Source organism: Culex pipiens, chromosome 3 (genome assembly GCF_016801865.2).
Source record: "Culex pipiens pallens isolate TS chromosome 3, TS_CPP_V2, whole genome shotgun sequence".
Taxonomy (NCBI): domain Eukaryota; kingdom Metazoa; phylum Arthropoda; class Insecta; order Diptera; family Culicidae; genus Culex; species Culex pipiens.
The window spans coordinates 129,814,916-129,933,267 of NC_068939.1; the positions used below are offsets into that span (position 1 = coordinate 129,814,916).

At 39.2% G+C, this 118,352-nt stretch overlaps 15 protein-coding genes and 3 long non-coding RNA genes across 20 annotated transcripts; 8 read left to right on the forward strand and 10 right to left on the reverse strand.

Moving 5' to 3' along the window:
- Positions 1-759: 759 nt before the first annotated feature.
- On the reverse strand, positions 760-3,533 carry LOC120414827 (polyphosphoinositide phosphatase). The gene is made up of 2 exons (XM_039576154.2): positions 3,362-3,533; positions 760-3,298 (listed from the first exon to the last, which is right to left on the reverse strand). Exons 1-2 carry the CDS (start codon positions 3,455-3,457, stop codon positions 782-784), a joined length of 2,613 nt encoding a protein of 870 aa, XP_039432088.1. The 5' UTR covers positions 3,458-3,533; the 3' UTR covers positions 760-781.
- Positions 3,534-4,843: 1,310 nt separating this feature from the next.
- Positions 4,844-5,714, forward strand: LOC120414822 (ATP synthase subunit s, mitochondrial). Its single transcript, XM_039576148.2, has 2 exons — positions 4,844-4,978; positions 5,038-5,714. The coding sequence occupies exon 2, from the start codon at positions 5,043-5,045 to the stop codon at positions 5,646-5,648; it is 606 nt and encodes a 201-aa protein (XP_039432082.1). The 5' UTR covers positions 4,844-4,978; positions 5,038-5,042; the 3' UTR covers positions 5,649-5,714.
- A 4,883-nt stretch (positions 5,715-10,597) lies between these two features.
- On the forward strand, positions 10,598-15,084 carry LOC128093268 (uncharacterized). Its single transcript, XR_008212366.1, has 3 exons — positions 10,598-11,220; positions 11,280-11,694; positions 13,624-15,084. It is a non-coding gene; the product is annotated as an uncharacterized LOC128093268 (long non-coding RNA).
- A 533-nt stretch (positions 15,085-15,617) lies between these two features.
- On the forward strand, positions 15,618-16,581 carry LOC120414800 (uncharacterized). Its single transcript, XM_052709971.1, has 3 exons — positions 15,618-15,633; positions 15,695-15,843; positions 15,896-16,581. The coding sequence occupies exons 1-3, from the start codon at positions 15,618-15,620 to the stop codon at positions 16,433-16,435; spliced, it is 705 nt and encodes a 234-aa protein (XP_052565931.1). The 3' UTR covers positions 16,436-16,581.
- A 413-nt stretch (positions 16,582-16,994) lies between these two features.
- On the reverse strand, positions 16,995-18,590 carry LOC120414853 (26S protease regulatory subunit 6A-like). Its single transcript, XM_052709422.1, has one exon. The coding sequence runs from the start codon at positions 17,891-17,893 to the stop codon at positions 17,693-17,695; it is 201 nt and encodes a 66-aa protein (XP_052565382.1). The 5' UTR covers positions 17,894-18,590; the 3' UTR covers positions 16,995-17,692.
- An 870-nt stretch (positions 18,591-19,460) lies between these two features.
- LOC120414811 (KAT8 regulatory NSL complex subunit 3) lies at positions 19,461-26,324 on the reverse strand. The gene is made up of 3 exons (XM_039576132.2): positions 26,041-26,324; positions 25,575-25,872; positions 19,461-22,160 (listed from the first exon to the last, which is right to left on the reverse strand). The coding sequence occupies exons 2-3, from the start codon at positions 25,856-25,858 to the stop codon at positions 19,589-19,591; spliced, it is 2,856 nt and encodes a 951-aa protein (XP_039432066.1). The 5' UTR covers positions 25,859-25,872; positions 26,041-26,324; the 3' UTR covers positions 19,461-19,588.
- Positions 26,325-38,824: 12,500 nt separating this feature from the next.
- Positions 38,825-39,649, forward strand: LOC120414831 (probable 28S ribosomal protein S26, mitochondrial). The gene has a single exon (XM_039576158.2). The coding sequence runs from the start codon at positions 38,905-38,907 to the stop codon at positions 39,577-39,579; it is 675 nt and encodes a 224-aa protein (XP_039432092.1). The 5' UTR covers positions 38,825-38,904; the 3' UTR covers positions 39,580-39,649.
- On the reverse strand, positions 39,627-41,067 carry LOC120414830 (DNA-directed RNA polymerase III subunit RPC4). Its single transcript, XM_039576157.2, has 3 exons — positions 40,664-41,067; positions 40,247-40,605; positions 39,627-40,185 (listed from the first exon to the last, which is right to left on the reverse strand). The coding sequence occupies exons 1-3, from the start codon at positions 40,909-40,911 to the stop codon at positions 39,677-39,679; spliced, it is 1,116 nt and encodes a 371-aa protein (XP_039432091.1). The 5' UTR covers positions 40,912-41,067; the 3' UTR covers positions 39,627-39,676.
- Positions 41,068-44,193: 3,126 nt separating this feature from the next.
- On the forward strand, positions 44,194-57,304 carry LOC120414792 (V-type proton ATPase catalytic subunit A). Of its 2 annotated transcripts, none has more exons than XM_039576103.2 (5): positions 44,194-44,353; positions 44,839-44,962; positions 51,408-52,686; positions 52,747-53,143; positions 56,052-57,304. In XM_039576103.2, the coding sequence occupies exons 2-5, from the start codon at positions 44,887-44,889 to the stop codon at positions 56,142-56,144; spliced, it is 1,845 nt and encodes a 614-aa protein (XP_039432037.1). In that variant the 5' UTR covers positions 44,194-44,353; positions 44,839-44,886; the 3' UTR covers positions 56,145-57,304. The 2 variants fall into 2 exon arrangements, with proteins under 2 accessions (XP_039432037.1, XP_039432038.1); XM_039576104.2 differs by lacking the exon at positions 44,194-44,353 and adding an exon at positions 44,646-44,664.
- Positions 57,305-59,493: 2,189 nt separating this feature from the next.
- On the reverse strand, positions 59,494-65,950 carry LOC120414808 (ankyrin repeat domain-containing protein 27-like). Its single transcript, XM_039576127.2, has 3 exons — positions 65,583-65,950; positions 64,281-65,509; positions 59,494-61,373 (listed from the first exon to the last, which is right to left on the reverse strand). The coding sequence occupies exons 2-3, from the start codon at positions 65,308-65,310 to the stop codon at positions 59,692-59,694; spliced, it is 2,712 nt and encodes a 903-aa protein (XP_039432061.1). The 5' UTR covers positions 65,311-65,509; positions 65,583-65,950; the 3' UTR covers positions 59,494-59,691.
- Positions 65,951-72,947: 6,997 nt separating this feature from the next.
- On the reverse strand, positions 72,948-74,639 carry LOC120414801 (uncharacterized). Its single transcript, XM_052709972.1, has 3 exons — positions 74,388-74,639; positions 74,071-74,218; positions 72,948-74,007 (listed from the first exon to the last, which is right to left on the reverse strand). Exons 1-3 carry the CDS (start codon positions 74,457-74,459, stop codon positions 72,983-72,985), a joined length of 1,245 nt encoding a protein of 414 aa, XP_052565932.1. The 5' UTR covers positions 74,460-74,639; the 3' UTR covers positions 72,948-72,982.
- A 3,085-nt stretch (positions 74,640-77,724) lies between these two features.
- Positions 77,725-78,597, forward strand: LOC120414842 (uncharacterized). The gene is made up of 3 exons (XR_005605138.2): positions 77,725-77,915; positions 77,978-78,051; positions 78,114-78,597. It is a non-coding gene; the product is annotated as an uncharacterized LOC120414842 (long non-coding RNA).
- Positions 78,598-78,801: 204 nt separating this feature from the next.
- Positions 78,802-79,860, forward strand: LOC120414846 (uncharacterized). Its single transcript, XM_039576171.2, has 2 exons — positions 78,802-79,015; positions 79,079-79,860. Exons 1-2 carry the CDS (start codon positions 78,881-78,883, stop codon positions 79,592-79,594), a joined length of 651 nt encoding a protein of 216 aa, XP_039432105.2. The 5' UTR covers positions 78,802-78,880; the 3' UTR covers positions 79,595-79,860.
- Positions 79,861-79,968: 108 nt separating this feature from the next.
- LOC120414845 (apolipophorin-3-like) lies at positions 79,969-80,818 on the forward strand. Its single transcript, XM_039576170.2, has 2 exons — positions 79,969-80,126; positions 80,190-80,818. Exons 1-2 carry the CDS (start codon positions 80,082-80,084, stop codon positions 80,736-80,738), a joined length of 594 nt encoding a protein of 197 aa, XP_039432104.1. The 5' UTR covers positions 79,969-80,081; the 3' UTR covers positions 80,739-80,818.
- A 6,308-nt stretch (positions 80,819-87,126) lies between these two features.
- On the reverse strand, positions 87,127-89,172 carry LOC120414855 (uncharacterized). Its single transcript, XR_005605140.2, has 3 exons — positions 89,006-89,172; positions 87,438-87,536; positions 87,127-87,370 (listed from the first exon to the last, which is right to left on the reverse strand). It is a non-coding gene; the product is annotated as an uncharacterized LOC120414855 (long non-coding RNA).
- A 4,524-nt stretch (positions 89,173-93,696) lies between these two features.
- LOC120414790 (uncharacterized) lies at positions 93,697-95,573 on the reverse strand. The gene is made up of 2 exons (XM_039576102.2): positions 94,851-95,573; positions 93,697-94,311 (listed from the first exon to the last, which is right to left on the reverse strand). The coding sequence occupies exons 1-2, from the start codon at positions 94,905-94,907 to the stop codon at positions 93,889-93,891; spliced, it is 480 nt and encodes a 159-aa protein (XP_039432036.1). The 5' UTR covers positions 94,908-95,573; the 3' UTR covers positions 93,697-93,888.
- Positions 95,574-101,554: 5,981 nt separating this feature from the next.
- On the reverse strand, positions 101,555-103,129 carry LOC120414789 (uncharacterized). 2 transcript variants are annotated; one of them, XM_052710584.1, is made up of 3 exons: positions 102,796-103,129; positions 102,642-102,707; positions 101,555-102,586 (listed from the first exon to the last, which is right to left on the reverse strand). In XM_052710584.1, the coding sequence occupies exons 1-3, from the start codon at positions 102,853-102,855 to the stop codon at positions 101,753-101,755; spliced, it is 960 nt and encodes a 319-aa protein (XP_052566544.1). In that variant the 5' UTR covers positions 102,856-103,129; the 3' UTR covers positions 101,555-101,752. The 2 variants fall into 2 exon arrangements, with proteins under 2 accessions (XP_052566544.1, XP_052566543.1); XM_052710583.1 differs by having other exon boundaries at positions 101,555-102,595.
- Positions 103,130-106,410: 3,281 nt separating this feature from the next.
- On the reverse strand, positions 106,411-108,348 carry LOC120414802 (uncharacterized). The gene is made up of 4 exons (XM_052710582.1): positions 107,850-108,348; positions 107,558-107,781; positions 107,339-107,493; positions 106,411-107,276 (listed from the first exon to the last, which is right to left on the reverse strand). Exons 1-4 carry the CDS (start codon positions 107,916-107,918, stop codon positions 106,462-106,464), a joined length of 1,263 nt encoding a protein of 420 aa, XP_052566542.1. The 5' UTR covers positions 107,919-108,348; the 3' UTR covers positions 106,411-106,461.
- Between the last annotated feature and the right edge of the window lie 10,004 nt (positions 108,349-118,352).

Genomic DNA, 118,352 nt, shown 5'->3' on the forward strand with positions numbered 1-118,352 from the left:
CTTTTTAAGCGTTGGTGTCTTAGGAAAAGTTGTTAAGCTACTTATTTTAAGAAATTTTGACATTGTTGCAAGACAATGTAGGCACATTTACAGGGTGTCAACCCATCTCTAGCTTCTATTTAATACCTTTTTCATCACTGTAAAGTGGGCGAAGGGGATACAAATTGCAAATTAGGCCTGTCACGCAAAAGGAGGCTGAACAAAAAATCGTCAAAAGCCAGTTTTCACATAAAATTTCCTAGGGAATCGATTGTGCATCGTTAAAAAAATACAGTGAAAAAAAACCAATCACTCCCAAATTTTGGGGGGTTGTGTGGGGGCCCAAATGGAACCGGAAAATGCCTGTTCTTAAAAATCGATCGTGTCGAGCCACCCTAGTGTTTAATCACATGACTCTTAGACATTTTTGGTGAATGGTGACTAAGCGCTTCGTTCGCCTTCAATACGTTAACCTGACTTAGACATTCTGCTTACGTTCGTTCACACACGAACGAATTACAAGCCTCTTTTTACACCTTAGCTTCCACCTACCCCGGCATTCGAACTGACGACCTTTGGATTGTTAGTCCAACTGCCTTCCAGCGACTCCACCGAGGCAGGGCCCAGAGAGACGACTCCTACACCTGGATTGAGCTAACTAACGCGTGATCAGACAAATCTCGTCTCGAAAAATGCCACCGTCTGGGAGAGAGGCAACCACGCTTACCCCTACACCACGGTTTCTCCAAAGTATGTGATCCTAAAAAAAAAATCTTTTCCTTTACAGTATACCGAATAACTTTTATTCACAAATATCCATGTACTCCAAAATCACCGGATCGACACTCTTCTGCTCCAACAGATCCCGCCTCATCTGGCAGTATCGCTCGTACACCGCCAAACTCTCCGCCGAAACTGTCGGAATCGCAATGTCCTCCTCGGCCGCAACCAGCCTCCCGTCCTTGCGCATGTAGATCTCGTTGTTCTTGATCACAATTCCGTCCGCCTGCGACAGTTGCGATTGATACTGCTGCTGTGGCTGGTACTGCTGCGACGAGTCAGCCTTCACCGAGCCGGTGTAATTTTGCGGGTTGCAAATCCGGTTCATCTGGACGTACTTTTGGTACTTCATCATGTCCGCCTTTTTCGGGGGTTTGATCTCGAAGCCGTACACCTCGCCCGTCCTCGGGAACATGCTGTTGATGGTGACGACGCCGTCTTCGGCCCGGCTGCTGTTGGCACTGCTGTTGGGTGCGGTCTTGGCGCTGCGGTCCTCCTCGTCCGTGTCGGAATCGTCGTCCATGCTGGAGGAAGAACTGTTTGTGGATCCGGTGGAGGATTTTCCCGTGAGGGAGGGGTTCTTGAGGGCGGCACTCTGCTGTTGGCGCCGGACCGGTTCAAACGGGCTGAAGTTGGTGCGGACCGTCGGGACGAAGCTGCGGGCTAGGGTGGTGAGTTGGTACGCGATGTGTTCCTCGAAGGAAGTGAGCTTGAAGTTGTGGTAAAAGTTGGAGTAGTAGTCGATGATCTCTACGTCGGGAGTGTGAATCTTGATGAGTTCGCGTACGACGCGGTTGCAGTCGCTGGCCGGGTGCGGAAGATGGCGGAAGGTGAGTGGTCGGACCCACTGAGTCAGCGGTACCGAGGATATCTGCCGGATTACGTCCAGTTGGGCGTTGTGGATGTAAAAGTCGGTTTCGAGGTCCCAGATGTGGGTTGATTTGTTGACTTCCGATTCCGACGGAATGTAGTATCCGAGAAAGAGGTTGATGCTGTGTTGCTTCTCGGTGTCGCTGAACGTGTTGCTGCAGTAGCGACTCAACGTTTGGATGATGTCGTTGCCCTGCGAGGCCCACGCGGCCGTCTTTCGGTACGTCTTGATGCGGTGAACCAGCTGCGAACCGCCGTACTGCATCGCCAACGTATCGCCGTGGTCTTCGTAGAGGTTCTCCAGCATCGTAACGCAGTCGGATTCAAACTCAAGTCGACGCTCCTTCAGGAAGCCCATCTCGTACAGCTGATGGGCGAGGACGCACTTCCCGATGGCAAACTGTGCCGTGTTGGTGCGGTCCAGACAGTCGACGCAGTTGACCCGCACCAGTCCCGTCTGTCGATGAATCTCCTTATCGTCCAGGTAGAAAGTCCCCGTCAGCTGGATCACATTCTCGGCGTACTTGGCCAAACTTTCCATGACCGAGCCTTCCCCGCGACTCTTCCTCGCCATATCAAAGTCAATGTACCGAATCCGGAAGTCCGGCGGAAGAAACTGATTCAGATAGTCAACGCTGACGACCATTTCATCACTCAGAACGCTCTCGTGGCGTCGCTTCTCCCGTTTCTTCACCAGATTCAGAATGATGATAGGCGATCCGTGGTGGTACATCAACCGTTCGTAGTGCTTCCCGGCCGTTTCATTGTACGGATCGGACAAATCCAGTGCAATCTGCGGCTTCGGCACCATTTTGCTGACGTCCTGCGACCAGTGCGACGGAACCGAACCCCGCAGCTGCGTGAAACTGCTCATCCGCGTCCCATCGAGGACAATCTGTTCCGTCTCCACTTCATTCGCAACGTCTCCGAGGTAGTTTGCCCCGCGCTTCAAGAACCTCGTCCCGGCAAACCTGGTGCTTCTTCTCGCAATCAAACACACGTAAATTGGCCGCCCAAAGATGCTTATGCTAGACTGGCTGATGAAACCGTGAATAACCTCCAGCTTCCAGTCCCGGTGCAGAATACAGTCCATCGGCTTCAACAAATAAGTATTCCAAACGAACCGACTCCGCGGAACCCCTCGAAACCCGTACGTCGTCCGCTCCCCCGGCGATGCCTTCCAAACCAGCGGATCATCGCGCTCAAAGTCACTATCAACCCCCACATATCTCGGCTCCGACAGATTGTACTGCAGACTCCGCGTCAAATCGTAGCTATAGCTGAAGTAAAAGTTACTCTTCATGTCCACATTGCTGAACATCTTCACGTAACGCTGCTCCAGCGGATGAATCTGCTTCCCGGCCGGCGGCTCATTCACCCGGATCATCGCCGTGTCCTTAATCGTGTAGATAATGTGCTTCCCAATGAACGCACACCGCGTCCGCTTCGTCACCAGTATCAGGTAATATCCCTCCAGGAACTTGACGAACCCCAACACCCCGTACGCGCTGATCGACCGGATAAACGACCGCGACTGGACAAACTTGCGGATGTCGCCCTTCTCCAGCTCGTTCGCATCCTCGTGGATCGTCAGTTCCGGCTTTTTGCGGTCAATCTCCAGCAGCCGGAAGCGCGTCTCGCGGCTGTTGCTCCCGATTAGGTAGAGTTTCTGCAAGTCAGAAGATAGTTTTCATTTGCGATAAAGAATTCAAGGTGGGAGGGGATGACTCACGGATTTCGTCTCGAACAGGGCCACCTTCTGGATGGAGCTGATCAGCGGGAAGAACCGGATGCTGGGATCCATCGCGGGAGGCGGCGGTTGTTGCATCGAATACCGATAAACTTCTTTCGCACTAAGTTAATTTCTGTTCACTTCGAGATTGCTAGTTGTTTTGCTAACATTGTACATACAGTGTTTTTGACTTTTCTTTATGCATCACTTCTTATTTGCTGGTGGTGCTGTTATCGTAGCAAACGACCGTAACATGTAGCGGCTTCGAAAATGATTTATTATGACATGTTTCTCATAAAATCATTCCATTCAATGAAAAAAGATCAAAACAAGGATCAAACATATTTTTTCATGCGTTTTTCTCCACCGTGACATGCAAATATAAACAAAAAAAAAAACATGTATCTTTGAAAGTGAATTGCGGATCGATTTGGTGTCTTCTACAAAGTTTGGGTTATGCTCGGATCATATAATCAGGATACAATTTTGGGGACTTGTCATACAAAATGGAACTGTAAATGTAAGAAATTCTGTATCTTGAGAAAGGATTGTCTGATCGATTTGGTGTCTTGGGCAAAGTTGTAGGTTAGGACAAGCTTTACTTTTTAAAAGGTCTGCAAATACACTCAAAACCCGGTGGTTGGTCACTTTTTCGCGATCACTTGTCACTTTTTTAGTTTGTACCCCGTTGGTTTGACAAAATCAAACTGAAAAGTGACGAACTGTCACTTTTTACACGGGGCTCACGCACACTATCAAAACAAACGTTTGGTAGTGTGTGTGTGAGCTCTGAGTAAAGAGGGTGTCAAACTAAAAAGTGACCCCGTTCGTTTGACAACAGTTGTTGTCAAACCATCTGGGTTTCAGTGTAATATTTTTAATTATTTCATAGTTAAGAACAGATTATAATAAAAAAAAAATTATTGAAAAGATCCTTAAAAAAATCAGAAAATTTCGCTAAAGTTTGAAAATTGGCCAAATAAATATTTAAAAATGCATGAAAATAATACTTTTGAACATTTTGATACCTTTTTTTTACAATTTGTAGACAAAAAACAATTAAAAATTATAAACAATAATTACAAGCCAGTTTTTTTTACATTTGAACGAAAAAAGTGTTTCAAAACGCATTATACACCGGCCTAGTTGTTTTGCAATCATTAGTTTTAAACATATGTTCTGTTAACTATGAAAAATATTTGCAACGGCCTTATTGAACCGTTAAAAACAACTTCAGATCTGGAGTGTTTTTTTTTTTTTTTTTTTTGAAAAGGTTCAATAAACCAAATTTCCAGTTTTTGCTTTTTGGGTGTTTTTGAAACCGCCTTGAGTCAGGGGTATTAAAAAACACCCAAAAAGCAAAAACTGAAAATTTGGTTTATTGGACCTTTAAAAAAAAAACTCCAGCGATAAAATTAATATTCTGCTCTAAACGATAACACGTGTCAGGTACAAGATAGCACATAAGCGACGATCTTTTTTTTCGCTTGCTTGGATGAATATCAATCATACGCCATGTAACGGTTTTTTGACACTTCTTGTGAGCTCTTCTTCTGTTTATATGCTGTGTTGAATGATTTGAACATTTCGAATTGGTGGTTGTGAAAATAATCTCAAGTAAGTGTTTTTACGCATAATTTTCAAAGATTTAATGAATAATCATTTTTAAACCACAGTCACAATGCTCCTCTCACAAACGGCGCGTATTCTCGCGCACAAGCCATTTCAACTCGGCCTATCACCCACATCGTCGTCTACGGTTCCGTGCCGGAACTTTTGGGGCTGGATCAACATGATGTTCAACAGGGTCGATCACGCCCGGCTAAAGGTGGTGGGACCGGATCGACTATGCGCCGAGTGGCTACTTCGAAACGGTGCCAGGGCGAAATTCGTTGGGGTGGCACGCGAGCAGGTCAACTACAATTTGCTGCCGGATGAGAAGACTCCCGTTCAGATTGAGGAACTGGATGGAACCGATTCCGGCATTATGTACATTGGATTCGATCACTTGAAAGGGTTGAAACGACTGCGGAAGGTCAAATTGCACAAGTGCGTTTACGTGGAGAATCAAGCGTTGGCCAAGCTGGCATTTGTGGCCGATAGCTTGGAGGTACTGGAAGTGTCCAGTTGTAAAAATATAACCGATAGTGGGCTGCTGTCGTTGAAGGAGCTGAAGAAGTTGAAGCAGTTGACCACGTTCGATCTTCCGTATGTTAAAAATATTCAAGCAGTTGAACAAGAGTTGAAAAAAGCGCTGCCACAATGCAGCATGGATTTGAAGGCTTGATCTGTTGCTGTCGAACTTTGGTGTTCTAGTCATCGAAATACTGATCTTAAATAAAGTTATTTAGTAACACAAAATGTGTTGTCTCCTCTCTATTAGGCCGATGCAATTTTTTTTCCATGTTTTTGTCCCTCGGCTCTGGCTGACGTCGAGGAGATGGAAAAAAAATATAAAAAATTAAATAACAAGCCATGGTCTCAACACTTGAATGAAAAAGATGTTTTAAAATCCATTAACACTAGATATGTTGCTTAGCAATCTTTAGTTCAAAAAAAAAAATGACGAAAACAGACATTTTAGCGAGAAAAAAAACGTTTTGCGGTACGGAACCTTCCGTAAACCACGTGGACACTTTTTTGAAATCTCAGACCCTTGTATGGAGCGTGGACAATCGCTTACTTCGCAATTCGCAATTCGCAATTTTCAGTGTAAGAACGGGCCTTGACCGATCTTATGCACCAGGTTCCCGACGAACACGCACTGCCCTTACACCTACATCTCACCCTTGCTCTGAGTCAGTACGAGCAGCACGCTAGAACACGCTTTGAGTGTTCGTGCCAGGCATGCACACCTTCTTTTCCGGTTACGCATTTTAACTCGGCCGGGGGTGGTACATTACGTAGGGTTTGATGTAAGTATAAGCGCCTAATCATTTATAGTGTGCCTATCAATTTTCATTAAAGCAAAAACTGTTTTATTTTAGTTTGAATTCAAAAACTAATTGTTATTTTACTGTGTATTGTTTTCTCCTGAAATATTCCCTAATGTTAAGTCGTGTTTATCTGTTGATATTTCTTATGTCGCGGTGTTTTGTTACAATTTTTTGGACCTAAGCATGTTATTCAAAAGTTTACCAAAAGTACAATAGTAGTATTTGTGTTAACCCTTCAATCATTCCATTAATTGAGTAAGGGCTCGAACCTAACTTGTTAGAAAACAATAGACAGTAAAGGAGAATATACTTTATAAAGAAGCAATAGTAAGAGAATCATAATTGTATGTTAAAAAATAAAAAGAATAAGCTTGATGTAGTAGATGTAGAAATAGGCAATAGTTTATAAATAGAGATAACAAACAAGCTTAGATTATTGTTATGATGGGCAAGATAAAAAATTATTCAAATAAATAAATAAAGAAGTAAATCAACAAATGATAAATAGACTTGGTATTACTAGTACATTAGGGGAAGGTTTATTTTAAAGAAAACACATAGTTTGTCAAAGCAGCATTATTTGGAAAAAAAGAGTGACAAGCATTGAGAGATACGAGAATCAAGAGTTAATAAAATCAAAACCAAATGGAAAACAGAAGAATTAGTGAAGAAGTACGAATCAGTACTAAAAACATGAGATAGATGGTAGCTGGAAATGGAAAGGAGAGAAACCCCGTTCTGCGACGTTCAGGTACATCCACAGCAGTTGACTCAACATACTGCGAATCAAAACAATACCGTCTACAATCACAAATTACTTCCCTTTCCCACATTGTCGCGCCCCTTTCTTTTAGCCGTCTCGACTCTGACCCGCGGTGGTCAAAGGTTTACGATCCGTTTCCACAGGCCACCAGCTAGGTCATCATGAAAACCAAGCCAACGTGGAGGTAAGAAAATAGGACACTTGCAAGGAACCAGAGCTATACTGTCCTGATCAACAATGATCTAACAGGACTACGGACGTAGTCAGTGACGCTCCTTCCAGGATGTTCCTCGCCTGAGCGTCAACTGAAGAGGTATCATCAGTATCATTCACTCTTGGCCTGCGTGGACAATCGCTTACTTGTTTATAAACTCGATTCGGTGTTGTTAATGATAGATAGAAAATTCTATCATTTGGTGATTCCTGCACCAAAACATCAGAGTATAGCGACCGTCACTATAGCTTGTGAGATCTCTTGCTTTATCTCGTGAAAGCCAGCAAGAGCATTCTCTTTCTAAAACTCCTTCTCTTTTCCTCGTTCACAAACACTCGCCAAAGATTTTTTTGATTTTTATGATTTCCGGAAACCGTGATGAAAGAACGCGAGAGGGGTTTAAGGTTCTGTTAAACTGCGTTGGCAAATTTTGTTTTGTGGTGGCTGTTGAGTAAGAATGAGAGAGCAAATTTAATGTCGCACAAGATAGAGACCGGCAATTATTTTTGCTGAGAATTTCGCAACGGAACGAAGGGAAATGAATGTTGGGAAAGAGGAGATTTCGGGCTTGATAATTGTAGTCGCGGAGTTTGATATTTTTACAACCCTGTTTGATTTTTAAAAAAACATTATTTTACAGCCCGTTCATCAGCTAGGTGGAGCAAAGGTAATAATCTACATAAAATAATATTTATTTGATAAAAACTGTAATAATTATCATGTTAAAACATAACGTAACAATATATTTTAAAAGTTTCTCTCAATTTTTGATTAATAAAAGTAGTTAACCCAAAATGGGATTATTTTCTTGTCCCGAGTTGGATAAATACGACGAGTGCATTGAGTTTCATATAGCATGTTGTTGAAATTTTGAAACACACAATTTGAATGAGATTTTAGATGGTCAAGTAGACAACAGGTCGAATGTACAAAAAGTCAAAAGTGGACAGAAGGCCGAAATAGAAAATAAATTCTTCAAACATATTTTAGGAATGTTTGAAGAATTTATTTTCTTACAAGCAAATCCGTATTTTTCTGTGAGTTTTTTCGTTCTTCATTATGAGCAGTTCTTTTAAATTGATAGCATAACTTCCAAACTAGTTTTTTGAGAGTGCTTGCATTCCTTAAAAAAAATATTTTTGAGGTAATACTGTGAGTTATCCCATTCTTTCAAACATGAGAAGTTTTTTTAGTAACAGGTCCACAAAAAATATTTTGATAGATTTTCCAGTACTTGCAAACCTAGAGTATTTTTTTTATCTAGAGTTTTTTTTATTTATTTTTTTTATTTTATTTTTTTGAAAAGATCCAATAAACTATTGTGTTTCATATGCTTATAGGACCCATTAAAAGATAAACCCTATAGAAATAAGCCTTTCTTGATGGTTGAAATATTTATGTGAGTTTTCCATTCATTCAAAAATGAGCAGTTCTTTAAAAAAAAAGTCCGACTACTAAAATGTTTTGTAACCTATTATTTGTATTTTTGAAAACAACCTATTCCTGATTGTCGTAACACTTTTGTGCGTTTTTTTCATTTTTTTTTTTCAGAAAGGAGCAGTTAATTTAAAAAGAAAACGTCTGACTTTAAAAAATAATGTGAAAGATTTTCAATTCTTTAAAAACAAACTTTTCTTGATGGTGTTGATTTTTTCCATTCTTTCAAACATGAGCAGTTCTTATTATAAGAAATATGTGACTTAAAGAAATGTTCAAAAATTTTCCAACATGTTAGGGTACCAAAAGTTGCGTATTTTAATTACGAAAATTTTGGTACACTAACATGTATAGATCATTGCTAAAATTTTTAAGTTATCGCAGTTTTAGTGAAAAAAGTTTATTTTTTGCCGATTTCGTCATTTTCCTGATTTTGCGCGTGGCGCAAATTTTCAGACATAGGCTCTTTGGTCCAGACACGGTCAAAACGCCATTTCAAGTTTTCATACGACTTTTTCAAATGTTAAGCTAGGTTTTGTAAAACTTCTTACTATTTTTCTCAAATAGGCAAACTAATCACCTTTCTTTTGCGTCTAAGACAGCTAAAATCGGATGAAATAACGCGGAGATTTTTTGAAAAGAAAAAAAAAGATTTTTGCGAAAAATTACGAAAATTGCCATTTTTTGAACCGCCGCACGATGTAGGTCACCCTAATAGCCGAACAAAAAAATACGGGTCTAAAGATTTTGGCCAAGGAACCCCCAGAAAAATTTTCAGCCCGATCGGAGAACTTTTTTTTCGGTTTAGGCTCTTTTCAAATGGAATGGCTGTATTACTAGTACATGAAGGGAAAGTATATTTTTAAAGGGGGGAAAAAAAAACAAAGTACAGCAGTATCAATTGATAAAAAAGAGTGGAAAAACATAGAAAGATAAGAGGATCAAAAGTTAGTAAAATCAAAATCAAACGATCGCTTCGCTTCGCTTAGTAAAATCAAAATCAAATGATGGATAATAAATAGGAAAATCATTGAAGAAGTGAGAATTAGCAGAGCAAAATAAAAAATAGGAGATAGGTGGTAGCTGAAAAAGAAAAGAAGAGAAATCCTGTTCTGTGATGTTTCAGGTACATCCACAGCAGTTGACTCAACATACTGCGAATCAAAACAATACCGTCTACAATCACAAATTACTTCTCTTTCCCACACTGTCGCGCCCCTTTCTTTCAGCCGTCTCGACTCTGGCCACCAGCTAGGTTACACCTTATCATCATGATGACTAAACCAAGCCAACGTGGTGGTAAGAAAATAGGACACTTGCACTGCCCATAATTGAAAATTCGGCTATTATGCCAAATCAAGTATTCCGAGAAAAACGCGTTTTAGTGTTTGTCACAAAATCTCCGTCAAGGCAATTTCCCATTAGAGTGGCATATTAGCCGTTTGGTTTTTCGCATCGGCAGCCAAGTCTAAGCACTATTTCAGTAAAATTCAAGTTCCAGAAGATGCGTTGGAACATCCTCTACCACCTGGTGCTAATATCTCGTTTTTGCCAAAAGTGGATATTAGCCGTTTTTTCAATGGTGGGCAGTGCAGGGAACCAGAGCTGTACTGTTCTGATCAAGATAATTCGAATGATTCAACAGAACTACGGATGTAGTTAGTTGCGCTCCTTCCAGGATGTTCCGTACCTGGATGTCAACCGAAAAGCACGCAACAAGGTCAGTGCCATTGCATGCTCTTAGGTATCAATCCTTGGCCTGCAAAAAAGCGGCCAAAAACAAATTTGTAGGAAATTTTACGGGCTTTCCGAAAAAATACACTGAAAGGAAAAAACACTCCACTTCTATGAGATGTTTTGATTTTTAAGTTTAAAAGTCAAAGCCCACGATTTTTTTCGCTCAATTTTTTTATGAAAATAGCCTAAGTTGTTACAAAAAGACTCACGAAAAATATAGGATGGAGCAACTCTCCTAAAAAATAATACAAAAAACCATGTTCTAAACGTCAACATTTTCAAAAACCGAACACGAGCATTTTGATGGTTTTTGGCAATTTCTATATAACACACACAAAAAAATATTATGGTAATGACAAAAGTAACTTACTTTTGAATTAATAAGTGGTTAAAATTTGCTACATTAAAAGTTTTTTTCTTGTTTTGAAAATGAAAACTTTTACTGCTACAGTTTTTGAAAATCTCATTGCTAACTTATTTAAAAGTTTTAACTTTTAATTCGACTGTATAATTTCTAACATTTTGTCGTTCTCCTGAAACCGTGTACGTCTAAGTCCAAAATGTAAACAAACGTTTAGGTGATTCCGGTGGTTAGTGAGTGGTGGTCCACGACGTCAATCAAAACAGAACGCGTCCGCAGCCAGGACTTGGACGCGGATACCTTCGAAGGAGGATGGTGCGGAACAAGGTTAGGGGATTAGGGGAAAGTTGGTTTTCAAAAGGATGAGGCCAGCTTCCTGCCGGATCTGCAGCTGTTTCACGACCGAAATGGGTAAGAAGGAAGCTTGGGTGTTTGGTAGCGTTTGTGTTTGATTTTGTTTGTTTTTGTAGGACGCCGTTTATGTGGATGTGAATTTGCACCGGTTGTATTCGATAAAGTTAATTTTAACGATGAGGAGAAGGATCCGACGGAAGAGGGAAACGACAAGAAGCGATCGGAGGTGGTCAGCGCGGATGTTGCACTCGGTGCCGGCGGTTTACGACCATCAGCAGCATTATGTGCCGGAAGTGATGACGGGACATTGTGGGATGTCCTGAGGGTCCGCAGTCCATTTCTCGGTGCGGGACATGTTTGACGAGTATTACATAAACATCCGGAAGAACAGTTTGCACCAGTTCTGGAAGAACCGTCTGTACGAAAGCCGCAGATCCTGAAGCTGTCGTACTCGGATTACTTCCAGAGGTTGGAGTGATATCCGACGAACCTGATCAAGAACATCTACCTGGAATACCGAAGAAGTCACCGGTGAGTATTGAGAATGTGTTCAGTGTCTAGCCAATTTAAGAGCGAGTCCACGAGCAAAGCATACCCATCTCGCATCGACCTCACCAAACTGCCTGAAATTTTCAGGGGTTGTTTGTACATATAAAACTAGCATCTGACCAAAATATGAGCACTCTAGGTCAACGGGAAGTGGGGCAAATCGGGACACAAAGTTTGGAGGTTCGAAAACGTCAAAAATCTTAAAAAGGCTATAACTTTGGCAAATTTCAATTTAATTTCAAAATTCAAAATGCATCTGAAAGGGCTTAAAAAATGCAACAAAATGCAGGGAGAAGCATCCCATTTGGTTAAATCTAAAGGGAGTTATTGGCATTTTAGTGAAAAAATAGCATATTTTTCAAACTCAAATAAAAAAGTGTTCCATCCAGATATCAACTTGGTTCGACCTGCAGCTTGTAGGGGACATCTAGGACTACCATCTGAGACTGAGAACGCTTTGGGTAAGGCAGTTTAACATATTAAATCAAGCTTCCCTGCACCGTGCGGTACACGCGGTTCGCTTGCACCTCGGGTTTGCTTTGCGCCTGCTTTGTTCGGTTTACACCCGTACCCGACTCACACAACCGAGGGTATTTTGGTTCATCGTACCAGCGCACCACGACACTCTCGGTTCGCCGCGTCGGTTTTGTGTCTGGCACTCACCCATGGCATGAACCCGGTATATGAGCCAAGGTGCTTCACTCGTTACGAGCCGAGGTACGTGTCGTGGTACGCGCTGGCGGTACAAAACGGGTTCAATACCACGACACGTACCACGGCACGCTGGGTTCATGCCATGGGTGAGTGCCAGAAACAAAACCGATGGGGCGAGCCGAGAGTGTCGTGGTGCGCTGGTACGATGTACCAAGATACCAATACACAAATGGGTTCAGGCACGTACCGAAGCAAGAAAACCAAACCCGCGGTGTGCGTTGGCACTGGCGCATGGGAAGCTTGTATTAAATAGACACTTTTACTTTAAGTGAATTTTTTGGTTGTAAATTTTTGCTCGGAGGACCCCTTAGATCCCATTTTCTGGTGAAAATTTTATCATATTCGTGTTCCTGAGACAATTTCACATAAGAAACATGCATAAAAATGTTTATTTATATTCATTTTAACCCTTTAAAAAATCAAAGTTAAAAAAAATCTTCGATTCACATTTATTGAAAATCAAGTTCGTTTCCAAGGATACTAGATGACACCAGGAAAAAGTAGATTCTTAATTTTTTTTTAACTTTGATTTTTTAAAGGGTTAAAATGAATAAAAATAAACATTTTTATGCATGTTTCTTATGTGAAATTGTCTCAGGAACACGAATATGATAAAATTTTCACCAGAAAATGGGATCTAAGGGGTCCCCCGAGCAAAAATTTACAACCAAAAAATTCACTAAAAGTAAAAGTGTCTATTTAATATGTTAAACTGCCTTACCCAAAGCGTTCTCAGTCTCAAATGGTAGTCCCAGATGTCTCCTACAAGCTGCAGGTCGAACCAAGTTGATATCTGGATGGAACACTTCTTTATTTCAGTTTAAAAAATATGCTATTTTTTCACTAAAATGCCAATAACTCCCTTTAGATTTAACCAAATGGGATGTTTCTCCCTGCATTTTGTTGCATTTTTTAAGCCCTTTCAGATGCATTTTGAATTTTGAAATTAAATTGAAATTTGCCAAAGTTATAGCCTTTTCAAGATTTTTGACGTTTTTGAACCTCCAAACTTTGTGTCCCGATTTGCCCCACTTCCCGTTGACCTAGAGTGCTCATATTTTGGCCAGATGCTAGTTTTATATGTACAAACAACCCCTGAAAATTTCAGCCAGATTGGTGAGGTCCAAACGACGTCCCATACAAAGGGGTATGCCCTGTTCGTGGACTCGCTCTTAATTTACTTTCAAACTCTTTCAGCAACTCCCGCCCGCAAACTCTCAACTCGCGACGGCGCAGCTTCGGCCAGATGAACTGGCAACATCTGTGCCATTCCGAAGGAGGACGATGTGATCGAGAACTATCAGGCGCTTCACTTCCCAGTCGGAAAACGTCGACTTACCTTCCCGAATTAACACCCAATGGCCAACTCCTCCAAGCCTGCCCTGATGATGGCCGGCAACGACTCTACATCGCTGTCGCGCTCCAAAATGTAGGCCGCGATGTTAAGCAGCATAAGCAGCAGTTTTAATATTAAAATAAAAATAAAAATAGAAATAAAATCCATCACATTTTTCGAAAATCATCACTGTAATGTTAAATGTTATTTATTGTTGCCATAAAAAGTTTCTTCTTATAATAAAAGTAAAAAACTTTTACCGATACAACGATTTTGTTCCAGAAGTGCACTGCCGCTCTAATCTAGTCCGTCCCATATGTAAAAAGTGGATGCTGAGATAACGCCGTGAGAAGGCCAAAAAATGTTGCACCATTTTTCACATTCCCAATCAAATTTTTTTTGCTAAATTTTTATACAATTATTTCAATATTAGTCCAACAAATATTTCTAACATGAATTTGTTTCATAAAACATAAAATTTAGAGATAAATTTGTGTTATTTTCATACTAGAACTGACTTGCCTTTATTATTCTATAAATAAAGGCAAGTCAGTCAATGATATCAAGGTAGGCTTGAACATTTTCACTAGAAGTTAAACTGTCATTTCAAGGTTTGTTTGGGTAATTTCCAAGTAACTTTCACAAAAAATATAAAATTACGTTATTTTATGTTTATTTCAGATTCATTCATTTATAGTAAAGCTCATAACTATGAAAATGTAATCATAAACGAGACTAAACTACTACAGAGGCATGAGATATTTGAATGCGTGCCTCAACGTCTGTACCGTTGAAATTTAGTGATCCACAATCTACGTTTACCGGAAGTAGAACCTCTTCCAGAACTAGGACCAGGGTAATTCATTCAAGATTGAATAGAACTTATTTTATGGAATATTACTCATAATGGTATGTAGTTTCTTGTTTACTCGTGGTTGTCCCTTGCATGAAAAAAGCACAAATGGTTTCAAATATTACGCATCAAAATTTATAAATATTCTTGCAGATATGAACTACTTATAATCTTTTTTTAAGTTCTGCGGGTTCATAGAAACATAGTCCTTGAAATTTAAATGGTTCCACGTTCATTCAATCGATTTATGAGACATTTCTTTCGAAGAAACTGACTTGCCTTTATTTTGCATATGGGACAGCACGAAAGTGATTTTTATTTTGGAATTTTCAGAACAAACATCACTTTTTTATTAAATTGGCTCAAAGTACATGTAAAAACAAAACTTTTGCTATGTTTATCTCAAAAATGACCAAAATACATATGGGACGGACTAGATTAGAGCGGCAGTGCATGGTAGTATCAAAAACTTTCCAACTTTTAAATTAAAAAGTTTAAACTTTCTACGAATATTCACCAACGCGAACTTTTAATCCAACGAACGATCTTTTTAAATTTAGAGTATTTTTTCTTTGTGTGCAGACTTGATTTTTCAGTTTCGTAAATATTTTTATCGGAAAGCTCGTCCAACTTCTTATAAGTTTGTCTTTGACTAATTTTCAAAATAACTCATTCACTGAACTACACTGAAAAAATATTCTGTTTTCAGTTATAAGCAATGTAATCAGCTTATATCTGTAAGCCCATACATCCAATTGAAATGTGGTCAACGACCATCTTATGGGAAATTGGACGAGTTTACCGATAAAAATATTTTCGAGATTGAAAACTCAAATCTGTCATAGAAATATTCAAAAAAGCCATCAAACCACGGGGTTGGGCACAAGGTTGATCCGTAGCGCATTGGATTTACTTCCGTAAATATTCCGTAAATATCGTAAATATAGGTAAATATTATTCACCTGCACGATATTCGGCACAACATTTTGTTCAGTGTGGATAATGACAGTTAAGAACTGTCACTTGTTTGTTTCCTTCGTTTTCAAACTGTCACCGCTCCAATATTTTTCGAGCTTGAGGTTTTTTTTTCACTTGCGGAACCGATCCTCGCAACCTCTCGCAACAACCTACCCCGCAATCCACTAGCAATCTGTGCCAGAAGCCCAGTGCGGATCTGCGCTCCGACCCAGAAATTGCCGACAAGACCATCGACTGCCTCGGACTTGGGGTGAGTAATCCTCCGATCTTTTGCTTCATTTCTAATCGTTCCGCCTTCGCAGATTTCACCGGAGGTCGATCCGACGGTGCGGATTTGCGCCGGCTGTGCCGAACGCGTCGACGCGCAGCACGCCTTCCGGACGCGAGACCTGCACTGCAACAGTTACGTCGAGAACGGGCTGGAGGACAAGGAAGACGAGGACGTGTGCCGGTTCTGCTTGAAGGCGGATGGCGGGGCGGCGTTGGTCGAGTTGTTTCCGGGCGGCGGCGGGAGCGTGGCGGATGAGGTGCAAACGGTGCGGGATTGTTTAGGGGTTGAGATCAACAGCTGGGACATGGTGACGAAGATTTGCGGGGATTGTGTGGGCGGTGTTGAAGAGTTGGCTGAATTTCGGGCGGAATTTTCGCCGACAGCCGGCACCGAGGCCGGCACGGTGAAGCTGGAGGACGTGACGGATTCGTCGGATTCGTACAGCATTGGCAGCGAAAATGGGGAAGGGGGTGAGGGTTTTGAGTCGGACAGTTCGACGGCGGATAACGGGGAGAAGCGTGGGGGAAAAGCGGAAGATCACGGCACGGTCGCTGCCGTGGATTGGAAGTGACCACGAGGTTAAGGCTAGTACGCTGATCGGAAGGAAAGGGGTCAAGAAACAGCTTTACGAACAGCAGAACAAAAGAGAGAGAGCGATTTCTTGGGGCTTTTCTTCACCCTCTCTGACTTGCTTGCGCTGCCGCTGCTGCCCATTTGATTTTTTTCTTGACCGGTTCCTTCCGAAGTGCGTATACCGCTTTACGAAGGTTACAAGTCTAAATGTTTGAACGGAGCGGAGGATGGAGTTCAAGCGAAGGTGCTCCTGCACATGGTCAGACAAATGACAAATTCGGCAAATAACAACCGTACGCCATGATTATTGTTTTTGTTCATCATATTTAACAATACAAAAAAATACGGCTGACACCACAAATAAAAAGAAAATCCAAGAAACTTCAATGTTCGTCTCTCATTTAACTCCAGGTGACCAAATTAGGTCAAATAAATTTAAAACATGAATATCTGGAGCAACATTTGAAAGGGGCGGTACGACATTGCTCTTACGGCCTTTCATTACACGCGTTTAAATGGGACGAAAGGCCGTAAGAGCAATGTCGTACCGCCACTTTCAAATGTTGCTCTGGATATGAAACAGTTAGATGCGTCTGCAGCGTAATCGCGTGCAGGAAGTAATCGCCGGCGACTTTTCCTTGGCTAGTGCAAACGCGTTCCGGACGAGCTTGGCACTGTCTCCGATGAACATCTGCACCAGCTGCGGGTCGGCCAGCTTTAGGAAGGTCGACTTTGTTTGCGCCACACAGGTACCAGCCAGGGGGGCGACATCTATATCTCACTACAGGCAGCTCGCCCGCAGCCAACACAAGTTGTCAACTTCGGCACCAGAACAAAAGGGAAATGTCAACTTCGGCTCCAGCACAAAAGAACAGCTGTTCGTTACGGAACCAAAACAAAGCAACTGCGCACTGTAAAAAAAAGTGCAAAAACTGCAGGCATAAAATGGAAATAAAGTAATTATTGTTTCTATGTAAAATGTTACCGCAATGTACGTTTAAGAGTTAGTGTATGTATGTGAGGTGATTTTTATCATTTTTTTTTGCAAAATAAACTACTAAAGTTGGGATTATTAAGCACACATCGGGCCGATGACCTCATTTAAAGTTGTACTTTTATCACATGAAACGTTTAACTTAACTACTGTGTAATTTGACTTTTACTAAAGTAATTCTTATAACAAAAATTGAATTATTAAAAAAAAGAAATATTTTTGTTTTCACTGTGCGCAGTTTGCGCGCGTTATCAATCTCAATCACCCAAGATGGCTGCCGTTAGCATCCCCCTGGTACCAGCCGACAGCGTACAGCACTCCCTTCGGCGGATGAATTCCCAGGTTCATGAACATGTCCTTGTGCGTCATCGGCAACACGACGGCCTCAATTAGTTCCTGGATTTGCTTGTCCAACCCGCCAATGTCCGAGTAGTGCTCGGTGGGCCGTTCGTCCACCTCCATCGCCTTGACGCGCGCGTCATACTCGGCCGGAAGTGTCCAGGATGAAGTACGACGTACGAGTCCTTGTTCACTCTCATCGCCCGGCTTGAGCTTCTCCGGAACAACCAGGCCAATCACGAGCAAAAAGTACGTCTGTCGTGTCGTAGTCTTGATGACGGGGCGCTTGCCCTTCCTCTGGTAGTCCAACACCACCACCTCACGGTCGTCTTCCGTCTCCTGCGGGTCCACGTCCAGCAGCTCGATCAGTTTCTACTGATCTTGGTATCCCGTCCCGATTACTCCTCGGAATTCAACATAGCGTGCCTTGCAATCCAAAAAATGTGGCCGGAGAACAGCAAAATTTAAGGGATTTCTTTTTGTTTGTAAACAATCAGCAGTGCGCGCGTTTGCGATGACAGCTGTAAAAACACTGAAATAAAATTCATAGAGGAATCGTGTATACACGTGAATATGGATGCACATACGGATCAACTTATGAAATAAATGCAATATATTTGGAGTGACCACCTCGTGCATCAAACCATCAAAAAGCGTTGTAACTTCATAACGATTGGACTCCGGACAATGGTGAAAATTTTGACGTTTTAAAAAAAACAGTTTTAGTAAATGATTTTTGTATTATTTTTTAGGTGAGTTGCTCCATCCTGCATTTTTCGTGAGTCATGTTGTTACATCTAAGGCTATTCTCACAAAAATTTTGAACGAAAAAAAATCGTGGGCTCACTTTCAAATTTGACTTCAAACTTAAAAATCAAAAAATCTCGTAAAAGTAGAGTGTTTTTTTCTTTCAGTGTATTTTCTTTTTCGAAGAGCCCGTCAGAGTTCCTACAAGTTTGTCTTTGGCCACTTTTTGATATTTAAAACACTCACGCTCTTTTTAAATGTCATTTTCGAGAGAAACTGGCTCCATATAAACAACATTGACATAGGCGTAGGATAACATGTCTACGAAGTTTAGTTATTAGGAGCATTTTCGATATATTTTTATGTTAAAAAATATTACAAAAAAAAACTTTCGACCTTTTATCCACTTTAGACAATTTGTCCATTCGACCTTTTGGCATTCGACCTTTTGTCATACATTTGCCTAAAATTTTTTGATTCCGTTTCTTTTTTTAAGACAAATATGGGTCCAAAAGCGACGGCAGGCGTGGCTGAATGGTTACACTATTCGCTTTGTAAGCGGAAGATCATGGGTTCGATTCCCATCTGCTCCAGCCTTCCATCGGATGGGGAAATAAAACATCAGTCCCGGACTTGGTTGTTGTTAGGCCGTTAGGTCATTCCAGGCGTGGGAGTCTTCTTCTCCCTGCTATAAAGATAGACAACACACCAAACCAAGCCTGCTCCGGTGGAATCGCTGGTGGCGGTTGGACCCGCAATCCAAAGGTCGTCAGTTCGAACCCTGGAAAGAGTTTCTTGGAGTAGAAAGAGGTTTGGGTGCTCTCCCCATTCAAACTTTCGGACTCCTGGGTTCGAGCAGAAACTTGCAATAGAGACCAAACTTTTAAAAGTCTTTTCAGGATTGTTCACTCCTCCAGCCACAAAATCAACACAGCAAAGAACATCTTGTTTGTACTTACCACCTAACGCTGCGTATTTATTCCTCTGTTTAAAAACGAAATCATGTAATAAAAACATACATATCTGCACAATTACTCGGAGAGGGGCGCTCTTCGCCGAGTCTTCCACCCTCTACGGCGCCTTGGGCTGCTGCTGACTCTGACTTTGCGGCGTAATCGACGTCGTCGTCGTTGGCTGCTGAGTCGGCACCAAGTTCACCTTCCTCACCGTCAAGTTCCGATTCAGTATGGCCGGCTTGCGCATCGTCCCCGCCGGTTGGCTGGCCAGCTGCGCCAGCGAGTTCGTCTTGATCAGGATGGTGTTGGTGCCGGGCAGGCCGGGCGCCAGCTGCTGCTGAGTGACCGCGTTTGCGGTCGCGGTCGCGCGGATCTGCGTGTCTCCGACGCGCACAAAGTTCTTCATGGTGGTGGTTTTGCTGGGATCGACGTTGATGATGATGGGTTGGTACTTGCTGGTGGCCGGTTTGACGACGGCACTGTTGATGATTTCGACCTTGCCGCTGGGGAGGATTTTGCCGACGGAGGGGGGGTTGGTGGTTTTGAGCGGGTTCGAGAGGACCACCTTGGCGTACTTGACGCCGGTGGGGGTGACGGTGGCGGGCCGGTTCGCGAGCTGGATGGTGCCGCTGGGGACCTGTTTGATGTTGTTCTTGTTGATGACGACGACCTTGTTGGGTTTGATGGAGGGCTGCAGGGTGATGAGCCGGTTGCCGCCGGAATCGGTGCGGGTGGAGGACGCGATGGTGACGATGTTGGTGTGGGAGGGGAGGGTTGCGGGGGTGGTCTTTTGGGGGGAACCGTCCTGGATGTTGCCTTCGTTGTCGGCGAACACGATCGGGATGTCGAAGATGTTGGTGTTGGAGAGGTCCGGGGTGGGCGGGGAGGTTTTAGTTTTGAGAGGTACACCCGTGGTTGGTGTAGAGGCCGCGTTGGTGATGGCGCCCGTGTTCCGGACGATCGTGTACTTGGTCGGGCTGAACGATTGCAGGGTCGTTCCTGGGGATGCGGTGCTGCCGCTCTTGGGGACGATGGACACGACCGGTTTGGAGGAAGATTTGAGCGTGATGAACTTTTGCGTCGATCCGGACGGTTTCAGCTGGATGAACTGGTTCGCGGGGATGACCTTGATGTTGGAGGGCGTCGTCAGGGTCGGGGAGAGTAGGGCGGGTTGGGGCGTCGATTCGCGCTTGATCATTGGTAGAACGATGGGTGAACTGGCGAGGCCGGACACGATCTGGGGACCGGAGGAGGAGCGAATCTCCAAGCCGCTGGTTCCGGAGCTGCTGCCGGAGATCTGGAAGTTGGTGACGGGGGATGCCGTCTTCTTTACTTCTGGAGCCTTGTCCGCGTCCGGCAGAATGCTCATGATGGCCGCGTCCAGCGCCTTCTGGCTTTGCTGGAGAAGCAGCTTTTCCGCGCGGGGTTGCTTCGAGACTTTTGGACCTCGCTTGGCGGGCTGTTTGTTGGTGGTTCGAGCCGCTTTGGGCGGTTCTCCGTCTACGGTGCCGGCAGACTGGCTCATGCGGCGCTTTCGGTTCGCGGCAATCGGCGGTGGGGCCGAGGGAATGACCGCCGGGCCGCCGGTCGCGGCCAGGTTGCTGCTGTTGTTCGACAGCAGCAGGTTGGACTTTGGCTGTCCGTTCGGGTCTTTGATGGCCGGTTTGGGCCTGGGCGGGTTCAACAGCCAGTTGGTGGTGAATTCGGCCACTTCGTCCATCACCATGTTGTCCACCATCGACTGGGTGACGCCCTCGATCTTGCGCTTGGTTTTACAAACTCGCAGACAATCGTCGGCGGAACCTACGACGACCAACGACGTCTGGGCGATCATTCGCTCGCGCAGCAATTCAATCTCTTCCTGACTGGTTCGGGCGGACATTTGACCAATCACGAACAGAACCGGCGCCGTTACGCCCGTAATGTGGTCGTCCGGAGCGCCCCGAGTTCCGTTGACCGTGTTGTACGCGAATCCAAGACAAACGATGCTGCTGACGGCCTCAACCAGCCCAATCTGAATCGCCAGTGCCGCTCCAGCGTTGAACCCAACCAAAATGATCGGCCTATTCGGCGCCTCCTGCCTCACGTCCTGAATCTTGGCCCGCGTCACCGCCACCATCTGCTCCGACACAGTCTGCACCGACTGTTTGTTGATGTTTCCCCCCGGAGGCATCGTAATCGGCACCACCGAAGCCATCGTGGCAAACAGCGAGTACCACTTCTGCAGTCGACTGCTCGGCGAGGCCAGATTCGGCCCAGAAGGAACCACAACGATGTACGGTTGCCCAGGAAGCTTCCTGTTCTTGTGCGCCACCACCGGCTCCCACGGCTTCTTCAACACCGGACCCAACAAATCTTGGTTGATGTTCAACGGCCGTCCAAATATCATCTTGTCCACCAGATTCGGCAACTTCGCCTTCAACGTCTGCAGAATATCGATGTACGCGGCCAAATAGCTCGGCGGCAAACTCTCCATCAACAGCCCGTGAATCCACTGCGTCAACCGCGGATCCCACGAAACGCTGGCCAACGCCTGCCGCATCCTCCCAACCGATTTGTCAATCACCATGCGCCGGTGCACCGGCTCGTGCTGCTTGTCGGCGATCGTCAACCGCGCCAACCGGTCCATGTCCAGCAACTTGGTGATCTTGCTAAACAGCCGAATCTGCTGCACCGTCCAACCAATCCTGCGAAACGCAAAACAATCAATTCAATTCAATTACATAGTCGGTCTATTCCCGTACTGCAGAATTCTGCCATTCTGCACGAAATCAGCAGCAAACCGTTCCCGTACTTTTCTGCAAGCTCTCTCTTCTCTTTCGTGTTGAAAAGTAACTGCAAGTTGGTGTGATGGATGTTGAGTACACGCTACACATAAAATTTGCAAGTTGGGAGAAATCAAGCATTTTATTATTAGTTGTAATAAATTTGTTTTTTTTTTATTATTTCTAAATTAAAGTAGTCTTTTTGAAGGGACGTTTGTAAATTTTGAATTGATGGATTTTGGGGTAGTTTTTTTAATGTCTGGTTTAATTGGCAACGATTTTTTTTTTATGTAAACGATTTCAAGCTTAGTTCAGATCTTATAGCGAATTTATTATTTTTTTAGTGTTAATTTTTTAACCTGATAAAAAGTTGATAACTAAAGCCAGTATTACAACAAACAATTTGTATCATAAAAACATTTTTTTTTAACTTTTAAAAGACACATTTCTTTTGAGTTGAATAAATTTAAAATGAATAGTTTTTTGAAAATAAATTTTTGAACTTCAATTGTTTTTAATCAGACTAAATAAGTGTGTTAAAATAGTAGGTAAATTTAATTGGCAAATAATAAATTGTACGTTTTGAAGTATTTTTGTCGAACTTTTAATGAAGGAATAATAAAGGAGGTATTAGACTATACCAAACAAATATTAAATATAATTGATGAACATAACATTTTTGCTGAAAAAGTTACGTTGTTTACACATCATATTTTATTCTTAAAAATTGAAATAAATTTTATAAAAAATCCAGATTTGATTTGAAATTCATAAATTCTTAAATTCTTAAATTCCTAAATTCCTAAATTCCTAAATTCCTAAATTCCTAAATTCTTAAATTCTTAAATTCTTAAATTCTTAAATTCTTAAATTCTTAAATTCTTAAATTCTTAAATTCTTAAATTCTTAAATTCTTAAATTCTTAAATTCTTAAATTCTTAAATTCTTAAATTCTTAAATTCTTAAATTCTTAAATTCTTAATTTCTTAAATTCTTAAATTCTTAAATTCTTAAATTCTTAAATTCTTAAATTCTTAAATTCTTAAATCCTTAAATTCTTAAATTCTTAAATTCTTAAATTCTTAAATTCTTAAATTCTTAAATTCTTAAATTCTTAAATTCTTAAATTCTTAAATTCTTAAATTCTTAAATTCTTAAATTCTTAAATTCTTAAATTCTTAAATTCTTAAATTCTTAAATTCTTAAATTCTTAAATTCTTAAATTCTTAAATTCTTAAATTCTTAAATTCTTAAATTCTTAAATTCTTAAATTCTTAAATTCTTAAATTCTTAAATTCTTAAATTCTTAAATTCTTAAATTCTTAAATTCTTAAATTCTTAAATTCTTAAATTCTTAAATTCTTAAATTCTTAAATTCTTAAATTCTTAAATTCTTAAATTCTTAAATTCTTAAATTCTTAAATTCTTAAATTCTTAAATTCTTAAATTCTTAAATTCTTAAATTCTTAAATTCTTAAATTCTTAAATTCTTAAATTCTTAAATTCTTAAATTCTTAAATTCTTAAATTCTTAAATTCTTAAATTCTTAAATTCTTAAATTCTTAAATTCTTAAATTCTTAAATTCTTAAATTCTTAAATTCTTAAATTCTTAAATTCTTAAATTCTTAAATTCTTAAATTCTTAAATTCTTAAATTCTTAAATTCTTAAATTCTTAAATTCTTAAATTCTTAAATTCTTAAATTCTTAAATTCTTAAATTCTTAAATTCTTAAATTCTTAAATTCTTAAATTCTTAAATTCTTAAATTCTTAAATTCTTAAATTCTTAAATTCTTAAATTCTTAAATTCTTAAATTCTTAAATTCTTAAATTCTTAAATTCTTAAATTCTTAAATTCTTAAATTCTTAAATTCTTAAATTCTTAAATTCTTAAATTCTTAAATTCTTAAATTCTTAAATTCTTAAATTCTTAAATTCTTAAATTCTTAAATTCTTAAATTCTTAAATTCTTAAATTCTTAAATTCTTAAATTCTTAAATTCTTAAATTCTTAAATTCTTAAATTCTTAAATTCTTAAATTCTTAAATTCTTAAATTCTTAAATTCTTAAATTCTTAAATTCTTAAATTCTTAAATTCTTAAATTCTTAAATTCTTAAATTCTTAAATTCTTAAATTCTTAAATTCTTAAATTCTTAAATTCTTAAATTCTTAAATTCTTAAATTCTTAAATTCTTAAATTCTTAAATTCTTAAATTCTTAAATTCTTAAATTCTTAAATTCTTAAATTCTTAAATTCTTAAATTCTTAAATTCTTAAATTCTTAAATTCTTAAATTCTTAAATTCTTAAATTCTTAAATTCTTAAATTCTTAAATTCTTAAATTCTTAAATTCTTAAATTCTTAAATTCTTAAATACTTTATTCTGAACTTTTAAAATTTTCGGCCTTATTTTTTTTAATTTTTAATTTTTTAAATGATTTTTTAAATACATAATTTTGAATTCTTTGAAGTTGTTTAGCTTTAAATTCGTGATTTATGGATTTTTTTTATTTTTCTGATATAAAAAGTTGCATTTCCAAATTTCTCAATTATCTGATTTTTTTTTAGGTTTCTCAATTTGAAAATATTAGTTTTTTTTCATTATTTATGTTTATGAATTTCTAAATTTCGGAATTTTTAAATTTATATGTTTAAATTTTTTTGAGTTTGTGATTCATTTATTTAAAAAAAAACAATTTTGCTGCGTCACCGTTGTTCTTCCATGTGACATCCAGTCATAATTGATTTATGTTAACCTGAATAAATAATCTTTCATATGTTTTGCTACTAAAACATGTATTTATGATCCCTTCTATATTAAAGCTTTGTTTGCAATTTTTTTAAATTCTATTTGTTAAACGTACCTGCGACCCAAATTTCTAAAATTGTATGCCTAATGTAAAAGTTTTGAATTGATACATTACACATTAGATTAGAATTTCTACCTTAGCATTATTAAATTCTAGTTACTAAATAAATGCTACATACTTAATTTTTCTAACAAAATGTTGAGTTGCATAAAACAATAATGCCCCCGTTCTGGAGGTAAACTTCTTTCAATTATTATTTTTGTCAACCTTTTTTTAAAATTTTGAAATAATCAAAAAACTTAAATACCCAATTTGAGTAAATAAACTCAACTGTTTACAATATTGCAGAAAAATTACTGTAACGCTACCTAGACAAAAGTTCTGTCGCTTCTCTTCGTGCAAAACTTCTGCAAAAGAGAGAGTTGAAGAAAAGTGACTTATGCTGGCTGCAGAAATTCTGCAATTCAGCAAGTACGCAAATAGACCAATCTGCGGACACGACTCCCCCGGACTTCCCCCACTCACTTGTTAATCTTCTCCTCCCAGTCGGCCTCCTCGGAGTTTAGGTTGCGCACCGCCCGCGTGACGGTTTCGCTCTCCAGCATCGCCACCTTGGCGCTCTCCTCGTTGTACGACGGGATCGGCGTGTCGTTCTTGTCCTCCAGGTCGATGCGCTCGTCGTGGGCGCCGCCGGTGCCGTGCGTGTGGCAGGACGGACACTGCGGCGGCCGGTGCACCATCAGCGTCCGCGTCGTGGCCGTCTGACTGTTCTCCATTGGGCGGAAGTCGCGCGAATAGCTGTGTTCCATCGCTTTGGTTTGAGCTGCAAGGGTTAAAAAATACTCAGGCGAACGACTCGATTCCAATAAGAATTTTCCTCCGATTGAGGTTAGGTTCGTGTTTTGGTTTTTACGTGCAGCTTTTCCAGCTTGATGGGCGTGAAAAATCGCGTAATTTCATGAAATCTCCAACATTTCCACAAATTTCTTACCGATTGAGTGGAAATTCCTTCCAGTTTTTCCTCCCCCGTTTGCTGGAGGGGAAAAAAAGTTATTGTTCAAAGTTGGGGCAGCGTAAAACCACTTCCAACAGGGGTTTCATGCTAGGAAATCGAAGCGAAATTCGGCAACAAACTAATGGAATCAGTAGAATCGAACGCGGACAGGCGGTTTTTCGCAGCAAAACACGCGATTTTCGTCGAAAATTTACAATTTTCACGCGGAAGTTTTCCGAAGGCTGACGAAAAGAATGCAAAATTATGCAAAAGGCGTCATTCTTTTGAAGCGCGGTGCTGACAGCAGTGTTGGCAGAGTGGCGTGACTTTTTGGTGAAATGTTTCATTTTACCGAACAGTTCGTTGAAATATTTCAGTGGGTTATTTTGGGTGCGTTTCATTACGCGTTAGCATAAAATGAAATCTAAAATTCGATTTAAAAAAAAAAATTCAAATACCTATCTCAAATTTTAAAGAAATAAATACCCAAAAGTTTACGAAAATCACACAATCAACTCAAGTAAAACAATATAAATGGACCAATAAAGGTAAAATCACAGTAAAATCGAGGATTTTTTCATGCTATACCCGCATAATCAAAAACCACCCAGTAAGAAATACGGGGCCGATCGGGTCTGATCGTAAGAGCGACGATCAGGCCTACAGGGGCCGATGCGGGTCTGATTTTGAGACACGCATCAGACCCGAATCAAGGTATTTTGCACCCGAAACGTCAACCTGTCAAGGTTGTTCGAACATCGCAGGAGGCCTTCGTGTGGGGGCGATGTAAGAACGACGTAAGGGTGAAAAATCGGACGCGCATCAACCCCTTTTTTGTGCTCTTCTTCTTCTTTTTCTGTCATCTGTCATTGGGTTTGTTTGGATTCAAACAGTTATTTTCAGGTTTTAATTCGTTTATTTTGCTGCAATTTGTTTAGCTTCTCCGCATCACCAACATTGTGACGAGTTTCCGGCAGAAACTGTGTTCAAAGGAATACTCTGGACGAGGGGAACCTGCTCCGGTTGAATTGGAGTTGGACGCGTTCTTCCAGCGACCGTTCCAAGGGCACTTGCATCGCGACAGCAGTCTGTCGATCCTGTTCATCCTGTCCCGTGGTGCGTCGTACAGAAGGCATCTGCAGGGGCGTGGCCTTCCGGCGTGACAGTTCCGGAATGCGCTTGAGGGGAGGGATAGTTCCTGGAACGTTCCATTTGCTCAGGACCTGGACACTCGTTGCTCCGAAGGCACTTGTGGGCTGTCTTCGCTGGCATTGTCATAGTCGTCCCGCGTACCAGTTCCGGACGATATCGGCCTGTTCATGATCTTCCGAGGAACCATGTCACCGTCGTCACGCCACTTGAGACGGTCCTTGGCCTCAGCGTACATTTTTCTGATGCGACGTGGACATTCTGTTGCGAGGGCGGCAGCTGTTGACGGACGGCCGATTCATTCTCTTGGCGTTTGCGTTGCTCCTGCTCCACTCGGTCCTGCTCGGGTTCCACTTCGCGACTTCAAACCATGCCTTTGTCCTCTTCCTGCTGGTGAAGTTGTTGCTGTTGTTGGCCCCGGCATATCCTTCGACGGGCTCGGTTCCGACTCGTCGTCTGAAAAATAGCTTCTGGTTGACTCCGCTGAACGACTATCTCCGGCTCCATGAAGGGAGCCGCCGACGACGAAGAGTCCCGCCGATTATCGTCGTGATCCCAGTGCTGGTCTCGCTGCTGCTGGTTGGCCAACCTTGGAGGTTGTATTGACCGTCCGGCGAGCCTGTTCCGAGCAGCGTTGGGGAACTTTCAGGTTGGCGACCGTCGAGCCATTTCGTTCAGTGTCGTTCCAAGGGCACTTCCAGGTTGGTGACCATCCATCGAGCCTGTTCCGTGCTGCCTCTTTCCGAGGGAACCTCAAAGTCCATTGGCAACTCCGGATTACATGAACCTTTTAGAAAAATAATAATAAACAATTAGTGAACTGGATCAAGAAAAGGTTACGAATAAATTACCGTAGTTTGAAAGCAATAGCCCAGGATCGTGCACCGGATTCGATTGATCTGGACCCGGACGCGTTCGTCGTACCGAACGTTGTTCCGAGGACAGGGTTAGTTTTGTGCAGCGTTGCCTTCGTCGTCAACTTCAAGATCATGGCCGTCCCGGGGGGCATTTCCGGATAGCAGTTGAGGGAAAGTTCTAGAAACGTGGACCGGTTCCGCTTGATCTGTATTTGGGCGTGCTAGTGCCAGGGCGATTTTGAAATTGTTGGCCGGCACCCGGCCACAGCTGATGAAGCGATCGTCCTGCTCCTGAAGCTTCCTGGTCACGTTTTATCTTCCTTCGCTGGTTTTCCTCGCGACGCAACTTGAGACGTTCCTTGGCCTCGGCATCCAGTCCACGACCTCCGATGCCGACGTTGCAAATCTGTTGCGACGGAGGCGGCGGTTGACGGACGGGCGATTCACGCTCTTTTCATTCGCGTTGCAGCTGCTGCTTGCTGACTTGCGGCGCCATCATCTCATTCTGCTGGTTCGGATCCGACTCCTCGTCCAAATAATGTAGCTTCTGGTTGTAATCAAACTCGTCGTCCTTGGCGATCGCCTCGATGCGCTGCAGCTTCTCGTCAGTCCTCGTAAGCGGATTCGCTTCAACGGAACATATTGCCAAAACATATTGCGAATGCAGAACCGACTACCTGGAAAGGGGGGAAATTATTTACGGTTGGAAGATTAATATAATGTTTTTTTTTTTACCTTCAGCACTGAGTCCGCAGCCACCGGCTGCTAATTGGCCACCTCTCAGGTGGACCACCAGGCCAAACCACTACGAGGCCAAAGTGATACAGTGATACAAGGTCTATTCCCGTACTTGCAGAATTGCAGAATTTCTGCAGCTTCTGCAGAATTCTGCAACCCGCATAAGTCACTTTTTTGCAGCACGTTCCCGTACTTTTCAACTCGCTCTCTTCATCTCTCTCTTTTGAAGAAGTTCTGCAAGGAGAGAAGCAGCAAAAATTTTGCCTGGGTAGCGCGTTCCAGTACTTTTTCTGCAATATTGTACACAGTTGAGTGGATTTACTCAAATTGGGTATTAAAGTTATTTAATGATTTCAAAAAATTAAAATAGAGGGATTGACGAGGGGATTGAGAAAAATAGTAATTGAAAGGAGTTTGCCTCTAGAACGGGGGCATTATTTTTTTATTCAACTTTATATTTTATTTAAAAGCATGCACCATTTATTAGGTAACTAGAAATTAATTATGCTTAGGTAGAAATTATACATTAAAAATGATTCAAAACTTTTACATTAGGTAAAAAATAGTGAGGGTTGCAGGTACGTTTTACAAAAATAATTAAAAAATGACAAACAAAGGTACCATAAATACACGTTTTAATAGCAAAATGTTTGAAATATTATTCAGGAAAACATAAATAAATTATAAATGGATGTCACATGGAAGAACAACGGTGACGCAGCGAAATTGACAAATTAAAAAAAAAATAAGTGAATCACAAACTCATAAATTTAGAAATCTAGACATTTAGAAATTCATGATTAAAAATATTTACAAAAAACTTATATTTTCAAATTGAGAAACTTAAAAAAATTCTGATATTTGAGAAATTTAAAAATGCAAATATTTATATCAGAAAAAAATAAATAAAACACAAATTCAAAGCCTCGTTCGAAGCTTGAAAAATACAAATAATTAAAAAATAAATATATCAAAATGTTCAAAATATCAAAAAAATCATAGATATATCAAAATGTTCAAAATATCAAAAAAATCATAATTTTAAAAATTCAAAATAAACTTAAAAGTTCCTAAACTTAAAAATTCTTATATTTTGAAATTCTGAATAAAAAATCAAAAGCTTGAATATTTCAGAGTCCAGAACACCAAAAATTCAAAAGCTACAATAAAAAAAATAAAGCTGCTAAAAAATTTCAAAAATAAGTAATGTTTTAAAATTCTGTGAATCAAAAATTTTAAAATTCAGATATTAAAAAAAATAGAAACAGTTAGTACTCTATTTTCCGAAGAACTTGTCAAAATTTCCAACCTCTAAAACCTCTAATCTGAGCTTCTAACCTAAAATATGACTCCAATAAAAATTGTACTTTTTATGATTCAAGATGGCGGCATTTAAAAATTTCCGAATTTTAGAATTTAAATTTCTTAAAATAGAAGAATTCGACAAAACTACATCAAATTTTTTTGGTTCATATAAGAAAACGAATTGGTAGCACCGTTAAATGTACAATGTATTATTTGCCAATTAAATTTACCTATTATTTAAACACACATATTTAGTCTTTTCACAAACAATTGAAGATCAAAAATTATTTCTAAACAAATATTTATTTGAAATTATTAAACACAAAAGAAATGTGTCTTTAAAAGATTTTTAAAACAATCTGTTATTATAATATTTTTTTTGTTGAGGTATTAGCCGTGCTGTAATACTGACTTTAGTTATCTTTTTTTGTCAGGTTAAAATATTAACACTAAAAAAATCGCTATATCATAATGTAGTTCAGCCTGAAACCCATTTCAATAAAAACAGACATTAAAAAAACTACCCCAAAAATCCATTAATTCAAAATATACAAACTTCCCTTCAAAAAGAGTACTTCAATTTATTCAATAAAACATAAAGTTTATTGCAACTAATAATTAAATTGATGATTTCACCCAACTTGCAAATTTTACGTAAGCGTGTACTCAACGTCCATCACACCAAATTGCAGTAACTTTTCAACAAGAAAGAGAAGAGAGAGCTTGCAGAAAAGTACGGGAACGGTTTTGCTGCAACTTCTACCTCTCTCACTGCAGAAGTTCTACCTGAGAGAAAAGTTACTTTTGTTGCAGAAAAGTACGGAAACGCTCTGCTGCCGTTTTTGTGCAGAATTGCAGAATTCTGCAGTACGGGAATAGACCTACAGTCTCCGAAGTCAAAGTTTATGCTCGGTAACGGAGGTACTCTGTGTATCAATAAAAGCAACGTTTTTCATCGTTTGTTATCATTAGAACCAGGGCTGTGGAGTCGGAGTCGGAGTCGGAGCCGGAGTCGGTGGAGTCGGGTCTTTTTGGGGACCCGGAGTCGGAGTCGGAGTCGGAGTCGTCAAAACTCGAACAGCTGGAGTCGGAGTCGGAGTCGGAGTCGGCTAAATTTTTTTGAGCCGGAGTCGGAGTCGGAGTCGGAGCCGACAATTTTAGATAACCCGGAGTCGGAGTCGGAGTCGGAGTTATCTAAAATTCAACAACAAATATTATTTTTATTATTGTTCATAATTTGTTACAATGCAGGTTAATTCATAAAACATCTTACATTTTTAATTGTCGCATGCACTGCGTTGCCTCTAATTTTAATTTTTTAAAGAGATTTATCAGATGCCATTATGTTTTTGAAGCATTTTTATTGTGATTGGAATGCTTGAATTGTTTTATTTCACTATGATCACTAAATGATAACCTTTTAGTCCTCTCTAACTCAAGTATGTAGTATCATAACTTAAAAAATAATAGACAATATTGGTTTTGTATTCAGAAATATTCAATTGTTTCTTGACTGCATCTTTTTGCCTATATTTATGTACCTTTTCAATTCAAATTTGACCAAATTTAATCCAGTTCATTCTGAAAAAAGTACTTAACCCCGATAGCAAATATTTTGGAGGTTTTAAGTAAATAATTTTTCAGGAAAAAAGTTACGAGGTACATAAAAAGATTTAAAATAATAAGCACTGTTTTTGGAAATCTGAAAAAAAAACTCAATGAGAGTATAACTCTTCCATCAAATAATCAACGATTAAAACAATCTACTACTTGGAACTCAACATGCGCATATTTTTTATAACTAAGTAGCACTTAGCTCAAAAGTACAAAAAAAATAAAGTTTCACGTTTTAAATATTTGAAACTGACAAAAAATATCAAAAAAAGTTGCAACTAATTTTGAAATAATCATTGAATATGTTAAATATATCGATTATTTTAATGTTTACTATTTCTCTACTATAATCTGAAAGTGTCGATCCTTGGGAAAACTATTTTGATATCATTGCATATTATCGTTGAATGAATCTCAAGATTTCAGTTCCAAAAGACATAAAAAAAGTTTAATAAAAAAGAAAGGATTTTAATTTATTTTCCAAACATTGTTCAACCGGTAAGATTTTTTGCGTAATGTATATTTCCCGCGCAGATATGACCAAAATGTACCAACAAAATCTTCTTGTAAGGTAGCTTTAGGGGTCCTTTTGAAATATCTGTGACCTAGAAAATATTTTACCGGAGGCGCGCGATCATTCATAAAGCTTCGTTTTAGGTGAAGATTCAAGAAGTATCGCGCGCCTGCTTTAAAATATATCGAAAATTTTAAAATTAAATAAATTAAAAAAAATCCTGGGTAAAATATTGTTTATGTTGCGGATTTTTGAAAAGGACCCCTTAGGCGTCCTTCCCACGAAGAAATTTTTCAGGTATATTGATTTGCAATAACAATCTACTTCAGCCATGGCGTGATGTCCATGCACGTCTAATCTAATCTAATCTAATCAAACCCTAGCGCAGCCAATCTTTCGAAGGGATCCTGGAGAGTGCCTTAGGTTAGATCACAGAGAACAGATGTACATCACTGAACAAAAATCATCGAAAAACGTGTGTAAAAATTCAAACCAAGATACGTTGAAAAGAGCTAGGGTGTGCATCATCCGCCTAGATAGCGCCACTTCAAAAATCATGATGACCTACAGTAGCAGAACGTTGGACCATCCATTCACTGCACAAAACATTCCGAACGAACGACAGCAGACCAATGTCTGACTGTCCTTCATCGTAGGGGTACGATTTTACGCGCGAAAGAAAATAACGAAATCAGCTGTGAAGGTAAACAAAACGAAATCAGAGTTAACATGTGGAAAGGTACTATTTTAAGCTATCGTTCAAAAAAATAATTTTTAAACAAGTTTTCTGCTATGTTTTTGTTAATGTTAATGCATTTTTGCATTATTTGCAGTCAATTGAAATTGTACTGAAGTGAATTTAGTTTATAAACGAGGAAAATATTATTTTTCTGGGGAAAATATTGAGCCATTCTACATTGTTAAGTCAAGTAATCTCAGCTGCGACGGTGGCGCCGCCAAGCGTATCCTTTACACCCTAATTTCTCTGATACAAGATTGTATGCAACACATTTTGTGAGTGCTGCAGTGTTTACACACAAGTTCGAGCCTAGATGTACATCTGTTCTCTGTGGTTAGATTACGCCTGGCCTCTTCTTGTCATTTATTAACATTTGTAGTGCACCATTGCATTAGAATGCATTGAACATCACAAAACGTTAAACCGACCAGGGCTACTGCGTAAAGTTTACCGCAGAGATGAGTCGTTGAATTGAATTGAGTTTGAGTACGGGGTGTTCAAACAACAATACAGTTCTGAATCTACAGGGGAGGAAGAAGCGTGGGGACACACCACCATACGCTCCGAGTTTTGGTGATGTCCATGCACGTCTTAAATATAAATCAATGGAGCTTAAAAGAATTGATTCGTTTAAAATTATATTTTTAAATCACAAGTGACTTTGAGAGTCACTGCGCTTCTTATAAATGTCAGCCTAAAAGTGAACAAATTGAATTTATATGTTAATCGATCATTAAGGCTAGGTTTCTTTTAATGGTTTATTAAAAAATAACGTTCGTTTCTAATAAATTAAATGTAAATTAGAAGTTATGTAAATAAATCCTTATTTACTTACAAAATTGTTCTTCTAAAAATGCCTTCAAATTGGATTTTTTTTATTTCTGTTTTAATAACGTATAAAACTGGTAACCTAGAAACCTTTTTTTCTGTTTTGTAATTCGAACTTATTTTCCTTGCGAAAAACTTGACACTTCGAGAGTAATTAAATAATCCTACTTATCGTTTTTTTTAAGTAATAGTTTACTATTTTTTGAAAAAAAAAAGTGGAGTCGGAGTCGGAGCCAACAATTTGTTGAAAGCTGGAGTCGGAGTCGGAGTCGGAGTCGGCTAGAGTTGGCAGGCCGGAGTCGGAGTTGGAGTCGGAGTCGGTTGGAGCTGCAAGCCGGAGCCGGAGTCGGAGTCGGAGTCGGCTAAACTCAGAAAGCTGGAGTCGGAGTCGGAGTCGGAGTCGCTTAAAATATGACCCGACTCCGCAGCCCTGATTAGAACATCTTATTTTACTTTTATATTAAAACGGGAATTGAAAATGGATGCTCAACATTCAAATGCGTTTTTCTCAAAACGCATGGTTTGTACATGATGCTTTTTGAAATGTTGGCGTCGATTTTCCCTTCCCGTACACTGTTAGTTGGTTTTACCCCCCCCCCCCCCCCCCCTCAAAAAACACGATTAAAAACCATTTCTGATCCCTTTTTTCATTTTAATGCAAAAAAAAATGACAAGACAACATTTTTCCGATGGATCAACTATGGTCCCCTTGGAACGAGCTGTCAAGAAGGACCGCTAGGTTAATTTTTCAAAATTGATTTAAAAATCCATTTTAAACTCTTTGTGGTCGTACAGAGGGTCATAGTACTCAGAAAAATAAGCTTTAACCACAGACAAACAGACATGAAAGTCGAGGTCACTAACTTGTCCCAAAAATGTAACGGTCATTTTTCAAAAATCTAAAAGCATGGTCAATACCTCTCGGATTCACCGCCAGAGGCGCCCTTGTGCTCAGCAACAGTTTTTTCAAATGACAGCTTTGAGCTTTCATTTTTATTTTGTTTTGGTTACCGACAACACGTGGCTCGAAGTCGTGTTTTGGAGTTGGGTCGATTATTACGGAGACTTGATTCCGCCGAATGAACAGAACTCGGAGGTGGTTCCGTCCGGCCACTTTCAGAACCTGTTGCTCCGGTGGATTAAGCTGCGATTTTTTATGCGGAGTGCTGGTTTGCCTGGGCAGATGGTTACATCGATGCAGTTAAAAATCGCTTTAAAAGCGGAACATGCCACCTACTGCACAGCCACGATCTTTTCGGCGCGTTTGTTGCCAAGTTTGTGTTGACTTGGTGGAAGACCCCACTCGTCTATCGGTGAATAGAATGGCCAACGCTTTGAAAAAATGTCCGGCTCCAAATCATGACTTCGAGCTGGGTGGAGTCTTCCACCGCCAATCTACTCCGACCCATCGTTTTTTAGCTAGGAACCGATTATTGACTAATTCTTCTACTCCTCCTTTTCAACCGGCAGGAGAAGATATTTTGGCGACCGTTTTGTTGGTCAGCTGCACGGCAATCGCTGGCATTGTGAGACTTTACTTGGCCGGGAGAAATAAACTGTCCTTTCAGCCTCAATTTTCCTTTGGTCGTCTGAACAGTGACATGTGGAATTTCCGTCGAAACGGAACGTCTTCTCTCTTGTATTGAAAGCAAACAATTTTTCTTTACAATGCCTTTTCAACGTTTTGTTGTGATTGCCTTTGATGCACGCTTTTGGTTATCTGTCATGATTACTCATACATAGATACACATGTTCAGCTGTCATTTGGGAGAGAGTGATTCTAGGAATCGTAGATAGATGTCGTTAGTGAGCAAACCAAATTCAAATTTAAACTGGTCCCACTTTCTGAACAAAAATTTGTTCTAACTTTCATGTCTGTTTGTCTGTGCTTTATCGCTGTAAAAAATTATATCATCAATCTAAGCTTCATTTAAGGACCCAATTGGGCGAAATGTTCGAAAAATACGACCACCGCAATCACTTTGATTCAAAAAAAAGTTCTAAAATTTCAAACTTTATTAATTTAAAAAAAAAATTTAAGATTTCTAAAGTCTTAAAATTTAAAAGTCTTAAAATTTAAAATTTCTAAAATTTCTAAAATTTCTATAATTTCTAAAATTTCTAAAGTTTCTAAAATTTCTAAAATTTCTAAAATTTCTAAAATTTTCAAAATTTCTAAAATTTCTAAAATTTCTAAATTTCTAAATTTCTAAAATTTCTAAAATTTCTAAAATTTCTAAAATTTCTAAAATTTCTAAAATTTCTAAAATTTCTAAAATTTCTAAAATTTCAGTGACTCCATTTCCTAAATACTCTTTATGTCAAAAGTCATTATGACAAATAAAGTTCTTCAGCAAATAAGACGTTCGTGTGAAATATTTCGTTTTACCATAGATTATTAATCAAGTAGATGTCCCACTTGGAAATTGCTCCATATACCCAGTTGGCGACACCCCTTTAGCGCTCTGCGCGCCACCACAGTCAAATTACAGGTACTAAATTGCTAAACAAAATCGTAGCACTCTTGAACTTTTCAACCAAAAGTTTCATGGCATCAACAAGTGTCACTTATTTTGTTTTGCTTGTTGGTTCGTTAAACTGTTTCCACAGACAAACAGACGTGCAACTCTTTTTCAAACCATCGCCAACTAAAACCGTCATTTCAAATTCAAATCAGTCAAAAAATGGATGCCTTAGTACCGCAACAAGACACGAACGTCGTCGGTGGCGCCACCGTATCCCTTGGCCCTTTGACGTTTCAGTGCATCACCGTGTGTGTGTGCAATGTTTTCTTTATAGCCAACACGTGGGGAGAAAATCCAATGTTGCATTGTTAATTTGATTTGGTTAACTGCGGTAGATTTTCTTGAAATAATTCGATATGGTAGAAGTGTGACTTTCGGTCGATGACATCGTGACCAACGATCTGTTGTTTGGTAAAGAGACTTGGAGGAGGAGACAAAGACACGACACTGGAGTTCAAGCCAGTCCAGAGTAGATTAATTGAACATTTTGAAAACAGGATATGTAAAAGAATAAATCAGTTTAACACAATTTAATTGATGGACTTCCACTCCCCTTCACCTCTAGCAGCTGCATTGGTTTTTTCGTCCGACCGACATCAGTTAAACATGCTCATAATTTGGTGAAATCCGCCAGTATAAATGCTATTTCCTAGGTTGTTCCCCTTGAAGACCTTGAATCTGAAGCAACCCATTCGCCTTGGCACCGTGGCTATTTTTTTTTCACTGTAACATGAACTAATGATATTGCCACTCCGCTAAAACTAAATCGGAACCTCCAACCCTTTTACATGCCCACACCCGGCACAGCCAGTTGGATTAGCTTGGAAGATAACAATCACGCAACCTGCGATCAGTTTTATTCAATCTTACGCGACTTGCCCATCACACCGGTTCTCATCTTATTTCCTAAACAAAACTGCAGGTCACGGGGCAGAACATGCTGCGGAATACTAGGTGGAATGTTATTATGATGGGAGTTTAGCAGGATTATTCAACTTTCCAGCCCATCTTTTGCGAATTTTCTGGGCATAGAATGAGAAAACAAAATCGACAGCAAACATAAACAAACACCTGTCAGTTTTCATTCGTACACGCTTAGAGGGAAAAATGGGTACACGCTTAATTTGGTTTATCGAAATGATGATGTTTTCGCAACAGGACTGCAGATAGCGCTAGTGTGCAGCCCAATTTCGAACTTTCTTTGGTAAACGATGGATTTTTTGATAAAATCAATGATGATTCACGTCTGTTTGTCTGTGCTGTTTCCATGATAACCACGGTGGTGGTGGCTGTTGTTTGTGAGATTTCGAGAAGCGAAAATTTCGACACTGCCGAGAACCGATGGTCCACAAATGGTAAGAACAACAGCAGAACCATTCTCAGTTTTGATTTGAACAATTTTGTTATTTTTTTATCTTTTCAGCTTGAAAACAAACGTATGTACCGTCAGCAAATGTAGAACCATAGTCGGTGAGCAGCAACTGGTTGCGCCGATCGATGGGATTCGGATCGTTTAAATCTTGTTATTCGATATGAACGACCGGAAGTTAACAGCGAAAATGGCGATTGCATGGTTGAAAAGGCCACTTCAGCGGTTACCACCCCCTCTGCCTGTAACAGACCAGCCCCGTTCCCCCGTTCAAGATATGTACCGTGAAAAAACAAGATTTATAAAAAATAAGATGTTTTATTCCCAAGAGTTTTATATTGCAAAATAAAAATTAAAACTTATTGCGCAGCAGTGCAGGAACATCGGGCCGCTTTGCTATCGGTTCGGTGCATGATGTCAAGATGCGTAATTTTACGAGATCAGAGGCAAAAGATGGACGATTCCGGTCGCAGTCTTAAATTTGTCGACTGCCATCCAGACTTCTGCTTCATTATATAGCTATAGCTTCTGGTTCAAAGTCGCACCGCTTTCACCATCATCGTGTTTTCCGGCGAAACTGAGAAATTTAAAACAAGCTTTTTGATGAAGGATTATGTTTGTTTTAACTTTTTTTCTCACCTTCCTTTTTGAAGAGCACAAAACTTCCGTTCTATTGACCGGAACATTCTAACGCCGACATAATCTGCACCACCAACTTTCGATGGAACTAGGCCAGCTGCTTGATGCGGCAAAAACGGCGCAACCAGCAAATTTATAAATCATTCGCGAAGGATGCTAAACTAAAAGAGAACGCAAAATGCACGGCACGTCTTTGTTTTGACATTTCTTGGAAACAGCAGTTGCTAGTCGAGAGTTGCTTGGATATACCCGCTGAGCATTGAACTAAAACTGGGGAGGATTTTTCTTTCAAACGTTCCCAAAGGGTAGGTTAGTACCTGTGAATTGCCACCAGGTGTAATTTTGGCGTGGCGGTAGTGTCGCCAGCCCCAACAGCGGAGTGGCGTATCTATATATATTTAGTCTATGGTTTTACCGACTGCAAAATCTCTGTAATCACAGCATTCACGAACCCCCCGTTACAAAAAGAATTTTGACATTTCAATCAAAACAGAAACACACGGCGCAGTCGGAGCAGCAAGTTTCAAGTTATTCAATCGTTTTCGCGAGTAAAATTCGTATAAATCGCGTAGATTCCAGTCGAAATGTCTGGCTTTTCGACCGCCGCCGGTTTGCTGGCCTCGCGATGCTTGGTAAGCCCACTGCAGCACCAAACGGTGGCGTCGCAAACGCTGCTCCAGTACACCGCCGTCCGATTCCGCCGGAAGCCTCGCTGGCTGGGCACGGCCAAGAGCAAACTGTTCCGCGTCCCGGAACGGCGCCAGCAGATCGAGGAGGAAAGGGTCGAGCTGATGCGGCTGCACAACAACTATCACACCCAGATGAAGGCGGTCCGCCGGTTCCTGATCGACGAGGTCGAGGCGTTTAAGCTGGTGTCCCGCGCCGGTATGGTCATTCAAACGCCGGAGGAGGCCGAGGCCGAGTGGGAGGAGGTGCAGCGGATCAACGAGGAGTGGAATAAGAGCGTGGCGGAGGTGCGCGAGAAACGGTTGGACGAGGAACGTGAGCAGAGGAAGACGTTCATTTTGGAGCGGTTGGTGGCGAAGGAGGCACGGGACCAGGAACGGCAGGAACGGGTTGAGGCGCGTGTGCGAGCGGAGAAGGAACAGGGCAAGACGTTCATCACGCGGGACAACATCGATCAGGCTATTGAGCGGGCGCTGGTGCAACCGACCAGCTACAATTTTGCCATCGATTCCAACGGAAATCTTCACCGTCAGGACGATGAAGTGCAAAGTCAGGAAGCGAAAAGCCCTTGAGAGGGGAACGCATTGTAGACGCGTTAGTATCAACAACACTGAATAAATAGAACCACTTGTCTGTAAATCATACACACGCTTTTCGCCTTTTTATTGCTCACGCTGCCTTTTTGAACAAATACTCCCAGTCGGGGGACGCGTTCAGCTTGGCCTTGATCGTGGCCAAATCGATAATATTCCCACTTCGTTCCTCCGCGTTCGTATTGATCGACACGAGCTCCTGCAGAAAGCCGCTGTCCATGCCCATCGTCAGGTCGAACATGGTCTCGCCCAGCAGCAACTTGACCTTGCCGGAACGATACCGCAGCACCTTGCCGATGTAACCTTCCTCTAGCTCTCGCACGGTACACCGGGGAGGATCCTGCACGGCACCCCCATTCTCGGTGGTGCCTTCGGCTGGTTTTGCGGCCGCCGGATCAGGTCGTCGCACCTCGGTGTCCGTTTTGCCCGGCAACGCGTCCGGCAGCTGCAGCAGGAACAGATTGTTCTGGGCGCCGGCGTTCGCCTTGATGGCCTCCAGCAAATCGCCCGGTTCCTGTTTGAGCAGTTCGTCCTTGACCTCGACCTTTAGCGGGCCGGCGGCACTCGGTTTGATTTTGTAGTCCACTGAAAATGAGTAAATCTTAGACAAAACAACATAAAATAACCATCCACGAACATCACTCACAATTGTCCAGCTTGACCGGCATGTTGGCGTCGTACTTTTTCGCTCCCTCCGAGGACAACAGTCCTTCCTCCTCGTCCGGCTCCCCAAACAAGTCGCAAATCCGTTTTCGTTCCTCCTCCGGGTCGACCTTGATCTCCGAGCGCAGCACCGGCCGCCGCATGGCCTCGCCCGGTTCCCGCGCTGAGTTGTTCATCTTTTCGTAGCGCGATCGCTGCAGCGTCCGCTGGGCCAACCCTTCCGAGAAGATGCCGGACGTTTGGATGAGGGCGTTCTTGCCCCGGCCAGCGCCCGCCTTGCCATCTTTGTTCCGTTCCGGTTTGATCCGCTGCTTGGGACCGGTCGAGGCAGTCTTTACGTTTCTAATAAAACAGAAAAACCTTTAATCTTGGAACATTTCCCCCCTCCAAGAGTACTCACGTGTCCTTGTTCCGAACGGCGTTCAGGTTGGGCGTGTACACCTTCTTGTTGGCCGCCGGTTTAACGGCGCGTCCATTGGTAAGTCCGCCGAGGGTCAGGTCCCGGGGCACGCGAAACGACGTTAGCCGTTCAGTTTTAACGATCGCTGTGGCAGGTTGGGACAGTGGTTGAGGGCCGGTGCCTGCAATCGTGGCAGACGGTTTCGGGCTGAGGCCCGGTTCTTGCTTGATCTTGATCGTCGATTCCATCGTGACGCAGTGAGGCCGGAAGCCCTCGGGGTTCGAGCGATTCTTTCAGGGGAAAATTGGTTTATTTTTGGCCTGAATGTGAACACTTGAAACGAAATTTCAATCGAAAAGCGCAATGTGGCTGAACTTTTGTGTGTTTCAGAACCAAAACATTCAAGCTTTGATCGGAGCAGAAATGTCAAACTGGGGTGTTGGGGCTTTTCATCGAACTACGTGCTGTAATTTAGAATTACAGCGAGATGACCCCAGACTATCGGTAAAGTAGATGCACTTTCAACATTCAAGCTGACGAGTACGCAGCTCGGAAGCAACGCGGTCAAGAAAACACAGTCACAAAATATTCTAGCAGAGCTCTATCAGAATCTTGCTACAACGGTGGAACATTTCTCCTAGAATGCTGTAAGAATATCCAGCTCTATTAGAACTCTGCTAGAATCCTGTAGATCAGGGGTGCTCAAAGTTTTTGGAGGCCGGGCCAAATTTGAAGCTCAAATGAGCTTGCGGGCCAAATGAGATATTAAAAAAAAACAAATAGCTAGAAAATACATCTATCAGCTGAAGTTTTTATTTTTCTGTATTTTTTTAAAGTTTTCGTTAATTAAAAATAATAGAAATCTGGCTGTTTTCTATTAGGTATTGTTGATTTTATTGTTTTAGGTATTTGAAAAAAAATATCTGAATTTACTTGTGTTCTCAATACAATTTTACAATTACAAGATTCGACAAAAAAACATTTTAGCGAAAAAACATTTATTCATCGAAAATTCCCTAAAATCATTTTTTTTGTATACCAAAAAAATCAAATCAAAATCAAATTATTCGTAGTTCCGGATTTAAAGTTGCAGGTGTTCGAAGGCATGATTGTTGAGGCAATTGCAAACCTCTTTTTACACCTTAGCTTCCATCCACCCCGGGACCCTTGGATTGTTAGTCCAACTGCCTACCAGCGACTCCACCGAGATAGGACCCAGGGAGATGATCCCTACACCTGGACTGAGCTAACGACCAGAACATGCTCAAAATGATTCTAAACGCAGAGGAATGCATTTTTAATTGATTTCAGCTGATTGCACTCAAATTTCTAGGGATATTTTGAGATCTTTTGAAAAAATATTTTTGCCCGTGATTTTTCGAGTCAATTTTTAATAATGGGCGAGGATGAGGATGGTTGTCGAAAAAAGCTTTGTAAAATACTTGCAACAGCCATATTTCTTCCGATTTCACAATTTAATCTGCCCAAATCCTGAAAGCCTGAATTTCCAAAAATAAACTCAAATTTAGTTCTCGGCTTATCAGTCCCAGTAGGAAGTAAAACGAAATTTTGTATTTTTATGCCCGACGTTTCGATACAAAACAACGAACCATTTTTTGTTAGTTTTTTTTGTTCGCTTTGTGTACAGTCATCCCTCATATTCGGAACAGTTTACAGATCGGCCAATGTTCAAAAAATCATATAAAATCGATAATTGAATATAATGATTTGTTTTTACCTTCATGTAAAAGCTTTTCTTGCTTTTCTTGATGTATAGATCGGCTGTACATTTTTACGATTGATTTATATCAAGTTTTCGAAGAAAAACATTAACCCTTGAAATCCACAAATTCGGAACACTTTTTTCTTACGATGTAAATAAACTTTTTTTTTCTCTTTTTTTTTGATTTAAAAATTCATTTTAAACTCTTTGTGGTCGTACAAAGGGTTATTGTACTCAGAAAAATAAGCTTTATCGCTGTAAACAATAATATCAGCAATCTAAGCTTCATTTTAGGACCCAATTGTGGGAGACACAATAACATCCCACAATCATGGAACAGGCAATTTGGAGGCAGTGTTTTGCTGCTCTGGATAAAATAGTCTTGAAATGCAGCTTTTGTTTAAAAAGTATTACTTTTACTAGTGAAATAACAAGAGAATGTCCAAATAAAGGCCCTAAAAATAGCAGGGTCGGCAGAAAAGTTGCATTTTGCATTCTATTGACAAATTACCACAAAAGTGTTCCGAATTTGTGGGTGTTCCGAATATGTGGGATGACTGTAAATCATGTATGCATGTCTTGTTTGTAGAACCCTTGAAAATGATATTATATATATCGAAACGTCGGGCATAAAAAACAAAATTTCGTTTTACTTGCTACTGGGACTGATAAGCCGAAAACTAAATTTGAGAATTTATCCACCAGTCGATAGCACTCTTCAGTTGTTTAATAAATATTTACTAGTTTCACTTTTATCACACATTATCAACAAAAAAAAAAAAGAAAAGCAAAAGTTTAAAATACCTTAATTTTGAAAAAGTATAGAATCACCTTTCAAGTGATCAGCGGGCCATTTTACATGATTATTCAAAATGGGTCCGCGGGCCACAAAATATCACCTCGCGGGCCACGTTTGGCCCGCGGGCCATACTTTGGTCACCCCTGCTGTAGATCGTCGTGACTGGGAAGTTGCACATTATACAAAGCCTATAAATTTGAATCTGCCCCACATCTGCCCTCAGAATTGAGCCAAAGTGTCAAAAATCAATGTTTGGTCATATATCGGGTTTCAATGTAGATTAGTATCAGATCGTTTTAAAGTAGCTGTTAAGGACTTATTTTTTTTTTCAAAAATAGAAATTTCGTGATTCGAATCGATTATTCGTAGTGAAATTTTGGCAAGGAAAACCTAGGTACGAACTTTTTTTGAATTTTTGAATCTTTGAATTTCACTTTTTGAATTATAACTTTTGAATTGGGTCCAAAAATTAAGCTTAAATTTGAGATATTATCGTGATGGAACTCGTTGCAAAACTTGATTTTTTCAGCACTCGTCGTATTTATCCAACTCGGTGAACCTCGTTGAATAAATGTACGACTCGTGCTGAAAAAAACCCCTTTTTGCAACTTGTTGCATAAACTACTATTTCGTGATCCTTTTCCTTGACCGTTTGATCGGCGTAGTTTTTTTTAACATTCAAAATCCTTTTTCTTTTCTTGGTTCTTTTTGGTGACAAAACTTTCCCATCAATCACAAACCAACGGGGTACAAACCAAATAAGTGTCAAACAAAAATTTGACCAACCACCGGGGAATTAAGTGTATGTATGCAATAAATAATAATCGTAATAATATTAATCATATTTAAATATTTAATAAATGAAAAAATAACTGTCGAACCAACGGCGCCCTACTGTACAACTTAAAGAAATTTGACATGCATGACATGTCTCACTCTGCAGATCCCCACGACGTCATGACGGCACATACAGATTCCACACCCAACGCTCTGGCAACTCTTGCCCTGCCATCACGGGGTCAGTTTCGGAACGTCGTCGGGAAATTTTCATTCGCGTTCGTTCGACGGTCACAGTCGCAGGTCACCAGATACCAGATTTTCTTCGCTCACCACAGGTGCTGGCTGGAGTGAGGGCCCCGTTTCCGTTTTATTGCCGAAAATCAACTGCGTAAGTGTTTTGGATTGGTACCCGGTACCCGGGCGTTGGGCTTCGGGTCGGGTTTGTGGCCATTCCCTTCGGGGATTGGCGAAGAAATTCCATTTTCTTTCGATCGATCTGGGAGTTGTATTTTTCTTCTTTGAGAGCTGTCAAATCAGGAGGACCACTTTTTTAGAAGGGGATTTCTTGCAGTCAATAATTCGGGTGTTATTTAACTTGCTGGTGATTAGATCAAGGAATTGTTGGTTTTGTGGGACGGAATCTGTGCTCTTTCCGGAGGTGGTCAAGTGCTGAACGGGCAAAGTTGTGAAATTTCGTAGGTTGGTCACATGACCAGCACCACCTGATTGCAAGTGTTTTGGATTAGAGTGCTTTCTAAAGAAGCTTAAAATTTGACCAATATTCTTTGCTTAGAAAAGTGTAACAATTTAGCAAGTAATGGTAACAAAATTTATGTTTTTATTAATCTTTATTTCTTTTCCTCTCCCCCGCAGAACACCTGAGACGACGCGAAGCAGCAGCAGGACGAACGGATCGCGAAAATGTCCAACCTAAAGAAGATCGCCGATGAGGACCGCGAGTCCAAATTCGGATATGTCTTTGCCGTGTCCGGTCCCGGTAAGTTGTCAAACCCCTTTGGCCGGAAGAAAATCTAAGTGAAATTCTCGTTAGTTCCCCCAAAAACCCTTATCAAAACTCTTAAAAACCTAAAATCGAGAAAAAGTGCAAAAGAGCCCACAGAGAGTCAGTCACATGACTTGGTGGTGTATGTGTCTGGTGGTGCTGCGCGAATTGCGCCTGTATTTACACACGGGACTGACGACGACGACGGTGGTGATGGTGTAATCGTGGACCCAGCCGCGCACCACTATCACATGTGAACGGAAAGTCACCCAAACCCAGCAGCAGCAGCAAGTTTATCATTTCGACGACTTGTGATGGCTTGTGATGAAAAGTCATGTTTTTGCTGCTGCTGCTTTTCGGATGATGTCGCCGTGTCTCCGGCACTAATACAGCGATGTTCGACGGGTGGAGGAATCTCCCTCCCCCCGAACACCCTCTTTCTATCCCCCAAGGCGGTGTTTGTGATGTGTTTTGCCTATGTTGATTGATTTTTAGCTTAATTATCGGATGCGAAGTTAAGTCGCACTGTTTGATGCAGCTAGCGATAATTTGCTGAAGCTGATTGTTAAAATTCTTTTATAAAATGGAGTCACACCTTTGTTATGTAATCTTGTAGACTGATATCGAACTGGCAAACTGGTCACTAAATTGTATATTTGTACAACGAAAACACTCGTTTTAATCACTCTAAGTTTGGCGACATTTTAAAATTACTTCTACAGCTTTTAACGTTAGGTAACGTCCTAATCGAATGCACATACCAAATTTCAAAAGCTTATACTGCCCATGATCGCATAAATGTCCCATATGCATTTTCATCACTTTTGAGTTATTGATGCAGTTTGGTTCAAAATCGTGTGCTCTTAAAAGAGCCTATAACATCCAGTACTTTGTTCTAGAAATCAGGACGAAATCCTGTTTTTTCGTAAAAAATGTTAACCTTATGTGTGGGACAAACTTCCCTTGCGTATTTCTCAGCTTGCTGTTTTTGCATATGGGACATTTATGCGAACATGGGCAGTATAACTGTTGAAAGAATCAATGTTTTACAAAATTATCATAATTCATAGAAATTTCTGGAAGAATGTGCACTTCCCTAATACGGACGTGAACTTCAAGTATCTAAAATGCACTTCCCAAACAACCGTGCAAGTCATCTAAAAAAAAACTTAGTCGGCTTTCCTCTGGATAGTCCGTTCTTGCCTCTTCGTCTGGAAGCTGATCACAACGCGCTGTCCACCACTCCTGTACCAAAAACTAGTACCCTTCCGAGGCCGTCGCCAGCCAAACCTGATTCCTCCACGAAACAACACGTTGGCCTTTGCGAGTTCGCGGTTCGGCCCTCCCTAACCACAAGTTACACGAAGAGTGGCATAGGGATAACGCCCCGGGCACCCTGGACCTCCATCCCCTCGGATAAACTCGGACTACTCTGGAAGGAACAACCCGAGACGAGACAAGACGTGCTGACAACTAGAAGGACGATACGACCCAAATGGACTATCCGCTCTCGTTTTAAACTTAGTTTTTTGTTTTCAAATTGAGACCAATGTAGTTTTATATAAATTTATGTTATCAAATTGCACTCAAACAACACCGGAACAATGACGGAAGTAGCAATTTAAAAGTTAAAACCTTATGCTCCTGTTTTACAGATTGGAATTTCAAGTACCTAGAATGAAAATAACTTTTAATCCGGAACTACAGTCCAGGCTTGATTATCCGAAGTCTCGGAAAAAAATCACTACGGAAAATTGACTTTGTGGATACTCAAATCATTTTTTCCCCTGTTTTGTTGGATGTTTGAGCTCAAAACCCTAAAAATGCTCTTAACGTGAAGACTTCCATCATTGCCATGATTTTTCGTTCAAAGATATAAATTTTGCGTCCCCATCAATATATTGACAAAATTCCTTCTACAAGTTGTTTAGAATAGTGCCCTACACATCGTCGCCATCGTGCTAACTTGTCTTACGTGCATTTTGTGCCAAATTGAGTTAAGAACGCCATTTTGTGCAGCTCACAATGCCTCACCTTTTGACCTTTACAGATCCCCAAAATTCGATTTCAATCCTGAGATATTCACCAAAAACCGAAAAAACTCCGTGCATTTTTGTCACTTTACATATGAAAGTAGTTTCAATCTTGTCGTGCTATCTTGTCACTCCCTGAAAATCGATGTAAGTGTGACAATTGGCCAAAGGGATTTCAGGTCAGGATGCGTTTGACGCACGTACAAGTCACACTACCGTAAACATTTGTAATTATAACTTGGGACTCCAGCAACCAAATTCAACCAAACTTCGGGACAATGCACAGAATGGTCAACCAAACAAAACGTGTTTGTTATTGTTTTCATTGCGTGCTCTAGTTTTTGTTTATTCAAGGTCAAACATTAAAACGCGTTTTTCTCGGAACGTCGAAATGGCGGGTGCGACATGATAGCACGACGACGTCGACATGTTGATACTTTTTGGTAATCCCATATTCCTTGCTAAGTTATGGAAATCGTCATTCATCAATGATTGCCAACTAGGGCGTCAATGATTGTACCACAAAATTGTATAAATTTTGAAGCATATTTGATTTAGATCAATAATTCCTTCAGTGACTTCAAGAAGGCAACAGCCGGCACATGCTGATTCATTTTGGTGTAGAAATTCGTGAAATTGAATTCAATATACAGAATTTTAGAGTGATGATCAATTTTCTTTGAAAATGGTCAACGGCTTCACCTTAAAAAGATTTGGATTTTTTTTTAATTTTATTTAATGGCGGTGATGAATAAATCGTTTATCGAAGACACGCTGACACTTAGGATAGACCATCAGCGCGCGTTTTTGAATTTTTAGACTCGATTGTGGGTAGCGGAACCTCGTGGTTACTCTGCAACGTGTTTTTTGGAGCCCTTTTACTTGAATTTTTATTTTTCATAAGTCTTTCTTTTATCATCGTTGATTGGAAGGCACGCCGCCGGTTTAGTTCGTTAAAGAAGTACAAACAGTAAAAATATACTGATAAGTCCAGCCCATAGCACTACTGCTCGGTTGGCACGCGTTCGATTAAAAACTTTTTTTTAAATAATCAATTATTTATCTTTCCGCAGCCGGCTGCCTAAGATTAAAAATTTTCAACCGATAAACAAAATGCTCATGGTCACATCACTGCCACTCGTGAATCCTGACCTCATACCCATCTACTAACCCCCTCAAAACTCATGTGATACTTTGTCGGAGAAGCAGTCGATTGGGCGGTCTCTATCACTCAAGTATCGGACTAACATTCCCATCCACTTCCCCGTGACTCTATCACTGGTCGTGGCCGGCGCCGGTATTGATCAGCATGATAGGGGCCTTTGAGAAGTTGCGAAGCGAGGAAAGATAGCGCCCACTCATCTTCCACGGCTCGTGGATGTCAATAACGGAGTAGCAACTGCGAGTGGGCACCTATGCTTATGCTTATGCTTTATTTAATGGCGGTGATGAAATACTGAGAAAATGCATAGATAATTTTCTAAAACTTGTTTATTAAAGTCAGTCATTTTCACATTACAAAGTATTGAAAAGAACTGTTCATGTTACAAAATAATTAAAAAGGAAGTCACCTAATTGATGTTTTAAAGAATAGATGATTTTCCAAAACATTTTTATTGAAGTCAGGCAATTTCACATTACTAAACTATGAAATAAAACGGCTAATGCTTGAAAAAAAAGGAAAGAAAACTAAAATGTAACAAAAATATTAAAGGTTAAAATAACATTTAAAAACAAGGTAATTCAAGTCAGACTGTGAAATTGTGAGTTTTAGTCCTCTTTCGACATTTTGCCCTTTCGACCTATTGTCAACTTTTGACATTTGGTCCTTAGGGTTCGTTAAAAAATTACGTCCAAGAATAGGGGGAGAAGGGGGGGTCTGCGGCTTGTGACAGCCCATGTTACAGGTATAGGAACAGTGCGTGACAAGGGGGGGGGGGGGGGGGGTCTGTAATCCCGAAAATCTCTGGACGTAATATTTGGACGATCTTATGACATTCGACCGAGCATGCGACCATTTGCACCTTATGTCCTTCGCACTTCTGTTGCACATTTGTAACAGGCAATCAATCATTCGATTTTGACTAAAATTGGGTCGCAAAACTTGAATGTAATGTTTAAAGTGAAGTCCCTATTAGACTATGACAAACAAAACAACAAACTTTTTGATAGTTTGGCAGTTTGCTTGCTTTGTTTGCTTGCCTGCATTAGACAAGCTATTAGACTATAGCAAGCAAACACTACCAAAATGTCAAGAAGTTAGTTTGTTTGCGAGTTTGCGAGTTTGATTGTTTGTTTGCTTGCCGTAGTCTAATAGCTCCTTCATGATAAACATATGTCATTGCCCACTGAGAATTTTGGCTTGAATCTCGACTCGATTCAGGCTTGATCTCGAGCCAGATCGACTCGAGTGTTGATTCAGCTGCGAATCATGATTGGAACAATATAAAAATAAATGAAATGAATGAATTTTTTACGTGTTTTTTTTTTTTTTTTTCTTGCTTTTAACATCAACTTCGAATTCTACGACCCCATTTCAGTCAAATTTTAAATGGTTGGTTGCATAGTAAATTGAAAAATGCATTTTTTTCAATATTTCGTCACTGCCATTTTGGCCACCATCTTGGATTCAAAAATTCTAAATCACCTTATGGTACGTTCGTTCGTTTCCACACTGAGTACCGCACTCAGAGCTGTCAAAGTGTTTCTTTGAAGAAACTCGCGCTAGTTCCGCACGAGTTTCGCCGCCATCTTGGAACTGAAACTCTAGTGCCGCACTCGATATTTTTTCAGTTTCATGCGAGTTCCACGCGCACTGACAAATGACGTTCGATTGAACCAAAACCGGCACCGACGAGTACGGCACTCAGTGCCGCACCGGCTCTTCAAACGAACGTACCATTAGAGTAGTTTAGAGGTCATACTAAAGCTCCACAATTAAAAATAAGACAACGAAAAAAAAAAAAATGTTTTTACAGTTGGCAATTCTATCCCGTGTGCACCAGACGTGTTTCTCTGCTGTGCTATCGCTATTGTTCGCTAAACAATACTCGCGTTGTGGCAGACTCTGTAAAATGAGTGCTGTCCGCAAAAACCCACTCGTTGTGGACTTTAGTGTCCTCCCGGAACGCCCGAAGCTGGAAGTCGTTCAGCGGTTTGTGGAGAAAGGTCTGGGGATAGTCTCCTCTGACCTTAGAAGCATCCAGCTGCATAACATCCGCCACTGCGTGCTGATCGAGATGGTGGACCCAGCAGCCGCCATCAAGATCGCGAGCGAGAACCATCTTAAATACGCCTTCAAGACGCACCCCGCGATAAGGATCCCGGTCTACGTTGACGACAACACCGTCGACGTCCGGGTCCATGATCTTCCGCTGGACCTGCCAAACATTAAGATCACCGAAGCCATGCAGCAGTACGGGGAAGTCCTCACCATCAGGGACGAGGTTTGGAGGAACTTCTTCGCCGGCGTTCCTAACGGGGTGCGGGTGTTGAAGATGAAGCTCTCCAAACCCGTCCCCTCGTACATAACTGTATGCGAGCATAGTACTCTTGCCACGTTTACGGGACAGATTGCCACGTGTAGACGCTGTGGGAAAAAGCGACACGTTTCCAAGAGCTGCACAGAAGCAGCAACAAAAACGACCCAGAAAAGCCAACAACAACAAACAGCACAAACTCATCCGTCTGCCCCAATTGTTTTGCCTTCAGCCGATCCAACAGTAGTTGAATCCCAAGTCGTTGCTCCACACACAGGAGACAATGGCAATGACGGATTCACTACTGTTGAAAAGAAGGGCAAAGCTAAGAGACCGTTGGATAGCGAGAAGAAGCAGCCAGAAGAAAAAAGAACTTGCCTCGATGACGACCAAGTAGCACCCCCAAACGACCACCGTGATAACAATGGACAACCGACTGGACCACCCAAGACACCGAAGAGAAGGCTGTTCAAGGCAGCAGCAAAATGACGCAGGACTACGACTGTTAAATTTAAATTATACTTGAATTAATTAAATTTGTAATTTGAATTATAAAAATTTACACTTGGCCAAACTATGGTTTCAGAGGCCAGTATTGTTAATAAACAAAAAAAAAAAAAAAATGTTTTTATTCGATTATCCGAAGTGAAATTTTGCCAGGGCCTTCGGATAATCGAGTCTGGACTGTAGTAATGTAACAGGCAACCAACCACTCAAATTTTATTAGAACTCGAATTTGATGTAAAACATAAGAAAATTGAAAAAAATCGTGATTCCATTATCGCGTCTGGACATTACTGAAAATTCCCCTTATCAATAAAATAAAATATTTAAAAAAAATCCAAAAAAAAACCTTATTACAACTCTCTGAACATACCAACAAAAAACCCTTAAAAAACTAACTAAAAATTTTCTTCTTCTTTCCAGTCGTAACGGCCGAGAAGATGGCCGGATCGGCTATGTACGAGCTGGTCCGTGTCGGTTACTACGAGCTGGTCGGTGAGATCATTCGGTTGGAGGGCGACATGGCCACCATCCAGGTGTACGAGGAAACGTCCGGCGTCACCGTGGGCGATCCCGTGCTGCGTACGGGCAAGCCCCTGTCCGTGGAACTTGGCCCCGGTATCATGGGCAGCATCTTTGACGGTATCCAGCGTCCGCTGAAGGACATCAACGAGCTGACCCAGTCGATCTACATCCCGAAGGGTATCAACACGCCGTCGCTGTCGCGTACCCAGAGCTGGGGCTTCAACCCGATGAACGTGAAGGTCGGCTCGCACATCACCGGTGGAGATCTGTACGGTTTGGTGCACGAGAACACACTGGTCAAGCACAAGCTGCTGGTGCCGCCACGTGCCAAGGGTACCGTGCGTTACATTGCCCCACCCGGCAACTACACCGTCGAGGACATTATCCTGGAGACGGAGTTCGATGGGGAGGTCAACAAGTACAGCATGTTGCAGGTGTGGCCCGTGCGTCAGCCCCGTCCAGTGACGGAGAAGATGCCCGCTAACCATCCGCTGTTGACCGGTCAGCGTGTGCTGGATTCGCTGTTCCCTTGCGTCCAGGGAGGTACCACTGCCATCCCCGGTGCCTTCGGTTGCGGTAAAACTGTCATCTCGCAGGCCCTGTCCAAGTACTCCAACTCGGATGTCATCGTGTACGTCGGTTGCGGCGAACGTGGTAACGAAATGTCTGAAGTATTGCGTGATTTCCCCGAGCTGTCGGTCGAAATTGACGGCGTGACCGAGTCCATCATGAAGCGTACCGCGCTGGTCGCCAACACGTCCAACATGCCTGTCGCCGCTCGTGAAGCTTCCATCTACACCGGTATCACGCTGTCCGAGTACTTCCGTGACATGGGTTACAACGTGTCCATGATGGCCGATTCGACCTCCCGTTGGGCCGAGGCTCTGCGTGAAATCTCCGGTCGTCTCGCTGAGATGCCTGCCGATTCCGGTTATCCGGCCTACCTGGGCGCTCGTCTCGCTTCCTTCTACGAGCGTGCCGGTCGCGTCAAGTGTCTCGGAAACCCGGAGCGCGAGGGTTCCGTGTCCATCGTCGGTGCCGTATCGCCGCCCGGTGGTGACTTCTCCGATCCCGTCACGTCCGCCACCCTCGGTATCGTGCAGGTGTTCTGGGGTTTGGACAAGAAGCTCGCTCAGCGTAAGCACTTCCCCTCGATCAACTGGTTGATTTCCTACAGGTAAGCAAGTTGAGTGTCCTAAGGGTGAATGCTTTCACTAACAATTCTCCCCTCTCGCAGTAAGTACATGCGCGCCCTGGACGACTTCTACGACAAGAACTTCCAGGAGTTTGTGCCGCTGCGTACCAAGGTCAAGGAGATCCTGCAGGAGGAGGAAGATCTGTCCGAAATCGTGCAGCTGGTCGGTAAGGCGTCCCTCGCCGAAACCGACAAGATCACCCTCGAGGTGGCCAAGCTGCTCAAGGACGACTTCCTGCAGCAGAACTCGTACTCGGCGTACGATCGGTTCTGTCCGTTCTACAAGACGGTCGGCATGCTGCGAAACATTATCGGCTTCTACGACATGGCCCGCCACGCCGTCGAGACCACGGCCCAGTCCGAGAACAAGATCACCTGGAACGTGATCCGCGAGGCGATGGGCAACATCCTGTACCAGCTGTCGTCGATGAAGTTCAAGGTAGGTGGCGAGTGTTTTATCTCTCTTGTCATGTTGATCATCGCATCAAGTCATCATTTTCTGACCTATTATGCTTTTAACTTGATGCCTAGTTGATATTCACTGGGCTCAAAAACTCTCAATGCTATAAACTTTAACTGCAGCATTATCTGGAAAATATGGGTGTTTTGTTTGTTTTAAGCAGACTGTGGAAGAGCACGTGAAGCATCCGTTTTATACTCATACGGTTGCTGCTACCTCTGAACTTAAACCTAAGGCTGCCACCCTGAGAAGAACCCATGACTTTTCGCTTATGAGGCAAAACCCGTAACCATTCAGCCACAGGAGGTTGGCACACACACAATGTTCTTTGTCATACTTGTCATGCCTGTAACATAACTACCTACTTGCACCTTTTGTGTCTCACACAAAAACGCTCGGGTAGTGATGCTCACCACTAAAAATTTCCTTCGGAATATACATTTTTGATAAAAGTTGGACGCTTCCGGTTGCAAAAGATCTAGTTTTGAATAATTTTAACTGGTCCAGTTTTACCGGAGGTTCGTCGGATTGCGTTGAGGCTAACAGTTTCAGAAACATCCCTCAATTGGGATCACAATTTCTGATTGAAGAGTATTGGCCACTTTGTCGCATGATGTCTTTGAATGTCCTGTCCTATTGGGATCGGAATTTCAGATTTTCAACATTTGGCAACTTTGCTTAGGGGCGAAAACTGATGTTTTGATTTCTTCAAACCTTTAAGAACCATCATTACAAGTGTTTTGACATGTCGCTTGATATATTTGAAAATTATAGCAAAGTACCCCCTGTTAGGACCGAAAATCCGGATGTACCGGAAGTGGCCGTTAACCCTCTACAACCCAACCTCGCCTCTAGACGGCCTTCGATTTAAAAAAATCTTCAATTCAATTCAATTTTTCAACCAATTTTTGATCTTTAAAAAGCATGGCTATGTTTTTTTACTAACATTTACATGAAAAAAATTAGATAGGCAAATGTAATGAGAGGCCAAATACTACCAAAAACAAACATAAATTAAACAAGATAAATACAAATTAAAATACTACAAATAAAACAAGAAAAACATAAAACAAGAGAAGTAAAAGTTGCTCAAAATGTCCTCCTGAACACGTTGAATACAAAAATCTTCGAATACAACAATTTGGGCAGTAGAGGGTTAACAATCGGAACAGGTTAGAATTGTCATTTCACTGCTTACAAGTAAACTGAAGGAGTTATTAGACTATGACAAACAAACTCGTGTTTTTTTACAGTTTGTCTGCATTTGTTTGCGGAAACGTCAGCCTGCATACATTTTGCGTTGTTTGTGAGTTTGGCAAACTGTCAAACACGAAAAAGCGGGTTTGTTTGTTTGGCAAAGTATAATACCTCCTTGAGTAAACGTCAGTTTATTTTGTTTTGGTGATGCTCAATGTTTTCTGATTTTATTAGTAACACTTCGCAATCCGAGCTGTTTCGATAAATCCGGAATTCCTGCCCAACTGGAATGCTATTCTCTTAGGGTCAAATGTATCATGCGACATGTCAAAACACTCGGCATACGTGTTATAAATTGTGAGAAAATATTTAAAAATCAGTGTTCTGCATCATGCGTCCAGTAGCGTTCAAAAAGACCATTTCTGGTGCAAGTTGGACGATTTCAGGAAGAAAATAATGAGTTTTTGAATGACTCGATAATTATACTAGAAATTTTCAAATTAAAAGTGTTATACTAGTTTATCTTAAAGTGATACAAATTTATTCAAATTGCTTTTAGTATGCACTTTTTTTATATTCTCAAAAATTTAAGTACTGTTTATCGTCACAATTTTTTATTATTTCATCAAATTGTGGGTCTCCTACGAATGGCCGAATCTCAAAAGGCCGAATCCCGAAAGGCCGAAATTCAAAAGACTGAATTAATCGAAAGGCAGAATTCTCATAAGGCCGAATCCCAAAAGGCCGAATGCTCAAAAGGCCGAATCCCATAAGGCAAACCGCGCCCGAAAAGGCGGAAACGCATTCCAAACTTCGTTTGGAATGCGTTTCCGCCTTTTCGGGCTCGGTTTGCTATTATTATTTTTATAAACCATAGTTATATAACAAAAATTGCTTTCGAAATAAAGAAGGCATAACTTTCTAGCATTGCTGCTAACTAATTTTGTAAAGTTTTAATTTATTTGCCGCAAAAAAATAATTGTAATTCTTTGAATTAATTTAAATGCTTGGTGACGAAAGATTGAAACACTTTTGAAATGCTTTAATTCATTTAACTCTACTCACTTGTATGCATGGTAACAAAATGGTCGGTACAGATAAACAAAATAAAATTCCAAAAAGTATCATAGTTTGTTCCTTGGAGTAGAAAGAGGTTTGGGTACTCTCCCCATTCAAGCCTTCGGACTCCTAGGTTCGAGCAGAAACGTTAATGTGGATGGTTTGATTTTTTTTGATCATAGTTTGTTAGTTTACTGTATATCTGAACATCATAATCAATGGAAATCGTTATAATATGAATAAAATTCTGAATTCCATAATCATTCTGCCTTTCGAGACATTCGGCCTTTCGAGACGTTTTGCCTTCTGAGCAAAAGAGAAAATTCGGCCTTTTGAATTTCAGCCTTCCGAGATTCTGCCTTTTGAGTTTCGGCCTTTTGAGGCAATCCCCAAATAAATTGTCGTGGTTGTGCTGTTTTGCAAATAAAGCAAATATAAGTTTGATGAGAAGTGTTCAAGATTATGTAAAGTCATAATTTAAAAATAATCAATTTCATTGAATTCACATTTTCACTTCATAACAATTTCATAAATCATGTTGAAAAAAAAATCCACTAAATATCCCACTTTTGTGGCTTTTTCCTCTTAAATTCCTGCTCGCGCCACGCAACCACCTCTCGGACCTTCTTAGGACCCAGTGAAGGACGGCGAGGCGAAGATCAAGGCCGATTTCGACCAGCTGTACGAGGATCTGCAGCAGGCTTTCCGTAACCTGGAGGATTAAGCACCTGTGCGCGCATGCGCTCCGAAACGTGCGAGCGATCGCACGTCTTTCCGAAATTCCTTAAAAACAGTTTTAGTGTTTTCATTATAAATGTAACAAGTCTGTAGAGACAGAAGACAGAGAAAGATAAGAAAAATCATGTAAAAATAGTGCAACACAGGCAAAAGTCGGCTAAATAGAGCAAAAAGCAGCAAATAACACACACACAAATAACAGAAACACACTTATAAAAAAAAATAAAACGATGGTATCGAAAGCTGTGACCGTGGCCGGCGGAATGACACCTCCCGTGGTGGCCACGGGCACCATTTTACAGGAGTATTTAGGTTTAAACGTTATTTACACGCTACAGAAAAGAAACCCAGCAAGAAGGGTGAAAGTGTAAATTATACAAATAACAGAAACGGCGAGTACACACATAAAATTCACGGCATCATCATCCAAACCTTAGGCCAATCGAAAATATCTTTTCTTCGTTCGCTCATTCGTTCTTCTCGTTGTGTTTGCGTCTGACAAAAAAAAAGTTTAAAACAATCGTGGTGAAAATAACATCTTAAAGAAATGATAATCAAAGGGGATAAAGCAAAAAAAAAAGTGCAAAAAACAAGAACTCTCAGCTAGAGTAGCGCGTGACGTCGCGAAAACGTACAATAATTGCACTACTTTAAATCAACACAAACAAACATACATAACTGTACCACGGCAAATGAGAAAAGAGAAGAAACTTTCGATTGAACTAGAGCAAAATATATAAATGTAATATGAAATTATTGTATAAGTGAGATAATTAATCATCTAAACAGAAGAAGAAAAAGAAAAAAAAGTTTTACTATATTTAAGATTATCATGTTGTTAAATCGCTTTATTGTTTAGTTAATACATATATTTTTACTTTTAATTTTGTAGTCGTTTTTTCGTCCATGATGATGCGTAAAGATTGAGGCAGGAATATTAACGGTTAAATTTATGTTTTGTTTTGATTCCGGCGGTGGGTTTCAATTTGTAACCCTCCGCGGGCCGGTCCAAACTTATCGTCTCTTCTTGTCGTGTATATTTTTGTCTTCGTTTGAAACAACCAACACAGATGACGATGATTTGTAGGGCAGGAACATTTGGTGAGAATAAAATCCCTCTATGGAAAATTGCATTCCGCGTCAAAAGTTTTAGTAGTTTGAATTAGTTCGATGACAACATCCCTTATTTCGCATTTTTTTTTATATTAACTATTTTTTTCTATAACTTACGTTTTTTACCCAGAGAATGTTGTTTTCACAATGCTCCCTCACTCGCAAGCACAAATCGAATGCGACGCAAAACTGATCCAAAGAATTCCTACCGTTTGTCACTTCCATACCAATCGCTACTGACATTTGAAAATGCGTTCAGTCGGCATTCATCATCAACTACGATATTTGAATGCTCACACAAGACGCCTGACATGATCGTCATTTTGAGAAAAAAAACCATCAGTAAACGCACACAATGTTGAAACGAACGAAACCGAGCTCAACACTTAACCAACCGCCTGACACGAAGGCACATGCTCTCTCTCTTTTTCATTCTCTCTCACCCTTCTCTTTCTTGCTTGTGCGGTGCTGCGTGGTGACAGCACTCATTTGAATGCAGTCATGGGAAAGGTGGTCGAAATTTCGGTAGAATATTGAACGAACGTGCTCAGTAGCCTGTCCCATTTTGAGGTCATGTCGAGGAATTCCAGGCGCTCAATTCTAGATATGATGTTAGGAACAATGTTTTCTTAGACAAGAAAAAATTATAAAATACTTTCTCGCACCCTCTATTCAATTTACTGAAAAAAGTAACATTTTTTAAATAAATTTTCTAAAATCGCTTGGAATCAATACAAAAACTGGTTCAATCTTGTGTGTATTATGCTTAACCGATAGGTTTTTGTACATAGATTAAGATGCACTACCAATATCAGACCAAAATTTAAGTTTTTGGCTTCTCCCAGGCTGATTTATGTTAAAAATCGCATTTTTCGAAACTTGCAGCTTGTAGGAAATTTGACGACGAACATTTTTCTCTCTGAGATAATGCAATTTCAAGTAAAATATTAATCAAAATGGAACGAAAACCGAGATTTGATCAAACTTGCAAGCGATTTAAATTGCAACTAATACACGCAAATAACATTCCAAAAGGGCATAGCTCCAAAACATCACTGTTTGCACGAAATTGGATTCCAGATTCGGACCCTGACCCCTAAGACATATGCTTGCAATGTCGTGTAATTAGTAGGCCTTGCTTATGAATTCTGTTTTTTTTTTTTAAATTGGCACTTTTGTACACTAAAAGTTTTAGTTCAGTCTAAAACTTAAAAATCTCGGCACTGGAGTGTCGAAATTGCATTTTCTCAGAGAGGAAAGTGTTCGCCGTGAAATTTTCTAGCTGCATGCATTGGTTTTGGTTTTGGAAAAATATGCTACCCTAAATTAAATGAGCATTTCTGAATTTTTTTTCGAAAAGATGCGATTTATGAAGGTCAGCAGAACGTCAGTGCAAGTAAACGTCAGTTACTCTGAAAAACTGAATATCGACTTGGTGGTGACGAAGTTGAAGTTGCGGAACTTCAATTTCTTTACATTTGACCCTGCAGAGAAGGGTCCAGTGAAGATCGTCCTTCAGGGATATCCAGACCATCCGATCTCCGACTTGGAGAGACACCCGGCGAGCGTCAAAGTTAAGCCTCGGGAGATAAAGGTGCTTTCAAGATCGACAACAGTACAGGTACGTACACTTTGTACCTCCCGTACTTCGATCACTGGACGGCTTCTTTGGGAGATTCTACTCGAATAATGCAACCGCTGTCCAAAATTCGGAAACGGCTCCAGAACCTGCAATCTCCCACCCCGGTATGTGAAGTACCCACATCACCGAAATGTGCAGTCTTCCGCGGAAAGATCAGCTGGGGGAAAACGCCCAGCAGCACAAAGCGCGCGTCAAGTGCGCGAACTGTGGTGGAAACCATACGGCGAATTTCCGTGGCTGTGCCGCGCGCGCTGCGGGACGCCTTCGAAAACTGCGAGCTCGACCGCTACAGCAGCTGGTGGCGGAGCGGTTCTCGCACGGGACAAGCTGATGTTACCGGTGATGATCTCTTTACGCTTTCCGAGTTTTTGCTGGAGAGATGCTTACGTGTTTTCGTCCCTGTCGGAACAAGGTAGATCAACTCCAAGCTCTCGGTGAGCTGATGATGAAGTACATCTACAACGGATAAACTATCTTGTGCGGCGATTTTTTCTGACGTCAAAAGACGAAACAAAGCAAAATAAAAAGATGGGAAAATTTCGTGTGGAGTTTCTTTCAAAGTGATATATTTTTCCTGGTCTAATTTGAGGGATATTTTGTTCTATAAGCTTTATTAAACTCCATAACATTGAAAATCAATAGTACTATTTAAATCTACAGTTTAGCCGTCCGTAGGGGACAATTTCTAGCGATATGTTTTTTTTTAATAAATAGAATATACACAAGAGAACAAGTAGATTCTGCCACTGGGGTTTTTGTTAAAATATTCCGCCTCCATTTACCACTTCCGCTCGAGCACGTTCACAACATTGAAGAACAGCCGGTCGCGCGCGATATCGATCGGTCGCCTTCCAGCCAGATTGCGCAGACTCTTGTCGGCTTTGGCACTCAGCAAAATCTCCACGATGCGAAGCTGATTCTGCTCGACGGCGTAGTGCAGCGGAGTATCGCCGCGACAATCCTTGAGGTCGATGATGTCCGCACTGTGGCACCGGTTCAACAGCAGCTTGATGACGTTCAGCCGGCGTTCGCGACACGCATAGTGAAGGGCCGTCGCGCCGGACTTGGTACGGGCGGACACGCTGACGTGGTGGTCCATCAGGATGTTGACCATGTCCAGGTTTCCGTGGATCGCGGCTACGTGCAGCGCCGTCAGGCCTTCACCGTTGGTTGCATTCAGGTTGAGCTTCGTGGCGGGGGAAGACTTGGAGGAGGCGAAGGGTTTTCTTAGCAGAGTGTAGAAATCTGCCGAATCGTTCAGACATCGCTGACAGGTACAAAGAGGGTGGCATGCTTTCTCCGTGGTGGAGTAATCCTTCGGGGAGGACGTTTCGATCGGTGGGAAGACCTCCAATCCGAGGTAGAAGCATGCAAGCTTGGTGTCATGGGCTGCGATCGCCGTGACTGCTTTGTCTATGCGTTTCATTTCTTCGATGTTGCGATACTCGATGAATGTTTCGTCGTCGAGCAGGTCCTCGTCTGAGAGCATCACAAAGTCACCACTCTTGACTGGACTAGATTTGGGTGATTTGCGACGCTTCTGCTGATCGACGTACGCTTCCTTGAGCATTTTGCCAATTTTGGTGCTGTGAGCGTACTTCAACGGTGTTGCTCCAACTCGGTTGGCCACGTTGACGGTCGCCGAGTGTTCCAGCAGGGTTTCCACAATGTCGGAGAAGCCCCACTTGGCCGCGTAATGAAGCGACGTTTGACCAAGTTGCGTTTGGGCATCGATGTCCACGTGGATCTTCATATGTTCGGAAAAGTACAACAACGCCTTCACACATCCACTGTGGCCATTTAGACAAGCTAGATGAAGTGATGTGTGCTGATCGTTGCTAGTGCTATTGATATTGATGCCGGCATGCAACAACAGCAGCAGCAGATTCTGATGGCCATTCGCGGCGGCGTAATGCAACGCCGTCCAGTTCTTGGCGTCCACTGCATCGACGTTCGGTTTCAAGTTCAAAATGAGCGTGAGCAGCTTCGGACTTCCGAGCGTCGCAGCCAGGTGAATCGCGGCCAACCCGTTCTGGTTACGATCGTCAATGTGGGGCTGATACGGCAACGATTCACACTTGCTGCAAACGCACAACGGGTGGCATTTTTTATACTGCGAAATGACCGTCTGGCCGTTGTTGTTGAAATCTTGGAAAATCTCCAATATCTCGTCCTCCTCGTTGTTCTTCATCAGCGTGAACAGATAGTTCAAAAACTGATCCGCGTTGCGGAAGGTCATTTCGGAGAACCGCTTCATTTGCATGTCCTCGCGGGGCATCAAATCTATGCCCAGCCGCTGGGATCGTTCGATGCTGCAACAGCTGATGTACACGATGACCGCTTCGAGGGTCGTTATCATGTAACTGCTCTGGCCAAATTTATCTTTCTGCGCCGCTTGCGTTGCCTCGTTCAGTTGGAACTCTTTGAGGAAAGTTAGGTTCATTATCCAGTTAGTCAGGCCTGTTGATTGCGGGAGAAAATAATTGTTTTAGTTAACTTTGTGGAAGCAGCTTTGTTGATTAAATGGAGTAGATGCCCCTATTTTGGACCTTCTAAGCAAAGGGCACTTTCAATTTGACGTGATTTATGAAAGTTTTTAAATAGGTACATTTACATACAAAAGCTTCAAATTTTTAATGGAAATTTAAGTCCAAAAAACTGAAAACAATTTGAAATGCATTGTCCTGCGTTTAAAATCATATTTAGCATGTCTGGGATCGGTGAAAAATATTTCGATTTTTTGTGAATTACCGTTGAACAGTACAGTCATCCCACATATTCGGAACACCCACAAACCCACAAATTCGGAACACTTTTGTGATAATTTGTCAACCCTACTATTTTTAGGACCTTCATCTGGACATTCTCTTGCCTTTTCTTTAGTAAAAGTAGTTCTTTTTGAACAAAAAACTTCATTTTAAGACTATTTTATCCTGAGCAGCAAAACACTGCCTCCAAATTTCCTGTTCCATAATTGTGGGATGTTATTGTACCTCCCACAATTGTGGAACACCTGAATTTAACAGATATTTTCACAAAAAAGTTATCAGACCATTCATAAAACATTAATAAGCTTGTGCTTCATTGGTTCCAGTGTGTGAAGTCATTATTTTGTAGAAAATATGTACTCCTGGAGAGAATTAAAGTTTGTTTACATCCGTAAGAAAAATGTGTTCCGAATTTGTGGATTTCAAGGATCAATGTTTTTCTTTGAAAACTTGATATAAATCGTAAAAAATTAAAGTCGGTCAACACATCAATCGAAAGATCCCAAAAAAAAGGCTTTCACAGGAATGTAAAAGCAAATCATTATGTTAAATTATCGATTTGCTATGATTTTTTGAACATTGGCCGATCTGTAAACTGTTTCGAATATGAGGGATGGCTGTACTGCAAAAAGTTTTTTTCGGCGAAAAACAAAATTTCGTCAATACTTAAGGAGCTATAACACTATGGCAAACAAATTAGCACTTTTTGACAGTTTTTGACAGCCTGCTTTGTTTGTTTGTCTGGATTTGTCAGCCTGCAAACAAGTTTGCGAGTTTGGCAAACTATCAAACACGAAAAAGTGCGAGTTTGTTTGTTTGCGGTAGTGTAATGGCTCCTTTAGATATTTTGAAAACTAATGATTGCAAAACATCTGGACTGGTGTAAAGTGCATTTTAAAACACTTTTTTTGGCTTGTAATTTATTTATTTTTTAAATATTTTTTTGCTTAACTGCCTTTTGCAACATTTTCTGTTGTTGTTAGTTCTTTATTTCTGGCAGCTTTAACCTGTACGGTCATTCGCAGCTCAAACGACATTTTTCGATTTTTTTAAATAAAATTAATTTTAAAAATTAGCTTAACTTTTGAAAAAGTAAAAAAATTGATTATTTCCCTTATTTTATAATTCAATACCATATCAAAAATAGTAAAAAAAAAGTTTTTTCTCTGAAAAGTCCTAATCTGGGTGCTGAAAAGACAGAATGCGTTACGTGATTTTCGAATGCTCCCCACTGCTTCCCACTAATACATCTGCTCTACAGCTATAAACATAAACAAAGTGTGTTCAAGCTCAAGCGTAACATATTTTTTGCTGCTGAAATGACTTGTCTTGAATTAATTTGAATCTGTTGATGTTTAAACTCGCGCTTTTTTTGTTCGAAGACTAATCTAGGGGCGGCCAAAAGAGGCCTCTTTCGTTTTCCACGTGACGAAATAGGGGAACAGCATCTAATTCCAGCGTGCCTCTAATGTTGGCAGGTCAGAGCTTTGACATTCAATTAAAGCTAATTAAAAGTGTTTTCAACTGAAATGGAGTGATAAATAGCTCAATAAGAAGTGAGCAAGCCAGTTTCTATCAAAAGTTTTGCAAAATTAGTTGTTTAAATAGTAAAAACACCAAATTGGATGGAGTTAGGAGCGAGTGCTTAACCTGCCAAACATACGAGAATTTCCCCTATTGCGTCAGAAGTGGGTGGAATTTTGTGAATTGTTAAACAACCGAATCGATGTTCCGAGATTGTGTATCTTTGAAGCACAGTGATAATTTCAGAGTAAGATTATTCAATATAATTTGTCATGTACCATTCATAGTTGTTGATAATTCGTCGCTAACATTTCAAAAAGCGTCATAAAGGCTTTGCGTGAGACAAAGCGCTTATTGAAATGCTAGCGACGAATTCACCCAATCTCGATTTCTACTCTGTATAAGATACTCTTAATAAGATTTCTTTACTCAAAAGCTCGACGCCACCGACAAAATTATAGATCGATTGCAATACTTGCCACTTCTTGGTATCATTTTGCGAACAGTAAATTGGTTCCGCTTTGACAGTTCTAAATTGAGGCCGCTTTGCGAACCACTTTTCTGCACCCAGGTCCTAATCATAACCTACATTTTTGCCGAAGTCACCAAATCGATCAGAAAATCAGAAATTTCCAAGATACAGAATTTCATACATTTACATACCTATTTTGTATGACCATCCCCAACATTGTATGGAGTCTTGTATGGAAAAACTAGTGATGCGAAATTATCAATTTTGACATAGGGAATGCATGGACAAAGTTCCAAATTAAAAGATACAGAGAAAATTCGATTTGCGAAATCGTAAAGAATAATAATTGAGATAAGAAGGAAGTCATTATGACTCATCCAACTGTTTCTACAATCAGAAGTATGTTTTGTAATCATTTCAGTCTGTTCAATAAAAGTTTATGAAATTGAAAGCGCGCAAAGTTTTGCCCTTTAGTTTATTTTTATTTAATGCGATGATTGAATTTAAAAACATGATAAACTTTAAACCTCAGCCAGGATTTAGCAAATTTAGATACATTATGTCTTTTGTCGCAACTCCCCGCATCAAATCACACCGCCTTACCTGTTTTAATAACGACAAATATCAACAGCGGGATCACATCGTCTGCCGTGGCCAGCTTTTGATCCGCGCTACCTTTGGCCGTCGTCACCACCCTAGGTCCGGCTTGCTCGCGCGCAATTATCTCGAACGCTCTCTTCAAACAGTTGATCTTATCAACCGCGGTCCGACAGTCGTCAACGCGGAGCAGCTCTTTCTTGACGGCCGGGATTACGTCGGCGTAGCTGCGCCGTAGACTCAGCTCGGACACGTGAATGTCGGACAGGTTGCGGATGGTTTTGTTGAAGCTCTCGACCTGGTCCTGGTGGCAGACGGTGATGACCTCGCGCAGGTGGTCGTACAGTTTGTCCATCATGTACGTTTCGACGGCGATTTTCACGTTGCGCTTGAGGTGGGCATCCCGCTGGCAGCGGTCTTTGAGTTTGCGATTTTGCAGAATGATTTCCAGACAGCTAATGTAGAGTTTTTTCACGTCTTCTTTGTAGAGCTTGAGGTTGCAGTTGAGGAAGGAGGAGCGATGCTTTATGAAGGTCTGCACGGCGGCGTCAATTTTGGAGAACACGTACCGAGGTTTGGCGACGGTCCGAATGAACTCGACCGCGTCCTGAAGCTTACGGATGGTGATTAGTTTGCCGAAGTCGTCGTCCAGGACTAGCCCGTACGGCCTAGTGTCGCACAGCGGTCTTTCGATGCACCAGATCTTGTACTTGAGTCCGTCCTTGGTGTAGAACAGTTCCTCAAACAGGATCGTGACCTTGAGTCCTCCGGTCAGCAGCTGGCGTCCATTGAGCCTCACGTCAGCGCAGCTCAAGTTGGTGAAGTGAGTTTCGGGTAGTTCCTCGTTGGGCACGAGAATCTGCGCCAGCAGGAACTCCTGGTCGGTCAGACACTTTTCGTTGATCGAACCACTGCGCGGAATGCACACTATCCAGCCCTCGATGGGGGCCGTATCGAGGAAGATTTGATGATCCAGCTGTAGTTTCCGGAAGAAGAGGTTTTGCGAAAGGTCTTCATCGTATTGCTGCGCGTCCATTGCGTGCGTGTGTGTTTCGAAACGACGACTGCCCGCGACTATATTAACTCTTGCCAATTTTCCTCTGCCTTTGCCAAATTGGAAGCTTATCTCTCGCTTAAACAGGAGCAAAAACTCACATTTCGGTCGTACGTACGCACAGGTTACTCTGCCAGGGCTTCAATTCGACGTAAACCACAGAACTACATTACGGAGTGACCTGAAATTGATACAATGGCGTGTAGTCATTTCTAAGTCATCCTCCACGCATTCTTGCCATTGGCTCCACTTACCTGGTCGCGTACTACTGCTGTAGACTGCTGCAGTCAGTGTCTGTATTGTGTACGTGCTATAGTTGTACAACTACATTCACTTTCATACACACTTGTTCTTTTGCATCACATCATACCAGCAGCAGCGAAGCCACTGTTGTAATCGCTCGACGCTCGTCAACTTGATTGTATTGCTGTAACTGGCCACTGATAACACAACCCGACGACACGATGATTCAAATTGATTTCCCGTTCGTTCAGCACAGGCAAAGCGATTTTTTTTATTAACTCAAATGCGACTCGCGATGAGGTGATAGTATAGTAATAGTACAGTATATGGGAAAGCTTTGTTTTGCCAAGCATGACTTCCAGTGTCAGGGCAATCAGCTGTAGACAGACTCGTGACAGAATAAAGAAATAGGGTATGACTGACGGTGGTTGGTTCAACATCTGTTTTGGGACTTCTTATTGGACAGTTAATGTTAAATCTACTCCACTCTATGTAAAAACAAAATGTCTCTAAGCTTTTGAATTGCTTTTTTTGTTTCAATTACAAGCGAAATGGCTTAGATTGATCATCGCACAATTATGAACCATTCACATTTTGGTGAAAAGCAGCAATGAAGTTGTCTTCTGCCCTACGTGAATCGGTTGTTGGTATATCAGTAAAACTGCAATTCAGTGTGGTGTATGGTACGAGAATCAGCAAGCTCATGGTTCGGACACCGAACAAGAGATGGAGTTGTTGGTGCAGTAGCAGTACACGGACTATCCGATTTTCTGTATTGTTAATTATCGTATATTTTGTTATGCTTTTCTAACACATTGGTTCTAAACAACTTGCTGTTTAACTTTTCTTTGGATCTTTTTATTTTTAATTTATATTTATTGGTTAACACGTGACTAAAATATTCGAAAAGTCACATGAAACAAGCCAAACTTCAAAACTAAAAATGTCCTGAATACAATTTAAGCGGAGTCCTAATTCATTTACCTTTGCCCAATTTTTAAACTAATTTTTGATCATCAAAATACATCCGAAAGATGTATTTGTATTTTATTTTTCAAAGATATACCGAAGGTACAATATTTTTTGTATAAATTGACTTAAATGATAAGGACCTTTTGTTTCATTAAAACTAAAAACTAACAATTAAATTAAAAACTAAAACGAAATAAACTAAAGAAATAAAAATGTCGATAATACGACAAATTACTTGTTTAAGTAGAATGCAGTAATAAATTTAAGACTGATGGCCTGCCTAAGTAAAATGCGCCAAAAACCATAGAAAAACATACAAATTTATGAATTCAGTGTAGTAGGCTTATGCTTTGGGATGTTCCCTTCAATGTTGTATACTTGGTTGATGAAAATTTTTAGCTTAAAACTATTTTTGATGCAATTTAAAAAATGTGTTTTTCGACTACTTTTCCAGGGTGCGGGGCAGAATGGACCACCCTGCGGGGCAGAATGGGCCACCTTAGAAAACAAGCCATTTTGTCTAATAAAACGTTGAAGGGAGATAATAAATGACTTAAGGGACCTTTCTAACATAGTTTCCATGAAGTTAGACCACTTTTATGAAAATAGTCATTTACCAAAACAAACATTTTTGAAAATAGTATTAATATGTTGAAATAAGACACAAACAATTAAAAAATCAACTAATGTTGCATTAAACGTGATTTGTGAACCTACCAGGAGCGACATAATCCATTACCCGAAATTTCATAACTTTTGATTGTTTTTATAAGGCAGAAAAAGGGTGGTCCATTCTGCCCCCAAGTGGATTTTAATTTAACACTTCCACCACCAAGCCTCTAAATGATTTGAAGGTTCCGTTGTTGTTTGATTACCTTTGTAATAGCTCCTGGTAACATTCTAAACATTGAACAAACTTTTTCAAACAATCAAATCTTCGAGAAAGCTTATTTAATAACCTCGAAATAAACAACATTTGCGTGGTTTTGTCAATAAATTTACATTTTTGCTCATAATTCGAAAAATACAATGAATTCAAACGTCGTTTTTGATGTGGTGATGTTATTTTACGTCCTTTATAAGACCCTTGCCTTACAGTTGGTCTAAATCCATTCTAAAGCCCAAAACCAAGGGGGCCCATTCTGCCCCCCCTGCCCCTATGTTCAATTCCTTCTGAAAAAACCAATATTAATTTGTTCTAAAGTTTTTTTTTTAATAAATAACATAACACTGCAAATGAAGCCATGGCAAATTTTAATTAAGGCTCATGCCATTTCTTTAACAAAATATTAGAGGGGTAAAAAAATTGTTGACTAAAATTTAAATTTTCATTTAAATCACTTGTATAATCGATTGTAAACTGTTCGGAAAACGTTGTATAACGCTTATTTAAGCATTTTGAATCAAATTAAAGCTTTTCAGTCTTTTTTTAACAAATTTTGAATTTTGGGACCACAGATGGGTACAAAACGTAAAAGCTAAGATTGTTTTTATCAATTTATTTATATTTAGCAAATTTTTGATGTTAGCATAATTGTAACGATTTGTGATACTGTTTGTTTCGAAATTTCGAAAATCAAACTTGAAATTTAAAATTTTATCTAAAGATTTGTCTTTATTTTTTTCATCTCTCGCTAATGACCAGGACAACCAATTTAAATAGAATTTGTACTAGCTTAAGCCAAAATTTGCATTATTGTTTTCTCCATATAAATTGAGGTCAGGTATTCGCAAAAACCACCTGAACCAAAGTACCAGTAGCGTGACCAGGCTCTGACAGAAGGGGGAGGGGGGGGGGCACACGCATGGGATTTTTTTGATTACGGTGTTTGTGAATGACCCCTCGGACAAATCTAGAACAAATTACTGCCCAAGGGGGGGCACGGGCCCCTCCTGTACTTTGAAAGTACATAAGTTCGCAACGTTGTCAAAGGTTAGTTGAATACTGAAAATACTAAGACATTTTAAAAACATAGCTGAATTAACTTACAGGTCAAATGAAAACTTAGGCCATCTTCACCGGGCGCGACATGAGGCGAGCTAAAATTGTTTAAGACGTTCCGAATTTTTTTGGATTACCCAATTTTGGAATCGCCAAATGGGTCTAGTTATTTGGCCAAGGATCTCCTAAAACATTTGAGAAAAATCCGAGCACTTTTAATTCCTCCATGTACATGTGTTCTTCTCCATCAACGCACACAGCAGTGTGAAACTTTGTCCTAAGAGGTAATTTTGGTCCTTGATCACGATTTTTTTAGAACTATTTTTTCATTTTTAAATTTTGTGTTTTTACAATTACAAAAATGTTGATGTTGATAAACATAATGGGGTTGCTTGTAATCATCACGAGTTATCGCGATGTTACTTAAAAAAAATGATAAAGTTGGCCGTTTAAGGTTACCCGCGACAGACACGATAGACGAAACAGAGAGAAATGTACCTAAAAGTAACCTTTTAAAAACATAAAAATATATTTTAACTTTGAATATATTGATATAATTTAAACATAACCCTGCAAAGTTAAAAATAAAACGATACATCAAATTAAAATTTATTTTCTTAATGAAAAATTACCCTTCTGGCAACTGTTTTCCTATTTTTTGTGAGTAAGTAGAACTCACTGTATAAAAGCTGTCTTAAGGATGTATTAAACTGACAAACTCGCACCTTTTGACAGTTATCCCGCTTTGTTTACCTGCATTTGATTGCAAGAACGTCAGCCTGTATACATTTTGTTTGTTTGCGAGTTTGGCAAACTGTCAAACACGAAAAAGTGCGAGTTTGTTGTTTGTTTGTTTAGTCTAATACCTCTTTTGCTATGATAACAATGAAATGCTGTTGAATTCAAGTTAAGAAAATGCTAAAAATGTGATTTTAATTTTATTTCTATATTTTTGAGCTTTTATAAAAAAATATGTTACATCTTAAATTTGATATACATTAATTGTCATTTATGAGCAGTTCTCTACGAAATCGATCTTTTTTTTTAATTTTAATTTTTGTATTTTTTAGTTCGGCTGAAACTTTTTTGGTGCCTTTGGTATGCCCAAAGAAGCCATTTTGCAACATTAGTTTGTCCATATAATTTTAGCATAGCATAGCATTGGTGTCTACCCGTAGCTGCTACTTCGTTATTGACCAGGACCCCCAAACATTGCTCCGTGGACCACAGATGAAAAGTAGGAACCAATCATCACCCCTTCGCAATTTTCAAAGGTCCCTATCGTGCTGATCAATACCGACGCCGGCCACGACCAGTGGTAAGACACGGGGAAGTGGATGGGAATGTTAGCCGATACTTGAGTGATGGGACCGCCAAATCGACTGCGTCTCCGACAAAGTATCACATGAGTTTTGAGGGGTTAGTAAGATGGGTATGAGGTCAGGATTCACTGTGGTAGGTGATGCGACCATGAGCAATTTCTTTATGGGTTTAAATTTTAAAAATCTTAGGCAGCCGGCTGCGGAAAGATACCTATCTAGGGATTTAAATATAGTATTAATTCGACCGCGATTCTCCAGAAATTCTCCGTCGGCGTGCCTTCCGATCAACGGTGATGTAGGAAGGGCTTCATTCATTAAAATTATTTTATATCATAAGCCTTAAAACATATCTGTCGACGTGCCTTCCGATCCTCGATGATATGGAAAGGACTTAATCCAGCAATACGACTTGCTTGTCTCAAAAAACAAAAATCGGATCGTTTCTATCGAAAACTATATAAAGAGAACAAAAATAAAATTCATCGGCCAACGAACGCGCGAACAAAAAATAAATGAAAAAAGAAGAAGAAGAAATCCAATCACCCCATGTACACAAATAGCGACACAAAAGAGACGGAAAATAACACGAAAAAAAACAGGACTGCGCGTCCACACAGGCACCGCACTACTCACATTAGTTTGTCCATATAATTTTCCATACAAATTTGGCAGCTGGCCATACAAAAATGATAAATGAAAATTCTAAAATCTGCATTTTTTGAAGGTGTTTTTTGATCGATTTGGTGTCTTCGGCAAAGTTGTAGGTATGGATATGGACTACACTGAAAAAAAATGATACACAGTAATAAAAATGTTGGTGATTTTTTATGTAACTTTTTGTCACTAAAATTTGGCTTGCAAAAAAACACTATTTTCAATTTTTTTATTTTCTGATATGTTTTAGAGGACATCAAATGCCAACTTTTCAGAAATTTCCAGGTTGTGCAAAAAATCTTTGAGAGAGTTAGGAATTTTTGAATCAATAGTGATTTTTTCAAAAAATCGAAAAATGGCCGCAAAAATTTTTCAACTTCATTTTTCGATGTAAAATCAAATTTGCAATCAAAAAGTACTTTAGTGAAATTTTGATAAAGTGCACCGTTTTCAAGTTAAATCCATTTTTAGGTGACTTTTTTGAAAATAGTCGCAGTTATTAATTTTTAAAATTATTGCACATGTTTGCCCACTTTTGAAAAAATATTTTTGAAAAGCTGAGAAAATTCTCTATATTTTGCTTTTTTGAATTTTGTTGATACGACCCTTAGTTGCTGAGATATTGCCATGCAAAGGTTTAAAAACAGGAAAATTTATGTTTTCTAAGTCTCACCCAAACAACCCACCATTTTCTAATGTCAATATCTCAGCAACTAATGGTCCGATTTTCAATGTTAAAATATGAAACATTCGTGAAATTTTCCGATCTTTTCGAAAAAAATATTTTCAAAATTTTTAAACCAGGACTAACATTTTAAAAGGGCGTAATATTGAATGTTTGGCCCTTTTAAAATGTTAGTCTGGACTTAAAAAATGTCAAAGTATTTTTTTCGAAAAGATCGGAAAATTTCACGAATGTTTCATATTTTAACATTGAAAATCAGACCATTAGTTGCTGAGATATTGACATTAGAAAATGGTGGGTTGTTTGGGTGAGACTTAGAAAACATCAATTTTCCTGTTTTTAAGGGTGCACAGCAACCAACGAAGTTGTTGTCTTCTTATTCCAAAATTGTCAAACTTACGGACCCGATCCTGCAAGAATCTGATTTTAAAAATAGTAAAACTTTGTTGTAAATAACTACGAAGACAGTTATTTAGGGGATGAATAAAAAATTATATCGATAGTTCCCGTAGTATTGAAGATACCAAAATGTCTGTAACAGAAATCTGGGTGCAAAAGCTTTGGTTGCTGTGTACCGTTATACCTTTGCATGGCAATATCTCAGCAACTAAGGGTCGTATCAACAAAGTTCAAAAAAGCAAAATATAGAGAATTTTCTCAGCCTTTCAAAAATATTTTTTTCAAAAATGTGCAAACATGTGCACTAATTTTAAAAATTTAAAAACTGCGACTATTTTCAAAAAAGTCACCTAAAAATGGATTTAACTTGAAAATGGTGCACTTTATCAAAATTTCACTACAGTACTTTTTGATTGCAAATTTGATTTTACATCGAAAAATGAAGTTAATGCGACCAATTTTTCGATTTAAAAAAAAAACACTGTTGATTCAAAAATTCCTAACTCGCTCAAAGATTTTTTGCACAACCTGGAAATTTCTGAAAAGTTGGCATTTGATGTCCTCTAAAACATATCAAAAAATAAAAAAAATTAAAAATAGTGTTTTTTTGCAAAACAAATTTTAATGACAAAGGTTAAATAAAAAATCACCAAATTTTTTTTTACCGTGTATCAATTTTTTTCAGTGTAGTCCATATCCATACCTACAACTTTGCCGAAGACATCAAATCGATCAAAAAATTCCTTCAAAAGATACAGATTTTTGAATTCTCATACATCTTTTGTATGGCCAGCTGCCAAATTTGTATGGAAAATTATATGGACAAAATAATGATGCAAAATGGCTTCTTTGGGCATACCGAAAGCACCAAAAAAGTTTCAGTCGGATTAAAAAATACAAATAAAATTGAATGACGAAATCTGAGAGAACTGCTCTTATGTTAAAAATATCTATCCCGAACCGAACCAAAAATACCAAACTAAAATCTGGCCTACAAAAATTCAACGACTTGTATAAAAACACCGTACGGTTTGAATAAAATCCTGTAGTTGGTTGGCTTAATCATAAATTATTATAAAAAAAATATCCAAATTTAGCAAAGCGCAACTTAACTTTCGTTGCGCAAATAATGTACAAACATCTTCGCTCCAAACGGTCTAGTCCAAACCTCAACATGATTACACCACAGATGGTGTAGCTGCATTTTTGTTGCTGTTCCATGCTCTTCCAGTGAAATTAAGTTTGATAATTCCCGCTCGTACGACCTCTGCCCTCAGGAAACCAAAAATTTCGCCCAGCAAAGCCAGTCGTTTTGATAAGGCAGCGAACTTACATAATCCGTCCCGTTGATAAGCAGCCGCAGAAGAAATTTCAACACACACACGCACACGCATCCGTCATCTCTTATCACATTTTTTTTTATTAACAATTTTCTGCTCACTTTTCACTGCTCTCGTACAGCCGCGCGAGCCGCCTTATCGACTGTTTGGTTTTCTTCTGGATGAAGTTATCAACGTGCGACATGATCGTCACTATGCCCATGATCCGCTCGAGGGCACCGTGCATCCGCTCGGCTCGCTCCATGCTGGTGGCGCCGTCCATCGGCATCGTCGGGGCCAGGTATTCTTCGGAAGCTTGCTCGGGTTGCTGCCGCTGGAGTCGCTTTCGGCGGGCGAATCGAGCGTTGGCATGGTGCGGCATCATTGGAGGATGAGGTTGAGGTGTTGGCAAGTCCTGGTAGTAGTCGTAGTCTTCAGCGTCGACGGGAGCTGATTGTGGCTGTTCAGTGGCGCAAGGACAGTCTTTATTGGTGGGTTGATCTCGGTGGTGTTGTTCGGAACTTTTCGGTATGAATCGTGTTGCCAGAAGCTCTTTAAGACGCATTCCGTCCACGTCGGAGTATTCCAGGTCATCAAAGTCCAGCTGATCTAGATCAATGCTGGGATATTGGTAGTAATCGGCGTGGTTCCTTGCCGTACGTTTCCGATTTCCGAAAACTATCGGTTGTGGAGTTACAACTACTGGGTTGACCGTGGAGGTAGAAGTTGTAGGTCGTAACGTGGTCGATGTTGTCGTTGAAGAAGGTCTCGTCATAGGCTCGATCGTTGAAGTCGTAGCTTGTTCCGTAGGAACCTCAACGGTTGTTGACCTGCTCGTCGAAGAACTTGAACTTGTCGAAGAACTTAAACCTGTCGTAGAACTTGAACTAGTCGTAGACCTTGAACTAGTCGTAGAACTTGAACTCGTTGAAGTACTAACGGTAGACGTTTCCAGCAAACTCATCACGGCAGTGTCATTTCTCGAGGTCAGCTCGACCGGGCCATCCTCGGACTCCAGTATATTTTCGTACGAAACATTCTGCCCTTCCTCCAGCTCTTCCTCCTCCTCCTCCTTCTGCAGTCCAGCGTAGGGTTTCATCAGCTGAAAACTGTTGAGCAGCCGCACCGAAATTACCTCGTTGTCTGCGGAAAAAAGACTCCGTGAAAATGCTGAACAGTCAAATCAACCTGGTGTGGCGTGATTACCTTCGTCAGTTTCGAGGCCCTTCCCCGCGTCGTCGTTGTCGTGTGACCTGTAGATGTCGATTTTGTCGTCATCGTGGATGAACGTAATGGTTTCACTTTTTTCCGGGCTGACGTCAACGGTTCGGGCTTCGCTGCTCTGCAGAAGGGTCTGCAAGTGTGGGAAATTATTTAAACTTAATAATTTGCTAATTCGATATCTAACTCAGCTATAAAAACGAATCATTGTTAAAATTGCTGCACCAACGATTTGTACGCCAAATTGCTACTTTTTGCCACATTTTTCTGGTGATAAGCACAAACGACTACATATTACTCACCCCAACAGTCAGCAGCAGCACGGTTGTTAACCGGAGGATCGTTTGGCGCTGAAGCAGCAGCATGATCTGCATGGTCTCGGTGGTGGTTGGGCACTGGTAACGTTTGGGATGGTCACTTACGTGATTTCCCGGTAGTGAAAGCGTACCTGAGAGTTGATGTTTATTCTAGTTTGTTTCCGGAAGTGGTGGTTTGCTGCGGCAAAACATGCTTTCACACCGTTAGTTGGTGAAATGCAGTGAGAATTGCGTTGCCTAAGGGGTTTTTTAAAAAGCCAAATTCATATTGAGCCCAGAGTTAACTCTCAGTATCATTTAATTTAAAGCTACAGTTTAAAATTATTTTTTTATTGATTTTTTTTAATTTTTAATTGTTTGTTTTTCCATAGTTTCATTTTTTTTATTTGTATTTTTGGACTCACATACCAGAGGTTGCTGGTTGGTCATAGCTTAAGAGAACATTAACATGACAATATATCTAAAATCGATTTTTTTCCAATGAACCAATGTTTTCTACACATTATTTATGCCAAAAACAAAAGGTTTTAACCTGACAACTGAGTGACGTTAAAAAGAGCTCTTAGTGCCGATGCATGTCTGGTCCCAGATGTCCCTTACAAGCTCCAGGTCAAATCGAGTTGATATCTGAATGGAACACTTTTTTATTCGAGTTAGAAAATTGTGCTATTTTTTCACTATAACAACCTTTATATTTTACCAATTAGCATGCTTCACTCCGAATTTTGTTGCCCTTTCAGATCCATTTTGAATTTTGAAATTTAATTGAATTTTGCCTAAGTTACACTGCCGTTCTACGCATAATTGTCCCATGTCATTTTTGGCTGATTTTGACCTTTTGGCATTTTTAAGTTTAGTTCGACGTATATTTTAAGAAAAACGCACAAAATCTGATATTTTGTTCGAAAACTCATTAAAAATAACACCAAGTCTGTTTGTCCCATCGTTAAACTTCTACGCATAATTGTCCCACCAAGTATTTTCTATCATGAAATCATTAGTTTTACGAAGCATTATGTCTTGTTTACCTGTTGTAAAGCAAGAGGATCACAAATAAGGGTAAAAAACTCCTAGCTGGGGCGATTTGGGACTCTTAGGATGAATAGGAACCCACGGGACAACTATGCGTAGTAACACAAAAAACGGTCGAAAAATTTCAATCGCGGTTTTCTCAGTTGTACTTTTTTGAACATGGGATAATTATGCGTAGAACGGCAGTTACAGCCCTTGATTTTTTTTAACTTTTTTTACCTTCAAACTTTGTGTTCCGATTTGCCCCACTTCCCGTTGACCTAAGGTGCTCATATTTTAGCCAGAAGCTAGGTTTATATGTGCAAACAATCCATGAAAATTTCAGGCAGATTAGTGAGGTCGATGCGAGATGGGTATGCTTTGCTCGTGGACTCGCTCTTAAGCATTTTTTATGTTGTCATCATTTTTTTCCCCATTCATAAGGGTACCTCCAGAAATTTGTTCTAGAATATGCATTATTTTTTTAGTCGTAAGGGCGTCTTCAGTTAAATTTTTATATTGAGAATTGGTATAAAACTAATTTAAGTCGTGAGGGCACCTCCAGTCAAATTTTCAAGCTGAGATTTTTCAAGAAAATGTTTAAATCATTGCACAGTGAGAAAAACGGTCCCAAAAAATTACCGCAACATGGTTTCGCACAAACCATCGATTGCTAAACATCAAAAGCTCCGTTATTGCACCAGGAACAATAATCCGATGAAAAATCGCACTGCACGGACCGGATGTTGTTTAATGAGGAGTGTAAAACTTAGTTCTCCATCCAAAATAAAGAAGTTTGAATCGTCGCATGACTAGTTTACGCTGTTTTATAATCAGGTTCCGGATGTGGCCACAGGAGATCGTTGGAACCGGTTCCAATGGGTCCTATGGTATTTAATATTATTCTAGGATTGTTTTGCATGACTTTTCATGGTAGAAGAATGCAAATCAGTTCATAATTGGATAAATCTGATACTAATTTCAAAAATCCGGATCACTGGACCACCGGTTCGTGCAGTGTGATTTTTCATCGGATTATTGTTCCTGGTGCAAAAACGAAGCTTTTGATGTATAGCAATCGATGGGTCGCGCGAAACCATATTGCGGTAATTTTTAGGCCCTTTTTCCCACTGTGCATTGGGACTCCTCTCCATCCAATTATTTGTATCGAACATATCTGAAGTTTTTTTTAAATGTCAAATAAACGAAAAAAAGCTAATTTTGCTTATTGGACCTTTAAAAAAAAAGCTTCAGATATGCATGTTTTTTTTTAAGTAATAGGGGCGCCTCCAGTCAAATTTTCATAATAAGAACTGGTATGATTTTTTCAAGTCGTAAGGGCGCCTTCATTCAATTTTTAATATCGAGAAATTGCATTTTTTTAAAGTCATTATGGCATCTCCAGTCAAATTTTTATATTGAAAATTTGTTTAAAACAAATTTAAGCCGCAGGGGCGCCAGTTAAATTTTCATATTGAGTATTTTCATAAAAATGTTTAACTAGTGGGCCCTTTTCCGGTTAAAAATATTGTTAAATTTGGATATTTTACATATAAAAATAAATAAAATAAAACAAACAGCTAAGTAGTTTTCATCAACTCAAATCCACCTATTAGCATACCCTGGTCATGAGGACGCCTCTTTTTTTCTAAATATTTTAAAAAATGTATGCTCTTTCAAGGAGTCATTACACTACCGCAAACAAACGAACCAACTCGCACTTTTTCGTGTTTAACAGTTGCCAAACTCGCAAAATTGTTTGCGGCAAACTCGCAAACACGTTTGTTTGCCGTAGTGTAATAGCTACTTTAGGGGCGCCGATAATCAAACTTTTGTCATAAGGGCGCCTCTTGTTCAATCTTTTTTGCAAAATATTTTTTCATCTTATTAACGATTTTTTTTAAATCATATTATGGTGCTTTAAGAGTTCCGATAATCATGGCTCTGTTGGTTATCACGTCTAATCAAATCAAAGACCCCAAGAGTGAATTACACCATCTAGGGGAACAGCATCTAATTCCAGCGTGCCTCTAATGTTGGCAGGTCAGAACTTTGACATTCAATTAAAGCTAATTAAAAGCGTTTTCAACTGAAATCGAGTGATAAATTGCTCAATAAGAAGTGAGCAAGCAAGTTTCTATCAAAAGTTTTGCAAAATTAGTTGTTTAAATAGTGAAAATCAGCTAATTGGATGGAGTTAGGAGCGAGTGCTTAACCTGCCAAACATACGAGAATTTCCCCTACGTCACCGCAGTCACCAAACAAGTCCAATGCCAACGCCAAGGAATTCATATTTCAAAATTCAAAATCCTGATAACACAGATCTGTGTAAAAAAATTACACAGGTTGTTGAACATGTTCTAGCTGTCAAAACTGTGTAAATTTTCAACACAGATCTGTGTAAAAAGTTACACAGATTTTCGATCAGCTTCCCTCTTAAATCTGGGTAAAAAGTGTTGGCATTTTTTCAGCAGTCAGAGCAACCAGCAGTTAGCAAAGATGGTGGGTAATTTTTCTAAAAAATATTACATGAATTGCTTTTATTAAACAAGTCAACTTTCCAGATAGCGGACCTGTTGCACTGGAATCGATGCCGTATCCAAGGAATTGTTAGTTGGTCAAGAGTCGGCGGATGATGGTAAGAAAATTATACTTTATATTCACAGTCTTACCCTAACCTAACTTTATATTTTTTCATAGCGTTGATTGAATGAATGATGTCAATGAAGCCAAATTCCTGCGTCCGAAAGCCTAGATGTGCAGGCCCTGAAGTGGAACGCTCTGCCAGGAACGTATACATCACTCCAAGAAAACTAGATCACTTTCCGGGACCAAACTAGCTCCAACATCGTCCAATATGATATCTACCGAAAGATGTAAAATAATTCAGCGACAGACACTGTTGAACATCAATAAACATCAATCTTGTTTTATTTTGATTTAATTAAAGTATTTAAAACGTTTTTTATTAATCTAGAAGTTAAAAATGTGCCTGAAATAATTTACCCAGATCTGTGTAAAATTTTACACAGGTCACTGGTTGAAAAATTACACAGATTTGACAGACAACGGCTGTACACACTTCTGTGTACAAGCCTTTTACACAGATTCTGTGTATTCCCGGTTTTGGGCGATCTGTGTCAAATTTTACACAGATCTGTGTTATGTGGATTTTGCGTGTATGCCAAATTTGAGCCAAATCGGAACACTTTTCTGGATGCTGCTAATTCTATTTAAATTCTTTATGTAGCTACATATAAGCATGTTTAAGTTGCATTCTGGTCTTATTTTGAGTTATTTTAACCTTTCAACCCTTATCATGATTGAGCCGCCAGTAATTTTCCGCAACTCAGTCAGTAAGTGTCACTAAAGTACAAAGTCTTGCTTTACAAGTTTTCCGCTGAAAATAAGTTGTTGAAGTCAATTTAATTTAATTTTATCAAATTAGTTTGGTCGTCAACAAGGAAATGGTTATTCAATGTAACTATTTACATCTCACGGGGAAGCTTCACATTCATCAGTTGAGATTCTGTCCCCGAAACGCGTACCTCGTCGTGATGTCTAAATTGTTTCAAACTTTCGTGTGCTTGCACGCTGCCCAGGTAAGCTTTGAATCTGCGCAGTAGAGTGACCACGCGTGACGCTCGTACCAATTACCGTTACAGTTTCTGGTAGCAGCCCCCACCGAGCATCCGCTGGTACCTTCGCTGGCCGGGCTGCTCCAGGTTGGTCTCAAGGTGCACGAAATGGCCGAACAGGCCCACATGAGCGTGCGAAAAGTGCTGGGCCAGGGCCAAGGCTCGAACCGGGACGTGATCCGGGCGATCAAAGGCAGCACAGACGAGCTGGTGGAGAAGCTAAAGGTGATTCAGGGCACGATCAAGGAGCAGGCCACGGCGCAGGGCGAACCGGTGCTGCGCAGTCTGACGGATAAGCTGGTGCAAACGGCGGACGCCCTGAGCAGTGAGGATCCGGAGACGGCGGGGAAGGCGCGGGAGTATCTGGAGAGTGTGCAGGCTGGTGTTTTTTCGTTGCTGGCGGCGGCGATGAAGGTGGGCGATCGGGTGGACCAGGAGAAGGATTCTGCCGCGGAGGAAATTAAGGACGGGTTGACGAAGCTGTACCTGGTGACGAACGATACGCTGCGGAAGACCAGCGAGGCACTGGGACCGAAGGAGTAGCGGGTTGGTTGGTTGGTTGGGCAGCCATGCGACTCCATGGAGGAGATGCGTAGTTGATTTTTTTACTAGTACGTAATACTTGATCTGAAGGGCTGAATAAACAAAGGGAATCCCTAAACGGAATTCAAATTATCATCTTCTGCTTTCGATTTCATTTCCTACCATGAGCACGCAAGTCACGTTGCAGCACCCGAAAGAGGAGAAAGAGGGAAAAATCAATTCAAAATAAGTGTTTGCTTTTTCCGACTCCGAACGATCGCCGGAATGTGTATTGATTCGAGCCATCATTCTTGATCGCGCCCGTCGCGATGCACAAACTCTACACACACCTGGCAGCAGCTGTTGGGGAGCTACGCGGGCGTCGGCGTGTTGCCGCGTGCGTCGTGTGTGTTGGTGCGGTATATAAAATCCGGTAGAATGCCGCTGGATTGGATTAGTCAAAGTTCTGATTTCGGGCGGTTCACACACAGCACGATCGATTGAAAAGATGGCCAAGTTGGTGTTTATTGTTTTGGCTCTTTGCCTAGTGCAGGTATGGTTCGGAGTGCAAGTGGATTTGGGACTGGGCTGATTATCATCTGTTTCTGTGTGGTAGGTTTCGCTGGCACGTGTCACCCGAGATGCTCCAGCGCCACCTGCGGAGGAGAACACGTTTCTCAAGTCGCTGTCCGAGTTTGGTCAAAAGTTCCAGACGGCCCTGGCCGATACCCAGCAGAGTGTGCTGAAGGCGTTGGGATTCCAGTCAAATGAAGAGGTGGTTGAGACCATCCAGAAGAACACGGGCAAGTACGTTGACCAGCTGAAGACGATTCAGGCCACCATCCAGGAGGAAGCGGCCAAACATTCCAACATCTTCGACCCGATCGTGAAGGACTTGAACGCCCAAATCGCCCAGACTCGTCAGAAGCTGAGTGAACAGAACCCCGAGCTGGTCCAGAAGGCCCAGGAGTATCAGCAAACGGTTCAGGCCAACATTCAGTCGCTGGCCACCGAGGCGCAGAAGGCCGGAGAACGCATCAAGGAGGAGGGCCGAGGTGCGTCCGAACAGCTGCAGGCCGCCCTCAAGCAGCTGTACGATGTCACCTTCCAGACGCTGCAGAAAACTACCCAAGAGCTGGAGCCCAAGAAGGAGGGATCGCGCTAAGTTACGACGCTGTGCTAGCTTATTATTAGAAAGGTGAAACTGATTAGAATCAATAAATGACTCAACTTGCTGTACCAGTACCACTCGCGGTATTCAATTGTTCGCAATTAGTGTTATCTTCGTTCCCAAGGAGGAAAGGCAAATTGAACGTTTCCCCCAACGGCTGATGACGGACGTGCGCGCCAATTACAGAATTGACCAAATTGTTTTTGAAATATGAATGAATCTTTACTACTTGTTCAACTGCACTCATTACAACTTTTCACACGTTACTCACGTGCTGACGTAATTCTAGAAGATAATTGTTTCTGAAATAATTAGCAAACTGCTGTCAGCGTAATGAGACTAAAAGTCACATGATAAATTAATATTCGAAATTGATAGTGATAGGTCAGCCACCTATAAAATTGCATCAACTTGCACGTTTTCCATCTATTTCATTATTTTGCTAAATTCAGACGATCCATATTGATTAAGATGACCAATTAGCATATCTCTTCCTGTTTTTCGCAATCCACGAGACAAAGGATTTCCTTTTAGGATGATGACCAATCCAAACTCCAGTCACGTTCTTAATGGTGTTATGCAAGCTACGGCACGACAGTTATTGCGTCGAGCAAAACGTCTGTTCTATTCAGATAAATTTAATAAACCATTCAATTTGACCGCACACAAACACCATATCAAATGTGGTGTGATCTGGCAACCGAGTCAAGTGTTGATAACCTTTCGCTTGATAGAAAATTTGGCACGTTATGCAAAAAATGAAAATCAACGGTCGAGTTTTTAGTCTGCCCCGTGCGAGCAGGGTCGGGTCTTATCACCGTGAAGATTCTCTCGAGCGTAGCGTAGAAAATGTCTGGCGGCGCGCGTTTTGCAGCTCCTCCATACAAGAAACGGCGGTGGTCCAATGGACTTGGCAGTGACCTTCGTCAACTAGTATGGCGTTGAGTAGCTAGCGCGGCTGCTAAACTACTGTTCTCATTGTTCCGTGTTTGTGGTCGTTTCCAATTATCGAATTACAATCGTTTACAATTGCGATCTTCGCAGCGATCGTTGATAACGTCGTGTCTGCCTGTGTGGATCAATCGGACCACGCACTGGACTCACAATCCAGAGGTCGCTGGTTCGAATCCCGAGGCGGACGCAAAAAATTCTAAGTGTAAATATCGGTGCCCTCTCCCCGTGCCATACCTTCACACTTCGGAGACCCGGGAGGTGGAGTCTTGTCGCAAAAAGAACGATACACACCTGTGGAACCGTTGACGAAACCGCAAGGTTTAAGAGGGCCACATCATAAGGTGTTACGTCGATTCCGTTTCCGTTGATAACGTCGTAGTTCATGTTTCCCATTTTTTTTAACGCTGGAACACCCAACGCAAGGCCAACTTACACGGACGCCCAAGCCTCCCAAAAATAGTAGGATCGGTAACTACAACTCGCTGGTTCTCGGGCATTGTAAGGATGTCTAGATGATCGTAGAACTTTGCAGAACTCGATTTGATCAATATGAAATTTTTTGCGATCGAAAATGTCGTTCGCACTTTTTTTTACACACGCAATAAAAAATTGGGACGATTTTTTGATCGCATAAAATTACAGATTTGATCAAATCGAGTTCTGCAAAGTTCTACGATCATCTAGGCCAAGCCTGCCCAAGGTCCGGCCCGTGAAGTTATTTCATCCGGCCCGCGACGGCTTTTTAAAAAAGTTCTAAAACCGGCCCATAACCTGCTCATGAAATATTCAATAAATAAATTAATTGTTTGAATTTAAAAAAAATACCTTAAGATCAACTTTTCATATGTTGTGTAACCTAACCAACCAAAAGGGGCCGCGCGACCGCTTTTTTACAAATTGAGTTATTTTCTATACTTGCAAATAACTCGAGCTTCGGTGACCCATTTTTACGTAGGCTAGTCATTTGCGAGGTACCTCAGCTTAAATCGACAAGCCCCACCCTGAACAACGTTTGCATCAATCGGATTCAAACGTTATTGAACCCCGGCTTGAACAACTTTGATGTTTTATCAAATTTTTAAATATTAACAAAAAAAACAGGAATATTTAGTTATTTTTATTTCTTTTGCAAAAAAAATGCTAATTCAACGTATTGTTTGAATTTTGACTATGTATTTTTTAAATGTCTTCGTTTCAAACTCATTTTTTTATGTTTGAATGTATTTCTTATCAATTCAATATTGATATTTTCAATCTGAAAAATTGTGTAAGAAAACAAAATTGTAAATTTCGTAAACTTGTAAAATAAATAAATAAAATTGGATTGTTGTCTAAAATGTACTAAAAGCCATTAAATTTAAATTTCTTACAGTTTTAACTGAGTTTACTTCAAATTGAAGTTATTTTTTTCCAGAACAACTTTTCAGTGACAATGTTTTATTCGAATCCAAATTTCGTTTGAATAAATTTTATCATGTCTCATTGATATTTTTCTATTGTTATGTTGAGAAAACTTTTAAAATTGCAACGACCAATGAAATCTGTTTTTTTTTATAATAAATGATATCAGAGTACATATTTAAATGCAATCGACAAACGCTGCTTGCAATACCAGTTTATTTAATTTTGTACATAACAAAAAAAATCTGTATTTTTTCAACTTTTATCAAACATTAGTTCCGGCCCGCTGCTGATTCAGAAAAATCAAATCTGGCCCGCAGGGCCAAAAGAGCAGTTCTCTACGGAATCGGTCTTTTTTCTTTAATTTTAATTTTTGTATTTTTTAATCCGGTTGAAACTTTTTTGGTGCCTTCGGTATGCCCAAAGAAGCCATTTTGCATCATTAGTTTGTCCATATAATTTTCCATACAAATTTGGCAGCTGTCCATACAAAAATGATATGTGAAAATTCAAAAATCTGTATCTTTTGAAGGAATTTTTTGATCGATTTGGTGTCTTCGGCAAAGTTGTAGGTATGGATATGGACTACACTGAAAAAAAAATGATACACGGTAAAAAAAAATTTGGTGATTTTTAATTTAACTTTTTGTCACTAAAACTTGATTTGCAAAAAAACACTATTTTTAATTTTTTTTTATTTTTTGATATGTTTTAGAGGACATCAAATGCCAACTTTTCAGAAATTTCCAGAATGGGCAAAAAATCTTTGACCGAGTTATGATTTTTTGAATCAATACAGATTTTTTAAAAAAATCGAAATATTGGTCGCAAAAATTTTTCAACTTCATTTTTCGATGTAAAATCGAATTTGCAATCAAAAAGTACTTTAGTAAATTTTTGATAAAGTGCACCGTTTCCAAGTTATAACCATTTTTAGGTAACTTTTTTGAAAATAGTCGCAGTTTTTCATTTTTTTAAAATAGTGCCCATGTTTGCCCACCATTGAAAAAAATATTTTTGAAAAGCTGAGAAAATTCTCTATATTTTGCTTTTTCGGACTTTGTTGATACGACCCTTAGTTGCTGAGATATTTAAACCAAGACTAAAATTTCAAATGGGCGTAATATTGAATGTTTGGCCCGATTGAAATGTTAGTCTTGATTTTAAATTTTTGAAAATATTTTTTTCGAAAAGATCGGAAAATTTTACGAATGTTTCATGTTTTAACATTGTAAATCGGACCTATAGTTGCTGAGATATCGACATTAGAAAATGGTGGGTTGTTTGCAGGCCTGCAAAATGTTTCCAACTCAGCGTACACATGAAGCAAACCAAAATGTCAGTTCACTGCTAGCATGTGACTGTAAGCCTACTGTGTCCGTTCAACCACTGCCGCCTGACTCGTGCCGGTCGGCTGCTGGAGAATGAGAGACGTGAAAAAATGAGCTACACTCACTCAATTCGTGTCGAATGACTGACTCGTAAAATCCTCTCTAAACACTATTTTGACTATTTTTAAACAATTGAATGGTTCTAGACTCGGCAAAACACTTAAAACAACCATAGCTTATATTCAAAATTACATTTCCACGCATAAATACCAACTTTTTGTGTAAAAACTTGTTTCTTTATGTGTGTGCGTGCAACGTCGAATGAGCGTTGGTCGACTACTGCCTCGCATTGCAGCTGCTCAGTGAGCTAGGGCACTCACGACTGAGTCAGGTTTGTTTATGTCAAGGTTTTGCGGTTCAGTGAATGGATCTGAAAAAATCGTGTATGCGTCGCCGATTTTCGCGTCAGGACCCCTGACATTTTTAGCTCTGGTTGTTTGGGTGAGACCTAGAAAACATCAATTTTTCTGTTTTTTATCCTTTGCATGACAATATCTCAGCAACTAAGGGTCGTATCAACAAAGTCCGAAGAAGCAAAATATAGAGAATTTTCTCAGCTTTTCAAAAATATTTTTTCCAAAAGTGTGCAAACATGTGCACTAACTAAAAAAAACGAAAAACTGCGACTATTTTCAAAAATGTCACCTAAATATGGATTTAACTTGAAAACGGTGCACTTTATCAAAAATTTACTACAGTACTTTTTGATTGCAAATTTGATTTTACATCGAAATATGAAGTTGAAAAAATTTTGCGACCAATATTTCGATTTTTTGAAAAAATAAGTTTTGATTAAAAAATTCATAACTCGGTCAATGATTTTTTGCACAACCTGGAAATTTCTGAAAAGTGGGCATTTTATGTCCTCTAAAACATATCAAAAAATAAAAAAAATTAAAAATAGTGTTTTTTTTGCAAATCAAGTTTTAGAGACAAAAAGTTAAATTAAAAATCACCAAATTTTTTTTACCGTGTATCATTCTTTTTCAGTGTAGTCCATATCCATACCTACAACTTTACCCAAGACACCAAATCGATCAAAAAATTCCTTCAAAAGATACAGATTTTTGAATTTTCACATATCATTTTTGTATGGACAGCTGCCAAATTTGTATGGAAAATTATATGGACAAACTAATGATGCAAAATGGCTTCTTTGGGCATACCGAAGGCACCAAAAAAGTTTCAGCCGGATTAAAAAATACAAAAAAAAATCGAATGACCGAAATCTCAGAGAATTGCTCAAAAGGTTGGGCACCCCTGAATCTAGATTCTAGACATCCTTACAATTAACTAAAAAAATCTTCCCGATTTGGAAACTAAAACATTCATCTTATTTTAGCGTTTAAAAAACACATGTTTAAAATTCTAGTTTCAATATTATCGGGGTAATTTTTAATTACAGTCGACTCTCTGGTTGTCAATATCCAAGGGACCGTCGAGGAAGAGAATCATCAGTTTACAGAACGATGCAAAATGAAGACTCGATTGAAAATATTTTTTTCTTGATACCCAGCTATGGGAGAGAATCATGGCAACATCCATCAAACAAAAACAAACTAATGTCAAACACCCTTCAAAGCTTCGTTTCGCCAAGAAAAATGTCTATGCAAGCCATGAGAAAGTGAAATTATTGACAACCGGAAGAGATTTTTAAAGCAAACAGAATCCAAGGGACCGTCGAGGAAGAGATCCTTCAAGCAAGAGAAAATATCGAGAAATAAAGCCAATCGAAGTATGCAGTTTGAAGGGACTGAAAAATTCATCTATAGATGGAGCAATATTGATATCGAGAAGATCGACAGCCAGAGAGTCGACTGTATCTCACAAAATGGTTCTAAATTGACTAATTTATTGATTCTCTTTAAGTTCCAAATATGTCACATACAAAAAGTACAGTTTTTGTGTGACATTTAAAATGTTTTGAATGAAAATGACTTAAAAACTTCAACTACCGTCAACTGGGGCGAATTGGGACACATGGGGCGAATTGGGACAGCAGTTTAAACCATGTTAGAGCACAATATTTTGATTTGTCTGGTTGGTTTCGGATAGAACAGACTTAGACCAACAAAATGTGTACATCCATTTTCAAATTTAAAATCATTAAGTGCTCTAAACACTGTTGTCCCTATTCAGACTGTAGTCCCGATTCACCCCAGATGACGGTATTCAAATTAAGACCTATTTTAAGATATAATTACAAAAATTGGGAGGTCTAGAATTTTCAAAAAAAGTGTCGACGTGGTTTATAGATGGTTCCTTAGGGAGAACATTGATCATTTAGTATTATCAAATTGAACTTTTCTCAAGAATCCTAACTTAAAAACAAAATTTATTTTGATCACAAAGGATCAGATAGACAGGAAAAAATAAATAAAATAAAATAAATGTAAGAATATTTTTTAAATTGAATCATTTTTAACTACTGTCGATGAAAAAATAATTGAGAAGTTAACAATTTTTTTTCGTGAAACATGCATGAACTCACGCTTGAATGATTTTCTTTTGAACATTCATTCAACTTAAAATGGCACCCATGCATCAAACCTCAAAGCTGTGTAACGAACACGAAGACGACTTACAAGTGCGTGTGATAAATTACAAACGAACGATACATCGTGTGACGCAGTGACTTGTAATTTTTAGTGTTTAACTTTATTAGGTACTGTTCTTCTTCCTCTTCTCATCACGAGTCTTCTTCTTTTTTTTTGCTTTGCAAAAGTACAAACAGCTACAACTAAAAGGGGTGTTCTGACCTCGACGTCACACTTATTCCTTCTTGAGGGCTTCGTCGGTCTTCTGCTTCAGCGTTTCGCCGATTTCACCGGCCTTGGACTTGATCACTTCTCCGAGCTCCGACAGTTTTCCGAGGAAGCTCTGCAAATTTTAGTTAAAAAGTGTTACTCTCTGATGGAACTTGAACTATGCTCAGTAAATATCTTACGTCAACGTTCTCCTTGGTGAAAGTGTCCGAGATTCCCTTCTTGATGGTGTCGACGGTGTCATCGAGCGCGTCGCGGCGGACACGGGCAGCGAGGGTCAGCTGGAAGATGAATTAGTTTTATTAGTTAACATATCATCAACATATCAAAAAATAAATGAAGTTGAAGGAGGTAAAGTTGTCAAAATCAAGTTTATCATTAAAAATGAAATAAAAAAAGGATGTTTTATTCTGAGAAGTTTTAAGTATCGTTAGTTCTTTTGATTTGAACGTTAACATGTATTTCAGCTTTTCAGTATCAAAATCATGCAAATTTTCACTTCACAGAATTTGTAGTGTTTTTTCTCTCTCTCCAAAATATAACCAGGCAAATCACCTAATAGGACTGTAACAACATAAATGATTTTCGTAGAAATATTACTAGTTGCAATCGGTTATATTGTCGTTTTGCCAACGGAAAACATTCTAGAGCATATTCAAAATAGTAAAAGAGGAAATTAGACTATGACAAACAAACTCACACTTTGTCGTGTTTGACAGTTTGCCAAACTCGCAAACAAAGCCAAATGTATGCAGGTTGACGTTTCTGCAAACAATTGCAGGCAAAAACAAGGCCGGCAAACTGTCAAAAAGTTCGAGTTTGTTTGTTTGTTTGGCAAAGTCTAATACCTCCATAAGGAGGAATTACTCTTAGAATTATACTTTTGTCCTCTTTCTTAAGGACACGAATTTTGCACTGTCACTGATCACTTTGCGTTCTTTATCAAAAAGAAAGCAAAAAGGAAAAAATGCTTAAAATTTGTCAAAAAAATACAGGGCACGCAAAATAAAATGTTATTTAAAATTCATGTTCTTCACCCCTTCAGGCCCAGAAAAAAATCGATATTTTTTACGTTTATCTACATTACACGTTACTGGATCGACCAAATGGAATGAAATTTTTAATGCTTATAGGTTAACATTCTATATAAACTAATGCAGGTTAAATCAGGTTGAAAAATCTAGAGAAATTCAATTTTGAAGACAAAATAAGTGGCTCTGGAGTAACCATGGGCGTTAGAGTGTTAAAAGAGAAAACCAAATTATATTCTGAAGAGTGATTCTTACTTAATATTCATGTAATAAGCTTTCAAACGTCTTCATTAGTCAATAGACGGTTTTCGCAATTGAAAAAAGTAATTTTTTTTATGATAATAATTAAATTTTTAAAGTTAAATGAATCGATTGATAATGAATAACCAAAAATTATCATAAATTCAAGTAAAATGAAGCTCTTTAAATTATTATTTTTTTGTTTGAAGACTAAAAGATGTTTAAACAAAATGAAACTGCAAGTATTTTTTCCTCTTTTGTAGGCTCGTGTTATCTTTGCACTTCCAATCGTTGAAAATAATACATTTTCAAAATTAAAAAAGTAAAAGCTCAGTTAAATTTGCACTATCCTGTATCTTTCAACAAGCTATCTATCGTTTGTGTACCAATTCAACTGTTTTTCGATGCTTATTATACCAGAACAACAATCACTGATATTCACAATAGCAAAACCGAGTCCCCGTTCCGTATATATGTACCTGAACGATGCAGAAGATAACAATGAACAATAGTCCCAGCTTGGCCATTTTGATACTTTGGGGTTTGGTTTATACAACTTCACTGAACTTTCGAGCTGGCCACGCGCTGCGGATTGCGATGCTTGCCGGACGAGTTATCGCGTACGAATGTCGAGTGTCGTCGCACTTGATCTGGTTGTTATATTTCGTCGAATCATGGATTTTTATTTCCATATGTATAGCCGTATAGCCCCGGAACGATGTAGAGCTATAGCTACACTTGTGATGACCTGTGGGATCGACCATATACATAACAACTGTCATAACGTACTCTCTTTCTCTCTCTCTGTGTACTTTTTGTGTGTGATAGGAACTTGTTCAGAGGTTCAGAGGCTTCGGTTCTTAGCGGGTTATTTGCGCGGGTTAGAATATTATCAAATTTAATTGATGCTCTAAGTAAATAGAACACAACTTCTGGGTGACCCGTAATGTTAAGGTGAATCTTGATTGAATCAAGTACGAATTTTGGGTTTTTGCCTATCCTTGAATTCAATGACCTACATTCGAGTTGTTTTCTGGGAAAGGATTCATGGTTCAAGAAACAATTTGGGTAACTTTTGTCCCTGATCACGAATCCGTGGTCCGTTTTTTGATATCTCGTATCGGAGGGGCGGTACGACCCCTTCCATTTTTTAACATGTGAAAAAAGAGGTGTTTTTCAATGATTTGCAGCCTGAAACGGTGATGTGATAGAAATTTTGTGTCAGAGGGACTTTTATGTAAAATTCAGAAAAAAAAGTATTTTTTATTGAAAAAAAAAAAACACTAAACAAGTTTTAAAAATTCTGCCATTTTCTGTTAATCAACTGTACATTTTTTTGTCACATGACATTTTATGGAAAATTTAACAAAGCAAAGCAATCCACTTTAACGACCCCGGGTCTTTTGTGGGCTCTGTTGCAAGTTTCTGCTCATTTCAACACAGATAAAAATAATGTAAATTTGGAAGCTGTAATTTTGGAAGGTTGAATATTACCTCTTTTTTGATGTAATTTTACCTCAATTTAGACTGAAAAAGTGACATTACACCAGAATAGTGGTAAAATTACACATTTCCAGAGGTAAAGTTACACCTTTTTTCTGACATAAAAGATGTACCCCTTCCCAGATGTAATATTACCATGATTTTTTTTCTGTGTAGGCGTCCGAAGGTTATGTGTGGTGAGTCACCCAAAACCTCTTTTACGCAAATGGACCGACGTTTTGCTTTCCCATCCGATAGAAGGCCAGAAGAATAAGGCGGGAATCGAACCCGCACCCCATAGTAACTTAGGGATCGGCAGCCGAAGCCGCTAACCACCGCGCCACGAGGCCCTTTGGAAAAATTTAACGCACTTTTCGAATCTACATTGACCCAAAAGGGTCATTTTTCATTTGGAACAAAAAAATTTATTCTAAAATTTCGTGTTTTTCTAACTTTGCAGGGTAATGTTTTAGAGTGTTCTACAAAATTGAAGAACAGACAATTACAAAAAAAAAATTATATACACAGAAAAAAAATCATGGTAATATTACATCTGGGAAGGGGTACATCTTTTATGTCAGAAAAAAGGTGTAATTTTAACTCTGGAAATGTGTAATTTTACCACTTTTCTGATGTAATGTCACTTTTTCAGTCTAAATTGAGGTAAAATTACATCATAAAAGAGGTAATATTCAACCTTCCAAAATTAATGCTTCCAAATTTACATTATTTTTTTCTGTGTATGTATAAACAGTTGTTCGTCGTTGATCATGGCCGTTCATGGTCCCCCGCGAAAGACACGGACGACGAAACAAAGAGAAATGTAAAAAGTAACTTTAAAAAAAAAATTTCGTAAAACGCGATAACTCGTGATGTTTTTAAGCAAACCCCTTATGTTTATAAAGAGCAATTCTCTACGAAGTCGGTCTTTTTTCTTAAATTTTATTTTTTTTTTATTTTTTAATCCGACTGAAACTTTTTTGGTGCCTTCGGTATGCCCAAAGAAGCCATTTTGCATCATTAGTTTGTCCATATAATTTTCCATACAAATTTGGCAGCTGGCCATACAAAAATGATGCATGAAAATTCAAAAATCTGTATCTTTTGAAGGAATTTTTTTTATCGATTTGGTGTCTTCGGCAAAGTTGTAGGTATGGATATGGACTACACTGAAAAAAATGATACACGGTAAAAAAATTTTGGTGATTTTTTATTTAACTTTTTGTCACTAAAACTTGATTTACAAAAAAACACTATTTTTCATTTTTTTAGAGGACATCAAATGCCAACTTTTCAGAAATGTCCAGGTTGCGCAAAAAATCTTGAGCGAGTTATGAATTTTTGAATCAATACTATTTTTTTGAAAAAATCGAAAAATTGGTCGCAAAATTTTTTCAACTTCATTTTTCGATGTAAAATCAAATTTGCAATCAAAAAGTACTCTAGTGAAATTTTGATAAAGTGCACCGTTTTCAAGTTAAATCCATTTTTAGGTGACTTTTTTGAAAATAGTCGAAGTTTTTCATTTTTTAAAATTAGTGCACATGTTTGCCCACCTTTGAAAACATTTTTTTTGAAAAGCTGAGAAAATTCTCTATATTTTTCATTTTTGAACTTTGTTGATACGACCCTTAGTTGCTGAGATATTGCCATGCAAAAGTTTAGGAATATTGATGTTTTCTAAGTCCCACCCAAACAAAACACCATTTTCTAATGTCGATATCTCAGCAACTATATGAAATTTTCCGATCTTTTCGAAAAAAATATTTCCAAAATTTTTAACCAAGACTAACATTTCAAAAGGGCCAAACATTCAATATTACGCATTTTTAAAATGTTAGTCTTGGTTTGAAAATTTTCAAAATATTTTTTTCGAAATGATCGGAAAATTTCACGAATGTTTCATATTTGGATTCATATTTGGACCTAAATATGGATTTTTTTAATGGCTTTAACTTGCAAACGGTGCACTTTATCAAAATTTCACTAGAGTACTTTTTTATTGCAAATTTGATTTTACATCGAAAAACGAAGTTGAAAAATTTTTGCGACCAATTTTTCGATTTTTTGAAAAAATCAGTATTGATTCAAAAATTCATAACTCGCTCAAAGATTTTTTGCGCAACCTGGAAATTTCTGAAAAGTTGGCATTTGATGTCCTTTAAAACATATCAAAAAATAAAAAAAAATAAAAATAGTGTTTTTTTTGCAAATCAAGTTTTAGTGACAAAAAGTTAAATAAAAAATCACCAAAATTTTTTTACCGTGTATCATTTTTTTCAGTGTAGTCCTTATCCATACCTACATTTTTGCCAAAGACACCAAATCGATCAAAAAATTCCTTCAAAAGATACAGATTTTTGAATTTTCATACATCATTTTTGTATGGCCAGCTGCCAAATTTGTATGGAAAATTATATGGACAAACTAATGATGCAAAATGGCTTCTTTAGGCATACCGAAGGCACCAAAAAAGTTTCAGTCGGATTGAAAAATACAAAAAAAATCGAATGACCGAAATCTGAGAGAACTGCTCTGTATCGAAATTTTTGTAATTGTCTGTTCTACAACTTTGTAGAACATTCCTACACTCTACAAAATTAACCAGCAAAGTTAAAAAAACACGAAATTTTAAAATGAAAATTTTTGTTTTAAATGAAAAAAATTACCCTTATACGTTAAAGTAGATTTGAAAAGTACATTAAATTTACCTTTAAATGACATGTGGCAAAAATTTTACAGTTGAGTAACGTAAATGGCAGAGTTTATAAAACTTTTGTAGTGTTTTTTTCGATGAAAAATAGTTTTTTTTTATGTTTTTAAAACCGCCTTGAGCCGGGGGTAAATTTGGAAAATTTGGTTTATTGTACCTTTAAAAAGAATTCCAGTTTTGTTTTTTTCTTGAAAAAAAAGCAAAGCAATCCACTTCAACGACCGCCTGGTCTTTTGTGGTCTCTGTTGCAAGTTTCTGCTCATTTCTAGGCGTCCGAAGGTTATTTGTGGTGAGTCACCCAAAACCGACGTTTTACTTCCCCATCCGATAGAAGGCGTGTTCAGGCAAATCTCGTCTCGAAAAATGCCACCGGGACCTTTTGGGATCGAACCCAGATGAGAGGCAACCACGCTTACCCTACACCGAGGGTCCCGGCCACAAACAAAAATAAAATGGACAATATTTTTGGTAACATTCATTCCATTCCATCATAGTCATAAATTGTAAACGAATCAAAAATTCAAACACAGCCGATCATAGACTATTTTAAAGCAGCTGCGAGCGACATAGCACACTTATTGAGCCGATAAGAGAGAGAGAGGGAGAGCAGATGAGACAGTATTCAGTTGCGGTTGGTGTGGTAGTGACAAACGGTAGGCAGATTTGCGTCGCGTTCGATTTTTGCTCAAGAGTAAACGGGACGAATGTGGGTAATCAGGACGATTCAATTGTTTGTTTAGATATCGGCATCTCAAAGTTGGGTGCGATTTCAGCTATATTTGTTCAATCTTCAAGTTTCTCATACAAAATTAAGTTTCTGAACGGTCCGAAAAAAGCTTTTGAATTGAAAACCTAATCTTTCTTTGTTCTGAATTTTGTATGTATTCAACTTGGCTTCCAACAGTCAATATTTGTAATGTTCAGATTTATTTAGATCACATGTATTTACAAGAATTAAAGTTCAAATGTCCCATACTTATTTTAACTTTTATTATCACCATTGTAAATACATGAGCTGTGAAACAGTTCTTTATCAAGCTTTTGTGAACACAACGCAACGGGATTCCCCTTGACCGAACTGTATACGCCAACAAACCTTAATGGATCCTTAAGTAAATTGAACTTGAATGTCGGTGCCTCACTTCGCTTTTCGCGCAGCAAACTGCATCAGTCACTCTCAATTTCATCGCCGAGGTCACCATCATCATCATCGTCGTCGTCGTCGGTGGGATGTTCGTTGGAGATGTGGTCATCTAGGACGCGCAAGGTTCCCAACCTCCGGACTCGCTCCGCATCTCGGTGGGCCTGGTCGTCTAGGATTTGCAGGATTTTCAGCAGCAGGTCGTAGATCTTCTCGTCGGCTTCTTCGCGGACGGTTTCGTACGAATCTTCGGTGGAAGGGTAGTCTGGAATGTCTTGTTCGATGGAGTAGGAATCGTTTTGATCGTTTGGTTGGTTGATGATGATCGGTTGGGAATCCTCCTCGGATAGGTGTTGATCGGCTTCTACGATGGTCTGCTCCAGGGATGATTCCATCAGAGGTTTGTTGTTGTTGGTGTTGCTGATGCCGCTACCGCTGAACAGTGGGGCCTACGGGGAGAACAAGTGGCCATTAGAATTCGACTTTTGGACGTGAAGGGAGTTCATTAGTATGCACTGGGAGCGTTTGGTAGTTACGGTAGCGTGTGCTTGGTGGTCTAATGGGTTGAGAGTGGCAATTATTTGATTCTTTATTGAAGGGATTGAACTCTCACCAAAGTGGGAGAAGAAGTTGTGAAGCAAAAACACTGTGCAATCTAGTCGTTTCAAAAGTTCTATGCTACACGAAAACCTCATGAACCGCACAGCCTTTCTTATCGCTTGACCTTGTCTAATTCGGACTGTTCCGGTGACGTCAGCGTCGTCGCCACTTTGCTGTGCCGTTTCTGCCCGATGGCTCTCCTTGGCCTCTTTTTCGGAACCACTTGAATGGTGTCCAAAATGCGCAACATTATCTCGATCAGTGGTGACCGTTGACCCGCCGGCGAAGACGAACTGGCACGTGTTCTAACGGAATGAGTTCCATCGCTGCTGATGCTGGGATTTCCGGACGGAATTATCGATCTCCGGTTGGACTCCACGGAACTTACCGAATCGCAGACGAAATTTACCGCCACCACCGATAACAGCACCAGCCTGGTCAACATGATGATGATGATAACCGTTGCAGAGACATTTATCAACTATTCGAGCGTGGCTGTGGAACCAACTTGGGCGACTTGGGGCTCGAGACTCATGTTTATCTTTTTTTTTTCTAGCCAGAGTGATGACCTCTAGACTCGCTATAGAGTGATGCATATGCATAAAGTGTGGTGGTTGCATAACAATCCACACCAGCAAAACTGCGTTTGGAGACAATGCGTTCGGTGGGCAGCCGACGACTTACCTTCGCGGGACGTCTCGAGCGATCTTCGAGTGGCTGGTTGGTTGATACATGCTAATTAGATGCGTAGTCGGGTCGGGTCGGCTGGCTGGGGACATTATCTTTTACGATAGTGAAATGGAGGCTTTGATTTGAAGTAGATTATCATTGGGATTGATTTTCGAACGACGATCAGACGTTGAAGGTGCTCGGTAGAACCGTATAAAGAAAGATGATAGACCTGCTCGAAGAATCACGTGGAAAAATCTCTCAAAGTGTTGTTAAAACGGTACGGTGTACGGATTTAGCTATTATGTCAATTGATTTTTTGAGCTAAAACGTTTAAGTGTTCATCGCTGAATCTTTGTGAAGGGAAATTCAACTTTTCAGCACTTGTATCGAATAGTAACACTTTTCGGAACTGTTGACCAGATACATGTACGCGAATCTAAAGCGAGGAAACAAACGTTACTCTTAAAAATCCCATTCGAAAGTGTTTTTTTTCCGAATTGCAAACTCGATTTTTTCAGCACTCTTCGCATTTATCAAACTTTGCAGTGCCATAAACTTTGAAAAATATTTGCAACGGCCTAACATATTGTTGAATGATATGTAAACCCTCAAAAGAACAACATTTATTCATGAGCATGAGTATAGTTGACTGCCAATGGACTGCTACTCCGTTATTGACAGATCAGCTAAAGTTGAACAATTCACCAAAAATGGTCAGTGGGAGCCAACCATCGTTCACTGTTTAACCTCTGAAGATCCCTTCTTTGTTAGTCAATACCGGCGCCCTCCCAAGAAGCCTGCAGTTCAACAGAAGGGAGAAATGTTAGTCCGATAGTTGTAGTTGCAGACTCATCAAGCACATAGTTTTTCGCTATATCCGTAGTAACAGTTCAATAGGGTGAATCTGCGTTTGTAAACAAGCAGTCTATCCCTTTTGCTCAAGTGACAGTTCACGTAAAGTAAGAGGGGGATAGACTGCTTGTTTACAAACGCAGATTCGCCCTATTGAACTGTTACTACGGATATATCTGTGGACACCGCATGAGACCGTTGAATCCACAGCATCTCCATCAAGCAGCACGGGATTAATATTTGTTGGGGTTAGTAGGATAAGGTTTTGGCTTTTCGATGCCTCCCGAGCTACGATGCTATGGGGAGAAAGGTATTTCTAATTATCACACCAAAACACTCGCGCACAGTTATTTCAATATTAAATACATTTAATTTTGCACCACGATTACCCAGACAACTTAAACCTCGATTTAAACCGTCAGCTACCTTTCGATCAACTATGATATAGAAAGGACTTTTTTCAGTAATTTGACTATGAAAACTTAAACATCATTTCATATTTTAATAATTTACACGACGTCGTGCCTCCCGATCAACGATGATATAGGAAGGACTTTTTGATAATACCCAAACAACTAGCATTATACTTTTTTTCTTTTTCACACACAATGTCACTTGCTACCGCTGCACAAATTGGGCTCACAAATCATTGCAGGAAAACAATTAGCACTAATCACTTAACAAAATGACGCCGAAAACACGAAAAATCGTGCACAGCATCCGCGTGGCTCCACTTCACCCAATTGGCTGAAGCAGGAAAAATAATTAGCACTAGTCACTCAACAAAATGACGCCAAAAACATGAAAAATCCTGCACAGTGTCTGCGCCGAGACACCTCCGTTGGGGTTTTTTTTTTTTGAATTAAATATACTTTATTGAATCTTTCTTATAATAATTACATTTGGTTTACATAATAAGTGGTCAGCTGTGGCTCTTCAGCTTTAGTTTGCTTTTCGTGATTTAAACACTGTTTATTTTCATAACTTTTAAAGTATATGATTTATCATTTTTGTAACACTAGGTACAATGAGGAAAAAAAAATGTCAAGAAAACATAACCTAACCTAAAACTAACTTAAACTTACCATAAACTAAACCAATCCTTGAATCAAGGGGTATTCAGAAATAGCACATTTTTCCCTGAATTTCAAACATTTCTCTTGAATCTTCTGATCCAACGTTTTTACTTCTGCTAATTCATGAACCTCACTTGATCTTGTCCAGCCAGGAACATTCAAAACCATTTTGAGTACCTTGTTTTGGACACGCTGGAGCTTCAATTTATGAGTTCTAGCGCAACACTCCCAAACAGGTACTGCATACTCAATAACGGGGTAAATTATTTGTTTGTAAACAGCTAACTTATTTTTCAAAGAAAGCTTTGATTTTCTGTTAATTAAAGGATACAAACACCTGATGAGAATGCTGCACTTGTTCAATATTTTGTCTACATGCTGCCGAAACAAAAGTTTCGAGTCAAGTATGAGACCTAAATAGACAACTTCCTTTGACCAGGGTATCGAAACATCATTCATTTTAATCAAAACATCATCCTTTGGGGCAAATCTGGCCGATTTGGAAAGTGGAAAAATGATGGTTTGAGTTTTGGCTGCATTTATGCGAATTTTCCAGTCGCCAAAGTATTCGGAAAGAACGTCAAGACCCTTCTGAAGACGGCCAACTAAATATCTGGTTATTTTACCCTTATAAATAACGGCAGTGTCATCAGCAAAAAGTGACAACACACCATTACCAGGAAGAGTAGGCAAATCAGATGTAAAAATATTGTACAGAAGTGGTCCAAGAATACTTCCTTGGGGAACCCCCGCATCAATGTTGAATAATCCAGAAGCAATCCCATTCAGAAAAACCTTGAACGATCTCTCCGAAAGATAGTGCTGGATAATTTTGATAAGATACATTGGAAAACCGTATAAATACAGTTTATGTATCAAACCATCATGCCAAACATTGTCAAAAGCCTTCTCAACATCCAACAAAGCCATAGCAGTTGATTTAGACTCAAGCTTGTTCTGCTTGATGATTTTGGTTACTCTCGTAAGCTGATGAGCAGTATTATGTCCCTTGCGGAAGCCAAACTGCTCATTCAAAATTATATTATTATCGTTGGTAAAATCCAAAAGCCTTGAATAGATGACCTTCTCAAAGAGTTTGGACAGACTACTCAAAAGACTAATGGGACGATAACTTGTTGGCGATGTTGGATCTTTTTGAGGCTTCAAAATTGGTATGACTTTGCCCAGCTTCCAATTGGTAGGGAAGTAACCAAGTTGCAAACATTTATTGAAAATATTGGCTAGATGTTGAAAGAACTGATCACTCTGTTTTTTCAACACCAGATTAAAAATGTTATCAAAGCCAGGAGCTTTCATATTTTTCATTTGTTTTACTGCAACTTTGACTTCCTCACCAGAAACATGGGAATCTGCTGGAAATTCAAAGGTAGAGTTATTAATTGTTGAAATACTATTGGCAACTGATGTTTCTTTACGGCTGGTCATGGAAGCGCCAAGATTATGAGAACTAACAAAATGAAGCCCAAGTGCATTTGCCTTTTCCTCAGATGTAATCAAAGGAGAATCCTCAACAATAAGAGGAGGAATAGGCTTTGGTTTGTTTTTAAGAACTTTTGAAAGTTTCCAAAATGGTTTTGAATAATTCCCAAGCTGGCTTACATGTTTTGAAAATTCTTGATTTCTGATAGTGTCAAGTCGGTCTTGTATGATTTTGTTCAAATTGTTCACAGAAATCTTTTTGTCATAGTCCCCAGTCCGTTGATATTGTCTCCTATAAACATTCCTAAGTCTGATCAAGTGTTTAGTATCTACGTCAATATCAGTTACCTTAAAATTAACAGGAACCTCCCGAACGTTGGCAGCCTCTGCTTGGTTGATAGCCTGCTGGATCACCTCCAGCGAACGATCAATATCGGCAGAAGTTTCCGGGTGTTGATCATAGTCGATGTTGCCGTCTACCACTTGCTGAAACTGCTGCCAGTCAACGTTGTGGTAATCTTTCCGGGTTGGTTGCCGCTGCGGAGTAACGGAAGCTCCAACCTCCACAACCACCGGATAGTGATCAGAACTCAACTCTTCAAACACCTCAGGATGAGCCACGTTCTCAGCCATATTGGTAATGAAGAAGTCGATGATTGAGTGATTCCCAGACCGAGCCACCCTCGTTGGACGATCCGGACTCACAACGTTGTAGTATCCGTTTTGCAGATCGTTGTGCAGAATCACTCCGTTCCGATTCCTCCTGCTGTTGCCCCAAACTTCATGCTTCGCGTTGAGGTCACCAGCGATGATGTACTTTGCGCTCCGCCGTGTCAGCTTCTGGATATCGCCCTTCAGTTTTGCTGCTGAACCATCTCTGGAATTCACCTGACGTGGGCAGTATGCAGCAATGAAGAGTACTGGGCCAACCGAAGTGGGAATTTCCACCCCAACGGCCTCGATGATGTCCAGCTTGAAGTGTGGCAGCCGGCGTGGCTTGAGATCACGATGAACAGCGACAAGCACACCTCCTCCTCCAGAGGTGGTCCTATCGAGCTGCGTCGCGATCTTGTAGTTTTGCAGATAAACTTTTTCACCGGGCTTCAGATGAGTTTCCGTGATGGCAGCTACGTCGATCTCCTTCTCGCGAAGAAAATCCACCAGCTCTAAATTCTTTCTCCTAATGGAGCAAGCGTTCCAATTCAGCAGCTTGAGGGACCTACGATCCATACTGGATGACGAACGAGGTCAGCACTTCAATCTGCTGGGTCTTGGTTTTGCATCCACGCAGTGCAGCGGACATCTGTTTGAAAATATTGAGGAGTTCGGTTGAGGTGTAAAGATCATTACCATTTTCTTCAACTGCTGGTTCTTGGGTTGGTCTTGGCTCCTGGCTGAAGCCCGGTGGTGGCGGTCTCGGCTCCTGGCTGGAACCCGGCCGTGGATGATTCATCTCAGCTCTCTTCCTGGGATCCAACGGCAACGGTGCCAAGTTCGGGACCTGGCGTCGCGGTTGAAGAGGTGGGAAATTTTGCTCCACCAGGGCTGGAGGAGTTCTACGACGCTGAGGCTGATTCTTCGTCGATGCTTGCTGCCGAATTTTCACGAACTCAGCTCTCTTGGGGCACTTTCGGTCGGTTGACGAGTGCTCACCGTTGCAGTTGAGGCACTTCACCAGCGAATCTTGGATGCACTGGGATGTGATGTGCGCATCGGTACCACATTTGGCGCAACGACGCTTCAGGTGGCAGTTCTTACCTCCGTGCCCGAAGCCCAGGCAGTTGAAGCATTGTGTGACGTCACGGTGCACTGGTCGGTATCGCTCCCACGACACGATAATGTTAAAAACCGCTCGGATTGCCTTCAGCTCAGGAAGCGTCGTCGATCCCTTAGCCAAATGCAGCAGGTAGAGCTGGTCACGGTACTTGATGTCTTTGTTGCGTCGGCTCATTTTGTGCACGGCCAACACATCCAGTTTCAAAACTTTTAGCTCGGCAGCTAATTCCTCCACTGGCATGTCGTACAGACCTCTGACGACGATTTTGTACGGCTTATCCATGACGACATCATGGGTAAAGTACTCCGCCTCGTTTTCGGTCAAGTAGTCCTTGACCAGTTGATAGTGCTGCCTGGATTGCACCAGCACCTTAAATCCGTCCTGACACAGACGAATGTTGCCTAGGACTTTCCCAGACTTGATGAGTTCAACCAGCCCCGCTCGAAAGTCGATCGTTGCTGCTGATTGCCTCACATAAAAAGGAGGCAGTTTCTCCTTTCGCTGTTTCACTTCATTCTCCTTTGCTTCCGCTACCTGGTCCTCGTCAGGCAGTCCAGCGAACTTGTTGTTCTTCAATAGCTGCTCCTCGTGCGACGAAGAGTTCTCCTCCTCCTCATCCATCGGTACAGTACCGTCGCTCTTTTTCGTCTTTTTGCTGTTCGATGTCACTTCCAAAAGCACCTTCCTTTTGGAAATCCCCGGTTTTTGGCCATCAGTTGAGGCCTCAACCTTCCTTTTGGAAATTCCCACTTTTTTGCCTGCTTGAGCCGCAGGTAGGGCAACATTGCCGGCGTCTTGCGCCGGGACGCGACGAGTCATGTTGATTCAGACAACCTTCACCAACGAATGCTCGGATAACAATGGCTCCGTTGGGGTTGCTTGGTCAGGATCGAAGAAGAAGGTCCTGAAGACGTGGTTTAGGGTTCTTTATTAGAGAGTCCAAAATGACTTCTAAACTGCACAATAGAGCAATTGTTGGGGCCTTGTACAAAGAAGTGGGTATTCGAGAGTGCCTTCAAGGTCAAGAAATTTTGTGATCGTGCAAGAAGCTTAATTTGGGATAAAAATCTTATTGCGGACGCAATACAAAGCATTTCACTTCCCCCAATCGTCTGAAGCAGGAAAAATAAATGGTACCAATCACTAAAAAATACAACAAATCCTGCACAACATCCGCGTGGCTTCACTTCCCCTAATCGATTCACCTTAAAAGAACAACATTTATTCAAACTAAATACCTCTGCACTGATGTTTTAGGAGGACGATTGAGAACACGAAAGATTATTAAATTAAAGATAACGTTTTATTTTTACCTCTTACATTACGTTACATAATAACTTCACAACAGTGATAACCAACACACTTCCACTAAAACTACTATTTGTTCAAACACAATAACTGTAGTTTCCTCCGAATCGACTCCAATTCGCAGAATTCAAAACTAACAACAACTCTTCCGTTGCGACACCGCAGCTAATCGTAACCCCCAGCGCACGTGCCATCATCCACACAGTAAACGCACTTACAATCATGACTTCTGACCTTCTTCGTCACTGGCTGCCTGATTGTTGTCGTTGTGGTGGTGGTCGTCGTCGGTTTCCGGGACGTCCGACAGCCGCACTTTTTGGTCGTCGCCGTGGGTTTCCGGCACCGCTTGCGGGTTGGTTTCGGCGTCGGCTTCTCCGTGAACAGCTCTTGACTCTGCTCGCAGCTGTTGGTTGGGAAGCGCTTGGCACTGCTGTACCGGTTGGTGTCCACTTCTTCGCTTTCCTCCTTGATGTACTCCTTGCGGAAGGTGATTAGTTTTTGGGGGGTTGTGGATGGTGGGGTTTCCGGTTGGTCTTCGCAGGGGGTGGTTGGGGTTGTGGTTTTAGCTAGTCGGTCGATTTCCGATTGGCAGGGTTGGTAGAGTTTGGATTCGCTGGGTGGATTGAACGGCTGATTTGGCTGGGTGGCTTCCGGTTGGTTGGGTTCACAGTTTCGGTTCTGTTTGATACAGTCTAGCAGTCGGTTGATGTTGTCGTTTGTTTCACGCAGCTGATTGATGAGGAAGTCCTTCACACAGTTTTGTCCTTTTGGTCGAGGAGGTCGGGTGGCAGGAGCTGGGTAAGAAGCCGTCGGTAGACGGTACGGGTAAGCCTGGATGACGGTGTACGGTTGCATCACTCGAGGGGTCCCCGAAGATGCTTCTCGCTTCTGTTGCCGGGGGTCGTCCAGCTGGATCATGATTGTCGAGGGATCTTCCGGTACGGGGCTCACTTTGGGCAGATCACTCGCGAAGAAGCTTTGCTCTTCCGCAAACGTTACCTGTAAGCACTAAGGTTTGTTTCAACTGCTGTAACTTTCAAAGTGTCTCGCATACCTTAACCAAAGCCACGATTGTTATCGTAGCGATTGTCGCCATAATGATCCGTCTTTTCATTCCGGTCTGGGAGGGGAGAACGATTTGCAATTAACCCAAACTACTGGTGAACTGTTTATCAAAACACCCGTGTTGTAGCTTAAATAGTACGTACTTTACGGCCCGGGTTTAGGCAATTGACAAAAATTGCGCCGTGTGTTACGAGACGTGACATATCGGCTTCTGGAGGTTCAACAGTTCGGGAATGGTTCGCCGTAGTGGGGCGCCTCAATGGAATCCAATCGGATATTCAGTCAGTTCTAGACGGTTGTTTGACCAATATAAAGCTAGCTTTCAAAATTTGCTGGACACATTCAAATTCATCAGCGCGGAGCTACGTGATGACAAGGAACAATCCAAAGTTCGCTGGAATAATTTAAGTTTTAGTTCCTGTTTACTTTCCCAGCACAAGACACTGTTTGTACATTCTCCCGGTGCACTAGGCAGACTAATCCACCTAAAAGCTAGTGACTTTCTACTGCTATAAGTTCAACTCGTTCAAATATTGGCATTTCGGACATCGACATTTAACAAACTCACTCTCTCTCTAAAGTCAACAAAAGCTCTTGTTTTTATTGAGTCATCTTATCAAATATTGCTCTATCAGTGCATCAGTCGTTGGACAGATTTGTTTTGTAAGCAAAGTGTGCGATTAAACATTGATTGCAGCTGCGTTGCGTCCAACAAACACACAGTCCGATGGTAGTCTCTCTGGCTCTCTGGTTGTTCAGTGATTGTAACAGTTGTTCGTTGCTCGTTCGATTTGGGGTTCTTTACCGTAGTCGGGTTGCATGGGGTCTTGAAGTTAGTACCGTACGTAACGTCCGTAGTCCTTGTTTGAGTTGTTGTCGTAGATTGTGCTGGATTGAAGAGTTAGGAGTAATTTAAAATGGTTGTAAAAAAGTGATTTTGGAACACACATTTGATTCGAAGTTTAACTCAAACAATTCTCCAAAATTTAAATATGTATTGAAATAATTGTGGGAGAACTTGCTTCATAGAAATCTTGCTATCAAGTGAGGCTTTCTTAATTTCTATACAGTCCTATAATTGTCAAAAACCTGTGGACTAAGAAAACTCCGAGCCAAAAAGACCGACATTTAGCGATCTTTACAATGTTTCAAAGCAAAATAACACAAAAATTGTTGCCAAAATCTAGCCGACACGGAATTTAATTGAATTTAATTCGTAAAAATATCTCACCGAAATACACTCAACCCCCGGTGGTTGGTCACTTTTTCATTTGACACTTTTATAGTTTGTACCCCGTTGGTTGGTCAAAGTCAAACTAAAATGTGACGAGCTGTCACTTTTTACACGGCGCTCACGCACACTATCAAAAAACGTTTGGTAGTAAGTGTGAACTCCGTGTAAAAGGGGTGTCAAACCATTGGGGTTTGGTGTAGTAGTTTATGAAACAAGAGGTTTTTGTTTCAGCACGGGTCGTACATTTATCTAACGAGGTTCACCAAGTTGGATAAATACCACGAGTGCTGAAAAAATCAAGTTTTGCCACGAGTTGCATATACATTTTTGCTATTCCGAAAAACGCCCTCTGAATTGAATTTAAAATTGAATTTCCATGTGTTAGTCTATTCGTCGTCACATCAAAACAATATAGAAAATAATTATTTTGCGTCACAAGTGCTGAAATGTAGAACTATTCAGCACTCATTTGAATAAATGTGACTTAACATAATCACATGCATTTTTGTATACAAACTTAAAAATGTTCTCCTTTTGAATTTTAATGTGTTTCAAAAGAAATTTTCACAAATATTCAGTAACCGAACAAGTACTGTATAACGCCTCAGAATTAGTTTCAAAATAGCAATTGAAAAGTTCAATATTCAAAAAAAGATTCCAACTTCAACTTTACGGAGTTGCGTAGTTCTTTTTGGACAATTAACCATTTGTTTCGGGTAAATTGAATCATTTTTAAAGGTTTTTCAAACAAGCGAGCTATTCTAATACATTCCAAACTCGATTATCCGATGTCCTCGAAAAAAAAATCCCTTCGGATAATCGAATCTTTGCAAAAACGGCAATTGAGCTCAAATATGTTCCTAAAGGAGCCATTACACTACCGCAAACAAACAAACAAACTCGCACCTTATCGTGTTTGAAAGTTTGCTAAACTTGCAAACTTGTTTGCGGCAAACTCGCAAACAAGGTAAAATGTATGCAGGCTGACGTTTGTATAAACAAATCCAGGCAAACTGACAAACTGTCAGAAAATGCGAGTTTGTTTGTTTGCTTGCCGTAGTGTAATAGCTCCTTAAATATGCTTTAAACTGATTTGGAAATTTCAAATCCAGGATGGTGGTGATGAAATATTGGGAAATGCAAAATTTAAAAATCCACAGCCATTCCCCACGAAAACAGCATGGTTCGAAAAAAAGTTCTCCGATCGGGCTCAAAATTTTTCTGGGGGTTCCTTGGCCGAAATAATTAGACCCGTATTTTTTCGTTTGGCCATTAGGGTGACCTACGCCGTGTTAGGGTAGTCCGAAAAATGGCAATTTTCGTCGATTTTCTCAAAAACCACTTTTTTTTCAAAAAATCGTATCTCCGCGCCATTTTATTTGATTTTAGCAGTTTTAGACGCAAAAGAAAGGTGATTAGTTAGGCTATTTAAGAAAAATAGTAAGAAGTTTCAGAAATCTAGCTTAACATATGAAAAGGTCGTATGAAAACTTAAAATGCTGTTTTGAAGGTCTCGGGACCAAAAAGCCTATGTCTGAAAATATTTTTATCGGATTCCTCGGAAAATTTCACATAACATATCAAAAAATGGTGAAGTTATGTTTTCGATACTCTGAGATACGATTTTTTGAAAATAAAAACTGTGTTTTTCGACGCGCCACGCGCAAAAATGGAAAAATGACGAAAACTGCAAAAAAATGTTTTTTTTTCACTAAAACTGCGATAACTTGAAAATTTCAGCGATGACCTATACATGTTAGGGTACCAAAAGTTGCGTATTTCAAGTACACAAATTTTGGTCATCGCTGAAATTTTCAAGTTATCGCAGTTTTAGTGGAAAAATCGATTTTTTCCCGTTTTCGTCATTTTTCCATTTTTGCACGTGGCGCGTCGAAAAACACAGTTTTTATTTTCAAAAAATCGTATCTCAGAGTATCGAAAACATAACTTCACCATTTTATGATATGTTATGTGAAATTTTCCGAGGAATCCGATAAATTTTTTTTTCAGATATAGGCTCTTTGGTCCCGAGACCTTCAAAACTGTATTTAAAGTTTTCATACGACCTTTTTAAATATTAAGCTAGATTTTTGAAACTTCTAACTATTTTTCCTAAATAGCCAAACTAATCACTTTTCTTTTGCGTTTAAGACAGCTAAAATCTGACGAAATGGCGCGGAGATATGATTTTTTTTTAAGAAAGCGGTTTTTGCGAAAATCGACGAAAATTGCCATTTTTTGGACCACCCTAACACGGCGTTGGTCATCCTAATGGCCAAACAAAAAAATATGGGTCTAATTTTTTCAGCCTAGGAACCCCCAGAAAAATGTTGAGCCCGATCGGAGAACTTTTTTTCGAATCATGCTGTTTTCGTGGGGAATCGCTATTTATATATATATATATATATTTTTGCAATTCCAAAAAAACACCCAATGAATTGAATTTAAAATAAACTTTGAAAAATATTTGCAACGGCCTGAATGTGAACAAAAAATGCAATTTTTTATCCATCCTGATCATAACTTGATATCGACTTCTTAACGTTGCTTTGTCTGTGATCTAAACTGTGCCAAATCATTCATCTGTCGTCCTTCTTGCTTTGCATTGGCGCTTTCGTTCCTCGTTATACGAATCCATCAAATTCATAAACCCATTGTTCTGAAACCGTCGAACCGGATTCAACAGCCTCATCCTTCCTCCGACCTTCGGTCTGTTCAATCTTTGGTCAACGTACTCGCCAAACATCTTGTTGGTCATACTGGCCAACCTGTTCCACATCGACGGTTCATACAGTCCCTCAACGGGCTCGATATCGTACGTGCGCAACCCGCTCGAGTCCACGTTGACCGTTTTGACACCGTACTTGAACGGCACGGAGTAGTTCCGTTGGCCACTGTTTTTGTACACATCGTAGTAGATCTTCATCAGATCCGCGACCACCTCGCTGGTCGGTTGTCCTCCGCGGGACTCCTTGATACGATCTAGCTGATCGCGAATTCGCTTGTACGACGGAGGTTGTCTACCGCCGATGTAAACTTCATCTTCCTCGTCATGCAGATCGTCGCTCGGGGGAGCTCCGACAATGGGATCATTTAACGAACCGGGCTTGCAGTTGATCAGAAGATCTTTGTTACTTTCGGGCACACATCTACAGAAGTAACCGTCCTTCTGAACTACACCGTCTACCGTGGAAGATCGCTTGAACGAGTTACGGAACAGCGACGTTACTTCTGGTTCATCATCTAGATCCAATTCTTCACGAAATTTCCTACCAATCGCCTGCTTGAGTCTAGATCTTTTCATACGTTTGTGTCCTTTGGGACACGATTTATCTGAAAGTGACGACGAATTCCCATAAGATACATACATGCAATCCACGCAGTCACATTCTGAAAGGAACAACCAATGTTAATGCGACAAAAATTCAACACGATCGATCGAAATTCCTCACGTCTCGCCTGATGGTCGATCCTGGCCCTCAGGTTCAGCTTCTTGCACTTTTCCTGCACGGACGGAACCGCTACCTGGAAGTCCAGCGCTTCTTGTTCAGCTTCGCAGGCGACGTTAGAACGTGGCTTTTCAACGTGGAACAGTTTGTTGTACAACCTGATCGTCGATGAAATTAAAACCGTCAAATGAACCCTACCACAACACACCCCGTGACACTCACTTGGGACAGGCTGCCTGCTGCGGAGCTTCCACTCCGGCGTTCAGCGTTTCGTAGTTTTCCTCCTGCCGAGCGGCTGATCGCACGTGCTGAACGTCAAACGCGTAGTTCTTCGAACGGGCACACTCCGTATCGGCCGGACGCTGGATCGCGAAACTTTCCCGGCACGGAATGCAGTCATTGCAGCACCGCTCGGTCACCTCCTCGTACGATCCGTAGCCTGAGGGCTGCGATAGGACGGACGGACGAACAACTCAGTGAACACTTCCCAACCCAACACCCCCACAGAACTTACCTTCGCCGACGTAGGGCAGGTTACGAAAGCCGCCACCAAACACACCACCAGGATCAAATTTCGCTTCATCTTGCAGGATTAGACACTAGTCCGAAACGCAGCTTAGATTACCAGTTTTATAAGTAATTTCACCATTATTTGGCAAAGTTATCACGCGCGTCTGTTGAACGAATCGCGCCAACCAGGTTCGGCCTGCGGGCAGAGAAAGTCACGTACCAAGAGGTGGGCTCCATTATTCTGGTTCTAGCCTTTTTTTGTCACAGCTAGCATTTTTTTTTCACTTATTCACGGTGTAACCAACTTGGTAGGGTTAATGTTTACCCTTTCGTTTTTGCACCTGAAGCAAAACATTGCGATTATTTTCGCGTAAATTCAAGTCGCGCACCAGAAGAATGTATAAACGGGTGAGCTGTTGCATCATTTGGCCAGACACAGACGTAATTATTACCATAATAATACTGTAAGGTTTCACTGCTACAGGAGGTATCAAAAAGGCTTGAAAATTAATTTGACGCCAGGCGTTGAACCTTCTCGCGGGGGTATCATTATATGCTTGATCTTGAATTTTCAAAGATATTAATTTGATATTTCAATAAATTAAATAAATTTGTTAAACTTATTTCGAAGCTCTTTACAATTCAACCCCGTTTCCAGATGGGTCAATAAAAACATTTCTCAAACAAAATAACATTGGTTAACCCTCCACAGCCCAACCCAGTCAGTAGGTAGTAGAGGTGGGCAAAAAAAGAGCGAACCGCTCAAAGAGCCGGTTCACTGAAAAGAGCGAACGAACCGTGGCTCACAAAAAAAGAACCGCGGTTCTTTTTTTCAACTCCGCTCTTTTGAAAGAATCGTTTCAATATGGCATGATTTTTGTTATAAATATAATTTATTGAATTTCAAAAAAAATGTAGTATTAAATTTGTTTTTGAGAATTGAAAATGCAATTTCAAAAAAATCAATGCTTATAAAATAATCCCAAAAGTAAACGATTTTCTTAACAAAATGAAATAAACTTTTCAGTGTGCAACTGATTGTTCATTAAAGTAAAAAACTTTCAAATTTTAATCAAAATAGAAGTCTCATCCACTGAAAACAATTAAAAATCATTTTGGGATCGATCAAAAATATTTTGATTTTTGGTCAAATTCCGTTCCACAGTACCTAATGCAAAAGTTTTTTTTCTCTTTTTAAAAAGTTCATCAATACTTCGATATTTTGAAAACTTATGATTGCAAAAGAACTGGGGATGTGTAAAATGCATTTTTAATCTCTTTTTTCATTAAAATGTCTTGCTTTTATTTTTTTGTGACTTTGGCCAGAGTTGAGGGACATAAACTTCAAAAAATATTTGGTATGGCCAAATTTATAAAAGTCCAATGTGAAATAACTTATAAAATCACACGATTCTTGAAAAAACCCCTATTCATTCAAATTTTGAAAAAAGAGCGAAAGAGCCGTTCAAAAGAGCGGCTCTTTTTAAAGAGCGAACGAAAATGAGCGGCTCCTGAAAAAGAGCGGTTTTGCCCACCTCTAGTAGGTAGGCTCCAATTTGAAAATTCGTCAAAAAATCGTCATGACTTTGAAAAAGTGATTAAAAATGTCCTTTTCAGGGCGATAAAAAAACAAAAATAAAAGAATTAGCTACTAGAGCCATTGTTGAACTGATTTTGATAGAACCGTTGTAAATTTTCTTGAAAAACAGTAATGGTTCGGTAACTAGGCTGAGAACGTAGCTCTGTTACCGAATGCTGCTCGCTAACTGGGCTGAACGGAAAATGCCGAGGGGACAATCAATGCATACTTTCTTAGTAAAATATAAAAATAGAAGTTACCTAAATTTGTGTTTAGAGCCAATTTTTCAAGTTTCCTTAAATTTTGACATGAATTTTCACAAAAACTAAAAAAAAAGTTATATTTTTTGCTCTTGATTGTTGCATCCTTTGACCACTCGGTCATTATTGTTTGTTTTTGTTATTTGACCTTTGTCTGCTTTTTATGTGGGCTACAGCCCAGTTAAACAACGACCATTTTCCAAACGACTGCTGTAATTCGTTTGCCTCAAACTTTTCAAAATCTACCCAAACATTGAGCGATTGCACAAAAAGCTGAAGTAGAAAAGTATTCATCATGATCAATTTTTGACAGTTCGTTCGACAGTTTGGCTGAAGTTTCAGTAAAACGGTTGTCAAAACAACTGAAATTTCCACAAAAAAAAACATGTTTGTTTGTTTTGTTGTAAATTAAGTTACATTCTTTTGCTAGTTAAACAGAAATAAAAATGAAAACACATCTACTATTTACTGATTTTAGCGAACAATTTGACTTTTTTTCAGAAAAAATTTTGCTTCATTGCCGAGTTTCAGCAAAAGTGACGATTACTGAATCGCATTTCGTTTTTTTTTATTTGGCTAAACTGCAATCCAAATTTTGGCGTGAAAAAAAAATATTGAAAAAAACATCAAACGAAACTATTTCGAAAACGGTAAACTTGATCAAAATTTCTGTAAGGTTTTATTTAATTTCAAATCAAATTTTGCATCTGATAATTAAGGTATTTTTTTTAACTGTGTTTTAAATTTTTTCCAAAAGCAATGATTTTTTTCCATAAAATTGGCAACACTGACACTGAATATTTTTGGTTCATTCCAATTCCTTAAAATTTTAGTCGCCGGAATGCCATTCCCTTGAAATGTTAATTGTATTTTTGAATTTATAAATCTTCAAATCACAAAATCTTCCAATCATCGCGATCGTGCTTTCTTGTCGCACGTCGATTTAGCATAGCATAGCATTGGTGTCTACCAGTAGCTGCTACTTCGTTATTGAGCAGGACGCTCAGAAATTGCTCCGTGGACCACAGATAAAAAGTTGGAGCCAATCATCACCCCTTTACAATTTTCAAAGGTCCCTATCATGCTGATCAATACCGACGCCGGTCACGGCCAGTGCACAGTGGGCGAAATGGAACCCAAAATCCAAATGGTATGAAAAATTGTGTTTCTAATGTAAAAAAATCCGGGGAATCGATTGGTGATGGTTTCATCCACCGCACAAAAAGGCAAAGGGTCCATTTTGCCCAAATTCCCAATTTTTTTTATTAAAAATCAATCTGTATGTAGAGCGAAGGCGTCATGCGGCCATCCAAAATGCACTTAACTTATGCAGGGTTGTTACGGACGGCGCGGATCGCGCGGATGGCGCGGATGGCGCGTATCGCGCGGATCTGGCGCGGATTTGCTGGCTAATTTTGCTCAGGCGCGGATTTCGCGCGGATATCAATTTGATAAACAAAATAATTGATAACGATAGAATTTCTTTCAAATTACAAAGAAAAATATTATTAGGAATTAAATAAATTAATTCTTTTTCGTTGAGTGCGAAAATATCAGTTTCTAAGAAGTTGTTAATGAAGAAAATTTTGTTCAAAAAATTATTGATTGTTTTTTTTTCTTAATATGAAACTTCGAAATAATCTTCAAGAAGCGATTTTTTTAATGTATGGAGATTTGTTATATTAATTCAACATAACATTACAACTCATTATTTTTAAAACATCTGCCTTACAATTCAAATAAATATCAAATTTTATTAAAATCAAAAGAACAAAATTCGAAAAATTACAGAATTTTAAAAATTTGAAGCAATGAAACTTTTTAGATTTTCTATGTTTTTCAATATAAAAATTTAAATTTTTAAATTTTTGGTTTATTAAAAAAAAACAAAACTTCTGTTACCACTCTGATTCAGGTAGAATTGATTCTACTCCCAATGGAGCACCCACAGTCGAGCAGTTTTTGACATTTCGCTCCATAAAAAATACATTGTACAAAAAAGCAAAAACTGCTCGAATGGAAATGTTCCATTTGAAATTTCAGAATTTACATATTCAAAAAATAAAAAAATTAGAATTCATAATTTGAAATTGTCAAAACTTACAGACTTAAAAAACCTAAAAAAGTACGAATTATTAAATTGAAAAATTACGAAAATGTTACAATTGATTTTGTTATTTTTATTTTTTAAGGAAAGTTCTTAAGTTATCAAATAAATTTTTTTTAAATTATTAGATTATTAAATTATTTGATTATTATATTATTATATTATTAAAATTATTAAATTATTAAATTTTTAAATTATTAAATTATTTAATTATTAAATTATTTCATTATTAAATTATTAAATTATTAAATTATTAAATTATTAAATTATTAAATTATTAAATTATTAAATTATTAAATTATTAAATTATTAAATTATTAAATTATTAAATTATTAAATTATTAAATTATTAAATTATTAAATTATTAAATTATTAAATTATTAAATTATTAAATTATTAAATTATTAAATTATTAAATTATTATATTATTATATTATTAAATTATTAAATTATTAAATTATTAAATTATTAAATTATTAAATTATTAAATTATTAAATTATTAAATTATTAAATTATTAAATTATTAAATTATTAAATTATTAAATTATTAAATTATTAAATTATTAAATTATTAAATTATTGAATTATTAAATTATTAAATTATTAAATTATTAAATTATTAAATTATTAAATTATTAAATTATTAAATTATTAAATTATTAAATTATTAAATTATTAAATTATTAAATTATTAAATTATTAAATTATTGAATTATTAAATTATTAAATTATTAAATTATTAAATTTTTAAATTATTAAATTATTAAAATATTAAATTATTAAATTATTAAATTATTAAATTATTAAATTATTAAATTATTAAATTATTAAATTATTAAATTATTAAATTATTAAAATATTAAATTATTAAATTATTAAATTATTAAATTATTAAATTATTAAATTATTAAATTATTAAATTATTAAATTATTAAATTATTAAATTATTAAATTATTAAATTTTTAAATTTTTAAATTTTTAAATTTTTAAATTTTTAAATTTTTAAATTTTTAAATTATTAAATTATTAAATTATTAAATTATTAAATTATTAAATTATTAAATTATTAAATTATTAAATTATTAAATTATTAAATTATTAAATTATTAAATTATTAAATTATTAAATTATTAAATTATTAAATTATTAAATTATTAAATTATTAAATTATTAAATTATTAAATTATTAAATTATTAAATTATTAAATTATTAAATTATTAAATTATTAAATTATTAAATTATTAAATTATTAAATTATTAAATTATTAAATTATTAAATTATTAAATTATTAAATTATTAAATTATTAAATTATTAAATTATTAAATTATTAAATTATTAAATTATTAAATTATTAAATTATTAAATTATTAAATTATTAAATTATTAAATTATTAAATTATTAAATTATTAAATTATTAAATTATTAAATTATTAAATTATTAAATTATTGAATTATTAAATTATTAAATTATTAAATTATTAAATTTTTAAATTATTAAATTATTAAAATATTAAATTATTAAATTATTAAATTATTAAATTATTGAATTATTAAATTATTAAATTATTAAATCATTAAATTATTAAATTATTAAATTTTTAAATTTTTAAATTATTAAATTATTAAATTGTTAAATAATAAAGTTATTTAAATATTAAATTATTAAATTATTAAATTATTAAATTATTAAATTATTAAATTATTAAATTATTAAATTATTAAATTATTAAATTATTAAATTATTAAATTATTAAATTATTAAATTATTAAATTATTAAATTATTAAATTATTAAATTATTAAATTATTAAATTATTAAATTATTAAATTATTAAATTATTAAATTATTAAATTATTAAATTATTAAATTATTAAATTATTAAATTATTAAATTATTAAATTATTAAATTATTAAATTATTAAATTATTAAATTATTAAATTATCAAACTATTAAATTATTAAATTATCAAATTATTAAATTATTAAATTATTTTTTGCCATTTTCTTAGTTCGGATCATTTTCGGAGTCATATTTTAGTTTAGAGAAATTTAGAGAAGGAAATAATAGAAATTTCGTGTTTCGATTTTCCAGAGTAAAGTTTTGGCGAGAATTATCAAGCACTAAATACCTAGATTTTATAATTTGGTGATTTATTTTATGGCTTTAATTTTTTAAAATTTTCGAATTTAATTTTTTTCTGAATTTGTTTTTAAAGCAACGATATTTAAAGTGTTGTAAAAAACGCTAATATTGTTTCAGAAATGGCAAAAAAGATTCCATTTGGTACAGGTGCGATATGAATCCACAACTGATCAACGGTACTGATCCAAATGCCTTCTGTATTATTCTTTTTTCGATTAAAATTTCATTCATTATGTTACACCCTTTTATTTTTTTTCGCGATTTTTTTTTATATGGCGCGGATTTCGCGCGGATTGGGTTTTGGGGTCGGCGCGGATCTGGCGCGGATTTTTTCTCGACTTTTCCGTAACAACCCTGCTTATGTGAAAATGTTCCAGGAATCCAGTAAAAATAACCACTTGCACCGCAAAAATCATCTAGGGTCCATTTAACCTCAATTCCGCTAAAACTGATTCTTCAATCTTTTTATTTAGCTTAATTTCTATATCAACATAAATGTATCAAACTATCAAGTGCAAATCGTCATTCTTATGTAAAATTGTCTGATCTTTACGATAAAAATATTTTTTATTTCAGACCTAACATTTGAAAACGGCCAGTGCTAGTGCAGTGCTTCAGTGCTTTTATAACGGAATTGGGGTTAAATGGACCCTAGATGATTTTTGCGGTGCAAGTGGTTATTTTTACTGGATTTCTGGGACATTTTCACATAAGTTTAGTGCATTTTGGATGGCCGCATGAAGCCTCCGCTCTAAATACAGACTGATGTTTAAGAAAAATGTAAAAAAATGGGGAATTGGGGCAAAATGGACCCTTTGCCGTTTCATGCGGTGGATAAATGATGATCATAAATGATGTAACATTCGGAAATATTTTTTTGTGTGTAGGGATTCAAATATAGTATTAATTCGACCGCGATTCTCCAGAAATTCTTCGTCGGCGTGCCTTCCGATCAACGGTGATGTAGGAAGGGCTTCATTCATTAAAATGATGTTATATCATAAGCCTTGCAACATATTCGACGGTGTGCCTTTCGATCATCTATGATATAGAAAGGACTTAATCCAGCAATACGACTTGGTAGGAGAAAAAACATGACTGCGCGTCCCCACAGGCACCAGTAATCTGCTTTCTTGTCGCACGTCGAATTTGAGCAAAATTGAGTCAAGAACGCCATTTTCTATGGCTCAATGCCTCACCTTTTATCTTTCACAGATCCCCAAAATTCGATATCAATCCTGACATAGGGGAAAGTGGGGCAAGACGACCATATGGTGCAAGAGGAACAATCGCTCGTAAGGCCGTAATTTTTACAATTTTGTTTATTTCCAGTATGACGAATTGTTGCTAGCAATGCAATTAGCTGTTTCTACTACCACATAACCGCCAAAACGACGTAAAAGCCACGGGGCATAAGATTGAATGAAGTTTTTTTCAAAACCTTTGTTTCCTTATAATATCTGGAAAGTACAAAATAAGGCTGAGGGTTCGTTTTAAGGCTCATTTTATCAAAATGCTATTTTTCCTGAATCAGTAGTGTCCCTACCAATGACTTGCAAGTACTATAAAGTATGATTTATGTTTTGGTTATTTTGATAGAGAGCTTTTTAAAAATCTTGTTTAGGTGGGGCAAGTGTACCAAATGGATTTTTAGTATGGAAAAAAATACGAATTGCTGCAGCAACATATTTTATTGTGAAAAAAAAATACATAAAAGTTCTTAAAAACTGATAAACAATTGTTTAAAAATTTGTCCATACACGATATAATAATATCATGAAAATTTACTATTTATCATCTAAGTAATTTTTTTTTTCGTAAAAACGGTCAAATTTTTAGTAAAATATTATTTTTTAATCTAAAAATGAAAGAAACGTTTCAAATACATCCTAATCTGATGTATCTAAGTGATAATAGTTCAATTGTTAGTAAATTAGCATGTTTTTTCATGCATTGTTCCTCTTGCCCCAACGGGTTGTTCGTCTTGCCCCACTAGTTGAGTAGAACGTACGAAAAATCAAAAAAATTAAAATCATTTTTTTACATTAAAAACAGATTTTTTTTAAACTTGTTCTATCAAAGTCTCAGTCAAGACCTGGAATAAGATGATTCTAAAAAATCCGACAGATTTTTTAACGTTTTTAATGGTTTATAACGAGCATTTCCTTAGCTTGTTACACTTGCCCCACTTTCCCCTATTCAACAAAATCTGACACTTATCCATGAAAGAAGTTTCGATGTGATCGTGCTGTCTTTAAATACCCTGCAAATTGATGCAAGTGCGACAAATGGCCAAAGGGATTCTAGTTATAGAAAGCGGAGAATTAGGGCGGCTCAAAAAATAAAAAAAAACTATTGCGCAGAATTATCTTAAGTGTTTAAAAGTGAAATAAAAAAATGTTTACATATTTTTTCTTACATACATTTACAACTTACATTCACAAGTTACAGATTCTAGAATATTTAGATACAGTCATCCCACATACTCGAAACACAAATTCGGAACAATTTTGTGATAATTTGTCAATAGCATGCCAAATGCTGCTTTTCGGTCGATCCCAACTATTTTTAGGACCTTCATTTGGACATTCTCTAGCTATTTCAGCAGTGAAAGTAGTACTTTTTAAACAAAAAACCTCATTTAAAGACAATTTTATCGAGAGCAGCAAAACACTGCCTCCAAATTTCCTGTTCCATAATTGTTGGATGTTATTGTGCATCCCAAAATTGTGGAACTCCTGAATTTAAAGGATATTTTCACAAAAAAAGTTAGCAGACCGTGTATAAAACATCATTACACACCAAACTCTCATTACTGAATTCAATTAAATTTACTGAAATTTTAAGTAAATGAATAATTGCTGAAATTTCAGCAAACTTTGACAGCTCCATACAAATTTTAACTGAAGTTTAGCGGAAAACTAACTGAAAATTTCAGTAGTGCAGTAAATATTAACTGAAAACGATCATCAAAATTTCCTGTGTAAGCTTGAGTTTCATTAGTTTCAGTGTGTGAAGTCATAATTTTGTTAAAAATATGTATTCCTGGACAGAACAAAAGTAAGAAAAAAAATCTTTTTTTAAACATTGGCCGATCTGTGAACTGTCTCAAATATGTGGGATGACTGTATCATATTTGTATGGACAGCTCACAAATTTGTATGGAAACTTGATTGGAAGAACCAATGACTCCAAGGCCCCTACAAAGTTTAAGGCAAATCTAAAAAAAGATGGCCGAAATTTAGAAGAATTGTTCATTAAACAAATCTTTTTTCTGTCTCAGATTTTTTTTTAATTTATCAATTGCTGCAAAAATATATAATATAGAAGTTTTATATCGTTTCAAAGAAGTATTTATTCAACAAATTTGGTACAGTTTTCAACGCTTATAAATTCTATTTTACACATAATTGCCTTACTCTAATTCCTACACGTAAAGCTGTACAGACTCGTGATAACTTTCTTAATTCACTATCACATTGGAAACCACACAAAAAGGTACCTAAACTAACTAAATAAATAAATTAGTCTCTCTTTACTTTACACTGACTCGACAGTCTACTGCTTCAGCGAGTTACTGCTCGCAACTTTACTGCCTCCTTTGGCGCCCATAAGTTGCGACAGCCTCAATGACCTTTTCTTGTAAGGAATTTGCTTCTTTTTCTTTGCGCATTCGCAATCTTTTTTCGGTGCTTCTTCATACGAGCTCTCTTCGTCTTCTTCTTCCTCTTCTTCCTCCTCCTCTTCCTCCTCTTCTTCCTCAGCTTCTGATTCGTTTTCTTCGTCTTCTGAGTACTCACTTTCCTCGTCCTCGCTTTCTTCAATCTCTGAGTATCCGCTTTCTTTCGAGTATCCAGAAGATTTGGATTCAGTCTTTTTAACGTACTTTGATTCTCTGCTTTCCTCCCTTATCTCTTCCTCTTCCTCGTACTCTTCCTCTCCGTTGCCTTCCTCCTCCTCCTCTTCCTCTTCCTCCTGCTGTTCAGAGTGGTGTTGTTCCGAACTTCCGTACTTTTTCTCTCCGTACGACTTTTCGTACTTCTCGTCCGAGTAGGTGTCCTGGCAGACCTCGCAGGGCGCGGCTTCTTCGTAGACATGCTCAAATTTGGGATTATGAGCCTGGACCTTGCCGTAGCAGATTTCCGAGTATGATTGCTGTTCCGGTTGGCACGGGAAGTCCTCCTCCTCGGAGGATTCCGGCCGATAGACCTGCTTCTTCTTGGCGGGTTTGAGCTCAATCAGCTGACGGTTGAACTTGTGCAGTCGCTCCTCCTTGATGTCCGGTACGTTCGATCCTTCCGAGGGAACTCGGATGGCCTTTCCGTGGAAGTGCAGGTCGGTTTCGGAAACGGAGATCTCCTTCTTTCGGGCAGCTATGATGGCCAAGTGTTGACTGACTGCGTCAGCGGAA

What these genes read in the sequence shown, in the direction of transcription:
- LOC120414827 (XM_039576154.2), bottom strand. Translation starts at nt 3,457, where the DNA reads ATGCAACAACCGCCGCCTCCCGCGATGGATCCCAGCATCCGGTTCTTC. An exon ending in CCCTGTTCGAGACGAAATCC is followed by an intron (nt 3,299 to 3,361) that starts GTGAGTCATCCC and finishes TCTGACTTGCAG; the next exon opens with AAACTCTACCTAATCGGGAG.
- LOC120414822 (XM_039576148.2), top strand. Translation starts at nt 5,043, where the DNA reads ATGCTCCTCTCACAAACGGCGCGTATTCTCGCGCACAAGCCATTTCAA.
- LOC120414800 (XM_052709971.1), top strand. An exon ending in TCGACTGCCTCGGACTTGGG is followed by an intron (nt 15,844 to 15,895) that starts GTGAGTAATCCT and finishes CCGCCTTCGCAG; the next exon opens with ATTTCACCGGAGGTCGATCC.
- LOC120414853 (XM_052709422.1), bottom strand. Translation starts at nt 17,893, where the DNA reads ATGGAGGTGGACGAACGGCCCACCGAGCACTACTCGGACATTGGCGGG.
- LOC120414811 (XM_039576132.2), bottom strand. Translation starts at nt 25,858, where the DNA reads ATGGAACACAGCTATTCGCGCGACTTCCGCCCAATGGAGAACAGTCAG. An exon ending in TGGGAGGAGAAGATTAACAA is followed by an intron (nt 22,161 to 25,574) that starts GTGAGTGGGGGA and finishes TGCGTTTCGCAG; the next exon opens with GATTGGTTGGACGGTGCAGC.
- LOC120414831 (XM_039576158.2), top strand. Translation starts at nt 38,905, where the DNA reads ATGTCTGGCTTTTCGACCGCCGCCGGTTTGCTGGCCTCGCGATGCTTG.
- LOC120414830 (XM_039576157.2), bottom strand. Translation starts at nt 40,911, where the DNA reads ATGGAATCGACGATCAAGATCAAGCAAGAACCGGGCCTCAGCCCGAAA. An exon ending in GCCGTTCGGAACAAGGACAC is followed by an intron (nt 40,606 to 40,663) that starts GTGAGTACTCTT and finishes CTGTTTTATTAG; the next exon opens with AAACGTAAAGACTGCCTCGA. An exon ending in GCCGGTCAAGCTGGACAATT is followed by an intron (nt 40,186 to 40,246) that starts GTGAGTGATGTT and finishes ACTCATTTTCAG; the next exon opens with TGGACTACAAAATCAAACCG.
- LOC120414792 (XM_039576103.2), top strand. Translation starts at nt 44,887, where the DNA reads ATGTCCAACCTAAAGAAGATCGCCGATGAGGACCGCGAGTCCAAATTC. An exon ending in AACTGGTTGATTTCCTACAG is followed by an intron (nt 52,687 to 52,746) that starts GTAAGCAAGTTG and finishes CCCCTCTCGCAG; the next exon opens with TAAGTACATGCGCGCCCTGG. An exon ending in TGTCGTCGATGAAGTTCAAG is followed by an intron (nt 53,144 to 56,051) that starts GTAGGTGGCGAG and finishes GGACCTTCTTAG; the next exon opens with GACCCAGTGAAGGACGGCGA.
- LOC120414808 (XM_039576127.2), bottom strand. Translation starts at nt 65,310, where the DNA reads ATGGACGCGCAGCAATACGATGAAGACCTTTCGCAAAACCTCTTCTTC. An exon ending in ATTTGTCGTTATTAAAACAG is followed by an intron (nt 61,374 to 64,280) that starts GTAAGGCGGTGT and finishes CGCAATCAACAG; the next exon opens with GCCTGACTAACTGGATAATG.
- LOC120414801 (XM_052709972.1), bottom strand. Translation starts at nt 74,459, where the DNA reads ATGCAGATCATGCTGCTGCTTCAGCGCCAAACGATCCTCCGGTTAACA. An exon ending in TGCTGCTGCTGACTGTTGGG is followed by an intron (nt 74,219 to 74,387) that starts GTGAGTAATATG and finishes CCACACTTGCAG; the next exon opens with ACCCTTCTGCAGAGCAGCGA. An exon ending in GGGCCTCGAAACTGACGAAG is followed by an intron (nt 74,008 to 74,070) that starts GTAATCACGCCA and finishes TTTTTTCCGCAG; the next exon opens with ACAACGAGGTAATTTCGGTG.
- LOC120414846 (XM_039576171.2), top strand. Translation starts at nt 78,881, where the DNA reads ATGGTTATTCAATGTAACTATTTACATCTCACGGGGAAGCTTCACATT. An exon ending in TGTGCTTGCACGCTGCCCAG is followed by an intron (nt 79,016 to 79,078) that starts GTAAGCTTTGAA and finishes TTACCGTTACAG; the next exon opens with TTTCTGGTAGCAGCCCCCAC.
- LOC120414845 (XM_039576170.2), top strand. Translation starts at nt 80,082, where the DNA reads ATGGCCAAGTTGGTGTTTATTGTTTTGGCTCTTTGCCTAGTGCAG. An exon ending in TGGCTCTTTGCCTAGTGCAG is followed by an intron (nt 80,127 to 80,189) that starts GTATGGTTCGGA and finishes TCTGTGTGGTAG; the next exon opens with GTTTCGCTGGCACGTGTCAC.
- LOC120414790 (XM_039576102.2), bottom strand. Translation starts at nt 94,907, where the DNA reads ATGTTGACCAGGCTGGTGCTGTTATCGGTGGTGGCGGTAAATTTCGTC. An exon ending in TAAATTTCGTCTGCGATTCG is followed by an intron (nt 94,312 to 94,850) that starts GTAAGTTCCGTG and finishes TTCTCCCCGTAG; the next exon opens with GCCCCACTGTTCAGCGGTAG.
- LOC120414789 (XM_052710583.1), bottom strand. Translation starts at nt 102,855, where the DNA reads ATGTCACGTCTCGTAACACACGGCGCAATTTTTGTCAATTGCCTAAAC. An exon ending in GCCTAAACCCGGGCCGTAAA is followed by an intron (nt 102,708 to 102,795) that starts GTACGTACTATT and finishes CTCCCCTCCCAG; the next exon opens with ACCGGAATGAAAAGACGGAT. An exon ending in CAATCGTGGCTTTGGTTAAG is followed by an intron (nt 102,596 to 102,641) that starts GTATGCGAGACA and finishes AACAAACCTTAG; the next exon opens with TGCTTACAGGTAACGTTTGC.
- LOC120414802 (XM_052710582.1), bottom strand. Translation starts at nt 107,918, where the DNA reads ATGAAGCGAAATTTGATCCTGGTGGTGTGTTTGGTGGCGGCTTTCGTA. An exon ending in CCTGCCCTACGTCGGCGAAG is followed by an intron (nt 107,782 to 107,849) that starts GTAAGTTCTGTG and finishes GTCCTATCGCAG; the next exon opens with CCCTCAGGCTACGGATCGTA. An exon ending in CAGCAGGCAGCCTGTCCCAA is followed by an intron (nt 107,494 to 107,557) that starts GTGAGTGTCACG and finishes ATCGACGATCAG; the next exon opens with GTTGTACAACAAACTGTTCC.